Here is a 140,686-nt window from a genome sequence, read left to right as displayed (position 1 = left end):
CAAGTGATGCGATAATTCGGGTGAAGGCAAAAAATTCTGCCGCCATCGCGAGATATGGAAGCACTGCACAAGCTTAATTTACGAGGGAAGATCGATGAGAATTGGTGAGATTACCACAAGGAGTATATCAACATTTAGGATCGTAGGATGAAATTCTTACCTATTCACAATGAGTGTGCTAAAATGCATTATCTTCCTATTTATGAGTTGAAGGACTATGAGTGGTTCTAGGTATTGTGTCAAAAAGAGCAGATATGATCAGAACTTATAATGAGATTGTTCAAAAAAAAAACTTGCATAGTTGTATAAAAAAAAACAATACTCTTCATCTACATTAATATAATTTGTATATTTAAATTAAATCTTACAAATATTTATATTAATTATGTAAAAAGTATTTAAAATTATATTTTATATATCACAATATTAACGATGGTCCACACAACACACTACTTCTTCCAAAAGGAGCTCACCAAGAAAAGGTTTCTCCATATGCTCAAACTCGAGTGGGTTCTGTGAGTAAATAGTCGTTGACCACCGGGCCAAACATAATTTTCACTTATATCATAATATTAATTACTTAATAAATTATTTTTGATATTTTTATAATAATTTTAGTTTATATATTTAATATATTATAATATATTAAAAAATTAAATATCATTTAGACACATATCTTCTATTTTATAATATTATATTTAAAATAAATATTTTATCTTTTTAAAATTTTTTTGGCAACAAGTATAAACACTATCAAATTATAAAAAAATTATTTTTTTCACATCACTTTTCGTTTAATAATAAACTATACCTTAAATTTTTTTAAATTTAAATTAATTTGGTTGAATATGTTGTTTTTAAATAATAAATATATTTAATAATAATTTTACATTACTATCTATATATTTATATATATTTATAATTAAAATTAAATAATATAATTTTTATTAATTTAAACAGTAAAATAATTTATTTAAACGAAGTAAAGTCCACATATAATCATGGAGCAATACCACTTTTTAAAGAGTATTATTTCAATCTTTTTGGGATTTTTACGTCTTTATAAACCAAAAAATTATTCTCTTTCTTGTCGCTTTGCTGCGTCCACCCATTAGATCTCACCCATTGTAAACACAATTGTTTTTCTTTTAAAAGACTAATGCATATATCCAATATATGTGTATATATCCACTCCATCATTTGGTTCCATAATCCCTGTCATTCTTTATTCAAAAAGCTTAGCAAGCAGGGGCTTTCTCTTTCTAATTAGAGGTGTTCATGATCGGATCGGGCTCAACTAAAAATTTATGCCTGTTTGCTAGGTCTGAGTCCAGTTCAGCCCAAAAAATGGCCTAAAATTTTGTCCAAGCCTGATCCGGATAAAAATGCTAAAATTCGGGCCGGGCCCACCTATATTAATTTTTCATATTATTTTTAAATATATAATACATAAAAAATACTAAAAACATCAAAATAAATATTTCCCAACAAATTGAAAATAAATTTTAAAATATATGTATACTTAAATAACACTATGATAGATGCAAGTTAACACGCAAATGCCTCTAAAATAATAACAAAATTAACAATAAAACAAATTTCATACAATATCTAAACAATAACAGCAAAATAGTAGCAACATAATAGTAAAATGGTAGAAAAATAGGGAGAAAATAACAATAAAATAACATTAAAAACAAAAAAAGTAGATTTTTTGTCCTTTAGTGAATTCAGGGCGAGTAGGGCCCGGGCCAAAAATGTCTTACCTGAGGCCCGGCATGTTTTCTAAACGTCCCTTATTTTTTTGTCCAAGCCCATTTTTTGGGCCTATATTTTTGTCCAAACCCTCCCACATTTCCAGTGGGCATTCAGGCCTGGCCCATGAATAGGTCTACTTGTAACACACCTTACCCGTGTTCCTTGCCGAAACAGAGTATGAGGTATTACTAGAACTCAAACACTTATAAATTTTTTTTATTTTTTTTTTGAATCTTTACCAAAATTTCGGCAGTATTTCTGCTTATTTTTACATAAAACCCCCTGCAACTTTCCAAAAACAATTTCAACAACTTCATATAATCCAACCAAAAACAGATGTATGATCAAACACAATTTATTTAATAATGAACACCAATATTTTAAACCGAAACACATATATATTTTTTTACGCCACAATACATAGAGTCATCTATACATGCCATGTTTCCCAAAATATGAGTTGCAAAATACCCCAAGCGTTGATGATAGTGTGGATGATTATCTGACTCCGCCCAAATTCCGAGTTGATTGATGTCACTAAAACCAAGGGGAAAATAAAAAAACGAGTAAGCATATAGCTTAGTAAGTAAACATATGATAGATAAATAAATTCTCACATGATTACACCATAGTATAATTTTAATCACAAATAAATTTCATAATTTGTTCAATTTCCAGCAAGCTGTTTTTCTGTGTCATAGTCACTAATTTATTTTTATCTAGAGCTACAGAGCTCCAAATTGAATTCCGTAAATTTTCCCCAAAACTAGATTCATATAAATTTCTACCATAAAATTTTCAGAATTTTTTGTTTGGCAAATCAGTACAGTTTATTCTTTAAACCTTCCCCTGTTTCACTGCCCGACAGTCCTGACCTCTCCTTACTAAAATTCACTTAACTCCCTGTACAAAATTCAAAAAATCTTCTCGTTTGTTTCTATTAAAAATAGACTCATTAAGGAACCCATGCATATAAATTTCAAGCCATAATTATTTTTGTACAATTTTTGGTGATTTTCCAAAGTTTGAACATGGGATTTCGAAATCAATCCAGCCCTGTCTCAAATAAATTCAAATATCCCCAAATATACAACTCTTTTGTTTTCTCTGTTTATTTCATATGAAAATAGACTCACTCAACTTTAATTTCATATATTATTCAACCTCCAATTCATTTTCTACCATTTATGGTGATTTTTTCAAAGTTGCCCAACTGCTGTTGTTCAAAACAGTTTTATATTTAAATTGTTTCTTTTGTACTTATGATATTTCCTCCCATCTTATACATGGGTTGATTAAGTATCAAACCCAATATTCCTCCCATAAACTTGTCCACCACATATAAATATTCACCTTCCCAATTTTCTCGTTGAACACTCGGAATGTTAACCGTTATCGGTGGATTTAGCACTTAGCAACCACCAATGAGTCGGGGAATCAGCACTTAGCGACCCCTTTCACATTTAAGATACGGTGGGTTCAGCACTTAGCAACCACCAATGATTCGGGGAATCAGCACTTAGCAACCCCTCGGGGGAATCAGCACATAGCAACCCCCTTCACATTTAAGATACGGTGGAATCAGCACTTAGCAACCACCAATGAGTCGGGGAATCAGCATTTAGCAACCCCTTGGGGGAATCAGCACTTAGCAATCCCCTTCACATTTAAAATATGGTGGAATCAGCACTTAGCAACCACCAATGAATAGGGGAATCAGCACTTAGCAACCCCTTGGGGGAATCAGCACTTAGCAACCCCCTTTTTATTCAATGTAATCCAGCCTATTCCGAGTGTTCAACCGGAAACCATGTTTTTCACCACTTTACCACCCTTCCCCACTTAGCCACATTTTTAGTATCCTTGCCAAATATTTATTCTATGTTCAAATAAATCTCAACACATATCAAATAATATCAAAATAATGCATTATTTCACATGTTTACTTACCTCGGTGCAAAATATCGTAATTTTGCAATTTACTCCACTACTTTCTCCTTTCCTCGTTTGAGGTAGTCTTCTCGTCTTTCTTGATCTATAATGGAAAATTTAACTCATTTAATGATCACATTTATTAAAATAATCCTCCACCCAACTTTTTGAAAAATTACAATTTTGCCCCCAAACTTTTGCATATTTACATTTTCATCCCTAAGCTCGGAAATTAAACTTCATCTCTTATTCTTATGTTTTATGACATGCTGAAAATTTTTCCCTTCTATGACAACATCAAATTCTCACTCTAACACACACTTTTGAACATTAGGTATTTTTACCGATTATGTCTATTTACCCGTTTTCGTTTAAAATCACTTAGCAAAAGTTGTTTAACATAATTTCTAGCTTCATATTCCATCATAAAACATCAAAATAAACACATTTCACCTATGGGTATTTTTCCAAATATGAACCCTAGCACGAATTATTGCTAGAATAAGCTAAATTAAGCTACCGAGACTCCAAAAACGTAAAGAACATTAAAAACGGGGCTTGGGATCACTTACTATGGAGCTTGGAAGCTTGAAAACCCTAACTATGGCTTCCCCCTTGCTGATTTCGTTCACCATGAAGAAGATGAGCATATTTTGCCATCTTTTTCCCATTTAATTCTATTTAATTACCAAATGACTAAAATGCTCTTACTTAAAAAAATCTATTTCACTAATCCTATGCCCATTTTTGTCCATCAACTAACTAATGGTCTAATTACCACATAAAGACCTCCAATTTAAAATTTCATAACAATTAGATACCTCTAAGATGCAGAACTCAACTTTTGCACTCTTTACAATTTAGTCCTTTTGACTAAATTGAGTTCTCAAACGTCGAAATTTTCGAACGAAATTTTTACGAAAATTTTTCGTGAAATTGTAGACCATGAAAATATAATAATAACCATATTTTCCCTCGTCAGATTTGTGGTCCCGAAACCACTATTCCGACTAGGCCCAGAGTGGGCTGTTACACTACTTCTTACCATCTTAATTCGAAAACTTATATAATTATATATACATATATCTTTTTAAAAATTGATTATGTTAGGAAAAATATTGTTGTTGTTGTTTAATTTATATATATACATATATCTTTTTAAAACTTGTTATTTTTATATTACATAGTGTTAGGGATCGACTTGTATAAATAACGAAATAGAAAAAGGTAAAAAAGATCGAACACAAATATTTTACATGGAAAACTCCTTCGAAGAGGACAATAACCATGGGCAAAGAAAACTTAACTAAAACAACAAATAATCTGAATGAGTACAGGATGGATATAACCCCCCAAAAAAAACCCCAAACCACGGAAACAGAGCTTTTTGACTAAAAGACAAATTTTCCTTAAAGCTCTCTCAAAACACTCTTAATCTTATCTTAATCTTAATCTTAATGTGATGAAGATATCAATTCTTGGGTTACTAAGGCCATTTTATAGGATGAAATTCGTGTGAATATATGACTAAAATATCTCTAGAATAATCAGAGTTTGAATGGAAAAAGATAGCAGAGTTTAATTGGAAGAAGGAACCTAGTATTTGTGGGAACACGTTACCACGTCGCAACGTCCCTCACCGTGTCGTCCCAACATCGCCCGTCTTCATGACGTCCCATGTCGCATCATTGGGATGTCACCTTTGCTTCGTATTGTCCCGACGTCCCGAAGTTCCTCATCGTGACGGGTCTATTTTGGCCCTTCTTCAATTGTTGCAGGTTCATCTTTCTAAGTGCCTGCAAAAAGTCCAATAACTGTGAGGCACACTCCACACATAGAGTGCTATAACAATTTGAATAACACTTCTAATGGCATTATCAATGTCTTGTTTAAGTCCAAATTTTTACTTGTACTCGTTAGTTACTTATTTCTTGTTTAAGCGATAGAAAATATAAACATTTCTTGCGATGGAAAATTAGATATTATAGGCTCCATGATATTTGGGATTTGTACTTTTCTTATTAATGTAATGCAAGGGATGGCTTGAGGCAACTTGATCCCTATTATTTAAAGAATGATACTATCACTTTATTGAATTGCATAGAAGATAATATTTTTAAGACTTTCATCTTCGATTAAAAGAATGATTTTAGAGAGCAATTTTTGTTCAATAAGGAACTATCATGAGTGCATTTAGATATATTAACTTACTCATTTGAGAGTTGATTGAAACTTTCAATAGAAAAAGCTTTGAATGCTTAAGAAAATTCATTAAAAGTATGAGACATTAAAGTTGTAATAATTTTATATGAGACACTAAAGTTGTAATAATTCTAAGGTTGATTTAAATGTAATTAGCGGTTGTATTGTTGGGATTCAATCTCTAAACAAGTTCCTGTAGATATAAATGGTTCACCAAACTATGTAAGCATCTCTCGTGTATTTATGCTCGTGTTCTTTACTTGTTGCTCCTTAGTGTTACACCAACTATTCCAATAGTTCCAACCAGGGGTGAAGCCAGAATAAGTTTTTAAGGGGGGTCGAAAGAAATTTTAATTTTTTATAGTCTATATTTTTATAATTTTTAAAGGATTAAATCAAACTTTTATAATTTTAGGGGGGTCCAAAGTGCAATTTTACCATTACTAATTTAAAATTTTAAAAAATTTTAATGGGCCTAAATAACAATTTTACCTTGACTCGTATTTCCATAATGCATTATTTCTCAAAACTCGTCACAGGCCTATCTTAAACTATGCAAGATATTAGCTCAGTCGAAGCTGTGTTTGAACTTTGAAGCTAGAAGACTTTGAGTCTTTAACTTGTGCACTACCAAATCAAAACTAACCTGGGTCTAATTTTCACGAATACAGTTACTTATCTTTTCAAAACTTGCACCCAAAAAAGAACCTCTTATACGAAATAGTCATAAACTTTTCCCTTCTATGACCAAATTACTTCCGCTTTAAACGAGTCAACTTTAACTCCTTAATAGATAAGGGACGCCTTGCTACACTAGTCATCGTTGATCCTTTTAGAACATAAATGTTGTCAATAAATTTACCTTTCATTAAAACAAGAGCTCCACGAGATAATTTAATGCCGCCTGACTCGATATTAGTTTTACAACCTTTCGAGTCCAAATTTCCTAAAGAGATGAGGTTTCTCTTTAAATCGATACATACCTAAGATCTGATAGTGCCTTGATTGTCCCTTTGTGCATCCTGATCTAAACAGCACCAATATCATTAGCTTAGTGGGTGAACCATTCCCCATACACACAACTCCACCTTCAACTGAACTATATGCGGAAAACCATACTATATTGAAACACATGTAAAAAGAACACCCCGAATCCAAGATCCACTCAAACATAAGCTCGAAGCTTTCACTTGTTGACACCAACAAGATATCATCACCCTTGTCATTGGCCACATTAGAATCAACTAAATCTTCCTCAATGCTATCAATAGCCCTTTTATTTCTCAGTTTCTAACAATTTACCTTGACGTGACCTAACTTCTTACAATAATGACATCTCTTGTCTTGCTTCTTTGATGCTACCAAATCTGAGGCTGTCTATTTGAATTTCTATTTGAACCAAACTCATTCTCGAGTTTGTCTTTGCTCAACAAATAACCCTTCACATCCTCAAACGAAATATTATCTCTGCCAAAAATCAGGTTCCCTAAAAGACTTGTATGAAGGGGGTAAAGATCATAATAATATCATTATTTGATCTTCATCGTCAATATGAACCTCGCCTTTCTTTACATCATTTAAAAGAGCTATAAATTGACTGATGTGACCTCTAAGGTACTCACCTTCATTCATGCAGAACGTGTAGAACCACTGTTTCAACACCAATCGGTTAAACAGAGACTTTGTTACGTCAAGAGTTTCTAACCTTTTCCACAGGGTGTATGTTGTTTTCTCCATCATCACCTCCTACAATACATTATTCGTGAGGCACAACTAAATTGCAGATAGGGCATTCTCATCAAGCTCTTCCCATTCTGACTGTTCTATATCCGCGGGGTTCTTCCCTATAATGACCTTTTTTAGATCGTTCTAGACAAGTATTGTCATCATCTGAACTTACCACAAATTAAAATTTACGACGCCATCGAACTTCTCAATGCCGAACCTTGTTGCTGCCATCTCTGAAAGAGTTGAATACGAAAATCAAACTAGCTCCGATACCATTTTGTTGGGGATAAACCCGATTAAGCAACGAACAAGTAAAATAACAAAAAAAAGTGAAAAGATCAAACATAAATATTTTACGTGGAAAAACCCCTCTGAAGAGGTTTAAAAACTACGGGCAAAGGTAATTTCACTATAACGAAAAAAAACAAAGAGTACAAAAATGGAGATAAAACTAAACCCTGAAATCTGAAATAAGAACCCTCAAAATGTAAACACAAAATTCTCTGAAAGCTTGTAAAAGCTAATACTTAATTGTGTAATGGATTCAAAGTTTCTAGAGTAGAAAAATGTCTATTTATAGGCTAAATTCGTTGGTCAAACAATATAAAAATATTCTACACTAATCAGAGTTCGACTGAAACAGATACTCAGAGTTTAACTAGGAGAAAAAAAACGAGAAAATTACATAATAGGTTATCACATTGCAACATCCCCTGTCGTGTCGTCACGACATTGTCTTTGCTTCTCCCATGTTTTCGTCATTGCCTCGTTATGACATTGCATCTCTCTGTTTGTGCCTAAATTTGACAGAAATGCGATGCATACTCTACAATGTTTAGGCACATCTCAAAAGGTGTTTTTATCAAATAAGCCTGAAGAATCATTGAAACTACACATGAAATAACTCTAAGTGTTAAGGATGTTTAAATTACAAACATTTACATCCATATTAAAAATATATATTAGAATGATTGAAAGTAAAACAATTAATTAAATTCATGATAAACTTTGTGGTATCACTAACGAAGCTTTGCACTTAACGAGCAACATTTTGAGGTGAAAATTCATGTGAAAAGTGTTGAGATCTTTGTCAAAATTTTTTTCTATCAATGTTAAAATAATTAAGGAAGCTAAAGACATCAATATCATGAGATTGGATCAACTAAATGTTATGCAAAGTGTTGCAATAATTTGAGTAAAACTTTTAGTAACATTACTAATGTCATGCCTAAGTTGACAATTTTTTACTTATGCTTATTTTATTGATTATTTATTTCTTATTTTAGCAACAACACATATAGCTCTTTTCTATAAGGTGAAACTAAATATTATAGAATGCATAATATTTATGATTTCTACTTTTTCTATTATAAGGGACATAGATCAAGAAGATTTAGGTGATTCAGGATGTAATGTAATAGAGGATTTGAGGCAACCCAATTCATATTATCTAGAGAATGATACTATTATCTTATTTACTTGTATCCAAGATATTATTCAAAGGACTTTGATCCTTGGTTAAAAGAATGGTTTGAAAAAGCACTTTTCTATACAATAAGAAATTTGTTAATACTGCATTTAGATTACTTAGTCATAGAGAAGGGGTAGGTTAACTACTTAGGTCTAATGGTGATAGTGTGGGCTGGCCTAGGGATAATAATGCTGCTTCCCACTTGCTATATGAATTGGGTCAATTTTCGCGTGAATTGGGTCCCCAATTTGGGCCAAATATTACCCTTAATAGGCAAGTTGCTCCAGCTCGTGTATTTTGTGTTAGAGTATGCCCAAAGATCAATCATGATATGGTTGTAATAACATACTTGATTTATCATGTTTATTAATATGAGGCGTTACCATTATTTTTTCAGTTTCTTTTCTGTGTGTATAAATAAATTGTTTTATAATAATGTCCTGAGAATAATATAATTATTCTTAAAAGGTCCTTAGTCAAATATTATTGTTGGATAGGACAACGATAATGCATTATGACTAACATGTAGTTGATTAATGATAAAGAGTTGTCATTGATATGGAGTGTCAGAATCGATGCATGAATATGTGTGTTAGAGAACAACATATTGGACTGACCCGTTATGAGTATGTTTCTTGGATTATTATATAATTGTCACGACATTACTCATAATGATTAATATATATATATGATCCTCAGATTTGAGATCATCATAATCTCAATATTATGAGTTGTATATTTTGATACAGTCAAACGTACATTGTAACTGGTTGTTCTATAAAGGCTGATGTTGGATATACCACAATCTATGTAGAGGGATATGGTTGATCGATATAGGATAAGTCCCTCCTACATAATGGGAGTAATATCTTAGGCCACTTGATTGAGTGAGACTAGAAATGCATGGCCATGCTCAAAGAAGCTGATATGAGATGTCATACTTATTTGTATATCATAGTCTACTTAAGATATCAAGGAACATGAAATGGACTATACAAGTGTGACTATTCCATGACTTGTGTTCAATCCAGAGATAAAGAACTTAAGGATTAGTGCATGAAAAGATTAATCATAAAAAGGTTATGTCGAATCATGATTTCTTGTGACTTAGGTAGCAATGATGCATTGCTAGGTGCCACTCATTGTTTGTAACATTGGAATCGTTCTAACATTACTACTAACGTTACAAGAACCTAAAAGGTCACACCCTATAGTTGAAATGAACGGAATAAAACATAATTGGTATTTTGTTTGGTTGTCGCATGAATTAAATTAATTATAGAATTAATTTAATTGGGTAATCAAATATCGAACACATTATATGTACAAGGTTGTTGTACACATAATGAGAATATGATTTTGGTTCGTATATAAATAAATATAGTTTACCGAAATCTTTATTATAATTAACGTAATTATAATTTTCAGTTTTTAAACATTATTATATTTATTTAATTTTGAGAAACCCTAAAAAAATAATAAGATATAAAATCTCGTTTTTCTTTGCTTGGTGAGTCTAGTAGTCGTCAAAGCAAAGTCTTCTCTGAAACTGTTTGGGGATTCCTTTCATTCATAGTCAACTTGGTGGATTATGTAGAGGTTGGAGTCATCAAAGATTATGGCTTGGTTCGATAGTAGATCAAATTACTCATTGCCGAGGCGTCGCTGTCTACTCAGAATCACTATTCGGTAATTTCGAAACCCTTTTTCACCCCGATTCGTTCCTCACACATGGATCCATGGTTAGGATCACTAGGTGTTTTATTTTTTCGCTGCGCCGTAGGGGTGCCGGCGTTCTAACATTTGGGTCATATGATAGGCCGGTTCCCTCAGCCTCTAATGTGGGCTAGAATAGTGGGCCTAATGCTAATTTTGTTGGGCTTGAGACAAATGACAATTTTCTGCTCAAAATATTGGGACCGGTGTACCATGGCAAACTAAACCAATAGCTCGTGTTCATGATATTAATGCCTCGCCATACGTCGGGTTGCCTCGTATTCCTGACTTTCATGCCTCTAATTTTTTGACCACCTCTGGGTCTAATGCCGATACAACTAACTATAGGTCTAATTTTGATAATGAAAATTCTTATATTCCTATACCCGTAGGGACCTCCTCTTGGTGTCCTGATTCAAGGGCTACACATTATGTATGCCAGGAAGCCACTACTTTGCATGAACCAACGCCATACTTAGGTGAATCTCATCTTTTCATGGGCGATGGGACTCCTACAAAAGTTTTGTATGTTGGGAATTCTATTTTACCTACAAAGAGTAAGATCCTTCATCTATCTAATGTTTTGTGCGTTTCAAATATACGGAAGAATCTGTTATCTGTTTCTTAATTTACAAGTGACAATAACGTATTTTTTGAATTTCATCCATCCTATTATGTTGTTAAGGACATCCTGACTCGGGAAATTTTACTACCGGGCCACACTCGTGACAGGCTCTATTATTTTTCACCAGTCTCGCTTAATCCTTCTGTTGCTGCTTCATCTATCTACAACACCAAACTACAGGCTCGTAATGATGGTGATGACGTTTTTGCTTTATGGCACCAAAGTCTTGGTTATCTGTGTGCATCAATTGTTAAAATTGTTCTTGATAAGTGCAAAGTTGTCTCAAATAAAATGTGTCTTGATAATATTTGTATTGCATGTCAAAAGAGGAGATCTCATAAACTACCTTTTTCAAACTCTTTTACTGAATATAAGGATACTTTTGATTTGGTTGCCTCTGACTTATGGGAACCAGAATCGGTTGTATGTGGTACTAATCTGTATTATGTTTTGTTTATCGATATGTGTAGTCATTTTACGTGGGTGTATCTAATTCAATGTAAGTCTCAGGCAGTCAACTGCTTTCTTCAGTTTTAAAAGATGGTCAAGGCTCAGTTTGGGAAGGGATATTAAGAGTTTTCAAAGTGATTGGGGGTGAGTATCGGGCATTTACATCCGTTCTAGCTAATCTTAAGATTCTACATCGTCTATCCTGCCTCTCACTGGTATTTCCTCCTCTACTCTTCATTATAGTTCTATGTTGTCTACAATAGGAGATTCATTGGCTGAGTTGGGGTCTGCTCATGACGAGTTCCGACCCTTAACCTCGACAAATGACAATAGTTCGTCTGCTTCAGACATAGTCCTTTCGACTTCAACGTCTGCTCCACTGGGGAATACTCATACTATGATTACTCAATCCAATACTGGGATTATTAAACCCAAGGCTCTATCTATTGAAGCTGTTGATTATGAGCCACACACGGTTGAGGAAACTATCACTGATCCAGCATGTAAACTAGCAGTCTAAGCTGAATTTAATGCTCTTATGGCCAACTCTACTTGGGAACTTGTTTCTCTTCCTCTTGGACATAAGGTAATAGGGTGTAAGTGGCTTTTCAAAGTAAAGAAAAATCCTGATGGGACTATTACTCGACATAAGGCTAGGCTGGTAGCAAATGGGTGTTCGCAAGTTCTTGACTGTGATTTCAATGAAACGTTTAGTCCAGTGGTCAAGCCTGCTACTATTCAAACCATACTCTCAGTTGTTGTCTCTCGTGGTTGGTAGATTCGTCAAGTTGATGTCAACAATGCCTTCTTAAATGGTGATCTCACCAACGAGGTGTTCATGCAACAACCTCCAGGCTATGTTTAGTTTGGTACAAATGGTGAACAATTGGTGTGTCGTCTAACAAAGGCATTATACGGGTTGTGTCAAGCTCCTTACACCTAGTTTGATAAATTGAAAAGGTTTTTTTCTATTTCTACAGGTTTTCTCATCTCCAAATCTGATGCATCTCTATTTATTCATGTAATGATAGAGTCTGTCATCTATGTTCTGGTCTATGTGGATGATATTATTATCACGGGGAGTGTGTCTGACTGTATAACTAGTTTTATTCAGTTGTTAGATAAAGAATTTTCACTAAAGGATATGAGAGACCTTCATTACTTCTTAGGTATTGAAGTCACTCGATCCTCCACTGAAAGTCTTCATTTATGCCAACGCAAGTATACCAAGGATCTACTTAGCAAAGGTTCTTTGACTAATGCAAAAAGTGTCCACACACCAATGATCAGTTCGTCAGCTTTGTCTAAAGATGAGGGCGATCATCTTGCTGATCCTACAGAATATCAAAGTCTTCCCGGTGCGCTTCAATATGTGGTTCTAACCCGACCTGGTATTGTTTATACAGTAAATCGTGTGTGTCAGTTCATGCATGCACCCACCTCAATACATTTGATTGCCCTAAAACGAATCTTACAGTATTTACGTGGGACCATAGATTATGGGTTAATTTTTCATCCATTCGACCATCTCTCTCTCTCATTGGTTATGCTGATGCCAACTGAGATTGGATTTTGATGATCGCCGATCTACGACAAGATATTGTGTGAATTTTAGAGATACGCTTGTTTCGTGGTGTTCAAAAAAGCAACAAGTTGTTTCTCGGTCAACAGCAGAAGTTGAGTATCACAGTCTAGCTGCAACCACCAGTGATGTTACGTGGTTAGTCTCTCTCCTAACAGAACTATAAATATCGTCTGCCGATTTACCTGCTATTTGGTGTGATAATTCTGGTGCAGTAGCAGTTGCTGCAAATCCGGTCTTACACTCCAAGTTCAAGCATGTTGAACTTGATCTAATTTTTTGTCCGCGAGAAAGTCGCTCAAGGTTCGCTTGTTGTCGATGAGGTACCAGCATGTGACCAGGTTGCTGACATTTTCACAAAACCCTTGTCTGTATCTTTGTTTACTCAGTTTTGAAATTTGCTTCGGGTTTTACCTATTGAGAAGTTGGATGAATGTTAGTGTATGAGGAAAGTTAGGTTGTTAGCAGTCAGTTATACAATCTGGTATATTGTTAGTAGAATTGGTTAGCAGCAGTTGACACTTACTCATGTATATAAGTCTTGTTTCTGTATAGATTCATTGAAGCAGTTAATAATAGAATATTCAATCAATACTCTTTTTGTATTTCCTTTCTATTTTCCTATACTTACTAACAGATTAAAATATACAAAAGATAGTTAAAATGTTATATAATCTTATAAAATTTTAAAATTTTCTAATTAAATTATATAATTAATTATAAAATAAATAAGATATTTTGATAATTTTTATCTTAAATTTTTTAATTAAAAAATTACCCCGTTGTCAAACCCGATTTTTAAAATTAAAAAGAAATTACCCCATGTCAAATTAGACCGATTCAAGTTATTTTATCAGCCTAATTTTCACGCATAAATGGTATGACATGATCCCATGTGTCGCTCAAGAAATATGCAGTTTGGGGTTTGCGGTTGAAGGGAATTGCTTCTCTTTCATGGTTGAGTCTCTATTAACAATTTTTTAAGCTGATCCTATTGAGAATGAGAATCCCTTAATTTCAGCTTAGAATAAGTTTAATTACTCTATCCAACCTTTCAAAACCAATCTCCATAACTTTCCAAAATTTTTTAATTTAATTTTGATTTTTAAAAGATTTCTCACCTTACCCTTCAATATTCCATATTTTTTTATATTAAATATCACATCAATTTAATCAATATAAAAAATTTGAGTTAAATAATATGAAATAAAAAGTAGTAATCACTTGTACCATGCACGAGCAGAAATTCTGTATAATGAAATTAATGAAATATTATAAAAATAAAAAAAAAATTGAATCTATATATACTGAATATCAATTTTTTACAATTATTTTATGAATCACTCAATTAACTTATCTAGTATATGTTGCGGTAATTATTTTTGAGTTAAATTATAGACTTCTTCAAATTCAAACCCTTTCAAACACCCAAAATCCTCCACATTCATCCTTGATGAACATAGATATTTTTCTTTGTTCCATGGAACTTTAAATATATATATATCAAGACCCTTACCTTCTTTGTGATTTTGGAGGATGAGAACTCACTCAAATCTCTCTCCCTCTACATGACTTACTAAGGAAAAATAGATGGAGAAAAGAATAAAAAAATAAAGAAATATAAAAAGAAAAAAAAACAATATGTGATTAAAATATTAGGGACAAATCCACTTTATCCCATACCTTAATTTACCAAACCATCTTTTTATCCCATACCTTAATCTATCAAACCATCTTTTCCCATTAATTGGGGGAAGACTTTTATTCAAAAATGGTAAAATCACCATATTAGCCATCCATCTTCTCCTACTTCACACAAGCTTCCCAACATTCTTAATTTCTTATAAAAAGGTCTAAAATTCGCTCAAATTAATTCCAACAAAACCTAATCCCAAAATAAATTTATCTATCGCCAACCCTGGTCAAAACTCGAATGTTGACTCGAGAATTTGAGGCCGTTACAAAATTCATTTGTTAATACCGTTAAAGTACTTTTATTAAATTTGTTTGTGTGGAATTAAAAAAAATTACTTGGTATCTATGTAACAAAAAATTACATTGTTATAGACATAAATTTAACAAAGGATTTTAATAGGATTTACTGTCCTTAAATTTCATGTTAGCATTTTAAATTATTAGTGAATTTATGTCTTAATCATTCAAGTTTAAAAAGTTTTAAAATGATTATTTTTGGAGAGAGAGAAAGGAAATGTGTGAAATGTTAAAATAAAGAAGAGATATAAATTAGTATAGATATAGCGTAGTGATGCCTGACGTAAGACTTGAAAGTTGTGAAAGAAAAAATGAAATTTGATCAAATCAATGTTTCCTGTTTGGATCTATTTAAGATTCGGAGCTATGGATAGGACACTTAATTTTTTTACTAATCATCTGATTTGGTGGCTAATTTGTAAATAAATCATCCCTGGTTTCAAATCACAATCTCCTATTTCTTAATTGATTTAGGTATGAATAATTAGAGAATTACAGATTTCTATAAAAGACATTGTCCGTACAATTTTACTTTTTGGAGAAAGGAAAAAATGATTTTAGTTGGGGTGAGATCTTTTGATAGAATCGAACAATGTCTCTTCACTTTTGGGTTTATTACGCTGCCTTGCCGTCTTTTGATAAAAGTGTGGGAATTTTGATTAGGTTGGTGTATTGATTTAATCGAGTATTAACTCAGTTTAAATATTATTAATGCCTTTACTATTACAACCTAACAAATATTAATACAATAGTGTTTTTTTTTCTTTTTTCTTTTTCATGTTTTTAATAAAATAATATAATGATAGAATATGAACTTGAGACACGTGAGTTTTGAACTTTAAGTTAACCATTTCAACCGATGTCTTACTTGATGTTAATGTAAAATTTAGGTGAAAAACTAACTAGGTTTTGGTTTAAATGATATAATTGAAACTTGGAGATTTTAATATCTTAAGTTCAAGTAATAATCATTTATAATTTTTTTTAAGATTTATTCTGAATTGAATTTTTTTTATATTTTATGTAAATTTATAAAAATTCATAAACACTCTCATAATAATGTGTTATTTAAAAAAAAATTTAATATTTTCAGGTATTTTTCTAATTAAGTTAGTACATGATTAACTCGTAACACTAGTTCAATTTAATAATAATAGAGATGAAAATAATTATGACCAACTTGCCAACATTAAAAATGATATTTTTCTTTTCAATGTGTTTTTGGTTGTGTTAGTAAGGTTGAAGTCCGTAGAATTTGAGTGTCTAATTAAGTTTGAGTATCAGGTTATCCCAAGTTATGTAATTCATGTGTGAATTCTCTCAGAAATTGATTCTTAGTAGTTAGTTAAAAGTTAAGTTAATTATTAAATTCAATACTCATGATTATTGATTTTAATTGAAATTATTGTATAGTTGTAACTTTAAAAGAAAATTAATTATATTCATCTTAAAAATTATGATATAAGAATGATGGTTGATTGAGCCTTAATTACCTTAATTAGTACTATTATTGTGTCAACAATAAGGAAAACATAGGTTCAAATATATTATCATTCGATTTAAGGGTTTAAAAAGTTACTAATAACTAGTGGTAAGAATTATATCACAAAATAGTTAGATTGCATTTGATGCTTCTATTAAATATTTTCAAATAAATCATTAAAAATGATTTACTTCTATAATGAAATCTTGACATATTGACAAGAAGCCTGAGGTCTTGGATCTTGATGCTTGAGGTTCGACTTTCATTTTGCATAAATCTTGTGCAAGTCTTCAAATTTATTCTAACCTAAATCCTATCATGTATAGCTCTATTTTAATTGGCTTTAAATATATTCTAAATATTAATTTGATTGCACTCTGTAATGCTAAATTCTAATTATAGTTCATATACATAGCTTGAATCAACAACTTCAAATGTAGGTCATTGTTTTTCATGTGCAGACCTTTAAAGTAAACTGAAACTTGAAAGAATTAATATGCTCTAAGTTTTTTATATATTTTTTACATTTAGTCTTTTTATTTTTTAAATTTTAAAATATAAGTTTAATTGTTAATATTATCAAAATTATTATATTAAATTCAAACATATTATAATGATTTTTTTATTACATAGCTATTAATTAAATATTTTTAATTTTAAAATGTGACGCTAAAAAATTAAATTAAAAATTTTTAAATCTTAAAATTAAGGGAAAAAAATATATTTTCAAATGCACGTAAATAAAGAGACATGAAGCATAAATTTTATAAAAAAAAACATATCTTTTAGATAGAAAAAGATGCCAAATTATGAGCCTAATAATAAGTTACAATAATAAAATTATATGAATAAAGTAAGTGAATTGTTAATTCACATCCCATCAAAATGAGTAGACATCATATATGGTATTTTAAATCATCTGAATATTATATAGAGAAAAAGAATGTGTAATTAACCAAAAATTCACTCAATCTTATCACAAGTCTTATTTATAAATAATTAATTTAGCAAATGGCACACTAAAATTTCCATATTCTACATCTTCAGTGTGAGTAATTTAAGTATATCAAGGCGAAAGTGAAAGGCCATGTCAGAGTTAGAATTATAGAATCTGCTGAAACCATTAATTTAATTTTTAACAATTTGATTTTATACAAATAACTAAATAAATAAACCCGACAAACAAATCAGATATTTTCCTTTTAGAAACAGAATCCGAATCCCAGCCCCAATCATAATGAAATCCAACACTGCAAAGTCGGTATAATCTCCATTTTCTACCTCTTTCAAAACCATTTTACGTCCACTTCTTTTTCTTTGGCTAGGATTTCTCCACTATATAAACCCCCGCTTGGTCCTTTCCTTTCCATTGCACCATCACCTCTAACTTGTTTTAATTTTTTTTTCATTTGCGTCCCTCTAGCAAGCATTAATTCTTTGTTAAAATGGAGAGAAACCCCATACGTAGGCAGCTTGCAATCATGAGGCAATCCCTGTTTGATCAGGTTTGTTTCCCAAATAACCAAATTAGCATGCAACTCCTAGTTCAAAGTTTTATTACTACGTTCATTAATGCTAACTAGTGTCATAAGATGGTTACATTTGCAGGGACATGTTGATGAACAATTCGTGCAGTTGGAGGAACTCCAAGATGATGCCAACCCCAATTTCGTAGAAGAAGTTGTCACCTTATACTACCGTGATTCAGCCAGAATAATCCTTAATATAGAACAGGCACTGTAAGTTCAATTTTCCACTACTTGAGTTATATTAATCTAAGACAAAATGATATATTCTCTTGTTTGTGATGCTGTTGATCAGGGAGAGGAAGCCTTTCGATTTTGGAAAATTGGATGCCTATATGCATCAGTTCAAAGGAAGCAGTTCAAGGTAAGATATAGGAAAAGGGTCACAATCTTTTATAACATCATCTAGTATATTCTATCAATGCATGTTGGATTTAAAGCAACCAATTATATATATTTGGTTTCATTGTTTCTCATTGGTTTGCAGCATTGGAGCCAAAAAGGTGAAAGCTGAGAGCACACTGTTTAGGGAATGTTGCAAGTCTGGAAATGGAGAAGGGTAAATCCCTTATTCCCCCCCTTTCATTTCTTATCAACACAACCCAGAGCTTAAAACCAAAATTTTGATTTGCATGATTGCAATTTTCAGATGCATGAGGAGTTTCCAACAACTGAAGAAAGAATATGCAACATTGAGAAAGAAGTTTGGAGCTTATTTTCAGGTGCTTTGGTTATTTATTTATTTTGTTTCTTCTTTCTGTTTTTTGCACCCATCCTGCTAATGTTTCTATAATTTATGTGAATATTCAGCTGGCAAGACAAGCTGGGCCGGTGGAGACCGCAAGTCGTCCCAAATAAGAAAGAGTTGGAGATATATGATCCATGCAGAATTAAGTAACTGCATTAATATGTCAAGAAATATATACATACATGTATGTATATGTATGTTATTGGGGTTGGTGAATTTGTCATCTGTTTGTATCCCAAGATTCACCTCCTTAGCTTTGTAGGCCTCTTAGAGTTTGCTTGTAAGCTATGTATTGGAGTGAGCTTCTTCAATGGAATGCTTTTGTCTCATCGTTGTACCAATCAATTACTATAGGTACTTTGGTATCCATTTTAACTGAAATTATCATTTCAAATTTATTCACATTAAACATGACCATGCCAAAAGAGTATGATATGTTAACTCTAAATAGATCTATGATGAACCCATCATTCCTGTCTATGTTCAGTAAATATGGTAAAATTTTTTGTTTAAACACAACCAACTTTGTAAGAACATGCCGATAATTTTCTTTTTTTGTAATAACACTATTCATAAGCTCACCTAAATGTTTAGTAGAAAGATCAGAACTTTTTAAAAGGAGAAGTTCCTTTTTCTTTTATATTTAAAAAATAATAATATTTTAAAAACCCTACTTAACTGCCTTAAAATTTGTGCAAGAAATGATTAAGATGGAAGGGGATGGTTTTTTCCTTCAGAGTAAGAATCCTTTTTCAAAGTTATTTAAATTACTAGTACCTGAGTCGAATATCAAATTAGATCTTGGATCGAATTATTATATATTTATTTTAATTATATAACAAAATTAAATTAAAATTTGAATTTGAAGAATGCTTCATTTATTTCGTTTATTCAACTTTTTTTCAATAAATTATGACATCAAAAGGGTAATTATTACATTTTTTAAATTTTAATTGAGATAAATGAATTTTAAAATTTAGACTAATAATAGAATAGAAATTACTCATTTATTAAAAAATAAATACAATCAATTTGTATCAGACCAACGTAAGCATGACATCATTTCTGCTTACACAAAACTTCAAGCGTGAATCTCTCTCAACACCGGTACAATATCAGTCCCTGTACTTTGTTAAAGTTATGGATTTAGTTTTTATATTTTAATTTGATCACTTTTAGTCTCTTTATTTTTCGAATTCTAAAATTTTAATCCTAATCCAAACAGTAGCAATTAAATCTATTTGGTTAAATTTAATTACTAGCAATGTATTGTCGTACAATTGTGGTTTAGTCCATATCATCCAAGTGGATCATTCTAAGTCCCTATAATTTTCGAATTTTAGATTTTAGTCTTGACATAAATGACAACAGTTAATCCATTAACTGGTTTTTAGTGAGTAATATGTGGAAAAATAACAAGCTAACATGGTATTACACATATGATAATATGTTTATCGTATCATATTTTGGAAATAGAACTTAATAAATTTAATAATTATCATTTGATGAGGATTGACATCAGGAGTGTAGCTAGGAGGGCTGGCAAGGGCCCCGGAACCCCTAAAATGAAAAATTCTCCATTTAAGCCTTTTAAATATTTTAAAAATTTAAGTTAGTAAAGGTAAAATTACATTTTGCCCCCTAAAAATGATAAAAATTTAATTTAATCCTTTAAAATATAAAGATATAGGCTACTCAAATGGTAAAATTGCATTTTTACTATCGTAAAAACTAAAATTTAATTTTGACCCCCTAAAAAAAATTCTACCTTTGCCCCTGACTGACATTTTAAAATTTGAAAAGTTTAGGGAGGAAATATACCAAATTAAATTACAATGATTAAATCCACAACTTTTGTAAAGTACAAGGACTAATAGCAGAATGTAAGCTTCATTTTTTTATACTATAGAACAGATCACTGTTATCTGATATATATGGGAAAAAGAAGATGAAATAAGTGAGATAAAAGACCAAAAAAGAGCCTCAATCTTTGAAGCTTCTGCCTGCTATCATCCTGCGTCTATTTCCAAATGCAACTGAAAGAAAGGCATGGTAAGTATTTGTAGGTTCAAGTGTGTTTAAGTATGCATTGGGTATTCAGGAGTGGTAAGAGGTTCCACGTGCAACTGAAATCTGCAAGATTAGTGGTAGAATACACAATCAGAAGAATGTGCAGCATTATCTACTTACTATTCATTATAAATGAAATAAACGTTAATGTGATATTGTTGACATAAATCCTCATGCGGTCTAGAGTCGAGGGCATAATGTTATGATCAGCAAGTATGCTACAAATTGTTGATATTATCGCTGCAGCTTTAAAATCCTTTGCAATGTTGTTTAGGCATTAACATTTTTTTATGGTATTATTATTGTTATTATTAGTTTTATAAGCGCAGGCTATTATTGTTTTAGGCATCTGCATAGGCGCCTACACTCTGCACAAACATTCTCTCAGCTCAGATAAACCACCACACCAGCTTGACAGAATTGAGAGATCCGAACTCCTATTAAATGATAATTGTAACCAATGGAATTGGCCTCTGGTGAGGGGGGGCAGGAAATGGACAAGGTTATATGGGAGGGGGACTTTAATCGGGTTGAGGCAAACGATCGTGAGAATTTTCAAGCGGGCCTGATAAATAATAACCATAATCAGACCATGGTAGTTGGTACCGATCATATCGGTCGGCAGTACCATTTCGGTTTTAAATCTGTATCAATCCATTTCGATTAAATTTTAATGCATTTTGACTATATAGATATATTTCGGCCTGTTTTGATCAATATTGACTTGTAATTATACGTACTGATTGGTGCAAAATTTTGATATTTTAAAATAATTTTTAAATTTTTTATCTTAAGCACTTTAAATTTTCTATAATTATATTTAAAATTAAGTTATTATATTAAATTATTGAACGTAATTAATAATTTTAAAGTTTATATTCACTTATAAATATATTTATATGAATATAATTAAGATATAGTTGTATGTATATATAATATATGATAATTTATTTGTTATCAAGGTAACTATATATGTGAAAAATATTTGAATGTATATATAATTTATCAATAAACAAAAAATGAGAAAATAAATATATATACGCATGTATATGAAAATATTTAAAAAATTGATAAACTCGAAACTATGCACTAAAATATATTTGATACTAATCTGTACCATTAGCAGAACAAAAATGGTACACCTACCTATACTGATACCGTTATTATAGTGACTACTATGGGTATACTTCCCTCATTACTTCTCGTGTACAGATTTTAAATCAAGTAACCCGAGAAGGAGTGTTAGGAGCTCCCATGCCTATGAAATCTTCGCCTGCTTGACTGCGATCAAGGAAAAGGTGTAGGTATCATGAAGAAATGGGGCATAGCATAGGAGTGTGTGAACCTGATAGATGCCATAGAAGGAGCTGTGAGGTGAGGCCAATTAAGGCAATTTATGGAAAAACAACCTAGAAAAAGAAGGTGCCAAGAGGAAGAAAGACCTAGGCAACAGGAGATAGGGGTCAACTATGGGGAACTATGAACATGATAGTGAAAGAGACGGAGGAGTGGGCTACTGTATTACCCAACCTAAAAACCTATAATGTAGAGGGTAAGTAACTGACCTAGCTTCTGTATTAAACGGGGAGAAAAACTTAAGCTAAAAAAAAAACAAACAGAAAAGTTATCATCAGATTTCATTAGAAGCAAATAGAGAAAAAAAAATTGACGAAAAGAAAGAACCCCTCAAAGATATCATGTATCTCAACATGATTGGTTAATATGACAGCACGTTTGGTTCGCTGTAATGGAATAGAGGTGTAATAGATAATCCTTTGTTTGGTTGAATGGAATGGAATAGAAGTGTAATGGTATTATTGTGTTTGATTGAATGGAATAGATATGTAATAGTATAAGGAAAAAAACTAAAATGGTTAAAATACCCTTAGCAGAATTTTTTTTAGGTAGATGATTATTGTTATTGTTATTAAATTTTAATAAGATTATTAATATAAATAATAAATAATTTAATCATATTTTAACATAATTTAATAAAATTGTTAATATTAAATATTCTTATATGAATTTACTAAAATCATAATATATAATACTATAAAATATAATTTAAAATAATTATTATTAAATATAGTTTAATAAAAATATATAATTTAATAAAATTCTTAATATTAAATATTCTTATATGAATTTACTAAAATTATAATATATAATACTATAAAATATAATTTAAAATAATTTTTATTAAATATAATTTAATAAAAATATATAATTCCCCCCACATTATTTGGAGATACAAGATACGAAACGAATTAATTGTTTGACTAATTAAGGGACTAATTTTGTTTAGTCATAAAATACATCAATATATATATTCATTTGATATGAATATGTTTGGATCATACATGAATTTGTATACACTATCAATCAATTAATTACAATTGTTTAGCATCCATTCATAAAATGTTTGGAAATTTCTTTTCTTGATTACATATAATAAGCTTAAACTTCTTTAAAATAGATGTGAACTCAAAAGGTCAAAATTGAAGATTATGGGGGACGCAAAGCACATCGACTATAAAAACCAACCAAATAATTTTAACCATTGATTTTCTAACACACTTGGACAAGGTTTTGTTACCCAGGGACGTAAGGTTCAAAGAGTGTTATCTAAGGATTTGGATCATACTGCATTACATCAGCCGCTCGTTCAAACTCTTCTCTTAGAACTTTAATGCTGAACTTGTCCACCACTCGACCAAGGATTTAGACTCGGATTTACGAAACTGTACCATGCTAGTTATTTGATGGTTCATAGTGGGTCGTGTTGTGCCTATCTGAACTTGGTCAAGAATCATGACTCAAGATAACCCCAAATTTAGTTTCATAGCAGAGAATTAGTAGTAGAAATTTGCATTCCCTGTGAATTTTCGTCTCAATAAATGTTTGAATAAATAGCTAAGTTAACCCCACAGAAGCATGTCTAAAATGGCATCTCAGAACTATAAAATTATTAGCCATAATGGGTACAATGATCTTACACATTTGAAGCACATTCAATAAAGTTTCCGATGTATGGCAAACATTGGTAAGGATATAGATCAAAAGCACTGAAGAGTAATAGTTTCTCAAGGGAGCAAAGGTAAGCAGGAAAATTCCAAAGACAATTTCTCTGACATCAAAACATATTCAGCGTTGAACCAAAAGAAAAACAAATAACATTCAGTAATTACTTCAAATCCAACAGATAAATTTACGTGTTCGATGCATGTGAACCAAGAAAAGTTTTCCAGATTTGAATTACAAACAAGTTGGAACGTACAGTGGAATGTACAAAAAATAAAATAAAAAACAGTGTTATAGATGTACATCAATTGTGGTTCAAATTGATGTCGCCATTATCAGAATCTTCAGAACACCAATATTCCCTTGCTTAAGTAGAAGCAAGAAGTTAGTATCTGTTACAGGATCACCAGTTTCTCAGAGAAAAAGGGGGGGGGGGAAATTATAGAAGATGGTTCTATGAGGAATATGCATAATGGAGAATTGTAGGAAACAGTTACAGAGTTGACAATTTTTATCTAATCTCTTTGAAGATCCATCATCAAGAGTTAGCCCCATGCCATAGAACAGGCATAATTAACCACCAGTTTTCCATCAAAACCAAAATTCTGCAATGCAAAAGCAGCAAGGGTTGGACTAGGCATAATTAACCACCAGTTATTAACTATGTAACTTATGTGTATTTTGAACTCTAGTAGGGGACAAGCACAACACGGAGTGGTGAGTGGTATCCTCCTCTAAGAGAATGCCTAAATTGCGAGAGAAAAAAATCTCTTCACTAGCGCATAATATCATATGTTTAAGAACTAATTAGACTATCATTCAAAGCAAATATAATTCTCATCAAGTGTGGCATCATATAATTGACAGTTAAAATCCAACACTTGTCAGAGCAAGAAACATGATTAGCTTGTATGGAATATTCTACAAGATGCATTTACCTCCTTAGTGAAAAGGTTTTTGATAGATTGCAGATCCAACCTTTCTCTCCAATCAACATTCTGCAAAAAGCAACCATTTGAAAATCATAAAGAACGAAGAAGCCATCAAGTCTATAACCTAAGACAACCAAATGTAAAGGGAAAAGCTTTAGAATAGGCAACCTGTTTGCTAAAATCACTTTGAATACTATTTTGATCTGCACAAGAAACAGAAATCGGTACAAAGGTCAAGTACAATCAAGTGGAAAAGACCAAAATGTTTGAAACATTGAAAAATAAAGTCATCCCTGCCACCCAGATTGATGCTGTAGATGGTAGAAGTATTGTAGGGAATAATGCCACAGAGGCAAAGACTAGAACTGCCAGCATTGGAGTACTAAAGGTTGTCATCTCCCAATTTATTATAGGCATTAGCTCCTGCATTCATCATGTCAAGAGATAAAATGGACAATCTCCACTAGTCTTTGGAAGGAAATTATGAGTTTTAAAAGCAAAATTAATACAAACTATCACTAAAATCGACAGTTTTGAGTGAACAATAAACAGCCTGCACCTCAAAAAATATCAAACCTAAGTGGACATTCAATATATGTCAGGTTGTATTACACAACTGAGACACATAATAAGACAAGCTCCTGCCTATAATCATCATGGAGGTGATGAAAATTTCTAACTTACAAGATAAAAGCCTAGTCATCTGCCCATTCTAACTAAACAGTGTGCTTAGTTTAATAATAACATCAAGTGCAGCAAGGAGAAAACTTCAGTCTATTTTAAGAACAAAGCAGCAATGATCTCCAAAATTATACTGTTAGAAAACATTAACATTTATTAGAAAATATGTATAAATCACATAACATATCACAACCAAAAAATGTACAACCGTGAACCATCATTAACCCCATAGCAGCACTCACAATCAAAGAGATTTCTAAATGGTTAATTGCATACCACATTTCCAACATCAGTTTTCAATACAAAGCATTCATCCTTGTTCAAAATTTAATGCAATTCCATAATCATAAACTAAAAACAGCTAAAGCATTCAATGTAATGACACCCCTCGAGAGTAATGTTCTCGTAAAAGTTTTCCTAAAAAGAGAAGGCTTCATCCAAAACAACCTTGTAATACCTCAAGCAGAAGCTGCTGCAACCTTCTTCCTCGGTGCTGCTTTAGTACCTAGATCATGATCCAACGCGTTGAAAATAGAAACAAACTCCAAAGATATGCTTTGAACAAAATAGAATGAAAAGAAGTTTAATTATAAACCCGTCAGCAAAAAGAATTAGCAACTCATTACCTTCTCTGAAACAAGTCTTGAACCTGCGAGGGACATGGCGCAGATACCTCATCCTACCGGTTCCAGTGGTCTTTCTTCTGATTGCCTTCACGATCTTGATAACAAAGAAAAAGCGCATGAGGCACTTACATGTCCTCTTACGAGCAGCAGGGAAAGCACAGGCAGAGCAATGGCTCTTCTGGAGATGGAAGCTACGGTGGCCACACCTAATGCAGAGAGTGTGGGTCTTGTTCCTTCTTTTACCAAAACTCCATGTTCTCTTTCCCTGTACATTACCACTTTTTTTAATTTCATTTTCAAATATACAAGTAGATCAATGGGTGGAAAAAGAGAAATAAAAGAGAAATAAAAAGCGATAATCTATGAAGAAATAAAATGAAGAAAGTAAAAGAAATGAACGATCAGAACCGATGGAAGGGAAAAGAAATTACCTGGAAGGGGAACATGGGAGATTCGGAAGCTTGATGAGGGCAAAAATGGAAAAGAAAAGATGAAAAGCAAGCGGAGTCCCTAATCGGCGCTGAGGGGTCGTAATAGCTATTACACGTAATGGGGTAATAGGCCAGTAACCAATTCGGGCTGTAATGTGATTATAGCAAACCAAACACCCGTTTGGTTGTGGGCCCACTACATAGGGGGAATGCATGCCTATTCCCCCAACCAAACGTCCCCTGATTTTTTTAATAAAGATCACTTTTGAAAGAAAATTAGATACTCCAAAAAAGTGTTAGGGATAATTTTTTTATTTAATCTTTTTTTAAATGGAATATACTATAAAAATTAATTCAGGGTTAAATATAGTTGTCATTTTAAAAAACTAAAAATGTTATTTCAATAAAAGAATAGCTAGTCCAACGCATCAGCCTACAACTTTTGCTTCGTCTAGCAAAAGAAGGAAAAGCCTACAACTTTCGCATTCTAAAGAGGAACATAAAGGGTATGGAAAAAGGGTTGATTAGAAGAGCCTGGCATTGTCTGTATTTTGTAATCTGAATATAGCTGAGTAGCATTGTTGCCATTAATGTTTCTTTTTGTTGGGACTAAGAAACAATGTTAAGGAATTTGACAGAAACTTGAGCTTGAAGGCTCGATGTCTTGCTGAAAAAACAAGAAAATCAGCTGAGACCTTTGAGCAAATTGCTTGAGTAAAACCAGAAAAAATGAAGAAAAATTTTGAATAATTTCATTAATTTTGAATTGAGGCATAATGCCAATACATATACTAGTCAATAAGCTGGTCAAAACAAGCAAATGTCACCTAAACAACTACCTACTACAACTAAGTAGTCTTGAAACTAGTTAAACATAACTTGCACACATAGCTATGCTGATTTATCAATCTATCAGCACCTAATTACATCAAAACAATACCAGCTTAGTTCATTTTCAACTAAGTAGCAAAACAGACACTTGAAGTAACAAAATAAATCAACAACATGACCTTCAGCTGCAACTGCATGGCTCGGGCAACTTATCTGCTTCTTGACTGCATGCAGGCCAGCTTCATCACTCCTCCTTGGCTTGCATGCTGCAAACTCCTATTTTGGCTCTCAAATCCTCGAACCTTGACACATAAAGAGGCTTTGTCAAGATATCAGCAAACTGATCTTCAAAATTGTAATAAATCAGTTTCACTTATTGAGATTGTTCCATTTCCCTAACAAAATAAAATTTTATCTTGAAATGCTTGGTTCTCCCATGAAATACTGGATTATTTGCAATTGCAACAGCAGATTGGTTGTCACATTTGATCTCTGTTGCTTCTCTTTGGTGTAGATTCAAATCTGCCATGATTTTTCTTAGCCAAATAGCTTTGTTAACAGCTCCTGCAGCTGCCACATACTCTGCCTCAGCTGTCGATTGAGCAACAACACTTTGCTTCTTTGAGCTCCAGTAAAAAATAGCTGAACCAAGGGTAAACAGATACCCTGAAGTGCTATTCATGTCATCGATTGATCCAGCCCAATCACTATCAGCATAACCAAGCAGCTTCATGCTCTCAACCTTGGTGAATTTTATTCCAAAGTTCAGTGTACCTTTAATGTACCTGAGAACTCTTTTGGCAGCTTGAAGATGACTTGCATTACAATAATGCAAGAATCTAGATAGCAGACACACATCAAACATGATGCCTGGTATTGTGGTTGTCAAGTAAAGTAAACATCCAACCAAACTTCTGTAGGTTGACTCATCTACTTTCTCAAAATCACCTTGGTTGGTCAGTTTTCTCCAACAACAACTGGTGTGCTTGTTGTTTTACAATTCAACATGGAGAACTTATTCAGAATCTTGAAGGGAAATGCCTTTTGACTCAAGAAAATTCCTTGCTGAGTCTGTGACACTTCTATACCAATGAAGTAGGACATTTGTCCCAAGTCTGATATCTCGAACATCCTCTCCATCTTGTATTTGAAATCAGCCAACATGATCTTATTTCCTCCAGTTACCAGTAGGTCATCCACATATAAAGAGACTATGAGTTGTGTTTCATTACCTTCTTTCTTCACATACAAGGTTGGCTCACTGAAGCTTCTCTCGAACCCCAAGCTAGCTAGATAGCTGTCAATTCTATCATTCTAGGCTCTTGGTGCTTGTTTCAAGCCATACAAGGCCTTCTTCGGCTTGTACACATTATCCTCCTTGCATTCAACTTTGGACCCTTCAGGCTGTTTAACATAGATTTCTTCATCAAGAAAACCATTGAGAAAGGTAGATTTTACATTGAGTTGATGTATCTTCCATTGCTTCTGTGCAGCCAAAGCAACCAATAGCCTAATTGTGTCAAGCCTAGCCACTGGTGCAAATGTCTCAAAGTAGTCAATGCCATACTTCTGACTGAATCCCTTCACTACCAGCCTTGCCTTCAGCTTGTTCAGAGTTTCATCAGTATTGTGCTTGGCTCGAAACACCCATTTTACTCCTATGACTTTCTTGTTGATTGGCCTGCAACTAATTCCTAGGTCTGGTTCTTGTCAATCATGTTCATTTCATCGAGCATGGCCTGTTTCCATCCTTGTTGAGCTTCAACTTCTTCAAAGTAAGTTGGTTCCATAGTAGCTACATCTGTTCTTGCATAAACTTCAGCCAGTGGTCTGGTTCCCTTGACTGGCTCATCATCAATGTCCATTTTAGGATCATCTTGATCACATTCAATCTGATTTGTCACCAGGTTTTCAACAGCATATTCTGGCTTATTCTTATCCTAGTTCCAGCTTGATTTCTCATCAAAGACTATATCTCTGCTCACACAAACTTTGTTGGATGTAGGATCCAAAATCCTGTAGCCTTTCTTGACACTACTGTAGCTTACTTTGCCAGGCTGAGCTTTCTTTGCTAGCTTGTCCCTCTTAACTGCTGGTATGTATGCATTACAAATACAGCCAAAAACCTCCAGGTGAGTAATTGATGGTTTGAACTCAAACCAGGCCTCAAATGGTGTTTTTTGAACCAAATCCTTAGTTTGTGGCCTATTTTGAAGGTAAACGGTAGTGTTAACAGCCTCAGCCCAAAATGTCTTAGGCAAATTCCTTTCAAACATTAAGCACCTGACCATATCCATTAGAGTTCGATTATTCCTCTCACTAACACCATTCTGTTGAGGTGTGTAGGAGTTGGTGAGCTGGTGTTTGATGCCTGCGTCATCACAAAAACCCTGAAACCTTGCTGAAGTGTATTCTGTGCCATTATCATACCTTAGTGTCTTCAGCTTGCAACCTGAGTCTATTTCTACTGCAGCCTTGAATTTCCAAAATACTGATGCCACTTTTGACTTATGATTTAAGAAATAAACCCAACAAAACCTTGAGTAATCATCAATAAAAAGGATGAAATACCTGCTACTATTCAAGGATTCTGTCTTCATGAGGCCACACACATCAGTGTAGACTAGCTGCAGCTTTTCTGAGGCTCTCCAAGCCTTGTTCAAAGGAAATGGTTATCTAGCTTGCTTTCCTAGCTGACATATTTCACAAACATCCTCTTTCTCAACCGTTGTGAAATTTTCAACCAAGTCCCTTTTGGTCAGCTCAACCAGTGACTTATAGTTGGCATGACCTAACCTCTTGTGCCATAGCTTAAACTCATCTAAGACTATTGTGTAGGCACTATCTAAACTTTTGTTCCAATCCACAACAAAACTTTTGTCAGCCATGGTTACTGACATGAGTTTGGATCCACTTGGATCACTGATTAGGCATTCCTTGTTTCTAAACACAACTGAATAACCCTTTTCAAGCAGCTGAACTATACTAAGCAGGTTTCTATCAATTTTAGGCACAAACAAAACATTTGAAACAAGTTTGATACCTGAAGGAGTGTCAATCAGCACATCTCCCTTGCCTTTTTCTTTGATGAAGTGTCCATTGCCAACTTTTACCCTTGTTTTGAAACTTCTATCTATGTTCTTGAAAATAGCAGCATTAGGGGTCATGTGGTTTGTGCAACCACTGTCAATCAGCCATTCTTTTATGGCTTTTCTTTTGGCAGCTGAGTAAGAGACTATAGAGACTTGCTCTTCTTGTTCACAGCCTTCTTCTACCACTTGAGCTTGAGCTCTAGACTGTTGAGGCTGGTTTTGATTCAGCTTGCCTTTATTTCTGCAAACCTTTTCAACATAACCCATCTTTTTGCAGACTTTGCACTGCACATCAGGTCTGAACCAACAATTTGCTTCTGGATGACTAAGCCTTTTGCAATGTGGGCAAGATGGATATATTCTTCTTGCTCCATCTCTTCTAGGCTTGTCTGACCAAGTCTTCTTCCTTTTGTAGCCAGAGGAGCTCGAGGTTGGCCTGCTCTTGGCTTGGAAGGCACATTTTTAATTCTCTTCTTGTCTGCTGGCTCTTTTTTACTCCTGAGCATAAAGAGCATTGATCAGCTCAGTCAAAGAGATGCTTGACAGATCTCTTGAGTCTTCAAGGGATGAGATCTTGGCTTCATATCTCTCGGGTAAGGTTGCAATAACCTTTTCCACTATTTTTACTTCACTAAACTGGTCCCCAAACAATCTGATATTGTTCACAATAGACATGATCCTGTCTGAGTATTGCTTCACTATTTCTTCTTCCTTCATCTTCAAATTTTCAAAGTCCCTTCTCAAATTCAAAAGTTGTTGTTGTCTCATTCTTTCAGTCCCTTGAAACTCCTCCTTGAGTTTATCCCAGGCCTGTTTTGGAAACCCACAAGCCATGATCCTTGTGAAAATTACATCAGACACACTGTTTCGGATGTATGGCATGACCTTGTATCTCTTGGCTCTATCATCAGAGTGCTACCTAATATGAGCCACTGTGGGATTGGCTCTCAAGGGTGGTGGTTCAACATCCGAGTTGACAACCTCCCACAAGTCGAATACCTGCAGATAGGTATTTATTTTCACTACCCAAATGTGGTAGCCTTCACCATTAAACATTGGTGGTGGAGCTGGAGAGAATCCGGATGAAGTCATAGTTTTTAGTATTGAAAAATGACAGGTCCACTAAAAAATGAGCTCTAGATACCAATTGTTGAGACTAAAAAACAATATTAAGGAATTTGACAGAAACTTGAGCTTGAAGGCTCGATGTCTTGCTAAGCAAACAAGAAAATCAGCTGAGACCTTTAAGCAAATTGCTTGAGTAAAACCAGAAAAAATGAAGAAGAATTCTGAATAATTTCATTAATTTTGAATTGAGGCATAATGCCTGTCGAAACCATTTTTTGATAAAACGGGATCGACTTGGATTTTCAAAAAATGAAAACGAAAATGGGAGTCGCCACCAATCTTTTTTTAATGAGGTGTGATCGGGTCACCTCGTAAAACGGTTATTTTTAATAAACGGTTTGGATTTATTAAAATAATACTTTTGGTCTACGAAATTCAGAAAAAGAGGTTTGGGAGTCGGTTACGTACGAGGAAGGATTAGCACCCTTGTAACGCTTAAAAAATGGTACCTAGTTGATTAATTAGTGTCTTAATGTCGAAGATTGAAAATTTTAAAGAGTTTTTTTTTAAATACGATCCTTAAAAAATCAAAAAACAGGGGTCGGAATTTAGGATTCTCTTATTTTAAAGGAATATCACATCCAACACGTTAGGATACAATATTTTAAACTCTCGAAACCAAGATCACCTTATGGTTTCAAAAACCCATACTTTGAAGTTTTAAGAGGATATTTGGCCATTTGGTCAAACGAGAAATCGAAACCCAGCACGTTAGGACATGCTTTCTCGAATTTCCAAATGCAAAATATTGCCTTTATTATTTTTAGAAAAAACCCACATATCGAGAAAATAACATGTCATATCAATGCGTTAGGACACAATGTATCGAATTCCCGATACAAGAATACATGCCGAAAATTTACTTATTGAAAGACATTTGACTATCTCGAGTTTGGAAAAGAAATCATGTTCCGTAAGTTAGAACATGATCTTTTGTCAATTCCCGAGATTATTTAAAAAATTTATGTTTGAAAAGATTCGTGTATTTAGATTTTTCACGAAAATCGAAACCCCGTAAGTTAGGATATGACCTTCTCGAATCTAAACACGAAATTTTGCTTATTCAAAAGTCATAATTTAAAAGGATATTTTGCTATTTAGGTTTAACGAGGAAATCGAAATCCCGTAAGTTAGGGTACAATTTCTCGAATTCCGAAAACGCAAAATATTGCCTTATTTTAAAACTTTTTCCTTTTTTTTGAATAATGGGCGAAAGTCGACGAAATATCTATCAATATGCGCGTAGTTTATTTGATTATGCTTTAAAAGAAATCATTTAAAAACTTTGAAAGGATCATATGTGGCTAATAACGATATTGCAATATACATTTGAAATGACAATGAAATAATATGCATAAAAAATATACATGTAGCATTGATGCTAACAAATCCCAATATTAACATGCATGAATAAAAATAATGATGCCAATGACAATATTACAATAATAATAATAACAACAACAATAACCATAATAATAAATCTAAATTTTGAAAGTATTAAAAATAGCAAATAAATAAATAATGAAATAAATAACAACAATAATGGCCAAAATAAAATGAACAAGCCAATAAATAAATAAATAAATACTAATGTAAGTTTGATTAATAATTGAAAATAAGTAAATAAATAAATAGTAAGTGAAATATTAGACAAAACGGTTTTTTTTAAGTTAAATAGACTCGAATTTGGGGTCGAAATTGCAAATAAATAAAAAAGGGATAGCTCGAGGCTGAAATACAACGCGCTTAAGGCATGAGGGACTAACTGGGAAATATTACCTGGTCCAAAAGAGCGGCGTTTGAGCGCGGACTAAAATGAAAAGGAAACAAAATTGTAAGGTAAAATGCAGAAAAATAAATAGGTCCAGATTGAAAGATTAATAAAAGGTGGAGGGACCAGGTCAGAAAATATCCCATTAGGCACTAGAACACGCGGACCTTGGCAGTGTTGGGTCGGGTCTTCGGGTCCCACGTGAAACGACGTCGTTTTAGCCATTGTTGCCTAAACCTAAAACGGCATCGTTTTATTCCCAATATAAATGTTAAAAATCAGAAAAAAAACATTTTAACCCTTATTTTTAAAAAAAAAATCCAGAGAGCTTTCAAACTCTCTCTCTCGTAGCCCTCAAATCTGGCCAATAGGGCTGTCGCATGCGCCGCCGTAGGCGGTGGCCGGAGCACCAAAAATTTGGGTTTTTAACCCCGCTTCAAGGACCGACTGAAGGCCGAGCCTTCATAGCCTAGGGCCATGGGAAGAAACCACAAACGCCACCCTCTCCGTCCGGTTTCGGCAACCGAAATGGCTCCGGCGACGGACTTTGCAGGCAACCCCAAGTAAGTCTTTTTCTTTTTTATTTTCATTTAAAAAAGAATAATAAATAAATAAATAAATAAAGATTGAAATCCAAAAAAAAAACCCAGAAATCACTTTAGTTTCTGCTTTTTTATTTCTAATGTTCGTCAAAAAAGCCAGAAGAAATTATAGTGCTTGTATTCGGCTTATATAACCAATTTTAAAATCCCTAAACTTCTTTTTTTTTGTCATTTTGTGCTTTGGATTGTTGTTTGTTGTTTGCTGCTTCTCTTTTGTTTTTTTTCTTTTGTTGTATTCTCTGCTTGCGTATTGTTCATTGCTTTGCAGGTGTCAGAGGTTGACAGTCGGTAATGGGCAAGCTGTGGCGGTGTGCGAAGGCGTGCGACGCAGGTGGCTAGCAGAACGTGTGGCGCGCCTTAGGGTTTACTTCTCTGCTGAATGGGGTTAATTTTGGGTTGGGATTATGTTTGTATTTGGGCTTAGGGTTATTAATTGGGCTTGGGTTGTTGTTTCGTTGTAATTGGGTTAAGTCTAGGCTTGGTTTGGTTTTGGTCTATTTGGGTTTTGGGCCCCGGGTCAAAATTGGGCTTGTACAATGCCAATACATATACTAGTCAATAAGCTGGTCAAAACAAGCAAATGTCACCTAAAGAACTACCTACTAGCTACCACTAAGAAGTCTTGAAACTAGTTAAACATAACTTGCACACATACCTATGTTGATTTATCAATCTATCAGCACCTAATTACATCAAAACAATACCAACTTAATTCATTTTCAACTAATTAGCAAAACAGACACTTGAAGTAACAAAATAGATCAGCAACATGAACTTCAGCTGCAACTGCATGGCTCAGGCAGCTTCTCTGCTTTTTGTCTGCATGCAGGCTAGCTTCATCACTTTTGTCAATGGTAATCTTGGTGATGAAGTGGTGTAAAACATGGTCAAATTCCTCCCCATTGCTCCATTCGCAAACTTCAGCCTTTATTAGGCTCCTGTTGTTTCAAACCAAGTCCCAAATTGGGAAATCTTTCCTTGGCAACATATAGTCTCCATCTCCAAGCTTCAAACTGGGGCAGAAATCACCCAATCCATCCCCCATGTAGATGATTGTTTTCTTCTCCTCCACCGCGAATAAAGATATTTGGATCTTTTCGATCACAATACCCTATTCAAAAGGAACCGAAACATAGTCAATTTGATAACAAGAAAAATGACAAAGCTCCACGTACCTAACAGCTAATCGTGTTTTGTATCTGATTACACGTAAAATTCCCCAGAAATTATGTTAATAAAATAGTATAAAAATGTTGGTGGGTGATAATCTATTTAAATAATGCATTTGCTTATGTCCAAATTCAAGGCGTGACCGAGAAAACATGTCGGGAGCTTTCGAATTTATTAAAGAAAAAGATTTAGAGGGTATGGGTAACTTGCCCATGTTTGGAGGGCAAGGATGAGAATATCCATGGGGATGTTTAGTGAAATCATGGTAAGGGAAGATCTTAACCTGCCTTCTTCATCCACGAAGCTTGGGTTCGTATTGATTTCTGAAAAGCATTCCTTCAAACCATGATGTTTTAAAATTGTGTCGATGAAGAACACGTTCGCATCACTAACGATTTTCAAATCACATCTGCAAAAATAATGCCATTGCACACACTAAACTTTTGAGTATTTTTCTAACGAGAAAACCAATAAGAAAATTAAATAAAACCAAGTGAGAAATATTATATACCCTAAAGCATGTGCAGATTTAATGGCTTGGATGATTCGGGGATGAATAGGAGTTCTTTTTAAAACAGCTACAATGTCTTCAATTTTGGTTCCTTGTATATGAAGTTCTTTCATCATTCGGTCGTGAAATATATATTTTGTAAAAACAACAACAACAACAACACTGATTAAACCCTAGTTCTTAGATTTGGAAAAATTAAAAGAAAAAACTAAAAAAAAAGAATAAAGAGAAATTACCATGAGAGAGTTCAAAGGCATAGTAGGTAAGAGCTCGTTGAACAACTCAGTAGCACCCAACTTGTCCACCACCCAATTATCACTATCGCAATCGAGAATCGTCTTATCGAAATCCATAACCACAACTACGTTTGAAGCAGCCATTTTAGAACGTGAATCGAAAGAAAAGGTTCTGAGAGAGACAACGAAACACGGAAGAATAAAAATATAGTAGGAAAGAGAAGGAAGGTAATTTGACTGAGGTTGAAGGGTTTTTTGTTTTTTTTGGGTGATGGGGCTTAGAATGAAGAGGGTATTTATAGTGAATGATGATTGTTCTGATTTTGGAAATATTAAACCTATATCTTTGTGTTCCAATTACTTTGTTTCCACGAAAGTGGATAATGGGGGACTTGTTCATTTTTATGAGAACAAATTATATTCCTATTAGGAACTCAATTTCCTAAATATATAACTAGAGTGTAAATTATCTATTTTAGTTTTTACCTCTCTATTAAATAAATAATATTTTGTATTCTTTAAAAACATTTTTAAATTATTGATATCATGCTTAATTGTGTTAATTAACTAAAGGTTTGAAGCCACATAATTTTATGGTATGCTTAAAAATTATTATTTTAAGATCATTTTAAAAGTAATTTTTTATTAAAATTTTGATTGAATTAATTGGGTCTTAATTTAATTATAAAACTATCAGAGTAATAATTTTATTTTTTTCATATAAAATCTAAAATAATACTTAGAATTTGAATCCAAAACATTATGATTTTTAATTTGTACCTTATCATATCAATAAAGTGACATTTGATTATTATATATTTATTTAATTTGTTAAATATATTATTTTCACCCATGGTCGGTAACGTAATTATTATTATGTTAATGGAAATTTGGGTGGTAGCGGAAGTAGAGAGAGGAGCAATTCTATGAGTTGGAAAACTAGTGCACTTTGCATGCTCAAGAAAAACAATGAACCCTTTACAAGTACAAGGTGATGATAATGCAAATAACCTAACCACATTGAGCGAAATCATCTCCTCTTCTTTATCCACTGCTCGCTGTAATTTCTATCGATAAATAACACACGTTTCTGATTTTTTTTTTTGTCGAAACCATCAGAACTACATTAAGGAAATTCCATAAGAAAAGTAAACAAGACCATCACATGGTCAAACCAAACATGAGAACAAGTGCTCGAGTGAAGAACAGCCACATCCGACGAAGAGAAAATAAGCACAACCTGCCTAACACAAAAGGCCACAAGAGGACAACAAGAGACAAAATAGACTAAAACGGACAAAGCTTCAACTTTGTTCCAAACACCAAAATACAACGCTAGTCCTAATCTCTTAGTCTTCATCTTCACCTCCAAGGTTCGGTCAGGATAGACATTGCAACCATATGAGACCACCTGGCGATGTAGGAGACCAAGAATGCTCCAACCACGAAAGCCTTTTGGTGGAAACATAAACCCTGGAACTGTTCCGTGACCTCGGATCACTAGAGGATGGCGGAGATTACTCGGTACAGAAGCCAAATACCTTCCTCCGGAGGAGCCCATCAAGTCAACCCATGGAAAAGCTAAGGATGCAACCAAGATTCATACCTAAAACAAAATAAAAAGCAAACAATAACGGTAAACAAGAGCAAAAGGAAGAAAGGGGGAAAGGGAGAGCCCATGGTGGCTTGAAGCCTCTTTCCCACATAGCATTTTTTTAAAATCTGAACATATAATTGTATTGTATTTTAGTTTTATGTTCGGATTATAGAAATATCGCTGAGTTATACTCAATATACGATTTTGTTTTCCATGTGCAGATTAAGTACTTATCGATTCGATAGTCTACTCAACATCCAACGACCATCTCGAACTCAACTGTTGGTGAAATGTTCTTTGATCTTGGCATGTACCTAGGATGTTCTAGATATATTTAATGTTCATTTTGTGTCTTAATGGTATTTGAGTTCTAAGTTTGTAAGTATTGTGTATATATGTGTGGTTGATAGGAATGATCATTTTGAAGATGTGTTGCTAGAGTAATTTGGTGATATGCATGATGATTAGACAATTGAGGTATTGATATATTGAACTGATTTGTACATGGATAAGATGTTTAGATGATGATTTGCATGCTTTTTTTTATGTTTAGGTATGTTATTTGAGTTTAGGCAAGTTTTGAGCACGAGTGTATCTTTTAAAAATTAGTTTTCACCATTTCTGAACTCAAGTATCAATATTTTTACATCTAGTATCGATGCTTAACCAAATTAACAGTTTTAAAACAAACAGAATCCAGAAATGGTGTCGATTTTTATTTAAGTATCATTTTTCATAAAATATTGATACCATGAAATAAATATTCGGTATCCTTATTTTGCAAAGAAAACATAATTGGATTTAGGTATCGATTTTCAATAAGGTATCGATTTGGTATTGATACCAACTGTGAAACTTCAATATTGATTTTTAAACTTTAAAATTTTACAATTAAATCCTATTACATGCCTGAATTTCACAATTAGGTCCTTGCAAGTTTCAAAATTTTTAATATGTCTGATTATACGTGATTTAATGATAAATAATTGAGATATCTTCTTTAGTAAAGTATTTATTGATTATTGGATATTGTCATAGCATCTTATTACTCGAGTCTACTAGCCGGACCGGATAAGGGGTTATATAGCTCGAATAAGTCGAAACCAAAAATATTCAAACTTGAAATAATTTGAATTTGAATAATGCACTATTCGAACCGATCGAAAATCTCCCGTTTGCCACCTTTAATAATGATATTTGTATCTCAATATTTTATGTTTTTAAGCACATTTTGTATTCCTTTTTTTAAAATATTACAATATATGCATTTGAAAGGAAAGTTCATTAATTCATTCCATGAATGAGATCATAAAATTCGGGGGGAAAAACATCAAACACTCAACGTTGGCGATGAAGGACAAGCTTCATCAACACAACAAAGGCTTCAGCTTCAGCATCAATAAATTATTATGGCACATTTAAAATTGCCTCTGTCACAACTTAAACACGACATATTTGCAGTGATATTGCAAGTACTTTGTAACAACCCGGTTTGACTCTAATCGGAATAGTGGTTTCGGGACCACAAATCCGAATTAGAAAAATATTTTTATATTATTTTCTGTGTTTATTATGTGTGAATTTACTAGTGTAAAAATTCCGTGCTTTAATTTCGTCGTTTAAGTGTCCGATTTAAAAAAAAGAGCTTAATCGTGTAAAATAAAAATTTAGTGGTTAAATATAAAATCACCTAATTGTTGTTGTCTTTTTAAATGGGAGGATTTATGATGCAATAAGACCATAAAGTAGATAGTTGGTGGCATATGACATAATTGACCTTAATATATATGTTATATATATTTATTATAATAAGGTTAATTTAGTCAATTGTTAAATTAAACATTATAATCAAAATAAATGATGAAAAGATGAATGTTTTTCATCTTTTCTTAGCCGAATTCATGCAAAAGAAAAATAAAAGAAGCCAAACAATATTCGGCCATTTTGAAGCTTGATTAAGATCGAGAACCAAAGAAATCGGAGTTAGATCGGGGAAAAGCCAAATTAGTCGAATAATCGTCCGACTTCGATTTTCCATCGTCCAAGGTAAGTTTATTAGCAATTTACTGTTATTAAATCAATATATACATATATATATATATGTATATATATTGTATATTTGATGAGTTATAATTAAAAGTATATGAATTGAAATTAGTTAAGTATGAATGTTATATATATGCATAAATGAAGTTCGAATATGTATACATATATATGTATATCTATTGTACATTTGATGAGCTATAATTAAAAGTATATGAATTGAAATTAGTTAAGTATGAATGTTATATATATACATAAATGAAGTTCGAATATGTATATATATATGTATATCTATTGTATATTTGATGAGCTATAATTAAAAGTATATGAATTGAAATTAGTTAAGTATGAATGTTATATATATACATAAATGAAGTTCGAATATGTATATATATATGTATATCTATTGTATATTTGATGAGCTATAATTAAAAGTATATGAATTGAAATTAGTTAAGTATGAATGTTATATATATACATACATGAAGTTCGAATATGTATATATATATGTATATCTATTGTATATTTGATGAGCTATAATTAAAAGTATATGAATTGAAATTAGTTAAGTATGAATGTTATATATATATGCATAAATGAAGTTCGAATATGTATATATATATGTATATCTATTGTATATTTGATGAGCTATAATTAAAAGTATATGAATTGAAATTAGTTAAGTATGAATGTTATATATATACATAAATGAAGTTCGAATATGTATATATATATATGTATATCTATTGTATATTTGATGAGCTATAATTAAAAGTATATGAATTGAAATTAGTTAAGTATGAATGTTATATATATGTATATGTGTGAGCTTCGAATATATAGTTATGTGTATATATATAAGTTTTTGAAATGAATGTAAAGTATGGACTTTACATATGCATGTGTGTGGTTCGAATAGATATAAATACATATACAAATACTTGAGTTGGATTAAAAGTATAAATTGTAAATGCTTGTATGATTCGAACATGGATTACAAATTTTCTTGGGATAAAGTTGTGGTTGTGAATTATACATAAATGTTTTGAACGTGTGTTGCTATTAAGAAATATACAAGAAATCATCTTTGTATCTGTGAAATTGAAATTTTCAGGCTAAGCGCCTAGTAGGCTTAATGCCGGTGAATTTTTCGGACTTTAAGTCTAGTAGGCTAAGTGCCGGTGATCTGAATCAGGCTATAAGCCTAGCAGGCTAAGTGCCGATGATCTGAATCAGGTTATAAACCTAGCAGACTAAGTGTCGGTGATCTGAATCAGGCTGTAAAGTTTAGCAGGCTAAGTGCCGGTGAATATGTTAAATTAAGTGATTATATGTATTTGATATATATAAATATGTAAATGATTTTGGGTTATATATAATGGATAAGTATATGAAAATTTAATTATATGTACTTGATGAGCATATAAATGTTTGGATCTATGTGTTTAGTGAATAGGCATATATATATTGGTTGTTATGAAGATTGTTGAATATACATGTATACATTCGGCACATGTGGATTAGAAGTATAAATGTGCATTTGGTTCATGAAGTTGATAAGTAAAAATATAAGTTTTTGACATATGTATTTGAAAGATCATAGATATGCATTCGATGAAATCCGAATGATAAGTATATTAGAAATTAATATATGCAATTAATGATTATGTTTGTAACTTGATTATAAGCATATAATGTTTATACATATGTTCGTTAATATGTATTTTAAATTTGCTATAAACTTACTAAGCTATAAAAGCTTACTTTGATTGTTTTTGTCCATTTGTTTTATAGATTTTGGAGTCACGTTATGAGCTCGGGGATCATCAGCATAGTCTACCACACTATTAACTTCTTTTGGTATTTTGTTATGTTGAACTCGATCTTATGGCATGTATAAGCTTGAGTTGTTTTTGGTTAGTTTTGGATCATAAAATATAAATAGCCATGCGAAAATGGTTTAATTTCCATGTTTGTGATTAGTTTGGTTTAAAAACGTTTTGTTCATGATCATCTTGTTTAAATTGGGTTTTATGTGTTTTCGAATGTGTGCTTTGTTTAGTAATGCCTCGTAACTCTAATCCGGCGACGGACGCGGGTCGGGGTGTTACATACTTAATACGATAAGGAAATTAGTCCTAGTCAGTCCAAAGCGATAAGGCAAAATCGACAAAAGAACCAAGTATCCACCAAACTGGAGAGAACGACAACAAAACCATTCCTAAAATCACTTGCAAAAGCAAGACTAAAAAATGTGTTAAAAGAGCACACAAAAACTTCTAGAAGTGAAGACTTATTAAACAATGGAAAACAAACAAAAAAACATATAAACCTTAAGACAACACGGGTTCAAACTGACTTGTGAAATCATTTATTATTTTGAAATACTCTTAACACAAAAAAATAGATTAAGAAGCTGACGAAGAGCCTCCTACCTACAAAATAGATATGCAAACTGAAAAGAGAGAATGTGCATGGAATGAATAAGGAGTGGAAAGAAAGAGAAAGTTGATGGAAGGGAGAAAAAGACGGGTGGTAGCTAACCCAAAGGCTGGCACCGTCACTAGACAAAACAAAAGAACTTGAGAAAAAGAAAAAGAGTAATATGTTTTTAAAATCTCATTTCCCTAAAATGTATTATGATATCCAAATATATTTAAAAACCTTATACATTAATTCTGGTAATTTTTTGATAAAATATAAGTTATGTTCCAAAATGTTATATTTTATATCCTAAAACCCTATTTTAAATCTCAATTGAATAAATTATACATAAATTATTGGAGTTACAACAGAAATTTGGATCCTCAAAGTCCAGAAGGTACAAAGGGTCTGTTTGAAGCCCTAATTTATGGGCTCTGTCCTTTCCTTTTAAACAATTGAAACCCAGATTAAAGGTTTTAAGTAGGGTTCCACTGTTCCTTTAATAAAAATAACAAAAAGGTAACATGTATTGATCTCCCTCAGTGAGCCAGTTGGAATTTTGTTTCTTTCAAAATGATAAGCAAAAGGAAAAGAGACGTTTAAATAGAAATACTATTCACTTTTATGATTCTTCACCATAGTTTTCATTTCTTGTGATGGTGAGGAGCACAAGGCAGCCTCAACATAATAATTAATTTTACTCTTTTGTTGTAATAATTCCGAGCATAAGGGCTTTTTGTCGTTTGAGGATCGAATCAAAATATCTTATTTATATTCAACATTTTACACCTAAATAATTACCATTTTAAGTCATATTATCAAAATTAATTTTACACTCTACATAAACCTACAACTAAATCATTTTTTTTAAAAAAATGCAAATATTTTAGGTTTTAATTTCAAAAAATGACAACTTATAATGTTCGTTTAAATTAAGTTTATGTTATTTTATAAAAAAAATTAATTATTTTAAATTAAATAAAACTTATTTCAATGAGCAATGGATAAATACTAAATCGACCTGCATAGATTAACTCCATTAATTATAAGAATTTATATTAGATTTGTAATTTTGTTTGTAAAGTTAAAAAGCTTAAGTGACAATTGACAATTGACAGGATAATATTCCTAAAAGCAAACAAATAAAATAGTTTGTAAGAAAATCAATGATGGATTTCAATCGACTTGAAAGTAGTTTAATTTTGTTCTCAGTACACGTACTCTTCAAACTTTTATAATTTAATTTTAGGAATTTAACTCCTATTTGAAAATTAAAATCTAATTGGTAACACTTTTATTTGATTTGAATAGGTGGCACTTTAATATTCAAAGGTTTGGTTCAATATATAACTCATATTAATTTCAATTTATAATGTTACCGATCAAAGGCAAAATTCCTAGGATTAAATTCTATAAATTAAAAGTACAGGGACTAATGAATAATTATACCTTTTTCTCTCCCTTACTTTATGACAAAGGCAAAAAAAAAACAGCTGTTGACGTGTCAGCATTTAGAAGCTTATAAAACATCAATATGTATAAAATTGATTATTTTAATGAAGAATCGACTTTGCTTGAGCTTGACATGCACCAAATCTTGGCAAGCAAAATCGATTAACCAACACCTTTAATGTCAATGTTTTATAGACTTGTATATAAAAAGATTTACACCCAATCCAATAAATCTACTTGCATTTTCTTTCTCTTAACCACCTACAGTTAATTTGACGATTTACTTGTAAGGAGATAATTTAACACAAGTCATCATTAAATTCAATGTATTTAAACCCTAATTGTAAAGCATTTTTTTATTTTGGGAATATGGGTTCTTAATGGATATAATTGGCTGCAGATTTGTAGACTTTTTCCCCCCTCAAATCCGCACTGCATCATGGATACAAATCAACTAATCATCTATCATAACAACAATAATTAAACAACAAATTTATTAACCAGTGTCTTAAACTTACTTTTTTATAATTGGAAGAAAAAAGATTTTTGTAATTTATCATAACAACTATAAACTATTGCATTTAATATTATGTTACTTTTAAAATATACCCTAATGATGCTCATTAGCATAATCCATTGTTTAAGAAGAAAAAAAGCTCTCAATTTATGATGGTTCTTATCAACATCTTGCTTTTTGGTTCGCAACTTCATGCTTCTAATAATCACATTCATGATCATACTTTTTTTTTATTTTATTTCTAGGTTATTTTTAGTTTATCATCCATTTTATTTTGAGGTTTTAAAAGTTTCCTTGGTGTTATTCACATACAATAATTAGGATGATCCACTTAGTTTTATCATATAGTTAAAAGTAGTAAAAACGAGTTGAATTATATTTTTGTCCTATTTATTCAAAAAAATAAGTAAATTAATCCTTATACATTGAAATAAGGGTAAATTGGTTTTGTTAAAAGTTTCATCCATTTCTACTATTAAAAAATGATTATTGTACATCAGCGTGAGGTACGCGTAGTACACCTGTGATTATTCCGTTAGTCATGTCAACTTTTAATAGTGCAAATATTGGATGAAATTTTTAACGAAAAAGACTAATTTGTTCTTTGATTTAATGTGTAGGGACTAATTCACTCAATTTTTGAATAGAAAAGACAAAATATAAAACATATATTTGTGAGGAGGGTATTGATTGGTGGGGCATTTAGATGAAAGGGTGAGAGCGAAGTGGGATATAGATATCAATCCCAACAAGTGATATTGTACATATATGGTAGATTAATAGCGGCGCATGAAAAATGATATGCAAAGGGAAACAAGACAAGACGTAAATGAGACCCCATTATAAACACACAGTCATAAAGCAATCAATGGAAGTGAAGAAAATAACACAAATCATTTGGGAAAGGAAGGGAATGAGAAGCACATTTAGGTGCCTACGAAGCAAACTTCATATACACAGTCATATAATTAATAACCCTTACAAGTATAACATCCAACATCAAGTTTGAATTAGGGTAAAAAATATCATTTCAGAATTATATATATATATATATGGTAGAGGTTTGCTGTTTTTGTGGCTATTTGAGAAACATTATCGCTTTCTGTTTTCTTTTAATTAAAAGGAAAACACTTTGCCAGGATTCGGATTGGTGTTGATCTCTTATTGTGACTGTGATGATGGTTCTTGCTTAGCCCATATTTATCTTTTTAGGGGAATCTTTCATGGTACAACTTAGCTTTAATAGTGGGAAAAGATACCCAAAATTTCTCAATAAGAGTCCATGAGTATAAGCTATATATTTTTTAAAAAAAGATTAAATTCAATTTGTAAACATAATTAAAGAGATAATTACAACTGTCCATGAGTTTATTTTTATTTTTAGATATCGATTAAAGATATAAGATAATTTGTTTTTTTTTTTGAAGAGATGGCATCACAAAATAATAACATAAATATGAAATGCATAAGCACCTTAAAATAAAATTTTATAAAAGGTAAACTATCAACATTTCTTACAATATGATAATATACAAACTATAAAATTTCTTTCTTTCTATCTTTGTCCATAAATCACCAAAATAAAATTTGTAATTGGAAAAACATGGAAATTAATACAAGGAGTAAAATTTGTTAATAAATTCACATGTTAATTAATCAAATATGAAATCATGCTTAACATGTTAATTAATCATGAAACCAACCTTGAGAATAAAATAGCAAAAGAGAAATTATATTTTGAAAGATCGGCTTTTTCTCGAAATAATATTAAAAAAATTAATATATGAATACAATTTTATTAAAATAATTTGAACTGTGCATAGGAACTCCAAATTAGCATCGCAACAAACAATTTGGGATGACAATGCTACATTTCTTCTGTCAAATTAACATGACAACATTGTGGATTCAAATCGATAATTTTTTTTTTGGCGAATTAAGATTTTTGGATTAAGAGTGTGTTAATGATAGTTTTTACTGGTGATAGATTTTAAGTAATCTTTTATTTTTTATTAAATTTTTTTCATAAAGATAAACAAAGACCTACAACAAAATTAATTTCAAGCTATATATCTTAACTTGAAAAATCCAAGAGGGAAGAAAATATTTTTTGTGTTCTTCATTTGGGAAGAAAATGTTCTGCGTGTTCTTTATTGGGAAGGAAAATGTTTTCTTTTTTTACATTTTTCGGATTTTTAATTATATATTTTAATTTTTAATATTATATATATTTTTAATCTTGAGAATTGTTTTTTTTTTAATTTCGTGATTCATACATGTATTTTCTTTAGTTTAAATAGTATAATCTAGATCTCTTTCAACAGCAAAAAATAATTATTTAGAATTTTATGATTTTATAAAAAAATCATAGAATGGTAATTCAAAAAATGTAATTTAAAAAATAAATTATGAAATTTAAGATACTTTCAAATTGTTTAAAAATTATAGTTAAGAAAAGAGAAATTTTTTATTTAGTCTTTAAATTGTACATAGAAATCCCAAATTAAGAGATTTTTTAACAGAATAAATGTATTATTGTGTATTTAAATCGTATCGATTTAAATTGTTATATATAATTTATATTATTCAGGTAATTAAAAAAGTTTTCGTATTATTTCATAATTATATTATATTATTAGGAAGAAAAGCCTAAAAATGTTGATGCTGCCGACTCCCCTTGATGGTCCCAATTTCAATCACAAATCATGGCCAGAAATCGGCATCGTTAATCGACGGTGAGGAGTATCCCATCAAAGAGAGTACCATGATTAGACGGCTACCTCTAGTGCGCCTTATCTGATTTCCAATTAATTTAATTTAATTTAAATATACTTTTTGTCATTTATATATGTAGTATAGGACCATGATGACCACCACTGACCAAAAAGCCTAACTCGTTTTGACATGACGTTTTCTTCACGGGATGTTTCCCTTTTCCATCATCACCGTTGATATTGGAATCAACGGATGTAGGTGATTTCTACGACCTTGAACACTGTGCTCAGACCATGAAGTATGATGGTGATGTACGGTCCTGATGTCTGTTTGAGAATGTCGGGAACTGAGAATACGTTGAATTGTTTGTAATAACTAAAATAAAAAGCTAAGATTCCAGGTTCCACCATCCACGCGCCTCCAACGCCATTTTGCCTTAAAATGTGTTATTTAATATCGCTATTTTGTTTTGTTGTTGAAAAAACTTATATATTTCAAAAGCCTTTTAATAGCTGTTGGTAGGATGAAATATAGAAACTTTTTTTAAAAATTTAATTGAAAAATAATTTGGCAAAGTTACTTTCTCGTTAACATAATAATTGTAATGTGATTTTCATGTAAAAAGGTGGAGATAGAAAGTTTTTTTTAAAAAATCAAGATAAAATTTATTTTATTTTATATTAGGTTAGGATATTAATCTATAAAAGAATAAGAGTTCCTTCTTCCTTGATTTTTTTCTACTATTTTAATAAATTCTTCGAAAGCCATCTATATATTATATTATTTACATTTTATTTTTATTTTTAATTATTTTTCTCTTTTCTTTTCGATATATTAATTGAAAATTCAATTTTATTATAGTATTAAGAATCTTTATGAACAAAAGAAAAAAAATTAAAGCTTAGGCTTAACTCAAAGGTTGATTTGATCATAGCCTTTTTGCATTTTGTGTGCAATTAATAATTCTACTAGAATAATTTTCGAGACTATGTAAATGATTGACAGCCCATTTAGAAATAGAATAGATAAGACAAATGATCAAACAAATTTCAAAGCAGTTATATATTATATTCAAGTAAATGATGTTTTTCTTTAATATCCAAAGTAAATTATGTTTTTTTTTTCAATATCTAAAGTAAATGATGTTACATTGGATATTTGAAAAAATAATGTAAAATTATCAATTAAAATTCAATATTAAATATTTAATCCAAATATTTGTTAAGAATAAATTTTATTATAAAAATTAAAAACATGAATATTTTATTTTATTTAATAAGGTTACAATTCATAAATTATCATTACATTTATAGGAAAGTACTTAATGAACCAAATAGGATAATGCAATTTTCTTGAGATTTTAACCAATACCTTTTCATGTATACTATAACACCCCTCACCCGGTCCGTTCACTAAACCCGGGCTATAGGATGCTACAACAATTAACGGAGTAAAACACATAAAATTTTAGCTTTAAAATTTAATTAACCAATAAAAAGATTTCATAATCCATGCATAATATGATCTACAAACTAATTCGAGTCTCATTTGAGCTTACGAAAGCTCTTAAGTTGACCCTAGCACAAGGAACAAATTAAAAATTTTCAAAACAAGGGTCACACGATTGTGTGCCCAGGCTATGCAACAGGCTGTAACCATGTAGAATAGGATTCATACAATTGTAGGTCTAAGCCATGTAACTCATTGTAGCCGTGCGAGTCAAATTGAAAACATTTATCAAAAGTCACAAGGTCGTGTGGCTAAGCCATGTAACAAACTAAAACCATGTGAAAAATAAATGACCAAATCTAGAGTACTCACACGGACATTTGGCCAGCCCGTGTGATAATTAGGAACCGTGTGCTTCTTCTAATCATTCCTATTGTCTAGTAGACACACGATCATGTGTGACGCACAATTGTGTGGTGTAAAAAATAGGTCACTTGTAGTTTATTTTGAAAACCAACCATAAAAAGAAATATCAAATAAGCCTTTAACAACATTAACCCAATATTCCATTCAAAGTGGTTAAATGTTGTTAAAAGGTTATTTGAGATTGCTTTTTATGGTTGGTTTTGAAAATAAACTTGATATGTGTTAGCATGATTTGAAGTTCATTCTCTAAACATTAACCCAATATACCATTCAAGGCATCTTAACTTGCTCATTTCAAGGTGGCTAAACCAACACTTACCAAAACTTAACTATAACCAATTGTATGCAATCAAACACCAATTCCAAGCATATACAAGTAGCCACATTTCTAAAGCCAAACAACATGCCAAGTTTGGCATCAATGCCATACCTAACCATCATACCATTTCCACATCAAAAATCATTTTCAAAATGCATTTAAAAGCAACATATAATCCATATTCAAAGTTGTAACAGCCCGATTTTTATTGATGTTGAAAACAGTGATTCGAGACCATAAAATCTAGAAAATAAGCTCGTAAATTTTTATTATTTAATATTTACGAGCCAAATGTGATTTTTAAAAGATTTTTGAATTAGTAATTTGTGTTTTATAAGGCTTTATTAGGTTAAGTAATTTAGAAAAGAGGTATCGAGATCTCGGTCCTATAAAATGAGCTATAAATATTTTTATAAATTTTTGCGGAGTATCATTAAGGTAGTATTAAAATTCCGTTAGAAAATTTTAACATTTTGGTAGTTAATTAATTAAAAAGGACTAAATTGAAAAAGGTATAAAACTTATTAATTAAAGAAATAGTGATTAAATAGCCTAAATAGTAAATAAATGATGAATAAAAGGGCAATTGGACCACATGGGATGGTTGAGGCGGCATAAGCATAGAAAAATCAAGAAATTGATGTGAAATAAGGGTAAAATTGTAAATTTTGCCAAATTTAAGTGAAATAAATGGGAAATTAAAATTCTAGACATTTTCATCATCATTTTTCAGTTCTAAAACAACCATTGAAGAGGGTTTAAGATGGTTTTTCAATATTTTCTTCATATAAGTTTAATTCTTGCTCTTTCCTTGAAATTTTTATGTTTTGGGACTTTTACAATTAGGTCCAACTAACCATTTCATTAGTTTTTGATTTTGTTGAAAGTTTTGGAAGATACCATTGATAATTTTATATGATTTTAGTTATTAGATGATGAAATTGAAATGTTGATGGATATTTAAAGGTATTTTATTAAAGAATTTTGGATGAAATCATGATTTAGGGATTAAATTGAAAAGTTGTTGAATTCATGGAAAATTCTAAAATTTCATGGAATTCATGGGCTGCTATTGATATATATATATATGAAAATATATAGGCTTGAGATAAGGATTAAATTGTATGAATTTCATTTTCCGAGCTTAAGGACGAAATCATCATTAATAAAAAGTATAGAGGCAAAACAGTAATTTTACCTAAGATGTGACTTGGGTTGAATTGAATGTAAATTTTATTAAATTGATGTTAAATTTACTCGTATAGATCCGGATAGATCAAAAACGGAGTTAGATCGTGGAAAAGAAAAAGTATCGGATTGGTAGTTTACAAGTCACGAACAATTGTCGAGGTAAGTTTGTGTAACTTAATTGTGTATATTTATATGTTCATATTGAGTGTTGAATATGTAAATTGTGTAAATGTTATATATGTGTATGTAATTTATCTCATAATTGAAAATCCCTAATAAATAAATAAGTCTCGTTTGGATAATGAGATTCAATGGATACAGGGTTCTGTTTCTCGTAATGGTAGTGTTCCTGCATATGTTGCGGACATACCATAGCTTGAAAGAGCGTCCCATTACAATCCCTCTCAAGCTTCCCATTATAGTGTTCTTACGAGCTTCCCGTTAAATGCTCTTCGGAGCATCCCGATCGGTTGTGACCCTACATGTGTTGTGGGCACACCGCAGCTCTTATGAGCGTCCCGTTATATGGCTCTTCGTGAGCTTCTTGATTAAAGGCTCTTTGTGAGCTTCCCGTTAGTACTCACTTGAACTTCCCGTTATATGGCTATCCGGTGCTACCCGTTAATTACTCTTTGGAGCTATCTGTTATAGGCTCTTTGTGAGCTTCCCGTTATATTGCTCGGATAAGCTTCCCGTTATAAGGCTCAATGAGCTTCCCGTTATAGTGCTTGAGAGAGAGCTTCCTATTTAAGTGCTCATAAAAGTACTCCGGGATATAAATTGACAGATTTATAGTATTGTACACTTCAGGTGTACTACCCAAGTATCCATCGAGATTTCAAATGATTCAACGGGTGAAATTCTGACATAAGAACATGTGAAATCAAAATGAAACTATTATCTGTATATGCATGAAATACTTGGAAACTTGATACCTAATGAACTCATCATTGTTCTTGTTATTCAAATGAAATACATGACTAACATGTTTGTTGAGGTTATATATGTTAGGCTAATTGCCAAATTGCTTTGGATGTATTATGCATGTTATTTATATAAGTAAATGAATGGTAAGTTAATTTCCCGTTATACGAACTTACTAAGCAGTAAGTGTTTATTCTGTCTTATTTCTTTTGTTTTATAGTACTCGGAGGCTCGTAAAGGTTGGAAGTTGGTCGGAGCTACATCACACTATCCCCCGGACTTTTCAGTATATAAATAAATAGTAAACTAATTTTGGTAATAATGGCATGTATAGGTTAAATGTTACCATTGATGGCCATGTAATGTTGGTTGAAATTAGCCATTGGAATGGCTATTAAGTGATATGTTTTGATATGTAAATAGTCTTAATATGCTTGATGAGTATGTTTAAAAGGTTGAATGAGAAAAACCATATAAGTATATTGGATATTGGTTTATGATAGTGTATTTGGTAAAACATGTATATAAGTATTAGGCTATCTTGGTAAGTTGGACATTTGATCATAGGTATTAATATGTCATGCATAAGACTTGAATTTGGCTAGGTTTAAATGTCTTGAATTGTCTCTTGAATGTGTTTAAATGTTTATATAGGTGGAATGTGAAATTGGGTGAAGAATAAGGCTTGGAAATGACCTTATTTTGTCCACGCGGGCGTGTGTCTCAGTCGTATGTGACACACGACATAGCACATGGGTGTGTGTTATGGCCGTGTGTCCCCTACAACTTAAAAATTTTAAAAAAAATGCTCAGAAATTTTCACACGGCTTGGTCTCCTGCACCTAGAAGAATTGCAACTCAAAGAGTTACACGAGCTAGGGACATAGCCGTGTGCTCTACTTCAAACACCACACGGCCTGAGACACGAGTATGTCACTTCGCCGTGTAAGCCACACGGCTTGGCCATACGGGCGTGTGTCATTTACACCTTGTAAAATTTTGAAATTTTACGAAGAATTCTTTAAGTTTTTTATTTAGTCTCGACTTGTTTCTAATGTATGTTTTGGGCCTCGAGGGCTCATATAAGGGACGATATGATAAATTTATGACTAATTTCTGATATGAATATGAAGTAATATGAAATATTTGAGTCTGATCGGTAAACCCTGGTAGTGCTCCTAAATTTTGTTCCAGTGACGGATACGAGTTAAGGGTGTTACAAAAGTTGTCATTCATCTAAACAATCATGGCATATAAAAATAACTACATAAACATTCATAACCATTACAACCATATTATTACCAAATGTCATATAAAGACTAAAATGACAAGTCTCAAAACCAACATATCCACAACTACACTTATGTACAAGACATGTAACTATTCGAGTGAACTTATACAACCACCTAAGTACATGCCACATATAACCAAGCCAAAATGACCAAAAGTCTACCGAATCAAAAGACGAATAGTGTGAGCTTCGACGTGGTCCACTCGACGCGATCGACAACCAATGATCTATAGAAAAGAAAAGCATAATAGTGGTAAGCATTTTTGAATGCTTAGTAAGTTCGTACATAAACCAATTTAACTTACCTCAAAATTAAACAATATAAGTAATTGAAATCACATAACATAAGCATGATTTAAAACCTGTCAACTTTACACAATTTGGTACAACAACTAACTTGGTTAGTTCATTACAAAAAATACCATCTAAGCATATATAAAACCATAGCATTTCATAAATATAACCATTGATTTCACATTCGATCTTACCATTCGATCCAATTTCATTTGGTTACTGTTTTTTTCTCGGAGAACTATAGTAAAATGACTTCAAATACACGATACTTAAATTGCTCACACGATGTAACACCCCAACCTGACCCATCCACTGGATCCAGGTATGGAGCGCCATAAATGGACCAGGTTCCTATATTTAATTTTTTTGCTAACATAACTGCTATAAAACAATCTAAAAATAAAACGAATAATAATTATTACAACCAAGGCTTTAAGCCACTCAATACTTAGTCTTTCAAATTTATGTCTCTATTTTGACTGTTTAATTATAATGAAACTCTTACAACTCTTTTCAGAGACTAAATATTCTTTTCTCTTACAACTCTTTTCAAAGGCTAATTATCATTTTCCCCAAATTCTAAGGGTGTTATCTGATTTTGACATAAAAATTCTTGAGGCAAAGCCTCCGATAGTACCCCATTCCTGTGTGCATAACTCTAATCCCTCAGCAATCCCCGTTCTCCACTCGATCTAGCTTGGTCCCTCCTCAAAGTCCTCGATCGACCTCGCAAATCTTGCGAACATAAGCCAACCACTTGTAAGTTTGAATGAACTTAGTGAGTTCCTTCATTAGGCCACTCACGAATAAACCCTATCACACGAAGGTAACAAGTGTAAAATAAATTAAACTTAAATTAACTCTCTACTTGCTTAAGGCGAATATTCTTTATCAGGGTGGCGAACTCCACCCAATCCTTTGAGTTACTCGGCTCAATATAAGATCTCTCTCTAGTCATACTTTCCATACGATTGTATATCAGATACCTCACCATATCAGCGAGTCCTACCTTTACTTCTTGTCTTTCCTTCCTTTTATACACCCCACATATAGGGTGTTTGTTGGCTTCTAACTTACTTGGTTGTATGCTTATTTTCCCATATTGTACCTCTGTATTAGCTTTCTCGTCTTCCTGCTGAAGGGTCTTAGGACCTACCATCCTTGGTGGACTTTCATGGGCGAACCAATCCTTAGTGGACTCCCCCTTTCCATACCATAGTCCCGAATGACTCATTGACATTTCATATTGTATTGTCTTACAGCGAAACTAGTCACTCTAGCGAACCCATTCTCATTCCATCCTACTAGTAACAGTGGCGGGACTACTCACAGTAACTAACCTTATGTACAAGACTAACTTAGGACCTCACCTAACCAATATGATAAACCGCTAACTTATCTTCCTGGCAAGCCATCACTCATCAGACTATACGAGTCTACTTCCCCTTTTACATCTTCATAATTAGGTCAGCTCTCGCACGACCTATCTTCCTCTAATTCTTGTTGGGTCTTCTTCCATGCCTGGTCGGGCTTTCACCTATATCCTTACCGCTTTCATCATTTTTGGCAGATTCCTCATGATCCGCTTATCATACTTACGCTTTCTTTTAACTCTCCTTCCACCTGCGTGGTTTCTCATACATGGTGCACTAGCATTATATCCCTTACTTGAGGTCCTGACGAACTTTTTCACGTCTAGTTCTTGCGAACTCTATGGGTTGTCGTAGTCAAGCTATGGTCTTATACCCTTCTTACCTCAATGCTCATGTCCCAACGGGCTTACCCTGTGTTTACTTTCCCGACGAACTTAACCTGTATCTACTGTCCTGACGAACTTTATCTGTGTTTACTGTCCCAACGAACTATCTCTTCTCTGTTTTTACTGTCCTAGCAGGCTATCTCTATTTTTTGTTTATTGTCCTAACGGACTTTCTCTGTTCTATGTTTACTGTCCTAGCGGACTATCTCTATTTTGTGTTTACTGTCCCAACGGACTTTCTCTGTTCTATGTTTACTGTCCTAACAGGTTATCTCTATTTTGTATTTACTGTTCTAGCGAACTTTCTCTAATGATTACGAATTTACCTTTATTAAATAAAAGATAATATACATGTATTTAATTTTTATAATAAACTTCATTCTTAACAAATATTTAGATTAAACATTTAATAATAAATTTTAATTGATATTTTAAAAATTAAATTTATAATGTTAATTGGAAGAAAATTTATTTCAAATTTGCCCTACATATATTTTCTAAATATAATAATGCACATATAAAATCATGTATATATAAAACTTGTTTTGGAATAAATTAAAAAATTTATTTATATATAATACTTGTGAAGAATCCGTTGAAAAAACAGAAAAAATCAAGTAGTAGGACAAATGAAGAAGACAATAGCTTCTCCTTTTTAGTTTAAACCAATACAAAATAGGGTTTCGTCTTTATATTTTTTAACTTTTCAAACTAAATAGAAAAGTAACTTTCTCATCTTTTATCATGAGAATCATATTGTCTTGTTCATGGGAAAGTAACTCTCAAAGTAAAGTTAAATTCTAAGGAAAATAAATAAAATTTAACATATCAAACATTAGAGTCACTTTCCAATTAATTAAATTCTTAAGAATCACATTCTACTAGAATCATAACATGGGAAAGCACAAAATGCTACCTTTGTGTTACAGAAAACAGGGAAATTCTAGGGAAAGCTCATTAGTGTAAGCTTCATAAGCTCCATTGTAATAACAAATGGATACCTAGTAAACAGGTGAAATATTTGGAAAACAAATTCTTTCATATTTTTTTGGTATTCTCACATTTTGGGGTCACTTTCATAATAATCTTTCATAATTTTTTATATACTTTCAAAATTAAGTTTTGGCATGAGAAATCAATTTTTGGTATAAAAGAAATATTTTTGCATACTAATAAATTTATTATATATACTAATAACTTTTAAAATTTAAAAACTAAATAAATAAAATAAATTTTATAAGACGAACCAATATTTGGTAGTCCCTCCTAATTTTTGGTATTCCCTTTTTTTTTTTTACTTCATAATGTTAGGTAATCTCCCATGCTTTTTGGTACTCACCTCATAATTATTGGCATTCCCTTTTAATTTTTGGTACTCCATGTTTTTAGTACTCCCTCATTATTTTTGGTATTCTCTAATAATTTTTGGTATTCCTTTATAATTATTCACAATCTCTCGTAATTTTCTGTATTCTCACATAATTTTGGTATGCTTTCAAAATTAAATTTTAGCATAAAAAATCAATTTTTTGTATAAAGAATTCATGTTTGTATATTTATAGTTTTTTTTACATATACTAATAAATTTCAAAAAAAATTAAAAAAATAAAAAAATATTTTTAAGACAAACGAATATTTAGTGGTCCCTCATAATTTTTGGTAATCCCTCATATTTTTTGGCTGGTTATATTAAATATCTTTCATTTATTTAATTTTTTAAAAATTAAAAACTATTACTATATATAATTTATTCCGTACCATATATTAGTATAAAAATAATAATTTAAAAGTTACCAATTTTTCCATTAGAAAATCTTTAATGAAATCTTTAATATTAAAAAACAACATTTTTATACACAACAATTATATTCCTGGTTTCAAGTCTTTATTTCAAAACCATACAAAAAAATTTATGAGACCATACAAAAAATTATGAGGGTGTACCAATTTTAGCATTAAAAACTTATTCTTTATTTACTCCAAAATTTTATCTCGTACCAAACTTTCTTTTCGAAACAATACAAATAATTATGAGGAAGTATCATAAAATACGAGGAAATATCAAAAACTATGAGGGAATAAAAAAATTAACAAGAAGTACAAAAAATTATGAGAATGTATCAAAAATTACGAGGGAATATCAAAAAAATATTGGAGAATACCAAAAAATCAAAGGATATACTAAAAAACATGAGAAAGTACCAAAAATTACGAGGGAATACCAAAAAATCTAAAGAATTAGAATAGATTTTAGGATGTATTTAATAAAAAATTTTAATGGTGCTAGCAATTTTTAAAAATTCACATTATCGTTTTAATTAGAATGAAGTATTTAGACTAACAAATGACATCAAAAAAGTTGAAGTATTAAATTATGTCAAAATTAAAGTATATAAATTAAATTTCAAATTTGAACGAAATATAAGGAGCAAATTGAAATTTAACCAATTTTATAGTCTAAAAATTAGAGAGACTAGAATTAAAATTTACCCCTAATATTCTCATGTAAAAAAAACAAATGAAAGAAAAAAAAATGGATAGTTGTGCCTTCATTTTATATAAAGTAGTAAATATTCTGCTTTTCTTTTTTCTCATTTTTTACTTAAAATTTTTTCTACTTTTTAAAAAAAATTCTATTTCTAAGATTTGTATGCATTTTTTTAGTATAATAGCCTACGATCTAGTGATGGTAGATAATATTACCGCTCAAATTCAAAAGGAGATCTAGCAAACACGGTATTGTCAGATTGAAAAATGATTACAATAGTTTTGTAAGGAAATTTAAAAACGATACATTTTCTATGCCCTTATGATTTTTTTATTATGTTATAATCATTTGCCTAAATTGTAACCAAAAAAAGGTTTAGCTTAGTAGTATCTAAAACTGTTAACATTTAAATTAACCACCACTTTATATTAGGCTAGTTGTTACTAAGGAGCGTCCAAATTAGAAAGAAGGTACAACAATCCTTGAAAGCATATAGTCCATCCTCTACCCCATTTAGACACCTAAGATAGTTTGCAAAAAGTGTAGTGTGTTTGTTGAATAAGGTTTGTTTGATTGGAAAGTAGTTGTTCAAAATTCTCCACATTGTGTGTAGAATTTTAGGATGAAAGCTTATGCTTCATAAGTGTTCGTAGAGTTTTATACATGAAGTGTCTACATTTGTCTCTGTACATTTGTCTATGGTAGTCTTTAATAAAGTGTCTATCAATCTCAACATGTTTAGTTCTGTCATGCTGGACTAGGTTGTGAGCAATGCTAATGTCAGCTTTGCTATCACAGTACAACTTTATTGGTGAAGTTATTGGATTCCTCAACTATTCCATAATTCTTTTTAACCACATTATTTCACAAATTCCTTGAGCCATTGATCTACACTTAACCTTTGCACTACTTCTTGCTACAACACTTTGTTTTTTCGCTTCGCCAAGTCACAAGGTTTCCCTAAACAAATGTACAGTACCTTGATGTAGATCTTCTATTTGTTACTGAGCCTGCCCAGTCTACATTAAACCTGTCCATGGGCCGAGCGGCCCGACCCGGCCCGACGGCCCCCCCGAAATATGGGCTTGGGCAAAAAAACGAGGCCCGTTTAAAAAATGGGCCGGGCCTCGGGCACAACTTTTTTGGCCCGGGCTTGGCCCGAATATAATAAATATATATATTTTATTTTTATTTTTTAATTTTAAAATACTTTTAAAATATTTATTTTTATTTTTATTTTTAAAATAAATTTTTAATGTTTATTTTAAAAATGGGTCGGGCCGGGCCTGGGCAAAATTTCAAGCCCATATTTTGGGCCGGGCCGGGCCCGGGCCTAGGAGGCGGGCCAAAAATTTTTTCCAGGCCCGGCCCGAACTCGGCCCGACCCATGGATAGGTCTAGTCTATATATTTATAAGCTCAAATTCCTCTTTGTTCAGATTTCTTAAAGAATAAGCCCTTGCCAGGTGAACTCTTCAAGTATCTCAGAATCTGAAACAATACTTCTTCATGTTCCTCCATTGGGGACTGCATAAATTGACTCACTAAGCTTACTTAATAAGTTATGTCTGGCCTTGTATGTGATAAGTAGATTAACTTACCAACTAATCTCTGGTACTGTCATTTATCAACTGATCTTCCTTCTTTATTTCCGAATTTTACATTTGGATCAATTGGTGTGTCAACTGGGCAGCAACCACTCATTCTAGTCTCCTTTAATCGAGGAACTTTCATTCCAAAGAAGTATTTTAAAAGACCCAAGTCTTTGATCTCAAACTCCAATGCAAGATGCTCCTTGAAACGCCTTATTTCATCCATATAATCTCTTGTAAGAATGATATCATCGACATAAACTATAATAACTATTATTGTTATAATTAAGTGACCCGAATCCTTATTTAAATCAAATACAATGGTAAAATAAAATAAAAGTAAAATCCCTATAGAATTATACTTTTTTTATTTTATTTTAAAATAAGGTTTTTTAAACCTTATTAAGCTCCTTCTATTTGATATTGATTAGAATAAGGTGTTTTAATCTTACTACACTCCTATTAGAATATGGTTTTACAAGCCTATAAATAGACATAATCTACTCCTCTTGTAATTATTTGAATTTGACATAGTGAATTATCTTCTCCTCTGCTAGTGGTTTTTTTCTCGAAAGGGTTTTCACGTAAAATCTGTGTGTTCTTTAGTTTTCTCTCTTATTTCTCTTTTCTTTGTGATAAATTATCATTATCGACATTCTATTTTTTATAAAGTGGTATCCGAGCTTCTGGGTTGTTTATCTTAATCACGGTAATGGCATTTTTGAAGTATGAAATTTTGCTGTTGGATCGTAACACCAGATTCGCGTTGTGGTAGATAAAGATACAGACAGTTCGCACAAATGAACTTAGAGGAAGCCCTGCTAGGGGTAGATAAAATGCCTTCAACATTGACGGAGGAAGAAAAGAAGCGCAATGATCGAAAGGCGTTAACACAGTTACATCTGTATGTGTTTAACAAAATTTTACAGGATGTGATAAAGAAGATCATCGCCGCTGGATTATGGAAGAGGTTGGAACAAATATGTATGTCGAAAACTCTAACTAGTAAGCTACATATGAAGCAGCGTCTTTATGCTCATCGTTTGGAAGAAGGTGCGTCTGTGCACGAACACTTAACAATATTTAAAGAAATTCTCTCAAACTTAGAGGCCATGGAGGTTCAGCATGATAAGGAAGATCTAAGGTTGATTCTACATTGTTCGTTGCCCCCGTCTTATTCAACCTTTAGAGATGCGATTTTATATAGCCGCGAGTCTCTCAAGTTGATGAGATTTATGATGCTTTAACCTCGTATGATAAGATGAAGCATTTTGTGGTTAAAACTGACTCTCAAAGAGAGGGTCTCATTGTTCGTGAGAGACAAGATCAGAATGCTGATGATGATCGTGGAAGGACACAGGAACAAAATTCTCGCGGTAAATCTAAGGGTAGATCGAAGTATTCAAAAAATGTAAAACTTGAAACTTCTGCAAGAAGAAATGGCACATTAAATCTGAGTGCTATAAGCTATAAAAAAAGATCAAAAGGGAGGCTGCGAATCAAAATGGAAAACAACCAGAAAATTTTGGTAAAGCTAATATTGTAGAAGACTACAGTGATGGTGAACTTCTAGTCGCTTCTGTCAATAATTTTAAAGTAAGCGAGGAGTGGATCCTTGATTCGCGCTGCACCTTCCACATGAGTCCCAATCGGGATTGGTTTACAACTTACGAAATAGTGTCTGAAGGTTTTGTTTTGATGGGAAATAATGCTTCATGTAGAATTGCAAGTGTTGGAACAATTAAAGTTAAGATGTTTGATAGAGTTGTTAGGAACACTTAGTGGCATACGACATGTTCCAGAATTGAAGAGAAATTTAATTCCGTTGAGTACTCTTGATTCAAAAGGGTACAAATACATAGTTGAAAGTAGGGTTTTGAAGATTTCCAAAGGTTCCCTCGTTGTGATGAAAGAGCAAAGAAAGACTGCTAAGTTATATGTTTTGCAGGGTTCTATTGTTACTGGTGATACAGTTATCGCATCCTCTTCCTTGTCAGATGATGATATTACTAAACTTTGGCATATGCGCCTAAGGCATATGAGGGAGAATGGCATGGAAGAATTGAGCAAAAGAGAAATTCTTGATGGGTAAGGAATTTACAAACTGAAGTTCTTTGAGCATTGCGTTTTGGGGAAGCAAAAGAGAGTTTGATTCACCAGAGGAATCCATAACACGAAGGGAACATTAGAGTATATTCATTCTGACCTGTGGGGGTCATCCAAAGTACCTTCGAGAGGTGGAGCTAATTATATGCTAACTTTTATTAATGATTTTTCCAGAAAAGTGTGGGCGTTCTTCCTGAAGCAGAAAAACGATGTGTTTTTCAAATTTAAGTATTAGAAAACTATGATTGAAAAATAAACGGTAAAACAAATAAAAGACCTCCGCACAGACAATGGCTTATAGTTCTGTTCTGATGAGTTTAATAAACTATGTAAGTCAGAAGGGATCGTGAGACAATTGACAATTCGTCATACTCTACAGCAAAACAGCATTACAGAACAAATGAATAGAACGATAATGGAGAAGGTTCGATATATGTTGTCAAATGCCAACTTACCAAAGTCATTTTAGGCTGAAACCTCTACTGCATGTTTTTTGATCAACCGATCTCCATCCATTGCCATTGAGAAAAAGACTCCACAAGAGGTATGGTCTGTTAATCCTGCTGACTATTCTGATTTAAAGGCCTTTAGGTGTCCTGCATATGCTCATATTGATAATGGAAAATTGGAATCGAGACCCATTAAATGTGTTTTTCTTGGTTATAAAGCTGGTGTAAAAGGGTATAAGTTATGGTGTCTTGAAAATAAAAAAGTTGTGATTAGCAAATATATTGTTTTTGATGAAACTGCTATGCTACCTAACTTTTCTCTTAAAGACTCTTCCAATAAAGAAAATTAAAAGCAGGTGGAGCATCAGACTAATCCAGAATCTACAACAGAGTCGACTCCTCAAGCCAGTAAAAAAATTCAGAATAGAGTTGTTTCTTCACCACAATACTCTATCGCCAAAAATAGAACTAGAAGAGAAATTAAACCTCCAAAGAAGTATGCCGAGGCTGATCTAGTTGCTTATGCTTTAAATGTGGCTGAAGATATAGATGCAAACCAAGAGTGATCTAATTATTTTGAAGCAGTTAGCTGTGAAAACTCAGAAAAGTAGATGTTTTCTATGCAATAGGAGATGGAATCACTCTACAAAAACAAAACATGGGATATTGTGAAACTTCCTAAAGGTAAAAAGGTTGTTCATTTTAAATGGGTGTTTAAAAAGAAAGAAGGGACTCCAAGAGTTGAAGAACCCAGATATAAAGAAGGCTTGTTGCAAGGGGTTATAGTCAAATTCCAGGAGTGGACATCACAGATGGGTTCTCCCCAGTTGTGAAGTATAGTTCAATTCGAGCTTTGCTTGGTATTATGGCCATGCATGATTTGGAGCTTGAACAGTTAGATGTAAAAACTGCATTTTTGCATGGAGAATTTGAGGAGGATATTTACATGCAACAACCAGAGGGTTTTACAGTCTCAGAAAAAGAGGACTATGTTTGCTTGCTGAAATAGTCTATTTACGGTTTGAAACAGTTACCAAGACAGTGGTACAAGAGGTTTGATTTCTTTATGACTTCTCATGATTTCAAAAGAAGTAGCTTTGACAGTTGTATTTACTTTAAGAAAAAAAAGTGATGGTTCTTTTGAGTATCTACTCCTTTATGTTGATGACATGTTAATAGCAGCGAAAGATAAAGGAGAGATAAGAAAGGTCAAAGCCCAACTAAGTGAAGAATTTAAGATGAAAGATTTGGGACCAGCAAAGAAGATACTTGGTATGGAGATTCTCAGAGATAGAAAAGTAAGTAAATTGTACCTAAGTTGGAAGGGGTACATTGAGAAAGTTCTTTGCAGATTCAATATGTAGAATACTAAGCCTGTTAGTACTCCTTTAGCAGCCCATTTCAAACTTTGATCGGCTTTGTCTCCACAATCAGATGATGAGATTGAGTACATGTCACACGTTCCATGCTCCAGTGCAGTGGGATCTCTCATGTATGCTATGGTTTGTTCACATCCAGATTTATCTTATGCAGTAAGTGCAGTTAGTAAATACATGATGAATCCCAATAAAGAACATTGGAAAGTAGTTAAGTGGATTTTAAGATACTTACGATGTACTACTGATGTTTGCTTACAGTTTGGAAAAACTAGAGATGGAGTCATTGGATATGTTGATGCTGATTTTGCTGGAGACCTTGATAGAAGAAGATCTCTCACAGGTTATATCTTTACAATCACAGGTTGTGCAATCAGTTGGAAAGCTACTTTGCAAACTACAGTTGCCTTGTCTACCACTAAAGCTGAGTACATGGCGATTACTGAGGCTTGTAAAGAAGCTATTTGGTTGAATGGACTCTTTAGTAAACTCAATGAAGACCTTCAAATCAAGACAGTATTTTGTGACAGTCAGAGTGCCATCTTCCTTACAAAAGATCAAATGTTTCATGAGAGAATAAACACATTGATGTTCAGTATCATTTTGTTCGTGATATTATTGCTCGTGGTGATATTGTTGTGAGCAAAATTAGTACTCATGAAAATCCTGCAGATATGATGACTAAGTCATTTCCTATAACCAAGTTTGAGCATTGCTTAGACTTGGTTGGTGTTCATTGTTGAAGTTAAAACCTTAAGGGGTTTTATGGAAGAGGTGGAGAACTTATTCGTTGAGAGTTCGCGATGAAGAACTTGTTTATTAAAAATTTGTGTCAAGGTGGAGATTGTTAGAATTAAGTGACCTAAATTCTTATTTAAATCAAATACAGTGGTAAAATAAAATAAAAATAAAATCCCTATAGAATTATACTTCTTTTATTTTATTTTAGAATAAGGTGTTTCAATCTTACTACACTCCTATTAGAATATGGTTTTACAAGCTTATAAATAGACATAGTCTACTCCTCTTGTAATCATTCAAATTCAACATTGTGAATAATCTTCTCCTCTGCCCGTGGTTTTTTTCCCGAAAGGGTTTTCATGTAAAATCTATGTGTTCTTTATTTTTCTCTCTTATTTCTCTTTTTTTTACGATAAATTGTCATTACCAACATTCTATTTTTTACAGTTATTCTACATCTTTGTGAGTGTTGGTAGAACATTGTGTGGTCAGCTTGCCCTTGTGAGTAACTTTGTTTTTTAACAACCTAAGTGAACCATTCAAACCAAGCTCAAGGAAACTGCTTTAGGCAGTACAAAAATTTCCCAAGCTTACATACTTGAGTTCCAAAATTTTCCTCAAAACTTGGAGGAGGATCCATGTAAACTTCTTCTTCAAGTTTCTCATTTAAGAAATCATTATTCATATCTAGTTGTTGTAAAGACCAATCAAGATTAACAGCAATGGATAAAAGAACTCTAACAGAATTTAACTTAGTTATTGGAGCAAATGTCTAATGATAGTATATCTCGTATGTTTGAGTGTACCATTTAGCCACAAGCCGAGCTTTGTATCTATCTAAAGATCCATCCAGTCTGAATTTAGTTATGAATACCCATTCACAACCCATTGTTTTTTTTCCTACAAGTAATTCAATTGTTTCCCTTGTACCTATTTTTTCAAAAGCACACATCTCTTCTAAAACAACCTCCTTCTATTCAGGAACCTGTAAATCATCTTTCACATTTTTAGATATTTTATAGTATCGAGACACACAAAGACTGAGAATGTTGAAAACAAGGCTTTATAGGACACAAATTTAGACATGGGATATTTGACAACATTTCTAACACCTTTTTTTTTAGCAATTGGAATATTTAGATCAAAAAATTCATTGGCCAGTTTACAAGTTTTACTTGGACTTTTGACAAGATCTTGCTGGTCAGATTCTTGGTGATGAATCTAAAAGATTCCACTTTCTTGATTTCAGTTTCTTCTTAAGTAAACCAACAACTCCTTTATTTATTCTCTGTTCTCATGATCAGAATCTACACATTTATACTCATTTTTATTAACAACATTAACATCATTCAAGTAATTTTTATTAACAAAATTAACATAATTAATTTCTATGTTTATCATAAATTTGCCTTCCCCATTATTAGAATCCCTATGTTGTATATTTTTAGTCTTTTCTTGATTAATTCTTAAATCTTCCTTACTATAATTCCCTCCCTGGAGATTAGAATCAAAATAAGATTGTGTTTTAACGAATGTGACATCCATGGCAACAATAATCTTCCTATCAATCGGATCATAACATATGTAACCCTTTTTATTAGAAACATACTCAACCAAGACATTTTTTTGCTCTAGGATCTAGTTTACCCTAGTTGTGAAGATGAACAAAAATGCTACAACTGAAAACTTGGAGGGATGATAAATCTGTGATCAAGTTAGAGTTAGAAAAATTATCTCTAAAAATATTTAAAGGAGTCCTATAGTTTAGAGTTTTATTGAGCATTTTATTAATAAGATATGTAGCCATTAATAAGGCCTCTCCCCAAAGATAATATGGTAGTTGACTAGTGAACATGAAGGCTCTTGTTACTTCCAAACGATGATAGTTTTTTCTTTCTGCAAACCCATTCTGTTGTGGTATATTTGTACAAGAGCTTTGGTGGACTATTCTATATTTGGTTAAGAAAATTTCTAATTGGTCACTAAAAAATTCTCCACCATTGTTACTTGGAAATATTTTTATTTTCACACCAAATTGTGCTTTCACCATAACATAAAAAGACTGAACACATTTTTAACTTCAAACTTATCTTTTAATATAAACACCCAACAAATGCAAGTATGATCATCAATAAATGTGACAAACCAATGTTTTCCTGAATAACATGTAACACCCTTTAACCCCAAACCGTCACCGGAATAGAGTTACGAGGCATTACCGGACATATCAGATAATTTACAATAATTCTTAAATAAATATCAAACACATTTAGATAAAATCATAAATGCATATAATATTTTACTAATTGACTTCATTCATTTTTTTTTAATTTTTTTTAAAAATTTCGGCAGCACTTCTGCTTGTTTTTACATAAAACCCCCTGCAATTAAAAACCATATCATTTTCAAATCACAACCAGTTCAACCAATTCATTTCACATTCTCAATTTCTATTTCAAATACCTTCTAATCAACTTAATCAACATAATATCAATTTAAATTTAACAATATACTAAATTAAATAAATATAGATAAACTTCCTTCATTATAATTCATAAACTTATAATACTAACACTTTCAACCGTTTATATTAAAAACATAATAACATTTATACACATCCTATGTACATGCCACATTACCTAATAAAATATACATCACCAAAAGTTTGCTGAAGTCGGGTCTGGCTTTGGATGCTGGTTCAGTACTTGACTTCTACAACCGTAATTCTCGTGTCTATTCCTCGTCTACTTTTTCCTTCCCTTTCCTCGTGGATGCCTCGGGTGCGATATTAGCAAATTAAATTCCAAGCTTTAAAAACCCTATTTTCCCTTTTTCTTTCTTTTTCTACTTTCTTTCCCCTGTTTCGTTTGCTTCTCTGTTTCTTTGTTCTTTCTGTTCTGTTTCTTTTCTTTTGCTTTGTTTTTATTTCCTTTTATGTTTAATTAATTATTATTTATAAAATATCTATTTTAATAACAAATATAATTAATACATTTGTACCATATCATAACCTTACAATTGTCACTATTTAATTTGTTTACCAAATAAAAATCTCATAATATAATTAATTAATTAATTAATATCTTTTACTTAAATTTTAAGTAAATAATAATTATAATACAAGTGTATATATATTTATTATTACACTTGTACCATCTTTTCACCATACATTTGTCTTAATTTTAATTTATTCCATAATAAAATAACATAATTAATATAAATTACCATTTAAATAAATAATTATAATAATTATAATAATTATATACATATAATATTTATATATATAACTTAAACAAAATCTTGAATTTAATGCATATATGCTGCCCCATTTATGGGACTTGGCATCTTTGCCTATTTAGTCCTTTTAACTTTCTTTTAATCTATAATTAGACTTTCACTCTTTATTCAATTTGATCCTTTTTTCCTAACTATTCTTAATTAAGCTAAATTCACCTATCTAAAACCTAATTAAACACACAACTAATCTCGTAAGTATTTCTAATAATTATTTTCGAACTCAATTCACTAAGACGGAGGCCCCATAATACACACACTTTTCCGGTACCCACGGATTTTGGGTCGTTACATAACATTTTCCTAAGGCAGCACCAATTGTGGCAAAGCAATTATCAGACACTATTTTAAGGCATGCCAATTTAGTTCCTAAATTGTTTATTGATGCTGAGATGCACTCTATTAAGCCTGTTAATTTACTTGTAGTTGTGACATGTGATGTTTATATGTGCTGTAATTTTTTAGAATGCAAAGTCTACAATTTGTTATCTCATCTTTGTGTGGATTCAATCATTATCTTCCTTTTCACCTCCATATTTACTTATGATTATTGATGTGGTTAACTGGGTATTTTAGCCTTGATATTGAAACTTTGAGTTCCCCTTCTTGCTTCTTACTACTTGCTGAAGCACACTGCCCAGTTATTTTATCTAAATTTGTTGGTGGTTTTGTTTCTATTGAATCTCTTTACACTTATAAATGTTCTATTTCAAAACTGTTCCATTTTGAATCCTTTGGTTTCTGTTATGTTCTCAAACAACTTCTTATGTGTGATTACAGCTCTGGCATGATCAATTTGAAGCAATTGTCATTGGTTAGTGGAAAAGTTGCTTGGATGGCATATTTGGTACGTGATTGTGGTTTTAAAATGTCTTAATTATCTGTCTAGGACTTTTATATTGTGTAAAATTTTGAACATAAACCATCTAGTGTTCATGCAAGTTGATATGGAAATTCAAGTAATACCATAGTGCCTTTGTTCTCTTTGAGTTTGGAAGTAACATAGTATTCTGTTTTTTCAGGACATATACTGTTGGCTGCTATTAAAATAGAGGTCATAACGTGTAGTTCGGCATATATTCTATTTTTTCTATGTAGTTTGGTATGACAATTCCATTTTATATTAATTTGATTACTTATAGAAATGTCCTCTTAATTTTGCATTAAATCAAATTTTGGTAGGGTAGTTTGGCATCCTAATTTTGCATTCAATCAAATTTTGTTTGGCTAGGCATTTTGGCATGACAATCTCCTACACAAAGTTTATATAAACCTTATCTCATGTAGTGAAAAACAATCATCAACAAATCGAATCAAATATATACATAATGGGGGAAAAATTAGGGGTGTTGATGTTTTGTTTGCTGTTGGGGTCCTCACTAGTCCATCACATCAAGTTGTTACAACACTCATCCCAATTGGGTTAAAGTATACGTTTTTTTACTACCTGTGTCGCCAATGGATCCTTCCCTGAAGACTGCATTTAACATTGCCTGGTGTAGGAAGCACTAGTGGAGACTCTAGAGGACACCCACCACACTAGCAGCTCAACATTCTGCATTTGCATGTGCCACCACCATGTGTTCAAGGCTAAACAGGCAAGGGAAGCCTGGTAGTTTTTCTTTTTTTTTCTTTTTATATTAATATTTGATGGTAAGCAAGTATGTATATGAAACGATTTGTTTTGTTTTTATTAGCTGCAAGGGAAGTTTCATGCTGTGTCAATATTTGCATTGAGAGATGCGTCATAAAGAACTGATGATCATTGCCTATGAATGAAATAATAATAAAAGGCCTTGAATTATAATGTTTTCTTGAAAAATTTGGGACTCTTAAAAGTATTGATATGAAGGAGGACTTTTATTCTTAAATAGATCATGTAAAAAATGTCTTAAATAGTAAAAATTAGGGTGTCCAACATTATAATGCCAAATCATAACCTTATTAAAACTAGAAACAAAATTTAAACACAAGTAGTTGATGGTCGACTTAGATGATCGTCATTAAAAAAGTAAATTCCACCATATTATTTAGCACTGCTAATAATCCTCCCCGAGATAATGTCCTACAGTTTACACATAGAGGAGTCAAATATAATACGACAATTCGAGGACTGAGATAATTACTGACAAATATGAGATTACAAGCTAGATTTGGTACATGTAAAACCAGGAAGGTGAAATTTTAGTAGTGCATTTCTTGGCTATTGCCGTGAACAATGTGTGTTTCCTGCAGAAGGTGTGTAAGTTGAGAAAAAGAAATGACTACTAGTCATGTGATCACTAACACTAGAATCAATGATCCACATGTTTGTTTTACAAGGCTTGACACTGAAAAAAATAAAAAATTAGTTGTGTAGATGAGTTAGGAATAAAAGAATTCATTCAAAATTGTGGTGATTGAAAAAGCTTGTATAAATGCTCTAGTTGTTCCTTAGTGAATGGAGACTCTTCTAGAGAACTTTGCTACTTTGTTATCCTTAGATTATGAATCATGACCATTGTCACTCTTCTTTCTCCCATTTATCGATTTTTTATGGGAGCTTCCAACATATTTATTGAGTGTGCCTATATTTTTTGCTGTGGTCACATCAAGGTTTCTTCCTTTTTCACTGTCATCATCACTTTTAATAGTCACAATAGCAGAATTTTCATCATTAGCTTCAAATCCTGGCCTTAACATTACTTTTCTCTTAGTCTCATTTCTTCTAACCTCAGAAAAAATCTCACAGAGTGTAGGAAACGATTTTTTTTCTTAAGATTCGAGATTTCACTTCATCAAATTCTTTATTTAAACCAGCCAAAAATAAATAAGCTCGCTCATTCTCTTCTTTTTTCATAACTTTTACACTATCTCCAAGACACTCCTATTCATAATTATAACATTGATCTAGTTCTTGCCAAAGAGACATTATCTCATTATAATAAAAAGTAACCTCCTTTTTTCATTACCTAGCCTTTTAGAGTTTTATTTTTAACTCAAAGATTTGTGAAACGTTTTTTAAATTTGAATAGGTGTTTTTTACTGCATCCCAAAACATCTTTAACAATTGGGAGAAAAAGAAAAGGTTTACTTATCGATGCTTCCATGGAATTAATAAGTCATGCAATTATCATAGAATTTTTTTACCTCCACATGTTCATCCTTGGATCACCCGTCTATGGTTGCTTGACTTCTCTAATTAAATGACCTAGCTTGTCGCGCCCATCAATTGCTAACTTCACAAACTACGACTATTCGAGGTAATTCTTGCCATTTAGCTTGTGAGATGTTAGCTGAAAAAAGAGGTGAGACGCCTCTATCCCTTGAGTCATTGCACTCTCGGTTGTTGTTCTGACGATAGAACTTTCTATTTTCGTTTGGTTGCTAGATCACTTATCTCCAGTGAAGGCTGTTTTAACCATGGTTTTCTTAGAGATTTAACCTAGCTTTGATACCATTAAAATTTTCAATAGTGTATTCAATAAAATTGTTCTAATTTTATTAAGTAATGAACTGAATTTAAATAGAAAAAAGACTCATAACCTAGCTAGGAAAATAATTCTCTTATTCTAGTAAACTACTAAAAGATAAAAAAAATTCCTAAAAGATCCCAATTGATTATTCTAAGGTTTATCTACCTAAATAACTTTAAAAACATTTCAAAAATATATGGGGTTTTATGTATTTCAACAAGTTGCATCATAAGGAAAGGATTGTGATACAAGAAGACAATTTATATTAGTAGGTAATCTAAAATTGCTAATAGTCCACAATGTTTTCTAAACTGGATTGATGGTGGAACTGGTCAAGCCATTGATTTTTTGATTCGATCGGTCAAACCAATCTAATTAAAAATTATTAAAAATAAAAAAAACTAATTTTTTTAAAAACTCAGTTCAATCGATTTTTAGCCGATTCAGTTGGTTCACACTAATTCCCGATCTAATTGGTTCAAAGTCACTCTTCAAATTGGTACCCCGATTGATTTTTAATCCAATTGGTCTAACCAATTAATTCGGTCTGGCTCAAACATCATTGATAGTCTAAGGAATCAGAATGAATATTTGATTCATAAGGCTATGATGTTTTTATTAAGTTTAAATTGAAAGATACAATTTGTTGGGTATCAGAGCAGTTGGCTCTAAAAAAATAGAAACATATATGTGATTGTCTAGATTGATAATACATCGGATAAGACCCAAGTAGCATTTATCCTGGATTCGTTTATGTAATTTTTTTTCACTTGTGATGCTCATGATGTAACTTACCTCAATCTTGATTAAGTGACTGATCACGTTTACCTAACTCATATGCTTTGACATACTGAAAGCTTGTGTTTCATTGGTATTGAAGCCAAAAGCTAATATGTTGGCTATATAGCTTATGTATGACATGACTACACTTACAATAGTGGAATTCATAGTGGCAATTGTGGAATTCATAGCTTAGTTAAAAAGTTAATAACATCCTCTCACTAGTATTTCATGTATTATAAAAAAAGAACATGATCGTGGGTCATTCATCGCTTAGGAAAGACTTTGTTCCCATGTGTACCTAATTGCCCATGTACACTCACTTACGTAACATATATATTCATCACTTTTTAGCACGAAAAAACTGCAAGCATAATGGTCTCAAGTTGTAATATAGTAGTATTCATTTACGATGGAAAACTTAAGTAAGCATTCCAATGATTATTTTCCGCAAGGATTACTTAGTAAACTATGCAATAGTTATTCATTTCACTAGTTAGGAAATTACCAGTGTACTCAACTTAAGGATTATTAATACAACTCAAATCAAGTTGATACAAAACTAACCTAGAGTATTTACTAAGTAAGCTAACCTAAAAATCCTCTTTCTTCCTGTGACTAATGCAATTAAGAAGGTGATGGTCAATTGTTCAACTAGTTACTAATATAGCCACCACACACATTTTAGATTGTATCAATTGCTATTCTTAAGAAGAAATATTCTTTCAGACTCATTTGTACTTAAGAACTACTGCTTAGGATATCTTCTTGGGCTCAACTAGTTAATAACTCACCTTTCGGCCTCATTATTCAACATGATTGTATTAAGGTTCTATGCGATAAAAATCTCCTCTTGGACTCATCTATCTAAATCTTCAACTAGAGGCATCAATTATAGTTTACTAAACATATTAACACATTTAAACAATCAACCAATCATTATGTATCTTAACTACATTAGCAACTAGCATTCCAACCAACCATCAAAGAATTTTAGAACATCATGGTATTCAAAACACAAGTAGTTATTCTGAACATCAAATAAATTAAAATGAATTAAAGTAAAGAGTTTAGAATTGCTCATTCATGGATAAGAATCCATATTCAGAGTTGCAGCTTGCTTTGATCTCTATATTTCGTTGTCACCCATAAGAAAGAGTTGTGATATCTACAAAAGAATATGCTTTAAACAAAGTCTCGGCAAAAGTCTACACTTCAAAGTCTAAAATTTGAAAAATTTTAGAAAAGATCTCTCTAAAAAGTTTTCAAGTCTCTTTAATTATGATACAAAGCAAGTGTTTATAGTGAGGAGCTAAATGACCATATTTTTACCTATTAAAAATAGCTTAAATAAAGGATGGAGACAAAATTTCCACTAAATTTCCCTTTAGTAACCTTCACAACTTCCAACTCTGCAGATAAACATCGTGGCCTCCATCCATTATCGCGACGTGGACGAAGGACTTCCTACTTGTTGATGTCTGGGCATTAACGTTGCGACCTGAAAAATCAACATATCGCAACATAACAGGCTGACGTCATAGCTTTAGCACTTCCTATGCTGCAACGTAACTCACTGTCATTTTCTCCTTCAAGCTAAACCCAATTAATGTTGTGCCCTTAAATCACTCACATCACGACATTACATTTAAGCTTCATCTCCTCATTTCAAGCAGTTTATCAAGTCGCGACCTCTTTTCCATCCATGTTGCAACATCCCAAGCTAAGCATTTCTTTGCATCCCAAAACAGCAACTCACATCGTGACATTGCCTTGTTTCAACCAATCTACCAAGCCTTGCATGCCATGGTCCTTTTAACTCTCCTATATAGCCAAATTAAGCACCACTTGAGTATCATTTACTACATAAAACTAATGTAGTATTAAGAAAACACTAAAATTGGTATAAAAACACAACTAAAACTAAATACAACATGTCTAACCACTAATCAATTAAAAGATTCAATTTCACTTAAAAATAAGTTGAAGTAAGCATGAAAATGCCCTAATTGCATATGCCAAACTATAACATATCAGTATCAACACCCCCTAAATTTGAATAGATAACTTAATCCTCGAAAATAGACTATCATGAAGATTTAACTCTATATTCACTTATTCAAATCTCAACTTACTAGACTATCATGAAGCAATCTTCTATCTTTTATATTTTTTACAATCTTTTAACTCTTTAACTCTAATAATAAATGAGTTTAGTCAACTTCAATTTTGTTATTTATAAGCTTGAGCACAAGCTCTAGTTGATGTTCAAAACAATAATTTTTAATATTAATTAAAAATATAAATATATAAAAGCAGTCAATTATTTATATATGGCTGGAGTTGTGATTAAAAAAAGTAAAAAGTTTCACCATTTCTTATTCTTACAATAATTCACGGTGCATAAATATGCTATATATATTTCTATGTAATAGCAGCATATTTCATATTATATTTCAATAATATTCAATTGTATGCACTGATTGTTGTATATCATTTGTGAAATGTGCATCTTGTCCTCCCTCGCCTAAAGAATCACGTACCTATATGGAGTCCTAGAAAGCGATAAAAGGGAGGGCAAAGAATAACCCACAAAAGCGTGCCCAAAAAAAGGGGAAAAAAAACTCTTTTCATATCTCTCTCTATAACCTTTGTAGTTTTGAGTTGTCAATAAAAACACTTCGTTCTTTTGGGTGGTTTCCTTTCACTTGGTGGGATTTCTCTATTTCAAAGGTGGCTTTTCTTAACATATTATATATATATTATATTTATAATATGATATGGCGTTTTTGGTCTGATTTTCCTCGTTTAAAGGTGTCGGTTTGTAAAGATTTTAATGGTTGAGAGGCTCTATAAGCTGGACAGTTCTTGCTTTGTCAGCTAATATCTTCACAAGTTTAGAGTTGTATCACTTGTTCCTTCTTTGCTCATAGTAAAGATTTGTTGGTTTCATGATGTGGGTCTTCATTATTTTGAGCTCTGGTTGAGTGACTCCTTTAAGGTATACCTGCAACTTCCCATCTATGCATGGTTTTAAATAACCATTAGCTCCTTTTCATTTGTTTTCCACCTTTGTTTTTATGGTCCTTGGCTTCTAAACCTGCAACACTTAAAAACATATATTTTCAGATTATTGCTAATTGTTGGTCTTCAAAGTAGTTGAAGAAAGGTGATCATATTGGTGTGGTTGGAGATCATATCTGGTGTGTGAAGGAGATGGAGAGTGGTTGCTCTAAGAATGTTGAATCATGTCCTAAACTTCTTGATTTAATACCTCAAGAAAGAGAGTGGCATTTGAAGGGAGAAGAGGAGAGAAGGGATGGATCCTCAGAGGAGAAGAAGCTGGAACTGAGGCTTGGTCCCCCAGGTGAGAACAACTGGTCCAACAAAAACAATACTGAGAGAGATGAGTCTTTACTCTCACTAGGGTACTTCTCTTCCATGAAGAGCAATGGAAAACAGACACACAAGTTTCCATGTCCGGAGGACCACTCTGTTGGGTCAGTTTTGTCCACTCCATGGGCCAAAAGCCACCATCAGCAGCAGACAATGCCTCCATTTCTCCAGTTCCCATCAACAACAGCCCCACCACAGACCTTGCCTGTTATAGCTAAGGAATCGTCACAGCCCTGTTGCAATAAAGCGGTAGACTTGCAGGAAGCTGAGAGAAAGGCATTTAAACCTCCTGCAAATACAGCTGTGCCTCTCAATGGTTCTCAGAAAAGGTACTCCAGCTTTTTACATCTCTCTCTCTCCCTGCACTTCTTTTAATTATATTTTTACTTTTTAAAATCTTTTTTTTTTGACAGAGGATATTCACTGCAAGTCACAAGTGTATTTACCTTTCTTGATGTTGTATGTGGTCCAGCATCCATGCATGCTTGTTACTTGGTTTCATTTCTTTATGTCTCTCATGTTAACCTGAAATACTTCATTAAATCTTTCGTATGTAGTATTAGTGCAAGATTTTACTTTTTATTATATTTCAGATGTTCTTAAGAAACCTTTTTTTCCCTTTTTTTTGGGGTCTAATTATGATCATGGTAAACAGAACTGCTCCTGGTCCAGTTGTTGGTTGGCCTCCAATTCGTTCTATAAGGAAAAATCTTGCCAACAGCAGTTCTTCAAAACTAGCTTCTGAATCACCAACTCACAAGGCTGCTAATGAAAAACCAGCAGCTGAACCTAATGGCAAAGGCCTGTTTGTGAAAATCAACATGGATGGAGTTCCCATCGGTAGGAAAGTGGATCTCAAAGCCTATGATAGCTACGAAAAATTGTCAACTGCTGTCGATGAACTCTTCAGAGGCCTCCTTGCAGGTAAATTTGTTATGAAATATACAAATATACAGCTGAGATTTTTTTTTTCACATGGATTAGGTAACTTAGATATGATAGTACTGTCCATTAGCCACTAGGGGTGAATTTGTTTTATTCATTGTTTAATATGGGCATCTATATCATCATCAACTCATCTAGTATTCGACTACCCCATCATTTTGTTCAGTGTATTAGAAGCTTTTTGTGTTGCATCTGGGTTATTGTAATGACCCATCAATTCACATCAGTGTTAGTTTTCAACTGTTTAGGTGATGGAAGTGGGGGAGGCATTGCATATTTCAAGGGCCAAAATTTTGGACTCACCTGCTTGTTGTTATTGCAATTAAACTCGTAGCTTAAATTAATGGGATCCTAATTGACAGATATGGTTTGATCTCATGTGTTTGTCTTTTGCTGCCATCCATGTAGCTCAAAGAGATTCCTCTGCTGGTGGAATAGTGAACAAGCAAGAGGAAGAGAAAGCGATTACGGGCGTATTGGACGGAAGTGGGGAATATACACTTGTTTATGAGGATAACGAAGGAGACAGTATGCTTGTTGGGGATGTCCCATGGCAGTAAGCATCTTTATCTTTATCACTGTTGATCTTTGTTGCAATTTGTGATTATACTATACCATATTATATTATATTCGATCCCACAATTAGTGACGGAGCATATAGTAGAATACCCTTTATATTTCGCATCTTTTGTCCTCTAGTTTCCCCCTAAAAACAGCATTAGATTCCTCATATCTTCACCCAAATTATGATTTCTTTAATGTTGGCATGTTCTTTCTTAACCTACGTATTACCAAACACTAGAGAAACCAGTTTTGTCTTATTATGGTTATTTAATTATTTATATGTTGTACTAATACATGCATAAATTTGTAATATCTGGTTTTTTTGCATTGGATGTGCAGCATGTTTGTGTCGACTGTGAAGAGGCTGCGTGCGTTGAAGAGCTCCGAGTTATCTGCCCTTAGCCGTGAGTGTCGGTTTTATTATTAAAAAACAACTAATCATTAAATGTTTAATTATGTGTTGTTGTTGTTTCACAGTTGGAAGCAATAAGCAAGGAAAGCTACAGGCTTGAAGCTCTTTAAAGATCCTGATCATAGTTCAAAGAAAGAGACTTTGAATTATGTTTCGCGTTTTCACAATTTTCTCCCCTATTTTGGAATGCAACTTATTGCACTCAACAGTATAAATATATATATTTAAGTGGTTTTATATGTAAGTTTTGATGTCTTTCCCTTAAATGCTTAATAGCAACTATCTCGAGTTTGTTATGTAAATTTTATATTTTTAACTTTGCATTGAAGTACCCATCTTGAATGCTGAAAAACCCAAATTGAGGCCTATATTAAGTTCAAGTTTACTAAATTATACAACAACCAACTTCAAAGGGAAAATTGAAAGAATGATGGGTTGTAAAGTTGAAACCATTTCCTTTTATGTTGGATTCCATTGAAGTTTTCACTACAACCGAGAAACAGTAGCCTAATTCAATACAAGGGGTGAGTTGTTCAGGGTTAAAGGAGAAAGTGGAGGAAATATGTGGCCTTTTTGTTCAAAGTGACAGACAAGACAACGCAACAAAGAGCTAAATCTATATTCCCTTTTGGAATTGAATGTTGACCATTGATGCAGCAAACACTAGTCAACCAGATATGGTTTGATTTGGAGCAGCGTGTGTAAGTGTTCAAGTGTAGGGGCGGTACCAAGCTCAATGAATGAATGCGTGGGAGGGGGCAATGAATTTAGCTTTTAAAACAAAAAAGGGGAAACAAAGAGGGTTTGGGGGGGAAGGGTTGAAGGGTCATTATCGTTGAGAGTTGCCTAACTTTGGGCCCTAAAATTAGACTGGTCGGGTCTCCTCTGATTTGGTCTAATTCCTTTCAAACCCCTCACGCGTCAAAATGTTTGCGTAAAAATATCATTTATAGAAATTATACATTTAAATTTTGTTGATGCCCTATAATGAATGTGATATAATCTAACAAATATAATAGGTGTAATAAACATAAAAGTAATATGAAAAAAACAAAATCATATTTGTGTATATAGTTAAGGAAAATATATGGTACATTATTAGTGGAGTTTTTAGATTTTATAAACTGGGTTACAAAATTGATAAGTGTAGTAAAATATTTTTAGAAAAGGATACATGTCAATTTTTTAAAATTGCTAGTGGAATAAAAAAATATATTACCAATTAACCAAATAATTACCTATAATTTTAATCCATTAAAATGTTTAATTAAAAAAATTCATATATGAAAGAGAGTTTGGCTTAACCTCGAAGAAGAGAGTTGAGGTTTGAAGTTTAAAGAAGTGAGTTTGGCTTTGTTTATTTTGAGGATTAGGAAAAGTGATGGAAGAGCAAAATAACAACCACAGGAACAAAAGTGAACTTGATAAAGAGTTGAGACGACGATGATAGCCTTTGCCAACATTTAATCACATCAATTCCGTCATCAACCAAATGCCATTTTCCCCTTGACACATGTACCTCCCGTTAATCCTCAAGTTCATGAAAAACCAAAAACCATGCCAAACCTTAAGTTGAGCTACCCCAATTTATAAGAAAATTTGGAAGTTACGGGTGGTCATAGATTCTGGTTTTTGGTAAAAAAGTTGTGCAAGGAGCTGTTTTGGTTTGTGGATTCAGTTGCGAAGATAGGAGTGGAGAAACCCCTGTAAGAGTTTGGGTGTTATGTTGGTTTAGCGTAGGGATTAATCAGATTTGTTGTTGGTTACGTAGGTGCAGTTTCCAGAAAAGAGAGGAAACAAGCAACTATGGAAGCATCATGCATGAGCTAACCATCCCACAATTAATTTAGATGAAAACAACGAAAACAAAAACAAACAAGCGCTTTCACAATTGCATCTAGGTTTTAAACCATCTTAAGCTTTGGGTTAGCCATATGGTTTTTGGGCCTAAATCTACAACCCCGACTTCATTCTATCATTCATAATGCTCCTTAATTAATTAGGAGTGTTGACACCATTTTTTTTGATAAAACGGGGTCGACTTAGATTTTGAAAAAGAAAACGAAAATGGGAGTCGCCACCAATCTTTTTTTGATGAGGTGTGATCAGGTCACCTTGTAAAATGGTTGTTTTTAATAATCGATTTAGATTTATTAAAACAATGCTTTTGGACTGCGAAATTCAGAGAAACAGGTTGGGGAGTCGGTTACGTACGAGAATTAGAAACTTTATAAAGATTAGCACCCTCGTAACGCCAAAAATTGATACCTAGTTGATTGTTTAGTGTCTTAGTGTCAAGAATTAGAAACTTTATAAAGATTTAAGAATACGATCCTTTATTGAAATGTATAAATCAAATTACCCGTTAAGACCCTCTCACTTCTGAGAGAGAAAATGTCACACCTAATGAGTTAGGGCATGATATTTTACTTCCTCAAAAATGAGATTGTCCAAAAAAAAACTTGTGCAATAAAATTTAAAAGAATATTCAATTGTTTAAGTTAGATGAAAAAAATCGCAACCCAATACGTTAGGGTACAATTTCTCAAAGTTCTAAACATTGAATATTGCCTTTATTATTTTTTAGAAAAATCCTTGTCTTGAGAAAACAACGTGTCATATCCAATGCATTAGGACATAACGTGTTGAATTCCCGATAATGAGTTTTTTATTTATGTTTTTTTATTAAAGAACGTTTTCGATTATTTAGATTTAACGAAGAAAATCGCAACCCAATACGTTAGGGCTCAATCCTCTCGAATCTAAAGATGAAATTTTGCTTATTTGAAAGTTGAAACTTATGTGTCGAGCTAATTAATCTAATTCGAAATAGTAGAAATGAAACGTGAGGTTAATATGCGTACAAAACAATATTGAATGTGATAGTATAAAAAAAATAATACGAGCAACAATAATAAAAATAAATGAAATAAAAAATTAGATTAATGACACGCAAAATAACAAATATATGAGCAAGTAAGGTTAAAACATTCTTTTAAAACACTAATGAAAACATAAATAAATAAATAAAGAGAATGAATAAAATTAAAAAAAAATATAAAAAGATGTATATATATATGTATATATATGCATTTACGAAAATAAAATAGGTATATAGATATATGTAGACATATATGTAAATTAAAAACATATATATAAGAATATGAGTATATATATACATACAAATAAGTTATAAAGATATATATATATGTATATGCGTGTATATATATATTATAAAAATGTATGTATGAATATATGTATACAAAAATTATAAAGTATAAAAAATACATAAGTAGGTATGTATAAAAGAAATAATAAACAGAATAATAATAATAACTAACGAACCGAATAAAACAAAACTAAAAAAAGAAATAAGAAAATAAAAAAAAGATAAAAATAAAAGAAGTTGAATAAATAAATGAGCTAAACTGATTTAGGGACTTAATCGTAATCCAAACCAAATTTAAAGGATAAATTAAAATAAAGTAAACAAGTAAAAGACCAAAATGTAAAGCGTGACAACTAACGAGGACCAAAATGGGAATAAACCCAAATTCGGACACATGTCCATCGTTTTAGTGCATCAATGAGCCAGGGACGAGATCAAAAAATAAACAAAATTTTTGGGGCTAAATTAAAAGAAAACAAAAATGAACAAAAATGAGTAAATTTAAAAGAAAATAAACGCGGAAGGACCAGGGTCGCAAATAGACCATTGGTCCAAAAACAATCGGATCCTTGAGGCCCAATGGGTCGGATCTCGGGTCGCTTCAAAACGGCGCCGTTTTGGCGCTGAAGCTCCCCAAGTGAAACGACATCGTTTCGCTAGCAGTATAAAACTTAAAATTTTTTTGAAAAGGCTCATTTTTCTCTCGTTTCTAAAAAAAAAAAAGCCCTTTCCCAAAAGCTCTCCCCCCAACCCTTGCATCCGGCCAGCTTCGGCTATCGGTCCACCGTGCCGGCCGTCGGTCATCAGCGTCGGCGTCGCCGAGCACGGTGGCCGACGAGGGTAAAAAGGTGCCCTTTTGTAGATCCCGACCTCCTAAATCCAGATCCGGTCTCAAAATACCCTAAAAATAAAAGGAAGAGGACCGCCAATCTTTCAACAACCGATTTTATAAAATACCCCGGTAAGTTCTTCTTTCTCTTTCCTCTTTTTTGTTATTGATTCGTATAAAAAAATAAACAAGCATAAAAAGGAAATGAATCAGAATACGAAAAGAAAATGGTAAAGAATATAAATCCACCTTTCAAATTTTTTTATTTTCGAATCGTCTTCCCTTTTTTTTATTTTTGCAAAAGCCCCCCACCCTTTACATTGTTTGATCTTTGGGCTTCTAAAGCCGAAATACAAAATGTTTTTCTTTTATTTTTCACTGTTATTACGTTGCCTCTACTATTCTTGGCTGCTATTTGCGTCCTTCTTGCAGGTTATGGGGAGAGGTCAACTTGCTGTTTTGGTGCATGACTGACAAGCGGTGGCAGAGGAGGCAGACGGCAGCACATGGGAGCAGCAAGGGCTGCGACGCCCTAGGGTTAGGGATTAGGTTTTTTTTCCTAAAATGTTTTAGGTGTTTTTGGGCTTGTTGGGCTAGGTTTCAATTTGGGTCAGTTTGGGTTTAATTTGGGCCATGTGGTTTGGGTTTAGTTTAGTTTGTTGGGCTGGGGTATTTTGGGTTAATGTTTTTGGCACTAGGCCCGGGTAAAATTGGGTCTGTACAAGGAGTTTTGAAACATCTTCGTCCTTATCGATTTGACAAGGTCATGGTGCGGCCGAAACTATGATAAACTTTACATAATTGAGATCATCGCTATTGAACCACCTTGTATTGGGAGTTTTTAGCATTTAAACAAACCCAATCGCCGGTGAAAATACCAATTTATAGAGGCAGACATGTACACCACGTTTGGTTTATTGAAATGGAATACGATTGAAATAGAATAAAGTTGTAATAGAATAAAACTGTAATCAGTAATTTAATTGTTTGGTTGAATAGAATGGAATAGAGTTGTAGTAATATTATTGTATTTAGTTGAATGGAATGGAATAGAATTGTAATAATATTGTTGTATTTGGTTGAATGGAATAGAATTGTAATAGCATAAAGAAAAAGCCTTAAATGACCAGAGTACCCTTAGCAAAAATAAATTTAAGTAGATAATTATTGATATTGTTATTAAATTTTAATAAAATTATTATTAAATATAATTAAATAAAAACAAATAATTTAATCATAATTTAATATAATTATTATTCAATATTTAATATGTATATTCATATTACTTCAATAAAATAGTAAATATTTAATAAATATAGTAATTTTTAATTAATATATAAGTTACTTTTCTTTTCTTTTTTTCTTTTTTTTTTTGACTTTTTCTCTAATTTATCCTCTCACTCAAATGCTTTCTCGCTCTCACCTTGAAATATGAAGTTATCTTTTCTTTTCTTTTTTTTAGAAAATCATCTCTCTAGTTTCATTTTTTTAATTCAAATGGAATGTTAATTGTTTGGCAGAAAACCTTTTATTAAAGTCTAGATTCCGACAATGATCGTCGTCACTTCTGCTGCCACCTCGTTTGTGACCAACCCCGAAGAATCATTTGATTCTCCTTTTTTCCTTTCCTATCTTAGGTTTTTTTTCCTAACATTCATCACAAAAGTTTAGATCTACAAAAATTACTTGTGGCTTTCACCATTGTTTTTGCCGTCATCTACTGCTTGCATGTCATATGTTGCCATCAATTGTCGACGTTCACTTTTCTCTCTCGTGTCTCATTCTCTCAAAACCCCCGAAATTAGAAATTCTTTTTTCATTTTCTGGTTGTCAACTACCATGCCCATCGTTTCCATCCACCATTCACAACCAATCGAATACCCGTAAATCTAAAGAATTTTCATTTGCAATGACTATGAATTAACTCAATCAAAGTTTCACTTCAATTTGCCGCAAGTTTCCCTCTTGGGGATGTGTTGAATGATTTTTGTTCTTACCATTTTTTCTTTTCCCTCTTGATTTTTGGTTGGGAATATCTATTTTGAGTTACTTAGAGGATGAAGTAACTTTAAAGAATAGTCAATATAATGAAATTCGGACAATCAAATTAAGGAAAAATCATTGCGCTCAAAATAAACATGAAACCGATTAACTATTACAGCCAATCCAAGGTGCTGTTAGGATAATCTAAGACACTGAAACTTCTCCAGATTCTTTCACTTTCACCCCAACACCGACACTCCACACTTGCATTTCGTTTGAAATAAAATAACATTATTGGTAGCAAAACCAAAGTTGCCACCATCAAAAGAAATCAAACACTACCATTCATAAAATGAAACGTCTTTTCTTGGAAAGTTGGGCCAAAACAAATTTAAGCTTAGCACCAGCATTTTCATTTGGGTTCACCCCAGATTATGTCGAAAGACAACAAATGTTATTTATTAATAATGTTGGATGTACTCACTGAATTCCATGATGGTAACATCGTCCATAAATTTTAAACTAAATCCATTTAATTGGCGTGACCATTAACGCATTAAATATAAACAAAAAAATCATATCAAAATTATTTATTAAATCAAGTACTATATAATTGGACAATCGCCATATATACAAGTATTTATGTCAAACTTCACCCTAAGGAATTACTTTATAAAAATCACACAAGTTACTTTCTCCATTTTAATATATTAGAAGTTAATTCAATTACCGATAAATATATAAATTTTACATTGTGATTTTTTGGTCAAATATTAAACGACAAAGTCTAACAATATAATGTAGTTGGACTAAATTCTGATTTTTTATATAGTAAAAAACCAATTTTTGATAAATGAAAATAAAGCGACTAACTTCTTAATTCTGATAGAATAAAGGGATATACTTCAAAAAAAGAAGAAGAAAAGAGTTAAGATTCAACTGTGAATTGGAAATTGTGATCATGAAATAGATTCTTACAATACTATAGTTCACCATTCATATTGATTCGATATCTTGCTAAAATGAAGTCCCCAAAGATTATTAGTGTTTAACCTAATCAACAAAACTTTGGATAGGATCTATCATATTCTAAAGAACTAAACAGAGAAACCAATAAATTCTTAGAAGAATAAATCATAGATCAAACATAATACCATCAAAAGAAACAGAATAAAAACCCATCAAATATCAAAATTACATGATGAATTCAATATTTATTCTCTCTTGATATTTTTTTTAATAATAAATCAAGAGATTAAAATAGGGATAGAAATACAGACATGTTAGAACAACATGTAAGCTTATAACAGTTATATACCTTTTACTTTTGGTTTCCCTGCCTGGCTTCACCCTGTGTGCCATTCATCTATATATGTAAGCCGTATAGTATGTATAGGCTGTGTTTTTCATCGTATGCTCCACTGAACTCGGCGGTGGTGTCGCCAACAACAGTGGGGATTTGCAGCTTGATGAGTTGCCATTGAGAGGATGAAAGGTTTCCAGGCTATATGTGTGTGTTTATCTCTTTTTCTTTTTATATAATTTTCTCTTCTTTATATATAACATGTTCCAGCTGTTTTTTCATGGGGAGAAAAACTTGTTACGTATTGGTGGGGTTTTAGGAAGTTAGGTTTCTCTTATTAGGTTAAAAAACCACAATAATGATATTTGGACATTGATCTTCTAATTCAAACCTTTGGACATTGATATTCTCAGTGGAACTTAATTATTATTAGAAGAAAGTAAAAGGACTCCAACCTTAATATTTACAGTTCATGTAGTAAATTTAAAGTTGAATCTCGATCGATATTTACAATTTAAGCTGCGGCTGTTTTCTGGTGCATATCTTTAGTTTAACTATGCCTACTATGCTGAATATAACCCAATACAATTTTTAATCCTAAATTGTTTTATGAAGCAATTGAATCAAAACATGTTAAAGTTGAAGCAAAATGCTGAAAAATAATAAAGGGATTATTTGTTAGGTGGCCTGAGTGGCCCTTGTATTTAGATTCTCCGTGTACATACCGAAATGGGTGGTTGATTATGCCCTTGAAATGTTAGACTTGTTAATAAATGAAATTATTGAAGGCAAGAACTATAGTTGATATATATATTTGTGTGTGTGTGTGTGTGTTAAATTGAGAACAAAATTTGCTAAATAATTTTTTACTAATTCTATTTTGTTATGAAAATTAGGGTAATGGTAATATATATTATAGGGTATATGCTTGAGTATATAAGATATATAGTCATGGCGTGAGAAGTTGGAAGCAGAAAATAATCTGATATATAAAATAGGGTCCAATATAAAATATGTAGTGGTGAGTGGGAATCCTTTCAGGAAATTCAACTCGGGAATTCATTACCATTTGGACTCAAACATACAAAAGAAGGGAAACATTTTATTCAAGGGAGAAGGCAAGTCAAGGCAACAATACATGGTCAGTTGGTTGGGCAGCCTCCACTCATTTTATTTTGGCATAATCTTTCTTTTTACCCTCAAACTAAAATATTAAATCATTTTAGCTTTTCTTTTTCTATGCAGTTTTTTTAACCCTCAAACCTTTTAATTTTTATTAAATTGATTATAATCTGATGGAGAAGTTGACAACAGCATTAACTTATTAATGTAGTATCATGTGATAATCTATATGTATTTATTATTGGCATATGTAGTATTATTTTATCTTATACGTTATGTCAACAAAAAAACACTTTAAAAAATTATGAAATTTTTAAAATAAAATCTAAAGTTAATAAAAAATTTACAACAATAAATCATCAAAACTATTAAAAATTTTAAGAAATTACAAAAATTATAAAAAATTTAAAACCTCGATCAGAAACCAAGTTTTGTTTGGGGTTTCGGATATGTTTGGTTCAACGTTTTCTGGGGACAACTTTTTTTGAGGGTTTTGGAAGGAGAGGGGAAAATGGAGGTTAACTGTGTTGGATTGGTAGCCAAGTCGAAGTAATGACGGTGTCGGAGTGAGGAATAGTTGCTGTAGTTGGGATAGGAGGAGGCGCGGCAGGGGCGGAACAAGGTTGGATTTTTTGTATTTTAATAATCTTTCTATTTTTGTTTTATAACCTTTTTAATTTTTAAAATTTTATATAATTTTATAACTTTTTAAATTTTCTTAATAATTTAATAATTTTTTTGTATTTTTGTATTTTTGTGAATTTTTAAAATATTTTTATTATTTTTTATGAATATTTTTACAATTTTAATTTTTTTAATTTTTGAATTTTTAGAAGTTTTTAATAATTTTCTAACCATTTTTTAAAAATAATTTTAATTTTACATTTTTTTCAATTTTAATACTTTATTTATAATTTTTTTTTCCAATTTTCATAAAATTTTAATTAATTATTAATGTGACATGTAAATATAATAATGACATGCTAATAATAAATACACATAAACCACCACATCAACACTCAACTTCTTCACCTGATCATGCTTGATACGTTAAAAACACCATACTTAAGCCATTTGCATTAAGCCTATCACTTACAGAGGAAGAATTATAGGCAAGTGTTGAAGCTTGCGCCCAAGATGCTCTGGGACGCTTAAGTCAGTGAAGGGGGATGTTACTTGATAATTTTGACAAGAAAAACTACAATGACCATTATTTACGAAATGAAATTATGCATGCGTTTTTGTTAAAAAGTGGCTTTTATTAATGTGAAATAAACATTATATCGTTTGAAGAAATGGTGTTTAAGCGTAACGATGGGCGAGTGAAGGTTTTAATTTTTTTTTATTGTTATCTAATTTGCTGCAATTTATTGTGGCAAGATGATTTCGACACTTAACGAGTTTATATTTTCGGTTTTTATTATCTTCAGTTCAATTTATACAAAATAAGTGTTTTTACACAATTTTGAATAATTTCACGACTTAATGGGTCACTATGAATCTAGGTATGATTTAACGGCTTCATTTACTGTGTAAGACACTATTTTCGGGCAAAAAAGACGAAGGACTACTGTAGTGTTGCGACATTGAGGAGTGGTGTCGTAACACTGGACTTTGAAGCCACATTTTTTTCATTCGAAAGGTAGTGTCGCGACACCGGTCCGGTGGGCGACGATTAAAAATTTTAATTATGGGTATTTTAGCCCACACAATGTAATGTAATAATATTTTTGGGCTGCTAATTAACCCTAATTAGTTCAGATCATAAACTTTATAAATAGGCATGTTTAGCCTCATTTGAGGAGGTTTTGGTCAAGTGAGCCACTTAATTAGTTTTAGGTTTTTATTTTAGTTTGTATTTTCTTCCAATTTAGTCTTTTAAATAATTTTTGTTCTTCTTTAACTTGGATTTAATTTTGATCCAAGCTTTCAATTTAATAGTTTTTAGTTACTTTTTAGTTTCCAATTGCAATCGGAATTATCTTCGCAATTGTTAAAGGAAATCCCGCTTTCACGCAAAAATCGACATCGAAATGGATTTACTTTCTTTTTCCCTTCTTTTATTTAATTTACTATTTTGTATGTTGAATATGAGTTTAAGAATTATTGCATCTAGATCCATGAGTGGTTAGTTTCCGTTGGGAGATTAATGAATGGATGCATGACTGATTAACGGATGAATTAAGGTTTAAATTATGTACTATTAACCTTAGGAAGTGATGACCCTAGGAAGTAATTTAGGATAAACGAGATCGAGAGATAAGTTTACCAAGTAAATCATAATTCATCCCGGTCAAGAAAGTGAGGTCAAGAGATAAGCGTGCATTAGTCGATTAGTTAATTAGTTAGAGACTGAGAGGTAATAACTGGTTATGTAACACCCACACCCAACCCGTTAGCTGAATTCGGGTATGGAGCGTCACAACTGAACCGGGTTGATGTACACACTTAGAATTCACTATTTAAAATCAGATTGTATACCTATTTAATTAAAAAAATTCTTTACAACAAAGACACTCATTTTAATCCAAGAGTTCACTATATCAGCTTCGGACACTAAGGGAATTTCATAATTACAACGTAATAAACTCCAAGGCAAAGCCTCACATAATACCTCATTCCTATATGCATGACACCGTACCGACGTTTAATCCTTGAATTAACTCAGTCTGGCTTAGTCCCTTCTCGAGTTCCTTGGCACACACGTCTTGCAGCCATAGGTCGAACCCTTGTAAGTTCGGATGAACTTAGTGAGTTTCTACGTTACACGAAAATAGGCTCTATCTTATAGGGTTTAAATAGAAAGAGCTAAACATAAATAACTCTCTGCTTGTGCGAGTATATTTCTCTTAAACCTGAAATAGCGGGCTCTGATTTATTTTTGATTCTATCCATTGGTGAATAGATCGTTAGGCAATTTCCTCCTGGTCAATCCTATCAACCTTCAACCAGTCTTGACGGTTTCTCGTATGTCTCGCCCTCTCTACGGGCTTTATCCTTTCCTTTATGTATTTTTTTTCTTCCACTTATCCCCAAGGTGAATTCTTCTTTCCACCATGTACTTATAAGTTAGTCCCTTAGGTCTACCCTCCTAAAGGTCATTGGGTATGTTTCCCTTAGTGATCATTTCAAATCTATTCAGTCTGTGACTGTAACACCCCTAACCCGTATCCATCGCCAAAATAGGGTTATAGAGCATTACCGGAGTTTACAAATTAAATTACAGATGTTTCATTTCATCAAGCATTCATATTTATAACCAATCAAAATCAAAACATTAATGAGCTAACGTTGGCCAATTTAACTTATACATGCCATTATTACCAGAATCAAATCATCCAAAATTACCGATAGAATCAATGGATAGTGTGATATATCTCCAACAAGCCTCCAACCCAATCGAGCTTTCGATAATCATTTCAATCCATCTAATAATTATACATATTACCAATAATAATTCAATTCCAATAATAAAACACATATTTATATAATATTCATCACCAAATAATATTCACTTTAATTAAAATTATACAGAATATAGTTCATACGAACTTACTAGGCTAAATTGCAGAAATACCAAAATTTAGGGACATTTTGGTGATTTTCTATTTTCTTCGAATTTTCACCCAATCTTGATCTAAATAAATATTTCATTCGATTTATTAATTTAAATAATAAAACAATTCATTTCATGCAATTTGGTCACTTTTTGACATTTTTAAAATTTTACCCTTAAAGTTTCACATTTGTTCAATTTAGTCCCTGAACTTAAAACATGTAAATTAGCTATTTTTAAAATAATCTCATATTAGCTGAATATTCACATATATTTTTCCTCCTCCTCCTCCTCTCCATTCCACATCCTTGGTATATACATAATACCACTATTTACTTGTTTACTCATAACAAGCTGTTTACTTGAGTCATGGTCACTAAATTAATTATATCTTAAGATACAAAACTTTGAATTGAGATCAGTTAATTTTATCTAAAACTATACTCACATATATTATTACCATAAAACTTCAGAATTTTTGGTTCAGCCAATAAGTACATTTTATTCTTTAAAGTCATCCATGTTCTGCTGTCTTACAGTTTTGACCCTCTTCACTAAAAATTAATTATCTCCTCGTACGGGATTCGGATGATGTTACCGTTTTTTTACATTGAAAATATACTCATTAAGTATTTAAAATATAAATTTAAGCCCCTAATTATTTTTCTCCAATTTTTGATAATTTTCCAAAGTCAGAACAGGGGAACCTAAAATCATTCTGACCTTGTCTCACAAAATTTATTATATCTCATGATTTACAATTCCATTACTTACACCGTTTCTTATATGAGAAATTAGACTCAATAACATTTAATTCCATATTTTTTTCATCCTCTAATTCGATTTCCACAATTTATGGTGATTTTTCAAATTTAACCTACTGCTACTGTCCAAAACTGTTTTAGTGCAAGATGTTGATTACTAAGTTTATAACTCTCTTATTCCCTTTCTCTATAATATTTCCCATCACTTTCACTTATTTTCCTTCACTAATATATTAAGAGCATAAGACCTTATATAAGAAAACTCTACTATAACATCATTTCCATGCTTTTTCAATAATATCAAACTTAAAAATGTATTGAAATCTTGATGTTCTTATCTTGTTCTATTAGTTTCAAACTTTAACTTGATTTTCTCTCTCCTCCAGCTTCTATTTCTTGAATCTAACTTGATATTTTAGCTCCCCATAGTCTCCTTGTTATCTTTCTCTCTTGATGGATATGGAAATTTTTTTGATTTCTAAGTGAAAATGGTGAGTATTTGGTGAAAGGACCAAATTATAAAGAAAGCAAAATTTTCTTTCTTTCTCTCTTCTTCCCATGTTGGTGCATGGGAAAAATGGTGAGATGGTGGCTCTTTATTTTCTTTCTTTCCATTTATATATATACTAAATAAAATAATAAAATATCATTAAAAAAATCAAATCAAATATTATAAACTAATATTTATTTATTTATCTAAAATATCTCCGACATCATCATTGCCTTCTAGATTTCTCTCTGCTTCTAATTGACCATTTTTCCCTTCATGATCTTTTAAAATTCCATTCTTGAGTCGACACTCAATTTGGTAAAATTACGATTTAGTCCCTCATAATTCTTCACTTATTCAATTTGGTCCTAATTCATCCATTTTCCTTAGTTTCTAGATCATTCCACCCTTAAAATATTTTCACAATTGATCCTTCAACTTTTTATATTTACACTTTAACCCCTCAAATTTTAAATATTTACTCCTGGGCAACAAAACTTTTCTCACTTTTGCAAATTAGTCCTTTCTTGCATTAATATGTCATAATATACTTCCCAATTTTGACATAAATCAAAATTTTCCTTTTTGTCACTTTATTTCCTTATTTTATTATATCAAGTATACCTACTTTCTTACTGTAGTAATTTTCGGGATATTACAGTGACGGACTCCTTATCTTACCATAGCCTGCGGAATTAATTGTTGGCTTGGTACTTTCTCAATAATTTTCCCTTTGAAGAGGAATAGTGTTTACAGTCATATCTATCACCCAAGGTATCCCTCTTTGTTAATGGATTCGACTAACCCCTCTTTTCCTTATGGACTAACCGACGTGCTTTCGATCAACCACTAGTATATGGGGCTCCTTGAGTAGCCCCTGGAGACTCTTGGTGACGGATCCTTTTTCTGTGATCCTCGGATAAACCTTAATTTGTTTGCCTATGCATCAAGCATTACTGGTACATCATCTCCTGTGACTATTTTTTGCTGGGTTACCACGCATATGCTCTACTGGTTTCCACAACTACTATTTTAGTTGTCTTTTTCCACTTTCATATGCTTCCTATTCACTAGTGGATTCCTTCAGCTCGCTGGCTAACTATTTCGCCCCATACTTCCACTTTACTTTTAACCCTTTTTCCTTGTTTGCAAAATTTCTCATGATTACCGTCATGATTCACCTCCTGTGTTTATTGTTTCGGCAAACTATCCTGTGTTTACTGTCTCAGCGAATTACCCCATGTTTCCTTTCCAAGTAAACTTTTTCGTGTTTACTGTCCCGACGGACTACCCATTACCATAACCAATTTTTTATTAGATTTGATTGGGCATGTGTTTATTTTAATTGGTAAATATTTTAAAATTGAACTGAAGTTTTAGAAAAGCATGGGCTATTTCTTTATTTTGAGGTTGTGTTTGGGATTAAGTGAAATAATCTGCCTTGCCTCAACCTTGTGGAATATTATAAGATTTTTAAATTAGACTTGCGTGCTAAATTTTCAATATTACTTGTGGATTTCCAAAATCTTATGCTGAGTATATGAACATATTAACTCCTACTAAGACACCCAAACCAAAGAATAAAAGTGTTGACAATATTTTCTTTATTTTTTTAATTTTTATGTTTGAATGTTTCAAAATGATATGATTCAAAGGTTGCTTCTTAATCTATATTTGTCGCACGGACCACTGTCATTTCTGCCAACATGCCCCAACTACATGGCACAGCCGTGTCGTTTTCTCTCACAAAAGTCTCCTCCACTTCAAGTACATACAATCATTTTATAACATGAATATTTTCACATAAATTTCACCCTTGTCCAAGAAATATGCTAACCTATAATAAAATTCTCCTAACCGGGTCACACCTCTCAACTCAATAAATGCATCTTTGACTCATGATTGAATTTACAGCCCTCCAATTTTAGCTAAATACAATAATCTCAATTATATGAAAATTTGCCATGCTCAGATGGATTGATTGAATCTATCTGATAAATATCATTCAACCAAGAAATAATTGAATTGATTAAGAACTCGTTCAACCGGCAAAAAAACATATATATTTATATATATAAACTAAGAAAAATACATCAAAAGAAATCAAATTTGGACTTATCTGTGAACCGAATGCCTGACAAAGAATAAGGATTAGGAATTATTTTCATGGAGCAGCACTAGCCACTTTTAGACCACAAGATGGAAACACAAATAGTGAATGCCAATAATTTCTCAAAAATAACTTGGAAAAAACAATGCAGAACCAGTTTTTACTCGTCCGTTTCCAGATACTTTGAATGACAAGCAGCAAGAATAGCAGCTCCAATGCCAGAACCATCATTTGCAAGCTCGAGTACAACGGTTTCAGACACCTCTTTTCCGAGCAATTCATTTAGGGTGTTCTCCAAGCAATTACGGTATTCCGTATAGTGTTCATATAGTCCGCCGTCCATTGCTATCACCGTCCTTTGTTTCTCCCCTTCCCTCATTGTATCTCTTCCCATTTTCTTCAGAATACTTAGTATCCCGGCAGCCGAAAGACGTGCCCCGCGCGTTGCTACAATGTAGCAAAGCTCAACAATTACTTTTCTCATCTTCAGGGAGGTATTTTATATCTGCAATAGTGATGATATAAACAGGCAGTAAAATACACAACAAAAGTTTTGATGATCAAGAATCTGAAAGAACCAAGTTTTGATGATCAAGAATAAAATACACAAGTTTTGGTGATCAAGAATCTGAAATAACCTCAAGAATGTCTTTCAAGCGATTGGCTACCACTTTGAGGTCAGGGGAAGTGTCCTGATGCATGGCAGATATGATAGGTGTTCTGCAAGTTAACAAAGCTCAAAAATATTACTATTTTGCAGATCTTGAACACTATAGGAAATTGTAACTTTCATTATAAATTTTCTAGTAAAACAAAATTATTAACTATTTTACTTGGACTCTTCGTTTTTCTTAAAATATCGTAAAATGAAATCAGATGTGCCACTAGGGATGAGAGGCTGTGGAGATTGGAGGTCCTATGAGATATTTCATTGCAAGGGCAAAGAAAATGTCTGATACCGGTTTTCTTATTTCGAACATGGAAATGAATAGCATGTGCACCAAGCTATTGCAGGGAAAATGTTAACCAATTTATAAAAATTAGAGTACAGCTGATGAACAATAACCAGAATCAAACAAAAGGAGTACCCGGAGTTTGAAAGAAAAGAAAAGATCCATAAAAAGCCAGAAGAAATTACCCCAATATAAGCGGCACTTTAAGTTTCGGTGGAACTGTGTCACCAAAAAAAGCAGCTTCCTCAGCCATCCTACGCAAGACTTTACGGACTATTTCTCCCAAGTACATGCCAGATGTTACCTTCTCATAAATCTATAGCAAATCAAAGGAATATAAGATGAACAAATTCTGTTATAGAGAAAGCAAAAGTTAAAGGAATCAGAAGAGTATGAAGTTATGAACTTACCTGCTCACCAGGGTGTAAAGTCTCAGCATCGAGCTCATGATCGTACTCTGTTAGTGGAAGATGCGACGACTTAAAGTTACCCCACTCCGTATTAATGACCTTCACAAAAATGCCAACAGCAACTTTAGTTAACCTGAATAAAGATTTAAATTGTGACATCAATAAAGAAAGAAACGATCTCGAAGCTGTACAAAGTTTACAAGAGAAATTAAAAAGATCAGCTAACCATCTCTCCTGATTTTAGCGGTAGACCATGCCATTTTGGTATCGCATGGGCACGTTCAACATATGCGGCATTTGATCCAGTACCGAGGATCACAGCAGCAACAACATCATTGTTGGTGAAACGACCTCCAGCTAGTGTCCCAACAGGATCATTGACCTGGTTTCAAAACGGTTGCAGTAAGGCATGGGAATTGGGAGGAGACTAACAATTAAGAAAAAGCAAGATGCTGAAACTCAAGCATGTAAAGGTCCACAACATGAACCTACAAAAGCTGAAACACGCATGTTAAGGCCTTGTTTTTCCATGGCTTTCGTCAATTCTGCTACCACGTCTCGGCCGACCTGTTAATTCAGCACCCAATAACAGTAAAGAAATATAAGTCAATGACAAAAAATGGTACATTCCTTAAAATTTGAGAAACATTAATGCATAATAATTATGAAAAGAGCGAATGAGCAATTAGCACCGACTGTTTCTTCTATAGAGAAGCCTTTTGTCCACCTAACAAGTGTTCCAGAAGAAATGGATGATTGCAACACGGGAAATGAGAATGTAAAACCAAGTTCCCTCTGCCTACCGGGACGTAGTTCAAAATCCATGCCTTCTTGAGCTACAAATTTTGCAAGTTCTGCTACAATAAAGTCAAACAATGCCTGAAATCAAGATCACCTATCATACATTAGAGACCTCCATATGCCTCAACCAGTTTCCCTTCATCTATCGTAAAACAGAAGCACTTACATCTGAAGTCCCTGTCATCAAACTCCGAGGAATTGACACCTCCTCAAACTGTTTACTGACGATACCACGGCCCTTCCCTCCCAAATGCAGTCGTAACACACGGAAGTTAGTTCCACCGAGGTCCAATGCATAAAACAACCCCTTTTCATTCCTTATTTAGGAAAAGAAAATATATAAAAAATATTTACAATCTCAGATGAAACATAAATTTCTAGATGTGCATCTATGTAAAGACTCCAACATGAACTTGGTCCTACAGTCTCAAACCACAGACAACCTCATATTAGCTGATTCGATAAAATTCCATCTAAGACTTAGCTTGGCTGATGGAAAATACTCAGGCGTATCTATATAAACACACACATTTATAGAAGCAATATATGAACGAACATTGATATTTTATACATGTTATGTTAGACATAAGTGAGAAAACACCCTATATTTGAATCCAATAAACAGCAGTAAATACATAACCATTGATGTTTATAAACGAAGGAAAGAAATTGAAATACCCAGTAGGTAAATTGTCAACATAGCTGATGAGCATTTTGAGTTTGCTGCCACCTTCAGAGGCAAGGCCCGCATGCATCTCTACAAGCATGGCATCAGCCACTTGTCTCAGTTTCGAAATCGGGGTCGCGCATTTCTCTTCGAACTCTTTCACTATCTCCATTGCTTTCTCCCACTTCCCTGACTTCTTCATTTTATGATGAACCACCACCGCTGCTGTCACTGCTACCGCTACCCCACATACCACCGCCACCCTAACTGCAACCTTCCCCATTTTCCCACCCCAAAAAAAGGAAAAAGAGAAGATCTTGGAAATTTTAAATGGGAATTCTGGGTGTTTTCCGACTCAAATCAGTGAATGGTCATTGAATCTATATTGGTTTACAATCCGAGCAATGGTGAGTTGGTGACCTCCACTTCATTCTTTGAACTTCAATAACAAACAAAAGTCCGTTCATTGATAGAAAACAATTCTTTGACTAATTCTCTTATATTTTAAGGAGAAAATAAACCCTATTACAGAATGCCATGAGTACACGTGTGTGTGAAGAACAAGATAAAAAGTTCAGTTGCTTAGTCAGATGTTAGATTCGGCGGGCCTACTTCGTGTTATATTTTATATTTTTAATCTATAATATTCAATGGGATTATATCATACATAATACCTGTATTTTGGCCAAATGTTCAATATTATACCATTACTTTTAAAATTATTTATTTTGATACCTAAAGTATTCACAATTTAATGCCCGTTAATAAGTAGCAAGACAATCAACAAAATTTTGATACGTCCAAATTTTTATCTAAATTTATTATATTATTATCTAAATTTATTCCTTTTTAGATTTTTTCTCATGACACCACACCGATTAGAATGTATAAATCTATACTATTATTTAAACTCCTGATTGAGTTGGTGCCATCCTTAATCGGATCACCAACTCGATTAGGAAAATTATGAAAATACCCTTCCATAAATAAAATAAATTATATTATTCAAAGGTACTTTACCAAAAAAATGATAAGAATATGCGTAGGATGAGAATTAAGCCCAAACAAATTGCATTAGTAAATGCTTTAATATACCACTAAACTAAAGCTTTATTTTGATAGTTTTATATCTTTTAATTTTATTATGCATATTTTATAACTTCCATCAAGTGTATATATTAATAATATATTTGATTGAGCTAGTATCAAAAGTTAACTCGATACCGACTCAAGATTTAGGACAACACAATGATAAATAATTTTATTTATTTTTTTAATTTTAACATCGTAAATATTTCATGTGTTATTATTAATTAGTTTTAAGCCGTACATTTCATTATTTATTGTATGTTATTTTTAAATACACATTTGTGTTATATATTTGTGGTTTCCACCCGCATATGCGTGTGGTAGGATTTTTAATATTTATTAATAGGTTAAAATGGTAAATTTAAATTTTTTTTTTATTTTTTAAAAAAATCCAAGCTCAAGCATAAACCTAGCCTCATGCCAGCGAATAGTTCATTTCAATATTAAAAAAATAATAAAAATATCGTTATTCACGCCTTAAACAAATTAGGTAGAACCATCTCAAACTTAGGTCAACATATAAAAAACCCTGCAACTCTAAGAAGAGAGACAAGTAAGAGACTCTACTAAGATAACTTCCAAACAACCACCATTCGTCAAGGCTAACAGTTGTTTGTATCTTTGGTGGAAGATTAACTTATTTGTCTACTAAGATAACTTCCAAAAAACCTTAAAATGTGAAGCACACACACCCTTTATGATAAAAGAAAAACTTCATAACTTGATTCAAGTAAATCTTATATTTTTTATAATAAATAATTTATTCCTACATAAGCTTTGCAAATGAAAAAAAGAATTCCATCTGAAAGAATAATAAAAGACTAACAACTTGGATTCAATAAAAGTATAAGGATTTATTTTGAAAATAAAAAGAGCTGCAAAATCTTAGTAAGTGTGCAAAATTCGGGTAAAATCGAAAAAATTTGGTTAACCGACTGAATTCGGTTAATCGAATTTTTTTGGTCGGAGGTCGGTTAATTATTTTTTAATTTTTCGATTAACGGTTAATTCGGTTCGAAATCGGTCGGTTAACCGAATTTTTTCAGTTTAACCGAAAAAATTAATAAATAAAATTATAATATATAAATAGGCCCATTCACCTAAACCCAATCTAAACCCAAGTATTCAACCGAACCTAATTACCCAACCCAACCCAATCAAAAAAATTACAAATAATTTAATAAATAAAAATAAAATTCTAAAACTAAAACTGAAACTAAAGTCTAAAAGTCTAAAAATAATTTAATTATGTAGTGATTCAATTCGATTAATTCGGTTAATTCGGATAAGTTGGTTAATTCGGTTTATTTGGTTAATTTTTAACCAAAAATAAAAAACATATAATTTTCGGTTCGGTTAACGGTTAAAAATTTTAAAAGGTCGATTAATTCGGTTAATGTTATTTCGAGTCGGCTAACCGAATGAACACCCCCTACTCACATGTGCAAGCCCAAAAACGAAAGGGAAAAATATATAGAAATGGCCCATGCAGGTTTCAAACCTGCGACCGTCGCATTATTAGCACGACGCTCTAACCAACTGAGCTAATAGGCCATATTCTTCAGGTTGCGATTTTAATGAATTAGTACTTTAAATAATCTTGGTTTATTGTAATGTTGAAAATTTTAAAACGTACAAGAAATCGTGTGCGCAATTAAGTGAAATTATACTTAGGCCAGTATCCTTTCACAAATTTTTAATTTCATTTATTATTTACTTTTTGATAATCAAATACATACATTATACGTAAAAAATAATTGTGAATCGGCAAAAGGGCATAATGCCAATTTTGGTTGGGCAGAGTCAGGTGAGCTTGGTCGCAGGTCGCTCAATCATAAATAATAGTATAATTGTTCAGGAGATCATTCATTCAATGAGAATCCGGAAAGGATGGATGACCATCAAGGTCCACCTTGAAAAAGTTTACGACAGAGTTCGTTGGGATTTCTTAAATGACACTCTTCGTGATGCAGGTTTTCCTCGTCACTTAATTACTCTCATCATGCACTCTGTTTCTACTTGTACTATGCAGATTCTATGGAATGGTCCTATGGATGAAATTGTTCCTTCGAGAGGTGTTCGCCAGAGTGACCCCTTGTCGCCATGTTTTTTTCATTTTGGGGATGGAAAGACTTGCTCATAGGATCAATAAAGCGGTTGCCGAGGGTTTTTGGAAACCTATTAAGTTGTCCAAGGATGGGCCTAGTTTATCTCACCTTTTTTTCACAGACGATTTAGTTCTGTTTTCTGAAGCAGATAGCTCTCAGGCTAGTTCTATTATGGCTATTCTTGACCAGTTTGCCTATTTCTCGCCTTTATTTTTCGCCTCATACGAGTATTTCCAATCAGAATTACATTGGGCGATATTTAGGTCTGCCGCTTTTTCACAAACGGATAACTACAAGTACTTACAGTTTCTTGGTTGATAATGTCAGAAGCTGCTTGAATGGTGGGATACCCGCTTCCATTCTATGGCGGCAAGAACTACGTTGGTGAAGTCAGTCCTATTAGCCATCCCAAACTATTTTATGCAAGTAAGCATGGTTCCCATTACTATTTGGAAGCAAATTTAAAAGCTTGCAAGAAGCTTCATTTTGGGGTCAAGATTGGATAAGAAAAAATTAGCGCTGGTGAACTGGAATGATGTTTGTCAACCATGCCGGAATAAGGGACTTGGTAACCGTAGACTAAATGAGCAAAATATGGCTTTTTTTGTAAAGCTTGGTATGCAATTGGTCACTAAATAGGATGATGTTCGTTTTCCTGGCGCTCAATTGCAAAGGTTTGGGATATTGTGCGAGCTAATATTTTATGGTAGGTTTTTGATGCCCTAATGGTTCGTTTTTGGACTGATAGCTCGGTTCCTGATTTTGGACCCCTTTTGTTACCATGTTTTGAATTCGGATAGTCTTAATATGGATGCTCGTGTTTGCGAGTTGGTGACGGATTTGGGGGAATGGGATTGGCAAGCGGTATCCCACTGTTTGAACCATATTATTCTTAACCGGATAGCTAGTATTTGGCCACCCAATGAGGGTATTGGGTGCGATCAAATGATTTGGAAAGGGACCAGCAATGGTCAAGTTACCGTTTCGAGTGCTTATGAAGTTCTTAAAGGCCATAACTGGAATGACACCGATCCTATTTGGTTACTGGTTTGGAGGATAAAATGCTCTCAACGCATCATGAATTTCTTATGGTTACTCCCACGAGGCAGGATCTTAACTAATGTGGAAATATGTCGAAGAGGACTTAATGCTGATACACCGTGTATGCGTTGTGGTAATATTCAGGAAACTATTATACATGCAGCGCGCGAATGTCCGACAACAAAGTTTGCTTGGCTTCAAAATATTCCTGCTACCCTTAGGAACAGGTTCTTTAATCTTGACCTTGTGGAATGGATCGTAGTTAACCTCCAGTATAATGGTTCTATTTTGAATTCTAGTATTGAGTGGAATGTTTTGTTGCTACGGTTTGTTGGAATAATTGGAAGGACAGAAGCACGTTTATTTTTCGGGGTAAAAGTAGCTCGACATTGGCTTTGCTTAACAGAAGTATGACTTGGGCTGAATATTTTGCGTCTGGACAATCGGTTACTGGCCATTCAAGGCAGAAGGAGTGGCAACAAATCGGATGGATGGCACCGCCGCAAAACTGGATAAGGATTAATGTTGATGAGGCTTCTTTTGGTGGCTGTCAACACTCTATTACAGCTGGTCTCCTCCGCGATGACGAGGGTGGTTGGATCCGGAGATATTGTCGGCGAATTGGTGGCTAGTCTGCGATAAGAGCTGAGCTATGGGCGATTCACGATGGTTTGATGATTACTTGGCGAGAGGGATACAGGAAGATCTTGCTTGAAACTGATAGTTCTCTTGCTATTCACATGATCAAGAACACAAATGGAGAGGGCGCTAATACCATGTTTTTCGAGAAGCCAATCACGCAGCGGACTTCATGACGCGCATGGCCACCATGGAAGAGTTTACTCTGAAAGAATTTGCTCAAGCCCCGGTTGGAATAATGCATGTCCATCTAGGAGATAAATGAGGTGTTACTAGGGATCGTTTGTTCTTACTAGTTCTTAATTAAGCCTATAGTACAGGGACTCATCAGATGGTTGAACTAGCTAGATTGTGTTAGTTGAATTTAAAAATTAATGTATTTTGTATGCTAACATAATTTTAAATTTTAGATATTTATATATTCATTTAAATTTAAAATTATATTTTTACATATTTCAAATATATTGTTATATTAAATAATAAATGAAATTCATGTGAAAGGTGTAATTTCACTTATTCAAGATTTGTTTTACATTTTTAAAATTTCACAATTAAAACAAGTAAATGATTGGTGAAACATCAAACATAAATCCAGGTCATTTACAGCACTATCGTTGCATAAGAAACATGACCTATTAGCTCGGTTGGTTAGAGCGTCGGGATAATAACGCGAAGGTAACCTGCATTAGCCATTGTTTTTATATGATTTTTCCACATAGTCGTTCGCTTCTGGGCTTGTGAGTTTTGCAGCAGCTCTTCTTAACTCATTTGGGCTTTTGTTTTCTTCGACTAAACTATTTCAAAAATAAATCCAAGTTTTTAGGCTTCTTTTTATTATTTCAGATGGAATTCGTTTTATTTTTACTTTGAAAGATTATTTAGGTATAAATTATGTATTATGAGTACTTAAAAATATATAACTTTCTCGAATAAAGGTTATTGGGGTATTATTTTCCTAAAATGTTTAAATTTTATATCCCTATAACATCTATCATATTTCGACTTCCTTAATTAATATTATTGATATATTATAGTCTTTTTCGTTTGGAAATTTAAAAATATTTAAATCTCAAATATTATTATAGCTGTATAACAATTAATTCTCTCCAACATTCAAAATTTTGATAGAAAAATTAAATCATTATAGAGGAAATAGAGTATAATATTTAATACTATTAAATATTAAAATAAAAATAATATAATTTTTTTTCAAAAAATTAAAAATAATACAAATAAAAAAATGAGTTTAAATTAATTATTTACATGTACAAAATTTGTAAACATGTATTAAATGTGTTAAAATTATGGTTAAACTAATTTCAACCCGGCCCTGCCCAACTCATTATTGTTATGTGTACCTCTCTGTCCAAGCCCGTTAATATTTAATAATTAATATTTGGCGAAGATTCCTTTTATTTTTTATTTGTTCTAAAATAGGTCACGAAAATGCGGATCTCCATTCTACCGTTAGACAACGGCTAGCTTATCCAACGGTTCAAAAATACAGTGCACTTTAAATTTTCAAATACATCTCTCCCAACGGTCACCAGATTTCATTTTTGTACGTTCTTTCTTCCTGATCCGCCTCCGCATTCACAAGCAAAACAACTCCAAAAAAATCATTTCCAATCAAAAGCAAGAAAAAGATGGAAGGTTCTGAGAGAAAAGTCTCTTTCTCGTCTCCTCCTATCAAATCATATGCTTCTCCCAATGGTAAACTCTGACTCTTTACCTGTTTGTTTTGTTTGTCCCCCCCCCCAAGCAAAGAACATTAAGTTTTAGTCTTTGAATTCGTACTTGTTTTGATTTGTTTAGTTTGGGATTTTTAATAGGTTCGGATGAGAATGATAGAAGCAATCAGCAAATGGGTTTGAATCTGCAAACACAGAAGAAGCAAGCTGGGAAGACTTTCATGTCACCCACCATTTGTGCAGCTTCAAAGGTCAGTTTCCCAAGAAAGAAAGTCTTAGCTGAAAGAAATGAATCTCTAGGATCCAATTCCTCCAATACCCATTTCTCCAAATCCCCTTGTCTTGATTCTAAGCCCTCCCCAAAGATCATTTCTAAAGCTTGCCAGAAGAATTCCCCAAATCTTGATCATAAAGTCGCTTCTAAAGACCCTTCCTCTCACAACACACCCTTATCTTACAATTCCAGTGATGGGACACCCTCACCAGGTCCTTATGACCCATTAAACAATTACCTTTCCCAAAGGCCTCAATTCCTAAGGTATAATCCTAGCAGGCGAAAGGAGATCTTTTTACGCCTTGAAATGGAGGGAAAGGAAGGAGATGGTGGAGCTGATACTGTATCTAGTGACAATTCTTCTTTGGCCTCTTCTCCTTCACAAGAAGATGAAGAAATCGGTGACGAATATGACAGTCTTTTGGAGCAAGAAGATGAAGAATCTGACACTGAATGCGAAGAAGAGGCAGAGGAGGAAGTAGCATGGAGTTTGAGAGGAGTGTTGAAATATTTCCTTTTGTCGGTTGTGTTATTACTAAGTACATCATATATTTCCTCCACGAATTCCCCCGTCTCTGCACCAGCTTTTGAGTCCCCAATACTTGGTTTTCATAATCTCTCCTTTGGAATAGGTGAGGGTTTTGAGGTTGGATACAAGTTCTTGGATGGAAAACAGGAGCATTTGGGTTTACTGAGCTTTACCCAAGCTATTGCGGATGAGGTAATTGAGGAAGAGATGACAGAAAATGCTAGCATGGGACACATTGTTAATATTAGCTTGGAGCTAGAGGATAGAATTGTTGAAGCTGAAGAGATGGTTGAAGAAGAAAACAAAAAGGCATGTGAAGAAGAACTGATTATGATGGAAGAAGCTTCTGAGGAACTTGCTGAGAATATTGAATTGCAGGAGATAGAAGAAACTGGGGAGCAGATTGAAGATGTAAAGGAAGATGGTGAAACACATGATGTTATTGTAGAGGAATTGGTGGAAACAGGAAAAGTTTTTGATGAGATGGTAAGGGATATTGAGCAGCAGGGGCAGCAAACTGCTGAAGTGGTTGTATTCTTACAGGGTGATCATCAAGCAAGTCTGTTGTCTGAAGGAACAGATTCTTCAGAGGAGATAAGGGTGGTTCCAAAGGAAACCAGTGACATGGTTCAATCCCAAATTATGCGATTCAGGAATGCAGTCAGTGTGCTGGAGAAGTGGAGCGAATCCCTTGCTCTAAATCTTCAGGAAGTGAATCCACTGAAAGGGCTCAACCAGCGCATGGGGACTGAAGTATTTCTCAAAGTTGCGTTTGGGGTTTTAACAATTTCTGCCATTGTTGCATCCTTTGCATTGGGATCCAACATTAGGCGAAAGGGAACTGCAGCCTCAAAGCAATCATCTCTGGTGGATAAGCAATCAACCCAACCAGCAGTGAAGGAAAAGCCAAGTTTGCCGCTTCCAGTTGAAAGAGAGGAGCCAAAAGAGCTTGCCATTCCCAACACCATGCCTTTGATTACCTCGGCGGTGGAGAGCGGAGCACCTTCAGTTGAGTTGTTGGCTGAATTCGAGGTCGGCGTAATAAGTAGATCACTTAAGAGTTCTGCTATAAGCAGCAGAATGAATGATGAAGTGAGTAGCAGCCATTCTTATTCTTCAGAGAAGGATTTGGGGAACAAGGATCATCAACAAGGTTTCTCAGAGATGTCTGCTGTGAACTCCACTTCATCTGAAAGATCCAGTGCCAAGAAGAAACATTTAGGGAAAGAGTTGGGAAGCAATGACTCGGTATGTTTTTCATTCAACTATATTTAGCATTGTCATCTTTGATGAGACTGTTTTGCATGTTTCAGATTCATTTTATAACAATTTTGTTCGTTTGTTGTATGCAACAGGCAGGAGCGAAGGGAGAAGGGAGGAATAAGGAGGTGACAACTCCACTGAGGCGATCAGCCAGAATCCGAAATCGTGCAGACATTGTATCCCCATGAAGGCGAGAGTGAAGAGTATAATTTGAATATTTTTGGGCATTATCAGAAACAGCATCTCTGTTGTTTCATGTTCCCGAAAAGTAATGTAACGAAGGTAGAATTAGAAATTGTTCTACTCTAATCTTGTAGGAAATGATCATTATAAAGGCTGACATATTGTTGGTCACTTCCAATTTTATGTTAACAATCAGTTTATCACCTTTATAATCTTTCATCTTTTGGCGGATGTGCAATGTGATAGGTTCATGAAAACCAGATTTTCATTATAACAATCTTGTTACTCAATGTTTTCCCTAGCCAAAAAATATTTACATTTATTTCAATTGAAGTTCCAATTTATAGAGCTCAATTTTTAGGTTATTAAACTGGTTGCTTTAATAGCAATTAAATCCTAATCATTCATTTGGTAACTTGGCAAAAGTCTTTCTATTAGGAAAAAAAATTAAGAAGAAAAAATCAATTTAGAGTGATGTTTTTCTTTGCCGATTCCAATTTTGCATTAAGTAACTCTGTTATTGTGGAAATCATATTTGTATGTTCGCTTACATCAAGAGCATAATGAAGCTCAAATGCAAATTGAAGTAAAATTTCAGGGGTAAAGTCAAAAACTATTTTAGAGAGGGCCGAAATTGAATCATAAATTTTTTAGAGGTCAATGTGTAGTTTTATCATTATTAACTTGTGATTTCATCATTTTAAGTGAAACCAACATGCAATTTTACCATATAGTAACTTCTAATATCATTATTTTTAAGGGGAGTAAAAAACAATTTTTCCATTGCATAATTTATATATGGTCAAAAAATTCTTCTGCCCTCTTTTGTGCCTCTTTTCATGCCCTTCCAATAATACTTTGATTATAATATTTTACACTTAACAGAGTGCTTAACAGAGCTTTGCTGTTACTCTAAACCTTGTTAGTAACCATTACAACTAAGAGAACAAGCTTAGCACTGTGCTGCTGAGCAAAGGCATGAATGTCCCAGTTAAATTTAGATACAGAGACTTCTACAAGGGAAAGAATTATACGAAACATAGATATTATCCCTTTTTCAATAGTTTAATATCACATTAGCAATTTTATTCTCAATTACTAAATTTTCATTTAAATTTAATTTTTTTAATATAAAAATACTGACATGACATTAAACTATTAAAAAAATACAGATGACATAACGTCACAGTCTTTTCCCTACCTCGCAATACTCTTTAAGATGCTACACTCGTATTTTCAATGAATACCAGAACATCACAAGGGATTTGCTCATCCTACTATGCTTTTGTATTGTATTATTATGCTCTTAAAATATTTTCAATTTAGTTATTATTTTATATATTCAAAAACTTATAATTATAAAAATAAAACAATTCAACCATTTTTTATGAAATAAAATTAAATGATGAAAATTATAAATTATAAAATTTTTAAAAAATACAAGTGAGTGAATTTTTTTTAATAGATTAGTAATATTATCTTTTACTCTTCAAAACCATTCATTTTTGTAAGTAATTGAGTAATTATATTTTTCGGTCTAAAAGACCCACAAAATTTCCAAATAAACGAACTTCTAGAAGATCAAGTGAAACATTTGATGAGAAATTGAAAAACTAAAACCAAAGTTTCAAGTCAAGGTCATTGAATGGCAAAAACAAATCACAAATAAGAAATTGAAAATCTTAAGTTTGGGTCCAAGTTTTCTCTCTCTCTTCTTATAAGAAATCAAAGCAATTGAAAGTAGCGACAACATGAACAAAATCCTCATTTCATATTTCTACTTAAGTAGATAAGTAGCTATTGATCATTTATTAAAAAATTAAAATAAATTATTTTTAAAGAAAATTCAAATTATCATACTTATCTTTCATCTAAAATAATATAAAATATTATATTAATAAGATTAAAATTAAATAATCTTTTAAAAATTAATATTTACTTTTATCAAACAACATAATTATATTCAGTATTTATATTTACTAATTTAACAAATAATTTTCTAATATAAACTCAACATTTATAAATTTTAGTAATAAAAATTTAATACTTAATTTTTTAGCACTTATATTTTCAATTTATCAGACATACTCTAAGTTGTTGGGAAGACAGATGTAACAACCCGTTTTTCAGTAGTGTTAGGAATAGTGGTTTCAAGACCACAATTCCAGAGAATAAGTCAGTAAATATTATTATTTATTATTTATAAGTCAAGTATATTGAAATAGTGAATTTTGATCTGATAATTTTTATTAATTGGATAATTAGTTAAGTACAAGTGGTTTCGTCCTAAAGTCAAATGATTTTGAAAAATGAGATATCAGGACCTCGTTTCTGTAATTTGAGGTTGTAAACATTTAATAAACATATTTAAGAACTCGTATTATAGGTGAATTACATTTTTCCCGAAAATTTTATTGATTGGATGGTTAATTAAAGTATAAGGACTAAATCGTAAAAGTAGTAAAAGTTAATCACTATAGATTTTAAATAGCTAAGGGTCAAAATGGTGAATGGATCATTTTCAAAATTCCAAGCGGTGGTGGATCTCATTAAATCTCATTAACTTTTGGATTAATTGCTATTAGGCCCTAATTAATTAAGGGTTAATTGAAATAAAGCTTGATTAATTAATAAAAGGATCAATTGAGCAATTGGATCATTTGTATAAGTCTAAACGGCAATGGATGCCAATTGTATCCCACCAATTTTGCTAATCATGTTTAAAGTTTAATTACTAATAGATTAATTAAAGTTTAATTTAAAAGATCTTAATATTTACAATTTTACCAAGCTATATAAATATAGGTTTGGATGAACGGTACACTGTGTTTAGCTTACTTTTTGTCTCACACTACAATATCGCTACAGTATCTAATCTCACCGTCACCGTTGTTTTTACACTAACTACAGGTAAACACACCTGTAATATCTCGAAAATTACTATTATAATACCTCGAAAATTACTACAGTAAGAAAGTAGGTATCCTTGATAGTAAAATAAGGAAATAAAGTGACAAAAAGGGAAATTTTGAGTTATGGCAACATTGAGAATTATATTATGACATATTAATTCAAGAAATGATTAAATCGCAAAAGTGAGAAAAGTTTTGTTGCCCAAGAGTAAATACTCAAAATTTGAGGGATTAAAGTGTAAATACAAAAAAGTTGAAGGACCAATAGTGTAAATATTTTAAGGGTAGAATAATCTAGAAACTAAGAAAAATGGATGAATTAGGACCAAATTGAAAAGGTGAAGAATTTTGAGGGACTAAATCATAATTTTACCAAATTAAGTGATGACTCAATGATGAAATTTTTAAAGATTATAAAGGGTAAAATAGTCAATTAGAAGAGAGAAATCTAGAAGGCAATGATGATGTTGGTGATATTTTAGATTAATTAAATAAATATTAGTTTATTAATATTTTAATTTGATTTCTAAATGATATTTTATTATTTTATTATTATTCTATTTAGTATATATATGGAAGGAAAGATAAAGAATCTTCATCTTCTTCCCATGCATCCAACGTATGAAGAGAAAAGAAAGAAAGAAACTTTCTTTTCTTTACAATTTGGTCCGTTCACCAAAAATTCACCATTTTCACTTAGAAATCAAAAGAATTTTCATATTCATCAAGAGAGAAAGATAACAAGGAGACAATGGGGAGCTTGAATATCAAGTTAGATTCGAGAAATAGAAGTTGGAGGAGAGAGAAAATCAAGTTAAAGATTGAAATCAATAGGACAAGGTAAGAACATCAAGATTTCAATATATTTTTAAGTTTGTTATTATTGAAAAAGCATGGAAATGATGTTATAGTAGAGTTTTCTTAAATAAAGTCTTATGTTCTTGATATATTAGTGAAGGGAAATAACAGAAAGTAATGAAAAATATTATACAGAAAATGAATAAGGAAGTTATAAACTTAGTAATCAACATTTTGCACTAAAACAGTTTTGGACAGCAGCAGTAGGCTAACTTCGAAAAATCACCATAAAATATGGAAATTGAATTAGAGGATGAAAAAAATATGGAATTAAATCTTATTAAGTCTAGTTTCTCATAGAAGAAACGGTGTAAGTAATGGAATTGTAAATCATGAGATATAATAAATTATGTGAGACAATGTCAGAATGATTTCGGGTTCCCCTATTCTGACTTTGGAAAATTATCAAAAATTGGAGAAAAATAATTATGGGATTAAATTTATATGTACGAGGAGATAATTAATTTTTAGTGAAGAAGGGTCAGAACTGTCAGACAGCAGAATAGGGATGACTTTAAAGAATAAACTGTACTTATTGGCTAAACCAAAAATTTTGAAAATTTTATAGTAAGAAGATATGTGAGTCTAGTTTCATATAAAATTAACGGATCTCAATTCGGAGTTACATAGCTCAAGATATAAATAATTTTGTGACAATGACTCGAGTGGACAACTTTGAATGAACAAATAAATAAATAGTGAAATTATAGATAATGTTACATATAAGCATGTTATATACATTAAGGATGTGGAATGGAGAGGAGGAGGAGGAAAATATATGATTATTCAACTAGCATGAGTTTTCATTAAAAATGACTAATTTGCATGTTTTAGGTTCAGGAACTAAATTGAATAAAAGTAATATTTTAAGGGTAAATTTGTAAAAATGTCAAAAAGTGACCAAATTGCATGAAATGAATTGTTTTATTATTTAAATTAATAAATTGAATGAAATATTAATTTATATCAAGATTGGGTAGAAATTCGCAATTTTTCATGTTCACAATTCAAGTTCGTGTAACTTAAATTATATTCTTAGATGATTGAAATATATATATTGGATTGAGAAATTGATTTGAATTGTGAACATGAGAAATTGCGAAATGAATGAAATGGAAATGAAGCTTTGAATTACATGAGTAAATAACGGGTCTCGTAAGCCTTATTTGTTATGAATATAATATTTTGAGGATATGTAGTAAAGAATTATAAAAGCACGTTAATAATTTGAAAGTTTTAATTCGGATGAAATTTTGTAACTCGGTTTAATACGTATGCAAATATATGTCTTCTAGTAATGCCTCATACCATATTCCGGCGTTGAATACGGGTAAGGTGTGTTACAATGTGACATCACCAGATTCGGTCATAATGTTTAGACCGGGTTTGGGGTGTTACAACACCACCCAACCAAACCCATCCTAAGTTAATTAACCAAAAAAATAACATATTATCATCATGTTCTTCAACTTTCTCTTCCATATCCAAATGTAAGAAACAAAAACAAAGGTTTGGGTTTCAAGCTTTAACTCATCAATTGGTAAGTCAATTCTAGTCCTTTTTTTTGTAATTTTTATGTTTTTGAGATCGTTGCAACAAGGTCCAGGTAACTCATATCTCTATTTTAAAAACTGATAAAGATTTCTAAATTTGTCATTGATGTTAATTGAAGTTTTTGAATATTTATGGTTGAGTTTGAAGCTTTGATGGAAAACAAGACTATTTTATAATGTGATTTTTGTTAGTTTTGAACATAAGGACTAAATTGTTAATATCTTGAAATTGACATGTAATTTTTGTAATTTTTTATAACAGGAGGTTGTAATTGGATATATTTGAAGTTGGTTTAAAATTTGGAGTCCAAATTTGGAAGTTATGATAAGTTTGATTTTAAGGATTACATTGAATAAAATGTAAAATTTGAGAATTGAATCAAATTGAAATGGATTGTTGCGAAATGGTATAATGTGAGATTAAACCCCGATGAAATTAGTAAAAGTCTTATATATGAGATTACGGGTTATTGCCCGCAGGTTTCAAGCTCCAACATATGTTGCGAACTCGAGAATACAGGTATGTTAAGCCCTGGCTAGGCTATTTGTTGTGTAGGTTCAGCCCTAACGGGTGACTAGGCACTATTATATGATTTGTGTAGGTTCAACCCTAACAGGTGATCAGACACTATTATCTGATTTGTGTAGGTTCAACCCTAATGGGTGACCAGGTACTATTATCCGATTCGTGTAGGTTTAACCCAAATAAGTAACCAGGCTCTATTACCTTCACCTATGTACAGAGTTCTTTTACGAAGTTTCATCGAGTAATATTGTAAATGAAAATGTGATGATATGCCATTGAATGTTGGCAAATATTATATGATTTGGAAATAAGATATAATTTGGTTTGAAAGGAAAAATGTGAACGAATGAGATTATAGATGTGTTTGAGCTCAAAGCCTTATATGTTAATGATGTTGTTTGAATTCTTGATAGGTGTATTTGTATTACATAATGATTTTTGTATGTGAAAAGAATTTGAGGTAAGCAAATGTTTATATTGTATGAGCTTACTAAGTATTTTAAATACTTGTGTTACTACTTTTTTTTGTAGATTTTGGACATTCGAAACTTGTCGATCGGATCAACAAGAAGCACACACCTATCGTTTCTCAATCTGGTAGATTTTTGATGTTTTGAACTTAGTTACTTGTGGCATGTACATAGGATGTTTTGGCTTGTTAAGTGAAGGAATATGTTTTGGTATGTGACATTCGGTTTGATGTCAAATTTGGTACATTGAAGCTTAAAAGAAATGACAAAGTTTAAATGATGTTATGCATATGAATTAGCAAGTGCTTGTGCTTTGGCGTTGTTGAGTTTGAATATATGTTGGTGCCAATGAGGACATATTGGTTGAATGTTTAGATGGTTATGTAAATGGATGTTTTAGCTTTGACATGTATCTGCTTTGGATTAGGTTTGAATGGTATGAATGGTAATTTAGGTCACCTTGTAGGATTGGTATGTTCCTTGCACAAAAAGGGTTATATATACTGCACACAGTCTACCACATGATCATGTCACGATCTTGTATCACACATAGGTAGGTGACACGATCGTGTGCACTATTTTTTTAGGATGATTTTGGTTTCACACAGTCGCAATTAGTTACACAGTCGTGTGACCCTGGATGACACAGCCTGACCACACGACCGTGTGGTAGACTATGTGCAGCATTTATACCCTTCTTTTTGTAAAAGCTTCAAAATAGTTCTAAATTGATTCCAAGTCAGTTCAAGAGCTCTCATAAGCTTGATTGAGACTCGGTTTTTGTGTGTAATGCATGTTAAACATAAGACTTGACTTGTATTTATTGATTTATTGAATGTTCTTGATGAATATGTATGAGATTGTTCTGCTCACAGTTATAGCATCCTGTAGTTCGGGTCTTGCAACTGGATCGGATAAAGAGTGTTACAAGAGAAATATTTATTTATTTAGTTGTAAATTGAATTTAGAATAAGGATAAAATTTTGTTAAATGTAAACTATTATATCTATGTGTAAAAAGCTTATTGGAGAGCATAAAAGGAGGGGAAAAAAAGGAGAGGAATTCTGGTACGAAAACACCAATGTACTCAAAAGAATATAATTGACTTATTAACAAGTTTAGACATTTAAAAAAATAAAACAATATAGGACCCCCTTTATTAGATGTCGTCAGGCCCTTTTAATTCCTCGAAGAAAAGATCTGTGGATGTGTATCACATAAAGCTGGTCAGGTCATGCTCCGCATTTGGCTTGGGAAATAAAGTCGACATATTTCTGAACATTTTCTAGGGAAAATAGGCGAAGCATGTCCATATTATGAAAGGGCTTAAACAGCAATGGATGAGCCTCATCCACAAGCTCCTTGGGCGTTTCTATAATCTCCCCACTAAAAGAGAAGAATGCAAGGCTATATCTTTCCTTTTCAGCTTCCACTTTCACACGATGGATTGGAGAGTGTATTCTTCCATTGCTCCATGCCTATTCAACATAACAATCCCATTCATTAATTTCAGTCATCTTTTCAATTTGAATCAATAACTTGTCTATATATCCAAGAAAACTTCATTTGTATTTTATTGCTAAAGATGAAATTTTTCATTAACGCCTAATCTTAAACTTGTTTTATTTGATTCATTTTACTTAAACTAAGTTATAATTTTACTTATTATTGTAACTTTTTTTTTTAAAAAAAGAGTAAGAATTATGAGTAGGAACTAACCAAGAATGCATCGCCTGCCATGACAAGGAACATAGAACCAGAGGGCTCAACGCCAATCCAATCACCATCCTTTGTTTTTATCTGTAGACCTGCAACATCATTATCATGAAGTATGGTGATGAAGCTCTTGTCAGTGTGATCGGGACTGCCATTTAAGTCACGTTCATCCTCATGGGGCACCCTATATTTGATGAGTCGAAGAAGATATTCAGTAGATTTGACGTGGGAATCGTAGTACCTCCCTACACCATAGCTTTCAAACACCATTTTTTTCACCATGCGATCCAGTTCCGACACCAGCTTCGCGTACGCATGTATTCTCCCACTGATTAACCATTTTCAAACAAAAAAACTGTTAGTAAATCATGCTCAAAATATGGGGTTTGAACTGTGGAAAGAATGAGACTGTGTATAAGAGTATACCAGAAAGTGTTGTTCCCATTAGGCCACATGAGATTGGTGAAACTTTGAGTTGCTCGGAGAATGGTGGGGTTATCAATGCCCATGCTTTCAGAGAGAGGCATGGAAGGGTGTTGAAAGTAACCAAAATAAGGTTTATCAGAAGTGTTTTGAACCTTAATTTGTGTAGGAAGATGGAACAATTGTTGCAAAGAGAGGAAGACATCATCCTGATGTCGTAAAGAAACTCTGTCAAATGTTGCTAAGAAGCACCCGTATTGCTCGAACGCCACTCGAACGTCTTTGCATTTGGAGATCCAAGCCTGAGTACCAGGCTTGGAATTCTCATCAAAAAGATCAATGACGGGTAGCTTCATAGCAGCTGACTGGTGTGCCATTAATTTCTGCTGGGAAATGCAAATATATCTGGCGTTATAGATAGGAATTTGTTGTAATATTTGTTGCATGGCCTAACCCTGGATTTGATTTACTTATATAGACGAGGAGGGGGGTGTTAAGGCTTGCATTTATTATTAATTAAAATAATGTAAAGATTGTTAATGTGAAATGAAATGTTGGGCGGGTTAGAGTTGGAGGATAGTTTCCTGTATTTGGGTGCCGCCCCTTGTATATGTGAGGGCTGTTTTACCGCCTATCCCTCAATGAATCGAGAATTAGCGATACGTAACATTAAAGAAATGTTGCTGACTTTCTTTAAAACATTAGACTCAATCTCCGCCCAATTGAAAAACTAGATTTCATTACCAACGAACCAGTTCGGTACTACTTGAACCGACTTTTATTGTTTATCTCTAAATTGATTTCAAAATCTTTATTCCATTAATTTGGATTTAGTACACCTAGTTCATCCAACTTACTCTTCTGTTGCAGGATTTTCCATTTTATCCAAAGTGGTTTGTGAAATATACTGTTTAGAGTCAGCAAATTTACGGTTTTATTTCTTGGCTAAAATTGGAAAATATCACTTTTCACCTTCTAGGATTTATAAAATTGTCAAATTCTAGTTTCGCCTGCAAAAAAATTATAAAATTTTAATTTAATCCTTTAAAAAAATTATAAAGATTTAAACTAATACAATGATGAAATTATATTTTAGCTCTTACAAAAATACATAATTCAATTCTAGCCCACTAACTTCTTTTGGCTTCATCCTTGCTCCTGCCTCTACTAAAACACTCAAGTGTTTGAAGAGATAGTAAGTTCACACTGTGAGAGTACCTTGTCAAATGCTTGAACAAGCAAGATCATAGTAAAGTGAAGAGTTTGCACATCTCAAGGCTCGAACTCCTAACCTCAAAGGCTTAGAGTTAAAATGTAATTTTATCATTGTATTAGCTCATGTATTTATAGTTTTTATAAAGATCAAATAAAAAATTTATCATTTTATGGGATCAAATTACAATTTTATCATAGATATAACTTATAATTTTATAAATTTTAAAAGATTTAAGCGCAAATTTTCTATTTTAAGAAGGCTAGGGCTCTACCTCCCTGACTCCCTCTAACCTAACCTATAGCACAGTACCACTTGGGCTACCTCTAAACAAATAAGATTTTGTGGACTTCACTCTAAAGAATCGAAAATCCCTCAACACTTATAGATCTAAGTTTAAATCATATTACATCTATAGAGTTCATTCCTTCTTATGCCATTGAGTAAAAAATAATAATGAAATCAATCAATTTAAATTCCTTCTTACATACAGAGAATGCCTAATAAGCAAAAAAAAAAAAGTGTTTGAATAATGGGTTGTAAGGTTTTAAGCACCGTTTTAGAGAAAAAGAGTGAAAGAACATTCTTTTTTTCTTACATGGCTTCCACACATCTTTAGATTATTTTATTTTATAATCCAATTTAATGGAATCCTATAAACTGAAATTTAATTATTAGATCAAAATAGTTAGGACTAAAGAAGGATTAAATTTTAAATGTGGTAGGAGTATAACTAAATCCACGTGATAAAAGAAACTATATATACACATGGGCGGCGTTGAAGGGGGCAGGGAAAGTTTTTACTTTAGTCCCTTTGATAATTGTAAAAATTTAAGTTAATTCTGTGGTGACATTTTATGTTAATATAGTGATAAACCCTCTCAAAAAAATTATAATTTAAAAGAAGCTTCTAAATTTATTTTAAGACAACTTGCAAAATGATTAAGAAAAACAAAGTAAGGAGATTTTTAGAGGAAAATGATTAAAATAATGGATGCATATGTTAACATAGTTTGTTAGAATAAAACAACAACATTTATTAAAAAATAAAAGATGGAAGCATTTAAAAATATTTAATTGGAACATAGCTAAATAATTACCAGTCATCATAAAAAATGCATACATAATTTTTTTAATATTGTTATTATTATGATATTATCTTTACCTCATCTTAGTTGGATTTAAACAATTGAAAGACTAAATAAAGTTTGAGAGAAAATTAAAAAAAAATGCAGACATAAAATCTATGAGTAAATTTAAGTTCTTCATCCTAAATTTTAAATATTATAAATCTTTTATTTTTATATTATTAGTAAAAATAAATTTTTTAAATAAGTACACCTATTAATTATCATTATAGTTTTATATCAATTTAAATCAAAATTCTAGAAACATTTACTTCTAAAATTTAATTAAACCTCAAAATGATACATGAACTTTAATTTGGTGTAATTATACATATGAAACTCTAATTGTGGTTCAAAAATATCGAATCATATTTGAACAATAATGACATAAAAATAAAATAAAATAAAATAAAATAAAAATATATTTCTAATTTTTCTATAACTTATTTATAAAATGGGAAGTAAATAGTGTTAAAATCATTTATTTTTTTATTGTAAACATCTTTCATATTGATTATCAACTGTGATCATAATTGTTTTTATATTACCTAGGGGAGTGTGTACAGCTTGGTTTCCTAGGGTATTGGCTAATGTGATGTTGCATATAAAAAGATGTTAGAGATTGGCCTACCTCATGCCTCTTTCTAAATTAAGAAATGATTAATTTAACATATGACTTTGTAGAGTCAAAACTAAGATAAATAAATTGCCCCACAATTTTAAGATCACAATAGATTTGGTCATTGAATCTAAACTTGAATCCTGGTTACATTGCAGCTAGCAACCACCGTCCCATAATACCAAATAAATAATTAGATTATGAATATTTATAAAATTTCGGTTTAAGTGTTTATAGTGTAGAATTATAAAAAGACAAAAGTGTCCTCTTAATAAAATAATTTATGGATTATTTGGGGATGGAACATTGATATAGATAATGCAAGTAGGAATAAAAGAACCTTAAAATAGGAGTGCTGAATCGGCCACATGCTCCTAACATTACATTAATTCATTAATTTTATTTATGTACGATTATCTTGATTTAATTCATGCACAAATAAGCCGTAAGAAAGAAGTCTTGAATTATGTTAAACTCTAATCAGATATACAAAAACAATGAAATTATAAAACAAGTTTGATGATGCAAAAGAGTTGTTTTCCAGCAAAATAGGAAAATGGTCTCTTCTCTTTATCCATTCAACGTAAAATTAAGTTGATATTCGCATTATATTTAAGTTATTCTGAAAGCATAAACTTGTGAGGTTTAATTAAACAAATATTTTCCCTCTATTCCGTAAAAATTTGTCCTTTACGCAATACTCTATATTCAACTTGTTAATTTTGTCAATGCTACGAAATTAAAATTAAAGATTATATCTTGGGTTCAGGAAAATTTTAATATGATTTGAATTTTGAATTCCTTGAATGCTGTTTTAATTGGCTAAATTAATTATGTTTTTAGATCAGGCCTAAATTAAGCTTATACCTATAATTACAATGCATAAATAATAATTTATTATAATTAGAATCAATTGAATAAATACTCGAAATATATATACATTCATACATGATGAGATTTAAGACGGAATAAATATGTAGACAACTCAAATATAATTTATGCATTATAGGAGTCAAACTTAAGACATCAAAATCTCGACGTGTTAGCCTTTACCAACACTATCAAAACTTCACCGGTAACTAATTAAAACTTGTTTTTGATACCATGCTTAAATTATTCGTGGCCCCCAAATTTTTAAAGTGGAGGATATTAAATTTAATGGTGTTTGAATTCCTATCTTCCAGGTTATTACAAACTACAACAATGCCAATTGAGTTAAATTAAATAGAGATGGTAAAATTTATTTGTTCATAATTTTTTCTTTTTTTGCTTATTTCACGATTTGGCATCTAAAATATATATTTTTTTGTATTTAACCTTTTTTTAGCTCACTTTGGTACATAAAAGTATTCTACCATTATAGTTTTTAGCCCAAAATTTGAGGTTTTTTTTTAAATCTGCTTATTAATTCGTGGCATGTATCTTTTGACTTTTCATTTCATAAAATACTTCTATTAGAATTTTTAATAAAAAATATATTTTAGAAAAGGATAAACTATCTAGTTGGTCACTCAACTTTTAAGGCGTTTTTATCTTGGTCATTTAAAATGAAATTCTTGCAGTTTGGTCATCCAATTTTTAAGGTGCTTTCATTTTAGTCATCCAAGCATTAAATCTCTAACGACGGTTAAATATATAAGCCACATCATGTTTACACTTTCAATTTGGTCACCTAAGAAATATTTCTTGAAGTATTGATTGGGGTAAAAAAATCAAATATTAAAGTAAAAAAGCAATAGAAACTAAAATAATGTACAAAAATTGTCAAATTGTACTTGTTTATCCCATTGCCGAAATTCTAAATTCAATTTTCTTTTAATATTGAAATTTCAAAATTCAAAACATCAAAATGAATTGAATAAATTGTTGAAATTTTTTTATCCATTGATAATGTCAACCAATTTGTTACTATAATATTTAAATTAATTAATTTATTCTCCTTTTAAAATTTTATTTATGTTTCCATATTATCCTTAACAAAATCAACTCAAGTAACTCATATTTAATAATTGTCTATGAAACTTAAATTTATTTTGATTATATAATTTTAGATCTTCAATGTTAAGCAAAAAGTAAACGAAAAATTATTTGCAAATAATTAAATTATTTGCTTGTTCTTTGTTTAGGTAAAGAAGTGACGAAAAAATTATGAGTTTAGTTTGGAATGGAGGATAAAATTAATTAATTTAATTAATTATGTAACACCCCTAACCCGTATCCGTCGTCAAAATAGGGCTTCGAAGCATTACTGAGTAATCGTAATCTAAATCATTCATTTCAAAACATTTCAATAATCATAATATAATTCATTATTAATATGCATAACGTCCCTTATTCAAGCCTTTGAGGCCTAAAGATCACTTTAGAAACAATTTGGGACTAAATTGGGAGCATTTGAAAATTTTGAGAAAAAGTTAGAAAAAATTCACTGTAAGGATCACACGCTCGTGTGTCTGGCCATGTGGACCTAAAATGTGCCTTAAACCACAAGTTTACCATTCCTACTTACTTGGGCATTAAGCAATTCAAAAACCATTCGTTTAATCTATTCAAAACACGATCAAACACACTCAAAACATGCCAAAACAATCATCTTAGGTGCCTAACCAATGTACCCTCATTGGTACCACATTTATATCATCAATGCAACATTCAAATCAAAATTATAAACTTGCCAAAATCCATCAATTTGACCTAGCTCATATTTACCTAAAACATCAACTTTAATTCACATACACATAACAAGTTTTGATTCAATTCAACATACCATATTATGGCTTCAAACAAAAACACATGTTTACATATATATATACCAAACCAACATAACACTTATAACTTCATTTACAATTCATCCACAAAATAATTATCAACTAGACATCCTAGGTACATGCCAACACAAAAGATCAACATCACCACATTTGAGATCGAGATCGTTGCTGGATGCTGAATTGGTGATCAAAAGTGAATAACCTAACCTGCGCACAGAAAACAAAACCGTACGCTAAGTAAAACTCAATGATATTTCTATAATCCGAACATTTAAAACATAACGATACATGAATGCTCAATTTAAATTACATAATCACATTTCTATCCAACAAGTAATTGTAAATTTATCTCCATGTCAATTTCATGTATAATAGCATATCATTTCATACTATACTCAAATTGCAAATGCTATCATCTTTTATTTGTTTAAAAAATATCCCAATTCACATCTCTTGCTATATAAATAGCTTTTCACATATCAATCAACATTGCATTTATACAATGGCACAATTCATTCCATGGTCAATTCATGAATACATATCTCATATATTTCATTTGATCACAACATGTTTCACTTTTCATGTTTCAATTCTCTATCTCATTTCCATTTCACATAACATGTCATTCCAATATCAATATAAAAATTTAATATTTAACTACCCCTATTAACACGACTTAGACTCGGACGGATACATGGATCCAACCAGCACACCAGTATGGCACTTAGTGCCTCATTGGATAAATCCGAAGTAACTGCGCCTAGCACTATATAAATTGACACTCAGTGTCTCATCAGTTAAATCGAAGTAAATTGACACCCAATGCCTCATCAACTCGAAGTCAAAGAAATCCTTGAACTCTTCCTACCCTATGGCATGCTATCTATATCCGACTTAGCTAGATATAGTTAATAGGGTTTAATTTCACATTTCAATTACAATCAATATTCAAATTTCACATTAGCACATATATTCATTTCAATTCAAATAATCAATACATTCATAATATATATACCAATTCAATCCATTTCAATCAATTATCAAAATGTCAAATACTCGCCTCAAAAACTTACCATATACATTAAATCAAATTACAACAATTAAAAACTAGATTCGAATTTATAGAGATACAAACTGTGGATTCTAAGCTATTCGATGTCGATTTTATCCTTCCCCTTTTTAGTCGAGGATTTCGGTACGACGTTAGCTACAGAATTCAAACAATTAAAATACACCAATACAACACAAATCAATTTCACATTGAATATTTCAATTTTCACTCAATAATTTCTTAAATTCCAATTTAATCCTTAAACCAAGACTAATTTTTATTCTTCACATTTAATCCTTAATTTTTACACTAATTTTAATTTAAGCTAAATTTAGTTCCCTATTTTCAATTAAACCCCTAAATTTAAATTTTTTTCACAATTTAGTCCCTAATACACAAAATTTGCAATTTGTTCTTCAATTTAATCCTTTTCCATTTCTAGTTTAAAAATCCATCAATTTAATCCCTAATGCTAAAACTATTCAACATTAAAAATATTTAAAATCTTAATAATTGCTAAAATTTCAACCTGAGTCGGGTAGTACTTAACATCGAAATTCTAAAAATATAAAAATTACAAAAAAAAAAACTAAATTGACTAACCAATTAAAGTTTGAAACTTAGAAATCCCTATAGCCGTGCGTTATCCTTCTCTTCTTTCTTTTCTTTCTCAAACTTTTGCATGTCTTTCTAATTCTTTTTCTTTATTCTTTCTTTTATTATTATTACTTTTATTATTATTATAATCTTTATACATGTTAATCCCAGTTTATAATTCATAATATATAACATGTATATATTAGCTATTATATATGTATAAATACCCCCATTAATGCCGTCCACTACTCAATATAAAGGTATAATTACCACTTTAACCCCTCAATTGATTTTTAATTTATAATTCAACTTTCACCCTATACGCGATTTAGTTCTTAAACTATAATAACTCTTAATTCATGCAAATTCATTTAACTGAAACCTAATTAACTACACAACTAACTTTATAAATATTTATTAAAAATATTTACGAGTCCGATTTACGGGAACAGAGCCCCGGGAATGCACTTTCCGACACCCCTAACTATAAGGTCATTACAAATTAAAAGAATTTTTCTTTACTTTTAGCTTAGCATGGAAGATTTAATATCATATAATCAATCAAAATTTGAGTTTCATTGACAACTATTAAAGACAATAATTTTCATAGATAATTTTTGAAAATAAATTCAAAACATCAAAATAAATTAAATAAATTATTGAAAATTTTTTATCCGTTGATTATTTTCGGCAATGGATAAACAAGTAGAATTTGATAACTTTTCTGTATTATTTTAGTTTCTACCACTTTTTCAGTTTAATCCACGATTTTTATTATCTCAATCAATACTTAAAAAAATATTTTTTTAGTGACTAAAATGAAAATACAAACATGATATGACATGTGCAATTAACCAACTGATAAAAATTTAACTCTTAAATAACTAAAATAAAAGCTAATTACAAACATTTTATTTTGAATGACAAAAAATTACTTCAACAACTAAATAGTTTATCTTTACAAAGTAAAGCATTATTATTAAAAAACCTACCCTAAACCCATCCCCTGCCGCTCCACACAAATCATTCATACAAGCCTTTGATCGTTCGACTTGCCTGGCACCATTGCACGCCGATCATCCCTCATGCATTCGCGTGTTCAATTACTATTATTAAATATAAGTTAAAATATGCTCCAACTAAATTTAGAATTTAGTGTTTTTAATTTTTAAAATTTTAAATTTAAATTCAATTATTAACATTATTAAATAATAATGTACCATTTTGAAATAAAAAAAATACTTACTTTATAGTCATGTAAAAAAAACGTCGATAATGAACTTGAATTTAACATAAGAATTTTAATGATATTAACAATAATACTTACATTTTTAAATTCAAAAAGTAGAATACTAACTTCCCGGAAATAAAAGTAAATAGATTACATTTTAAGAGTTAACATGTAGTGAACTTATCCAAAAGTGCCTAGCCAGTACTTAGAACCTTTTTTGTACCTAGCTGTTACCTAAACTTATATCCTATCACCTATTTTGGTACCTATGCACTAACCGGGGTTTAAAAAAGGTATGTTTGAAAAGTTGTATGTCTTTGTATTGCCTGTTGTCTCTAGCGAAAAATTTTGGTATAAAATTGATATGGGACCAATTGACCCCCCATCTTAAGGAAAATGCTTGGGAGACCAAAAAAGAACAAAGTAAAAGAAGAGAGAGAGAGAGAGGAGCGAGAGTAAACTGTCTAGAAAAGGGAGAAAGACAAAATGCCACAAATGTTACATGGTTGGACACAACGACAAAATGCCACAAATGTTTCATGGTTGGACACAACTCCAGAAGCTGTCAAACTTCATCTACGTTAGTGTTTTCATGACTAAAAATTCTAATGTAATTGTTAGCTAATTTGAGAACCCCTAATATGTGAATTTTGTAGAGTACACCTCCACCAGCTCCTGCTCAAACATCTGCATTCAAAGCATCTGCATCATCACCACTAGCTCCAACAACATCACTCTCATTTGTACCAAGACCAATAGTAGCATCTCGTTCAGTCCCAAATCATGCTACAATTACATCTTTTATGGTAATTGTCAAAACCTTTTTTTGAAATCGACTTTTTATTTTAAAAAACGAAAAATGGAGTCGTCACCGATCACTTTTAAGAGGCGTGATCCGATCATCTCGTAATTTGATCGTTTTAATAAGAGGTTTGATTTATTAAAATAATGTTTTTCAATCTACAAAAATCCAAAAAATGAGTTCGGGAGTCGGTTACGCACGAGGAAGGATTAGCACCCTCGTTACGCCCAAAATTGGTACCTAATTGATTATTTGATGTCTTTAGTGTCGGAAATTGGAAATTTGAAGAGATTTTAAAATACGATCCTTAATTAAGAAATTACTTAACTAAATTAATTTTCACGAAAAATGACTTATTTCAAGTTAATCGAGAAGAAATGATCATGTCCCGTAAGTTAGGACACAATGTCTTAAATTCTAGTAAACGAGAACAAACGCTAAAATCTTTTTTTTTTATATTTATCTTAAAATAGATATTCGACTATCTCGGTTTTAGAAGGAAGCCATATACCGTAAGCTAGGAACACGACTTTTCTAATTTCAAAATAATGAACATTTACCTTGGTTCAAAATTTTTCCTTTTTTATCCATCGCGCAAAAAAAGGAACGTAACACTTAAGGTGATATGCATTTAATTTATCCAGGCGTGATATACAAATAAATAAATGTTTAAACCTAATGTATGATATGATGATAACGAAATAATTTAAAATAACTATATAGGTAGAATGATAAATAATAAGTAAATGAAAGAATATTATAATAATCATCATCATTATAATAATAAAATTAATATTAATAATCATATCATGATAATAATAAATAAATGATGTAATTTAAGATAAATAAAAAATGGAATATGCATGATTAAAAGATAAATAAACATGACATGAAAATATCAAAAATAATAAGAAATAATAAGATAACGAGAATAAAAAATAATAATGATAATAAATAAAAAATTGCGCAAATAAAAGAGTATAAACAATCTAATTTTTAAGTATATATAAAAAGGAGTAATACATAAATATAAATAGATAATAATAAAATAATAACAAATAACAAATAAAACATAAATAAATGCTCGATGAAAAGAAGATAAAAAATAAAATAAAAAAACCAATATTAAATAAAAAATGAAGGCATAATAAATAAGCAAATACGTAAATAAATAAAATAATACATAAAATATATATAATCTATACAGGGTCGAAATTAAATAAGTAAGGATTAAATCGAAATTCAAATAAAATTAAGAGCCTAAATTGCAATAAAATAAATAATTGCATAAATATAAGAAAGACTAAATCAAAACTTAAGTGGAATTTTGGGGGCAAATCGGGATAAAATAAATGATAAAGGGGCTAAAATATAATAAAATAAATGAATAAATAAATAGAGGACTAAATCAAATTTAAATGAAATTTAGGGGACAAATTGTAAATAAAAAAACTAATAAAACAAAATAAAGGACCAAAATGAAATGCGCGAAAAGAAATAAAGACTAAATGAGAAAATATACCAAACCCTATTAAACGCACTGTTTCTTTGGCAAATTGGGGGACTAAATTGAAAACAAAATAAAATTAAATGGCGCAATCTAAAAGAAAAAAATAAAGGAATTAGGACCAGATTGAAAAACAATTAAAAAGCGGAAGGACTGGAGTGGCAATTAGACCCTCCCTTAAAAAACACGCGGATCCTAGGAAGATCCGGGTCGAGTCTTCGGGTTGGACCTAAAACGACACTTTACCCTTTTTTTTCTCTAAAATTTTTTTAGGTTGGCCATGGGAGCCGCCGTTGCTCTGCCGCGGCCACAGGTCGTCGGCGACGGTGGTGGCCGTCCCTGATGGCCGGAGTTCACGAAAAAGGCCCATTTTGGCCATTTTATTTCCCTCAACCCCGATCCAAGGCCAAAATAATCAAAAAACCCACCAAAATTTGAGAAAAATCAAAGGAACCTTTTGGCTCTCAATCTTCTTTCGTCGCAACTGTTCGGCTAATGCCTGAGGATCCGTCGGTCTTTCAAAACAGAGGGAGAAGACGGCAGCAACGATAAAGGTAAAAAAGGTTTCATTTTTATTTTATCATATATATTTTCGAAAATAAAAAATAAAAATATAAAAGAATCACCTTTCTTTTTTTTTGAGTCTTTCTGATTCTATTTCAAAAAAAATGCCCCCTTACAATCGATTTTTGTAGGCTCTTTTATAGTCGAATTACAACATTATTTTTTCTATTTTTCTACCTGCTCTTATTATTGTTCTTTGAGTTTTGATTCTTCTTTGCAAGTGGTGGTTGAGTCAATGGTGGCAGAGGCATTAACGGTGGCAGACCTCGGGGTGCGAGCATGCTAACGTGGCATGAGGAGCGACGCAAGGGGCACTAGGGTTTTTGTTTTTTTTTTTTCTAAAAACAGTTTAGGTTGTGGGCCACTGGACCATCAAAGTTTTTTTTTAATTTTTTTGGGCCATTTGGGTTTGTAAGTTTAGGCCTGATTTGACTTTTTTTTAAATGGATTTGGACTCTTATTATTAGTTGTTGCTAATAGTAATTAACAATAGCAACAATCAATAAGTCAATTAAAAAAAAAATCCAACAAGCAGGTACCCAACCTGTATAGGTGATAGTGGCTACCGAGTAAACAATGAATTATAACAGAATGCAGCTACTTGCATAATGTAAACAAGGTACCTAGCCAAATGAGTGATGACTATACCTGAGATTTTGTCAAACGTACTGTATCATGTGAGAATTTGCACTTCTCGCCCTGTGTGGAAAAATGATATTTGGGCCACTTAATACCATACCAACATAGAAAACATGTTTGAGAAAATTAGTTAAAGAAGTAGGAAGTATAACCTCATGACATCTTCCTTTCAGATAATGGCGACAATATGTTACAGTTTTTGGTTTCAGAACTGCCTGCAGTTTCAACCTTTTAACACCAAGCTGCCGGTTTTTCTCAGCTCTTTTCTTTCGTTTATTCTTCTGCAGAACAGAACCATAATAAGTGAATCATTTATACCTGTGAAGAGAATTGAGAGAATGTGTGGAAAACATGAAAGCTAATTGTTATGACTATAAAGTGCAGATTTGATGTTCCGAGAAATTAACTTGAACCATGAGTTGTAAAGTTAGCTAATAAGAATCCACTTAAAAGTTCAAAAATACGAAATAGCAAACTGAAGTACCTTTTTCTTTTCTTTCTTCTGTGCAGGAGTCAGACTTTTGCTTTTTCTTATTGCTGAGACCAACATCCTTGTGCAAAAGATAGGAGAAATCGTACTTGTCACATGTCAGAACTCTCAGACCAATTCTATTTTGACAACATGTAAATAACCTAGTTCATAGGCGCCCTCATTTACCTTCCAGATAAGATTTCTAGCAGACTGTTGAACTCATTACATGTCTTTTGGTGCACGAAAATGCAGTTGCTCATATGTGCATTCGTGAGAGCCAGGGATTTAAATAGCGGTCCGTTACCGAAATAGCGGCCGTTATATAGCGGTAACGGCACCGTCCGAAACCGTTACTGCCGAAACCCGCTATACCCGCAATACACAATAAGTAATGTAAAATTCACGACCGCGAAACCCGCAGTGACCGCAATAGCGTCCGTTATGTCCGCGACCGCGACAAACGCGACGCGACCGAAAACGCGACCGCGACCGCAATTTAAATCCCTGGTGAGAGCATATGTGTGAAAAGAAGAGGAAAGACAGAGAGGTGAACATAGTTTACTACCTGTTCTAGATCTTTAAAATTTGGCATACCTTTGATTTAGTTTCAATGACTCTATTTTTGTGTCCAATTTGCTTCTGAATCCTTCCACTACCTTCCTTTCTTTGCATCATTCCTAGTTCAGACACCATCTGACCTGTCTCACTTCCTTTAAATTCCCCGTGTGTAACTTTGTTTGCAATTGGAGCAACATTTGTATTAACGAAAGTAAACTCATCACTAACGGTGCTTTCTCCATTGCAATAAGGGTGTTTGTCATCAAAGGAGCCTCCAGAAATTAGCTTCTCCTCCACCTTTTTTCCTGATACCACAGTATCATCTAAGAGTATATCAATTGACTCATTCACAAGCAGACTCTCACCAAAAATGTCTCCTTCTTCAAGTTCTCCTTTTTCAATCACTGGACCAGGAGAACACATTCCCTCATTGGAGGGAAAATATTCTCCAATTCCATCTCTTCTTTGCTGAATTTCATTTTTCTCATGCACCAAGTTAGTCTTCAGCAATGAACTTTGGTCTTTGACTTTCTCACTCTATTTTGATACTTCAACTGCCAAACTCTTATCTGAAGAGATTCCAAAGGGGCGAATATTCTTTTGATTACCACCCTCAATGTCTACTTGTCCCAGATTCCATAACAACAGGTGGACAATCATTATGTTCATCTTGATTATTCAACAATATGCCCGGACAATTATCACCCTGATTCTGGCCCAATGTTGCGGCCGAGCAGTTACTAATCTTATGACAATCTTCATTGCCTTCCATGATATTTTCGAAACCAGCCATTAGCATTTGTTCCAGACCAATCTCTCCATCCTGAAAACCGTTGCCTTCCATGCTACTATTAACCATCAGATCATTATGATTAAATGAATCCTGACCATCGTCCATTCCCATTATCTGCTCAATTTCATCTATTACCATTTGTGTGTCATTCCCGGAAAACAGCACCTTCAGAACCTCCATTAGCCACCATATTTACAGGCTCCCTGACATCATCTCCACCTTGTTCACCTCGGTTACCACCATTATCTTCAACAAAAACAAAGAACCTAAACAACAAAGTCACTGAACCTAAATAGTGAAGGAATTTGTGTATTTACTTGGATTGAATTTATCTAAAAAAATAACGGAGTGAATGATGGATTCCAAAAATCAAATGAAAAGAAGTGCTAATTGCTTTATCAGCGTGGTAACAAAAACAAAATTACTTTAATTTCAACTCAGCCTCTTTTATTATTATTTTCTTAAAAAGGAGTAAAAGAAAAGAATTCAAATAAATACATTACCAGGTGTTTGTGGAAGAGGGGCCGGGCCTCGGGCAGAGTATTTTTGGCCCATACCGGCCCGAACATATTTACTAATTTTTTAATCCCAAATCAGGTTTTAGGTTTTCTGCTTTCTATTCCCAAATCTGTTTCTTATTTCCTAATGATAAAAAAAATCACTTTCTATTCCCAAATCAGTACCACCTCCACCTGCCCAACGCCGCTGCCGTCGCAGCCGTCTCCACTCCGGCTGCCGCTCTGTCACCCGCTTCCTCTGCCGCCGGCGCCTATCACCGTTGCGTCGTCCTGCTCGTTCTTCCATCAATACACTGTGGAGTGTCGTCGTTCCCGTCAAACTGCTGGTTCATCTGTCGCCGGCGTTCACCACTTTCGTCACCTTCTCCGCTCCAGCCTTCAGCCGTCGCCGTCCCGCTGTGCCGCCGTTCAACAGGTGTCTTCTAATTTCCTCCAAAAAAATCCCTAATGTCTTTCTATTTTCTAACGGGCTTCATTGTTTTTCTTTTTGAAAATCTGATTCCGATGCTTCGAGTTGTTTATTACCTGAGAATATGTGCGAAATAAGAGGGAAACCGTCCTAGGGTTTAGGGTTTTGATAAATTAACCCCCTCCCCATCACTTTCTCTATGCTATTCTCTGGCTTCTTGGGAAAATGTAATCTGAAGTTTATGCTTAGTAAAGTACTGCATTGGATCCAGATTATAATCTGTTATTGTTTAGTTCTTTCACGGGAGAAATACAATCGGTTGTTTTGTGAAATACAAACTATTTGTTAACTTTCAATTAAAAAAACGCTGGTTTAAGTATCAGAATAAATCCTAGAAGCCAGCTTTAATTATTAGTCTCTCATTTACTTTGGGAAGTAAATAATCTTTTTCTTCTTTTTTTCTTAAAAAGGAACAACAAAACCCAAAACCCTAGCAAAGCAGTGGTGTGTGTTGAACGGGTTATTGAATCATATCCGTAAGAAGCTAAGAGACTGTGTGAAAGAAGAAAAATGGTAGTGAGGATTCGATTGTCTAGGTTCGGATGTAAAAACAAGCCATTTTATAGGGTGATGGCTGCCAATAGCAGATCCCCAAGAGATGGGAAGCATCTCGAGGTCCTTGGTTACTACAATCCTTTGCCAGGTCTTCTTCCTCTTTCTCCGCTTATTAATCTTTGATCACCATTATTTTTTACCCCTGAGATCAAAGGATAGCTGATTTAATTAGTGAAACTGCTAATAATAAATTTCTATTTCATTTGTTTCTTTTGTACAGGCCAAGACGGAGGTAAACGAATGGGTCTTAACTTTGAAAGAGTCAAGTAAGCTTCAATCTTTCACTCTATTCTCAACTTCTCATCATATATATATTTTCCCGTGTGGAGATATTACCTTTTTGTTTTATCTCATTGTCGAGAATTAGAAGTATCTTTCATTGTGAATTACTAAATTTGTGAGGCATTGTGGTGGATTACAAACATCACGGATTCAGTTTCAAGATTGCTATAGTGTAGTGTTTTTCAAATTTTTGTTGAGTAGAAACAACATAGGGTTTATTTCTTTGGATGTCAGGCTCTGACCTTGATAGTTAAAGGATAAGAGGGAGCTTACTGATGTGATATCCTGTGAGAAGTATGACTATTTATAAAGAAATTATTTTGAATATATACATTATTGTTATAAAGTAGTAGAATGAAAGGATTAACGAGCTGTGAAGAAGAAATGCTTTCTGGTTGGAAATTGGCAGGAAGACCCCCTTTGCTCTTCCAGGCAATCAAGGTTGGCAGAATATGGGAATCAAATTATTATATTTAAAAAAAAAGATATGAACACTTATATTTGAATGCTATGTAATTACTAATCAGTGTGAATGGAAGCTTGCAGCTCTTATATTTGCTTCATTATTAATGCATTTTTATACCAAAGGAGTCCTTGAAGCTATAAGAACTATCTTGAGGAGTTGCTCAAAGGAGGATGCAATTCAGTTCAACTAGAGTTAACTCAATTTAACATGGAATTAGTTCATGGAATATTGAGATTTTACAAAGCAGAACAAGTTACAAGTCAACTTTTTTGTTTATATTAGGGGAGACAGTAGGTGCTTCCTGTAGGTCCTTGGATTCATGTAATTGAATGTTGTATCCCTTGCTTGCTCGAGATGTTAAAGTTTTGTAGAAAAGAGAAAAATCCTACAGTAGTACTAACTTTTTGTATTGTTCTGGAGAATGTGATGAATTACTTTTAGTGCATAAGCTTAGCAACTTCTGTAGCCTTGTTCTACTAATTGGCAGTGAAACCACCTAATATAATAGAATTTAATTTTTTGTGCTCTGCAATCAGTAAAAATTTATAATGTCATTTTTTTTACAGGTATTGGTTATCAGTTGGGGCACAGCCTTCAGAGCCGGTCCAACGCATCCTTTTCAGGGCTGGAGTATTGCCTCCGCCACCCATGGTGGCAATGGGACTTAAGGGTGGACCGCGTGACATGCGTCCTGTTGATCCTATGACAGGTCGTGTTTTAAATGAAGAGAAACCAGTTGCTGGCAACCAAGAAAAAAGTGGCAATGATGAGGCTGTTGATGAGTCAAACTCTGCATGAAAAATTTATATGATCCCCAGGAGTCCTCACTCTGCAGTATAAGTTGGGGAAAATGAAAAGGTGGATCATATTGGATGATTGTAAGTTTTTGTCTGAAAAATAACATTTGCCATTTGCAGAAACTGCCAGCTTATTTCCAGTGGCCTGGCCCTGCGTACAAGATGTGTTCAATTAAATGTGATCCAATGACAAACTACTTTGGATTTTGAATTAACTTTACAATACTAAACCAAACATGTTGAAATTATTGCTAGGTTTCTTGTTTTCTCTATATTAGTCCTGCAGATTAAGGTGCTTGCTGCTCGAGTAGTATAATTGCTTATTAATTATTGGGTGTATCAGCATGCTTCATATCAAATAATAATGAGATATTTACCGCCCAAATGTTTGGTTTTAAACACTTACACCTTTTGTTTAAAATTTGTGTTTGATATGAAATACATACATGTGTGTGCATGTACAGGAAGAAAAATGAAATTTTTTATTCATTGTTTACTATTTTGTTTGAATACAAAGCTTAATTGTGTTTTTAGAAGTCTTGTACCTAGTATATGAAAGCAAACTCAGAAATTGTAGCATATCTTTTTATGAAAACTCAATACCGTTTTTCCTTTCGAGGAAGGAATAAGATATTATTCAAATTACGAGATATCTGGGTTTTTATCAATTTTTTTCCTAATAATAATAGTTTAGCCACGTTTGATAATCTTCGTCAGAGTTTACATCTGTCAATAATATTATATATGGAGAGAAGTGATTAAGATGAGGTAAAACTAATTAATTTTACACTTTCTTTATTTAGGTTATTTTTAAAGGAACAACAAAACTCAAAACCTAAGCAAAGTGGTGCATGCTGAACTGGTTATCGAATCATATCAGTAAAAAGCTAAGAGAATGTGTGAAAGAAGAAAAATGGGAATGAAGATTCGATTGTCTAGGTTCGGATGTGAAAACAAGCTATTTTATAGGGTGATGGCTGCCAATAGCAGATCCCCGAGAGATGGGAAGCATCTCGAGGTCCTTGGTTACTACAATCCTCTGTCAGGTCTTCTTCCTCTTTATCCGCTTGTTAATCTTTGATCATCATTATTTTTTACCCCTGAAATCAAAGGATAACTGATTGAATTAGCGAAATTACTAATAATTTTCTACTTCATCTGTTTCTTTTGTACATGCCAAGACGGAGGTAAACGAATGGGTCTTAACTTTGAAAGAGTCAAGTAAGCTTCAATTTTTCACTCTATTCTCAACTTCTCATCATATATATATATTTTCCCATGTGGAGATATTACCTTTTTGTTTTAACTCATTGTCGAGAATTAGAAGTATCTTTCATTGTGAATTACTAAATTTGTGAGGTATTGTGGTGGATTACAAACATCACGGGTTCAGTTTCAAGATTGCTATAGTGTAGTGTTTTTCAAATTTTTTTCGAGTAGAAACAACATAGGGTTTATTTCTTTGGATGTCTGGCTCTGACCTTGATAGTTAAAGGATAAGAGGGAGCTTACTGATGTGAAGAAGAAATGCTTTTTGGTTGGAAATTGGCAGGAAGACCCTCTTTGCTCTTCCAGGCAATCAAGGTTGGCAGAATGTGGGAATCAAATAATTATATTTTAAAAAATGATATGATATATTAGTGTATGTTATATGTTATGATATATTAGTGTGTATATTATGTATGTTATGTATTGTATGATATATTATGTATGTTATGTATTTTATGATATACTAGTATGGATATTATGTATGGTATGTGTCAGACCCTTTATTATGTAATTGCTTTTGTCTATGTAGTATTTTATCATGACTTGGGATAAATGTGTGGTGCATATACATTTGGGTGGAAGTTTTGTCATAGACCCTTGTGCAGCCTATGTAGGAGGGGAAGTGCTGCAATGGGATTTCGACCTACATTTCTTATCTAATTACACTTTGTGTGAGATGGTATTGGAAGTTGGGTATAGATGTGTGAAGAACTTTATATACTATGAAGGTGGATTAGATTTTAGTAAGCGATTGAGTGTTTGCTATGATAATTCATCATTCATAGCAATAATTAACCATATTAAAATTATATAGCCCATACATGTATATGTTGAACACGAGGTAGACACACCTGATGTTGTTGATGATAGGATGTTGTTGCCTACCACTAGGGAAAGGGAATTAAATAGTGGGGGTGAGATACCAAATTGTAATGAGGAACTAAACAGTGGGACAAAGTTATCAAATTACAACAAGGGAGTAAATAGTGGGGTTGGGGAACCATTTACCGAGTTAGGTGGGGAATCTAATGCGAGACTAGAGTTGGGTGAGAGTAATATAGCATGTGCTAAGAGTGGGGAACAAAATTCTGAAAGTAGTGGTTCCACTAATATAGACAACTCATTGGGCAGTGAAGAGTTTTTAAGGCAAATTTTGAAGATGAAGAGGTGAGAAATATCAATGCTTGGTAGAAAAATTATAAAGGCAATAAAAAGAGCCAAACAAATGCACCAAATAGGGTGAATAGTGAGGGTGTAAAGGTAGGTGAAGGCAATGAAAGGAGAGAAAAAATAACGAGGTATCAAATGAATCAGGTGGAGGAAAATATTACGTTGATTCATCATATTTGGGGTCTGATGAAAGTGATTTAGATGGTGAAGTAGTCTGTAGAAGAAGCCTACATATATGTTTTGATCCTACTAACCTAATGCCACATTCAAAGCTTGGTATGGTGTCTAATGAACCAACAGAATTCAAGATTGCTTTAGCAAAGTATGCAGTACATAAGAGGTTTAATATTTCCTATCTTAGGAATGAAAAGGGGATGACTAGGGTTAGGTGTAGAGAAGATAGGTGCCCTTTTAAAATATATGATGTTATAGATAATAGTGATGGGTTTTACAAGATAAAAACTTTTATACAAACTCACGAGTGTTTAATAGCTTTTAAAAACAAAATGACAACATATAAGTTTGTTGGGGAACAGTTTGTAACAGCCCGTTTTTAGTAAAATCGGAACAGTGGTTTCGAGACCATAAATCCGAGTCTGGAAGAAAAATAATTTTAATATTATTTTATGGTCTGCATTATGATAGAAATGTCGTATGAAAATTTCGTTAAGAAAAATTTACCGGTTACATGTTTAATTTGATGAAAATGACCAAATTGCATAAAGTGCAAAATTTGAATTCTAGTAGCTAAATGGATCAAATAGCTATGGAATTCAAAATTTGAGGTCCTTATATGGAAAATAGACTATTTAGAGGAGTTAGTAGATAAGTATGCTTAGTCATCTATGGAAAATTAAATAAAGAAAATGACTAAATTGAAAAGATAAAAGATAAAAGAGAATAAATAATAAAATAATTGAAAATATCATCATATTATCATCTTTCCTAAATTAAAAAGATGGAAACCCTAGCTATGGAGACTTGAGTTCAAGCCAGTTATTTCGGATTAATTAGGTGAGTGTTCTTGTCCCGTTTTTAATATTTTTTATATTTCCGAGATCATAATAGCTCAATCTAGCTATCTCAGGGATTAATTTGTAAAGTTATCAAAGTATTAGGGTTTTTCTATGGATGAGTATGTATGAATTATGAAGTTTTATTTTATAAAATTAAAGGTTGTCGATAGATAAAAAAAACTTTTGTAAAGGGAATTATGATAAAATTATGGTTTAGGGACTAAATTGAAAAGATGTAAAATTTATGGAAAAATTTTGAATTTTGTGAAATGCATGGGCTACTAATGTTATATGTAAAAATTGGCTAGGCTTGGAATAAGGATTAAATTGCATGAATTTCATTTTTCGACCTAGGGATGAAATCGTAATTAATTAAAAGGATAGGGGCAAAATAGTAATTTTCCAAAGATATGAATTTGATTGAATTGAATATGAATTTTATTAAACTGATATTAAATTCATTTGTATTGATCCGGATAGATCAAATACGGAGATAGATCGTGGAAAAGAGAAAGTAACGGATTAGTAGCTTTTGTGTACACGAACATTATCGAGGTAAGTTCATGTAACTAATTTGTATAATTATATGTTTGAATTGAATGTTTTGTATGTGAATTGTGTAATTTTCATGTATGAAAATTAATCACATATCTGACAATTACTGATAAGTACTAAGTCCCGTTTGAATAAATGAAATTCGATGGATACAGAGTTCCCGAATTGGTTGTGGTCCTGCATGAGTTGCGGACACATCACAACTCGAAAAAGCGTCTTGTTATTAGCTCTCATAAGCATCCCGATATTTGGCTCTCCCGAGCTTCCCAATTAAAGGCTCTTTTATGAGCTTCCCGATTAATTGGCTCTCTAGAGCTTCCCGATATTGGCTCGCTTTAATTTCCCGATTATGGCTCTCATGAGCTTCCCGTTACATGGCTCACATGAGCTTCACGTTATATAGCTCAAATGAGCTTCCCCTTTATGTGCTCGTAGAAAAATTCCTAAATATGAATTGATGGATAATACATGAATTGACGGAATACAGATTTGTACACTTTGTGTGTACGACCCGACTATCCATCGATATTTTAAATGGTTCAACGGGTAAAGTTCTTATATGAGATAACATAAATTCAAGACGAAATATTATAAGTAAATACTTGAAATACATGGATATGATTTATACAAGATATATGGATACATGATGTGAAAAGTATATGTATATGGAAATTTGATTATTGTGAGCTCAAACATGTTCTTGTTTTTTATATGTAAAACATGATTAACATGATTGTGGATGATATGTGCTAGGGCTTTTGGCCAATTTGCTTGAGTATGCGTTATATGCTCACTTTAATTGTAATTAAATGGTAAGTTAATTTCCCGTTATACGAACTTACTACGCATTAAATACTTACTCTGTTTTATTTTTTGTCCTATAGTACTCTAAAGCTCGTAAAGGTTGGAAGTTGGTCGGAACTACATCACACTATCTATCGGCCCAATTTGGTATATATATATATGTAGAAAACTAATTTTGGTATAATGGCATGTATAGGGTAATTTAGCCAATGTTGGCTTTAAAATATTTTGTTGTAAATAGCCATTGGAATGAATTGAGTTGGACATATTTTTATATGTTTTGTATGTGTGGCTTAATATGTTTATTGTGTTTAATGTGGTTGAGTAATGGATAATTTCTGAATATGATAATGTATGGTTTGAGATAATATGACTGGAGAAATATGCATATAAGTTTATAAAGTCAATTAAGTAAGATTGAATACTTGGATATATGGGGTATTATGATATGTGTTAAATTTGGTTTTAGCTTGATTTAAATGTCTTGTATTGGCTTCTAAATGTGTTGAAGTGTTGATGTAGGTGGAAGACAAATTGGGTGAGAAAAGTGGCCTTGGAATTGGCCTATATTCGTCCACACGGGTAGAGACACGGCATGTGTCTCAGCCGTGTGTCCCCTGCATCTTTAAAATTGAGAAACATAATGCTCAAAAATTTCACACGGCCTAACACACGGGCATGTAGATTGGCCGTGTGAACCTTGCACCTTATTTAATGCAAGTCAGTATGCTCACACGGCTTAGTACACAGGCGTGTGGCTTGGCTGTGTGACCCAAGTAAGAAAGCACCCTAAATTGGACACGGGCTGGGACACAGCCGTGTACAGACACGGGCGTGTTTCTTGACCGTGTGAGCCACACGAGCGTGTGTATGTTGCATATTGGAAAAATTTTAACATTTTGCGAAAAATTCTCTGAGTACTCGATTTAGTCCCGACTTTTTTCTAAAGTGTATTCTGGGTCTTAAGGGGTCATATAAAAGACAATATGACTGATTTATGATTGATTTTGATATAATGTGAAGTGATATGAAATGTCTATATTAGCTGTAAACTCCGGTAATACTCCGTAACCCTGTTTTAGCGACGGATATGGGTTAAGGGTGTTGCATATATTGGTACCAAACCAACGGTTTAGTCGATTCTCAAACTAACGTAGCATATACGGTTCTAGCTATACATGTCATTATATAACCTATGATAGTGTGATATCTCCTGACCATTTTAAAATATGTTTTTCATATAGTAATGTTATCCAATCGAGCTGAATCCGAAGAAACTGAGAGTAATGTTCAAGCTTCAGTTCAAAGAGCAACCTCAAGTAGTAAAAGGCCCGTATCTAAGGGCCGAGGATGAGAGGCTAAAGAAGTCTTCTTCCAAATGATGAATGAGTGGCTTACAGAATTCGTAAGAATAAATCCGGCTGTACAACAACCTCTACCCCCTCCTGTTTCTCAACCAGTTCCCGAAATGCTTCAAGGTACATAACTTGTTAAAATTGGTAAGCATCCGGTAGATAAAATTCGTAAATATGGGGCAGATGAATTCAGAGCTACCGCTGAAGATGACCCCGAAAGAGCTGAGTTTTGGTTGGAAAACACTCTTAGGTTCTTGATGAACTATCCTGTACACCAGTCGGATGCCTGAAATGTGTTGTATCTCTGCTAAAAGACTCAACTTATCAGTGGTGGAACACTTTAATTTCTGTTGTACCAAAAGAGAGGATTACATGGGAATTTTTTCAAACCGAGTTTAAAAAGAAGTACATTAGCTAGAGATTTCTTGATCAGAAATGGAAGGAATTTTTAAAGCTTAAATAGGGGTATATGACAGTATCTGAATATGAACGGGAATTTGTCCGACTGAGAAAATATGCCAGAGAGTGTATCCCGACTGAAATTTCCATGTGTAAATGGTTTGAAGAGGGATTAAATGAAGACATAAAGTTGTCAGTTGGGATTCTTGAATTAAAAGAGTTTATTGTGATGGTTGATCGAGCACATAAAACCGAAGAGCTGAGTAAAGAAAAGAAACAAACTGAGATGGAAGCCAGAACTTCAAGTAAAAGATTTACTGGAAAGTCATATCAATCGGTCTCAAATAAATCAAAAATATATCATGACCGCTTCACTACCTCTGCGGGGTACTTTGGGAGAGATAGAGGTATTTAACGCTCTAGTCCAAATTTCAGACTACATTTGTAGCAAGTACGGGCAGTGTTAGGAGCACAAAAGCCGGATGTAAGTACTTTAATAAATTGCATTTTGGAGAGCGTCGCCTGAAAAGCAGAGCATGTTTTAGATGTGGTTCCTTTGACCATTATCTCAAACACTATCTGAAAAAGCCTGAAAAAGATACAGTTCAAACCTCAAGGCCGAGCAACCCTACTACAAGAGGTAGACCACCTCGAAATCCTGACAATGTGAGTGGTAGTCGGGGTACGACAAAAGATTCAACCATGAAATCCGAAGCACAAGCACCAGTTAGAATATATGCTATTCGTACACGTGAGAATGCTTCTGCACCCGACGTTATTATTGGTACTTTTTCTCTTCTTGATACTAATATAATTGCTTTAATTGATCCCGATTCAACTCATTCATACATCTACATAAATTTAGTGTTTAGTAAAAATTTACCTTTTGAGTTTACTAAATTCATGTTTAAAGTATCAAACCCCCTAGGCCAGTATGTGATGGTAGATAAAATTTGCAAGACTTGTCCGTTAATGGTATGGGGTTACTATTTTTTGGCTGATTTGATGTTATTACCATTTGATGAGTTTGATGTGATTCCGGGCATGGACTGGTTAACTCAACATGATGCTGTGGTAAATTGTAAACAAAAGCATATTATGTTGAAATGTCAGAATAGTGAAATGCTTTGTATTGAATCTGATAAATTGGATGGGTTCTCTAATGTGATATCAGTCGTGTCAGCACATAAATATGTTAGAAAAGGATATGATACTTATATTGCTTATGTTTTCGACACCAAAGTATCTGAATCGAAGATTAAATCAGTGCTAGTGGTTTGTGAATATCCTTATGTGTTTCCGGAGGAGTTACCCGGATTACTGCCAGTCAGAGAAGTAGAATTTTCTATAGATTTCGTTTTGAGGACAACACCGATATCTATAGCACCCTACAAAGTGGCCCATACAGAATTAAAAGAGTTAAAAGCACAATTGCAAGAACTAACTGATAGAGGTTTTGCACGACCTAGTTCATCACATTGGGGTGCACCAATTCTGTTTGTTAAGAAAAATGATGGATCGTTGAGATTGTGTATTGATTACAGATAGCTCAATAAAGTCACAATTAAGAATAAGTATCCACTACCTCATATTGTTGACTTGTTTGACTAGTTGAAAGGTGCTATAGTATTTTCGAAGATAGATCTGCATTCTGACTACTATCAGTTACGAGTGAAAGACTCAAATGTGCCAAAAACAGCCTTTAGAACCAGGTATGGGCATTATGAATTCCTTGTGATTTTCAGACCGTATCTAGATAAATTTTTGGTGGTATTCATTGATGATATTCTGGTATATTCCCGAGATGAAAAAGAATATGCTGATCATTTGAGAATTGTTTTGCAAACTCTGCGTGAGAAACAATTGTATGCTAAATTTAGCAAATGTGAATTTTGGCTTCGAAAAGTTGGTTTTCTTGGACATACAGTATCTGCTAAAGGCATTAGAGTGGATCCGAATAAAATTTCAGCAATTGTTAATTGGAAACCGTCGAAAGATATATCTTAGGTCAGAAGTTTTCTGGGATAAACTGGTTATTACAGGAGTTTTGTAAAAAGGTTCTCGATGATAGCTTCACTGATGACATGGTTATTACATAAATATATAAAATTTGAATGGATTGATAAATGTCAGCAAATTTTTGATCGATTGAAAGCCCTGTTGACTGAAGGGCTAGTTCTAGTTCAGCCTAAATCAGGTAAGGAATTTGTAATTTATAGTGATGCGTTATTAAATGGTTTAGGCTGTGTTTTGATACAAGAAGGTAAAGTGATTGCCTATGCTTCTAGACAGCTAAAACTACATGAAAAGAATTACCCGATACATGATTTAGAATTGGCAGCTATTGTATTTGCTCTGAAAATTTGGCGAAATTATCTGTTTGGTGAAAAATGTCATATATTCACTGATCATAAATGTTTAAAGTATCTGATGTCACAGAAAGGTTTGAATCTGAGATAACGTAGGTGGCTTGAATTGTTGAAAGAGTATGACCTGGTTATCGATTATCATCTGAGAAAAGCAAATATGGTTGCAGATGCTCTGAGTAGAAAGTCTACGTTTTCCTTGCAAGCAATGAATACACGATTGTCATTGTTTGATGATGGTTCAATCTTAGCTAAGCTAAAACCTAAACCGATGTTTCTGCAATAACTCTGTGAAACTCAAAAAAGTGATATTGAGTTGCAAGCTAAACAAGTACAGTGTGAATCGACTTCTGATTCAAAATTTCAAATAGGACCCGATAATTGCCTGTTATTTAGAGACATAATTTATGTACCGAAGAATTCAGAACTTGTATAGAGAATTTTGCACGAAGCTCATAATGGTGCTATGTATGTTCATCCGGGGAGTGATAAATTGTATAATGATTTGAAAAAGTTGTATTGATGGCCGGAAATGAAACGCGACATTTCTGGATTAATATCTAGATGTTTTATATGTCAGCAAGTTAAAGCTGAACATCAAGTACGTTCGGGAATATTACAGTCAGTTACGATACTGGAGTGGAAATGGGATAGAGTTACTATGGACTTTGTATCGAGGTTACCTCTATCTCCGAAAGAGAAAGATGTCATTTGGGTAATCGTCGATTGATTGACGAAGTCTGCACATTTTATTCCGGTACATATGAACTTTTCACTTGACAGATTGGTTGAATTATATGTTTCTGAGATTTTCAGACTACATGGAGTGCCAGTCTCATTATTTTAGACAGAAATCAACGATTCACATCTCCATTCTGGAACAAGTTACAAGAAGCTCTGGGTACACAATTACATTTCAGTACCACATTTCATTCTCAGATTGATGGTCAGCCAGAGCGTGTGATTCAGATTCTTGAAGATATGCTCCAATGCTGTGTATTAGAATTCTAAGGCAATTGGGAAAAATATCTACCATTATTTGAACTCACATATAATAACAGTTATCAGTCAAGTATAAAGATGGCATCGTATGAAGCTCTATATGGTCGTAAATGTAGAACTCTATTGTATTGGACTGCGCTCAGTGAGAAAAAATACATGGAGTTTATTTAATCTGTGAAACCGAAGAAAAAGTGAAAGTAATCCGAGATAGCTTGAAAGCAGCCTCTGATCGTCAGAAATCCTGTACGGATCTTAAACAAACAGAAATAGAATTCCAAGTTGGCGACAAAGTATTCTTGAAAGTATCGCCTTGGAAGAATGTTCTTCGATTTGGTCATAAAGGAAAACTGAGTCCACGATTTATCAGGCCATATGAAATTACTGAAAGAATCAAACCTGTTGCATACTAATTGGCCATACCACCAGAACTAGAAAAGATTCACCATGTCTTTCACGTGTCTATGTTACGACGATATCGATCAGATCCTTCACATGTTATCTCTCCGATAGAAGTTGAGATTCAGCTTGACATGACATACAGTGAGGAATCGATCAAAATTCTGGCACGCGAGGTGAAAGAATTGAGAAATAAAAAGGTAAATCTAGTAAAAGTTCTCTGGCAACGCCACGAAATAGAATAAGCTACTTGGGAACCTAAGGAAACAATGAGAAAGCAATATCCAAACCTATTTACTAGTAAGATATTTGAGGACGAAAATTCTTCAAGAGGGGAGAGTTGTAACAGCCCGTTTTTAGTAAAATCAGAATAGTGATTTCGGGACCACAAATCTGAGTCCGGAAGAAAAATAATTTTAATATTATTCATGGTCTGCATTATGATAGAAAGGTCGTATGAAAATTTTGTTAAGAAAATTTTACCGATTACATGTTTAATTTGATGAAAAGGACCAAATTGCATAAGTGCAAAAGTTGAATTCTAGTAGCTAAAGGGATCAAATAGCTATGAAATTCAAATGTAATGATTAAACGATTTAGATGATGTAAAGAGAGAATAGCCCTCTATAAAAGGCTATCAGTTTGTGAATGGAAGGCAGAACTCGATTTTCCCATTTGAGTTGTTTCTCCCAAAAGTTTCTCAAAGTTTTTCAAAACTTTCGCATTAACAAAGTTTCATTTTAAGTTTCCAAAATTTCAAATTAAATAATATTTTCTCAAATTGCATTTACAAAATTAAGTTTTCAAACTTAAACTATTTTCTTAAAAATATATCATTACCAATCCGGTACCATTTTCTGATACCAGGAAGTCCCGAGGATCTGAGGACCGGATTGGTAATGATATATTTTTAAGAAAATAGTTTAAGTTTGAAAACTTAATTTTGTAAATGCAATTTGAGAAAATATTATTTAATTTGAAATTTTGGAAACTTAAAATGAAACTTTGTTAATGCGAAAGTTTTGAAAAACTTTGAGAAACTTTTGGGAGAAACAACTCAAATGGGTAAAATCGAGTTCTGCCTTCCATTCACAAACTGATAGCCTTTTATAGAGGGCTATTCTCTCCTTACATCATCTAAATCGTTTAATTATTACATTTGAAACTTTTGAAAATAAATTTTCAGAGAATATATTCTCTGGTTACAAAATACAAATTACATAACTATTCACTTGTCTTTTCTTGCAGGGAATATTTCCTGTTCACGCATTATTCTGTTGCAGGGAATCTTTCCTGTTCACGCATTATTTTGTTGCAGGAAATCTCTCCTGTTCACACATTATTTTGTTGCAGGGAATCTTTCCTGTTCACATCATTTCTTGCAGGGAATCTCTCCTGTTCACGGATTATTTTGTTGCAGGGAATCTCTCCTGTTCACATCATTTCTTGCAGGGAATCTCTCCTGTTCATGTATTATTTCTTTTTGGACCTGGTGATGGTTACCGAAGTGGTATCATCTGCAAGATCCACCGTTTTGATTGAGGATGCCGGAGATTCATCTTCAGATTCGGAGTCCAATGA

General features: G+C 32.5%; 8 protein-coding genes, 1 non-coding gene and 2 pseudogenes across 12 annotated transcripts; 5 read left to right on the top strand and 6 right to left on the bottom strand.

Annotated features, from left to right (window-relative positions):
• Positions 1 to 18,313: 18,313 nt before the first annotated feature.
• On the top strand, positions 18,314 to 19,583 carry LOC121222359 (histidine-containing phosphotransfer protein 4). Its single transcript, XM_041102983.1, has 6 exons — positions 18,314 to 18,444; positions 18,548 to 18,678; positions 18,761 to 18,829; positions 18,953 to 19,024; positions 19,115 to 19,187; positions 19,276 to 19,583. The coding sequence occupies exons 1-6, from the start codon at positions 18,385 to 18,387 to the stop codon at positions 19,321 to 19,323; spliced, it is 453 nt and encodes a 150-aa protein (XP_040958917.1). The 5' UTR covers positions 18,314 to 18,384; the 3' UTR covers positions 19,324 to 19,583.
• Positions 19,584 to 24,509: 4,926 nt separating this feature from the next.
• Positions 24,510 to 27,204, bottom strand: LOC107913883 (60S ribosomal protein L37-1). 4 transcript variants are annotated; one of them, XM_041102981.1, is made up of 6 exons: positions 26,975 to 27,204; positions 26,544 to 26,821; positions 26,365 to 26,422; positions 25,405 to 25,659; positions 25,243 to 25,302; positions 24,510 to 24,909 (listed from the first exon to the last, which is right to left on the bottom strand). In XM_041102981.1, the coding sequence occupies exons 1-3, from the start codon at positions 27,187 to 27,189 to the stop codon at positions 26,376 to 26,378; spliced, it is 540 nt and encodes a 179-aa protein (XP_040958915.1). In that variant the 5' UTR covers positions 27,190 to 27,204; the 3' UTR covers positions 24,510 to 24,909; positions 25,243 to 25,302; positions 25,405 to 25,659; positions 26,365 to 26,375. The 4 variants fall into 4 exon arrangements, with proteins under 4 accessions (XP_040958915.1, XP_040958916.1, XP_016698041.2 ...); XM_041102982.1 differs by having other exon boundaries at positions 26,375 to 26,422; XM_016842552.2 differs by having other exon boundaries at positions 26,544 to 26,808; positions 26,975 to 27,103.
• Positions 27,205 to 31,389: 4,185 nt separating this feature from the next.
• LOC107915241 (uncharacterized) lies at positions 31,390 to 31,989 on the bottom strand. Its single transcript, XM_016844405.1, has 2 exons — positions 31,817 to 31,989; positions 31,390 to 31,735 (listed from the first exon to the last, which is right to left on the bottom strand). Exons 1-2 carry the CDS (start codon positions 31,987 to 31,989, stop codon positions 31,390 to 31,392), a joined length of 519 nt encoding a protein of 172 aa, XP_016699894.1.
• A 2,450-nt stretch (positions 31,990 to 34,439) lies between these two features.
• On the bottom strand, positions 34,440 to 36,459 carry LOC107915894 (inorganic pyrophosphatase 2-like; annotated as a pseudogene).
• A 37,044-nt stretch (positions 36,460 to 73,503) lies between these two features.
• LOC107913884 (auxin-responsive protein IAA26) lies at positions 73,504 to 76,615 on the top strand. Its single transcript, XM_016842554.2, has 6 exons — positions 73,504 to 73,997; positions 74,126 to 74,721; positions 75,048 to 75,316; positions 75,746 to 75,893; positions 76,241 to 76,305; positions 76,379 to 76,615. Exons 2-6 carry the CDS (start codon positions 74,213 to 74,215, stop codon positions 76,411 to 76,413), a joined length of 1,026 nt encoding a protein of 341 aa, XP_016698043.1. The 5' UTR covers positions 73,504 to 73,997; positions 74,126 to 74,212; the 3' UTR covers positions 76,414 to 76,615.
• Positions 76,616 to 91,578: 14,963 nt separating this feature from the next.
• LOC107915066 (hexokinase-2-like) lies at positions 91,579 to 94,866 on the bottom strand (annotated as a pseudogene).
• A 2,173-nt stretch (positions 94,867 to 97,039) lies between these two features.
• On the bottom strand, positions 97,040 to 97,113 carry TRNAI-AAU (transfer RNA isoleucine (anticodon AAU)). The gene has a single exon. It is a non-coding gene; the product is annotated as a tRNA-Ile (tRNA).
• Positions 97,114 to 97,339: 226 nt separating this feature from the next.
• Positions 97,340 to 97,985, top strand: LOC107915242 (uncharacterized). Its single transcript, XM_016844406.1, has 2 exons — positions 97,340 to 97,634; positions 97,816 to 97,985. Exons 1-2 carry the CDS (start codon positions 97,340 to 97,342, stop codon positions 97,983 to 97,985), a joined length of 465 nt encoding a protein of 154 aa, XP_016699895.1.
• A 2,894-nt stretch (positions 97,986 to 100,879) lies between these two features.
• On the top strand, positions 100,880 to 103,496 carry LOC107913885 (uncharacterized). Its single transcript, XM_016842555.2, has 3 exons — positions 100,880 to 101,060; positions 101,180 to 103,089; positions 103,197 to 103,496. The coding sequence occupies exons 1-3, from the start codon at positions 100,994 to 100,996 to the stop codon at positions 103,290 to 103,292; spliced, it is 2,073 nt and encodes a 690-aa protein (XP_016698044.2). The 5' UTR covers positions 100,880 to 100,993; the 3' UTR covers positions 103,293 to 103,496.
• A 7,192-nt stretch (positions 103,497 to 110,688) lies between these two features.
• On the bottom strand, positions 110,689 to 112,254 carry LOC107916013 (probable 2-oxoglutarate-dependent dioxygenase AOP1). Its single transcript, XM_016845181.2, has 3 exons — positions 111,749 to 112,254; positions 111,326 to 111,650; positions 110,689 to 111,084 (listed from the first exon to the last, which is right to left on the bottom strand). Exons 1-3 carry the CDS (start codon positions 112,189 to 112,191, stop codon positions 110,839 to 110,841), a joined length of 1,014 nt encoding a protein of 337 aa, XP_016700670.2. The 5' UTR covers positions 112,192 to 112,254; the 3' UTR covers positions 110,689 to 110,838.
• Positions 112,255 to 126,200: 13,946 nt separating this feature from the next.
• LOC107913886 (30S ribosomal protein S16-2, chloroplastic/mitochondrial) lies at positions 126,201 to 129,021 on the top strand. Its single transcript, XM_016842556.2, has 4 exons — positions 126,201 to 126,619; positions 127,084 to 127,316; positions 127,449 to 127,494; positions 128,543 to 129,021. The coding sequence occupies exons 2-4, from the start codon at positions 127,184 to 127,186 to the stop codon at positions 128,772 to 128,774; spliced, it is 411 nt and encodes a 136-aa protein (XP_016698045.1). The 5' UTR covers positions 126,201 to 126,619; positions 127,084 to 127,183; the 3' UTR covers positions 128,775 to 129,021.
• The last annotated feature ends 11,665 nt before the right edge of the window (positions 129,022 to 140,686 follow it).

The sequence above is a fragment of the Gossypium hirsutum genome, chromosome D10 (genome assembly GCF_007990345.1).
Source record: "Gossypium hirsutum isolate 1008001.06 chromosome D10, Gossypium_hirsutum_v2.1, whole genome shotgun sequence".
Lineage (NCBI taxonomy): Eukaryota > Viridiplantae > Streptophyta > Magnoliopsida > Malvales > Malvaceae > Gossypium > Gossypium hirsutum.
The sequence above is the reverse complement of the archived record's forward strand: the minus strand, read 5'-3'. Positions and strand labels throughout refer to the sequence as shown.

What these genes read in the sequence shown, in the direction of transcription:
- LOC107915242 (XM_016844406.1), top strand. Translation starts at nt 97,340, where the DNA reads ATGCCAATTTTGGTTGGGCAGAGTCAGGTGAGCTTGGTCGCAGGTCGC. An exon ending in TGAAATTGTTCCTTCGAGAG is followed by an intron (nt 97,635 to 97,815) that starts GTGTTCGCCAGA and finishes TTTCTGAAGCAG; the next exon opens with ATAGCTCTCAGGCTAGTTCT.
- LOC107913884 (XM_016842554.2), top strand. Translation starts at nt 74,213, where the DNA reads ATGGAGAGTGGTTGCTCTAAGAATGTTGAATCATGTCCTAAACTTCTT. An exon ending in CTCAATGGTTCTCAGAAAAG is followed by an intron (nt 74,722 to 75,047) that starts GTACTCCAGCTT and finishes CATGGTAAACAG; the next exon opens with AACTGCTCCTGGTCCAGTTG. An exon ending in GTTGGGGATGTCCCATGGCA is followed by an intron (nt 75,894 to 76,240) that starts GTAAGCATCTTT and finishes TTGGATGTGCAG; the next exon opens with CATGTTTGTGTCGACTGTGA.
- LOC107913885 (XM_016842555.2), top strand. Translation starts at nt 100,994, where the DNA reads ATGGAAGGTTCTGAGAGAAAAGTCTCTTTCTCGTCTCCTCCTATCAAA. An exon ending in ATCATATGCTTCTCCCAATG is followed by an intron (nt 101,061 to 101,179) that starts GTAAACTCTGAC and finishes GATTTTTAATAG; the next exon opens with GTTCGGATGAGAATGATAGA. An exon ending in AGTTGGGAAGCAATGACTCG is followed by an intron (nt 103,090 to 103,196) that starts GTATGTTTTTCA and finishes TGTATGCAACAG; the next exon opens with GCAGGAGCGAAGGGAGAAGG.
- LOC107913886 (XM_016842556.2), top strand. Translation starts at nt 127,184, where the DNA reads ATGGTAGTGAGGATTCGATTGTCTAGGTTCGGATGTAAAAACAAGCCA. An exon ending in TTACTACAATCCTTTGCCAG is followed by an intron (nt 127,317 to 127,448) that starts GTCTTCTTCCTC and finishes TCTTTTGTACAG; the next exon opens with GCCAAGACGGAGGTAAACGA. An exon ending in CTTAACTTTGAAAGAGTCAA is followed by an intron (nt 127,495 to 128,542) that starts GTAAGCTTCAAT and finishes TTTTTTTTACAG; the next exon opens with GTATTGGTTATCAGTTGGGG.
- LOC121222359 (XM_041102983.1), top strand. Translation starts at nt 18,385, where the DNA reads ATGGAGAGAAACCCCATACGTAGGCAGCTTGCAATCATGAGGCAATCC. An exon ending in GGCAATCCCTGTTTGATCAG is followed by an intron (nt 18,445 to 18,547) that starts GTTTGTTTCCCA and finishes TTACATTTGCAG; the next exon opens with GGACATGTTGATGAACAATT. An exon ending in TTCAAAGGAAGCAGTTCAAG is followed by an intron (nt 18,830 to 18,952) that starts GTAAGATATAGG and finishes ATTGGTTTGCAG; the next exon opens with CATTGGAGCCAAAAAGGTGA.
- LOC107913883 (XM_041102981.1), bottom strand. Translation starts at nt 27,189, where the DNA reads ATGCATTCCCCCTATGTAGTGGGCCCACAACCAAACGGGTGTTTGGTT. An exon ending in CTCCCATGTTCCCCTTCCAG is followed by an intron (nt 26,822 to 26,974) that starts GTAATTTCTTTT and finishes AATTAAAAAAAG; the next exon opens with TGGTAATGTACAGGGAAAGA. An exon ending in CAAGACTTGTTTCAGAGAAG is followed by an intron (nt 26,423 to 26,543) that starts GTAATGAGTTGC and finishes ATCATGATCTAG; the next exon opens with GTACTAAAGCAGCACCGAGG.
- LOC107915241 (XM_016844405.1), bottom strand. Translation starts at nt 31,989, where the DNA reads ATGACTTCATCCGGATTCTCTCCAGCTCCACCACCAATGTTTAATGGT. An exon ending in CCCACAGTGGCTCATATTAG is followed by an intron (nt 31,736 to 31,816) that starts GTAGCACTCTGA and finishes AATTTTCACAAG; the next exon opens with GATCATGGCTTGTGGGTTTC.
- LOC107916013 (XM_016845181.2), bottom strand. Translation starts at nt 112,191, where the DNA reads ATGCAACAAATATTACAACAAATTCCTATCTATAACGCCAGATATATT. An exon ending in AATGGGAACAACACTTTCTG is followed by an intron (nt 111,651 to 111,748) that starts GTATACTCTTAT and finishes ATGGTTAATCAG; the next exon opens with TGGGAGAATACATGCGTACG. An exon ending in TGGCAGGCGATGCATTCTTG is followed by an intron (nt 111,085 to 111,325) that starts GTTAGTTCCTAC and finishes TATGTTGAATAG; the next exon opens with GCATGGAGCAATGGAAGAAT.